The 144,179-nt window shown below is 47.3% G+C and overlaps 1 protein-coding gene across 3 annotated transcripts; it reads right to left on the bottom strand.

The window, feature by feature from the left end:
- Nucleotides 1-22,689: 22,689 nt before the first annotated feature.
- On the bottom strand, nucleotides 22,690-137,047 carry LOC138491270 (tumor necrosis factor receptor superfamily member 10B-like). 3 transcript variants are annotated; one of them, XM_069617689.1, is made up of 10 exons: nucleotides 136,604-137,047; nucleotides 108,226-108,358; nucleotides 77,778-77,909; nucleotides 72,171-72,285; nucleotides 44,200-44,297; nucleotides 42,604-42,696; nucleotides 41,571-41,611; nucleotides 40,303-40,410; nucleotides 27,779-27,815; nucleotides 22,690-27,343 (listed from the first exon to the last, which is right to left on the bottom strand). In XM_069617689.1, the coding sequence occupies exons 1-10, from the start codon at nucleotides 136,679-136,681 to the stop codon at nucleotides 27,048-27,050; spliced, it is 1,131 nt and encodes a 376-aa protein (XP_069473790.1). In that variant the 5' UTR covers nucleotides 136,682-137,047; the 3' UTR covers nucleotides 22,690-27,047. The 3 variants fall into 3 exon arrangements, with proteins under 3 accessions (XP_069473790.1, XP_069473788.1, XP_069473789.1); XM_069617687.1 differs by lacking the exon at nucleotides 136,604-137,047 and adding an exon at nucleotides 114,966-115,055; XM_069617688.1 differs by lacking the exon at nucleotides 136,604-137,047 and adding an exon at nucleotides 114,966-115,055 and having other exon boundaries at nucleotides 42,604-42,693.
- Between the last annotated feature and the right edge of the window lie 7,132 nt (nucleotides 137,048-144,179).

The following is a 144,179-nucleotide window of genomic DNA, read 5'->3' as shown; positions in this document are numbered from 1 at the left end:
GAATTGTGTTTCAAAGCACAAGGCTAAAGGGCAAGGGCACAGGGGAAATAATAACAATAGCAAAAACTGGGATATACAGTTGTGGTCCTACTAAGCCTTGTGGCATTCAGACGTGCAAGTGCATTGAGGAGAAGTGCAGGGGATGGGAGGGGGACCAGAGGAGTGGACAAGTGCTGGAGGAGAGCCCAGGAGGGAAGTGGTAAGGGAAGCCAAGGAGGAGAACCTCAGGGTAAGTGCTAGTGCAGGCGGCTCTCAAGGGTGATATGTGGAGCCACCAAGCAGGGGGCCGCAGTGGGGGTGTGGGGGTGCTGGTATTGACTGCGAGGAAGGACCTGGGATCCTGAGAGATTCATGAAGATCAGGCCACCGGTCACAGCGGCAGTGGGGTGATTAGCAGGGAAAGAAAGAGGTAGAGAAGAGCAGAGTTTGGAGCAGTTTCCAGAACTTAAAGAGGTCCGGCTCAAGTCTGAGTGGGGCAGGGAGGTTGTTCCAAAGGGAGACGCCAGCCGAGGAGAGAGACCTCACTCCCACTTCTTGCATGGAAAAGCATTTGACAGTCAGAGTTGGAATTAGAGGAGCCTGGGGCTCTAGCAGGGCAGGATTTAGGGAGGGGGAAAGTTGGAGATAGCGTAGTTTCAGGCCCCAGAAGGCCTTGTTGATGGTGCAGAGGGTCTTGAATTGGATTCTTTCAGTCACCGGGAGCCAGTGGAGAGATTTTAGGGCTGGAGTGATACAGTCCTTGGGCTTGAGGCCAAGGATAAGTCTTGCAGCCCTATTCTGGATAAGCTGGAGGGGGCATAGGGAGGAAAGAGGAAGAATGAGAAAGAGGCGGTTGCAGTAGACCAGCCTGGAGAGGACCAGAGCTCTGAAGACATTGAGCTTCTGGGGGAAGGTGAGGAAAGGGAGAAGGCCTCTAAGGAGGTGAAGCTGGAAGTGGGCCTTCTTGGCAAGGTACAAGATATGAGGGGTGAAGGAGAGAGAGGAGTCAAAGATGACCCCAAGGTGTTTGGACTCACAGGATGTCGAGAGCCCAAGGAGGGCGGCCAGAGGGCAGAAGGGAAAGAGGGTATAGGTGTTTCAATGAGAAGGATCTCCATTTTACTGCAGTTAAGAAAGATCGTTAGCTGCACACCATGCCTGGATGGCGGTCAGACAATCGGGGATGAGAGAGGAGGAAGAGGAAGTCGTAGAGGGAAGTTTGAAGGAGAGCTGTGGGTCATCAGCATAACATTAGAAATGAGGAGAGGAGGAGGAGCTCCAGAGAGCAAGACGGGCAAGATAGATATTGAAGAGCTACGGCGATAGGATAGAGCCCTGGGGCACACCACAGGTAGAGAGTGACGTGGTGGAGGAGAAGGGGCCGAGTTCCAGCTGGGATGGGCGGTTAGTGAGGAAAGAGGTCAGCCAATCCAGTCACATTTGGAAAGGAGAATGAAAGGCGAAACATTGCATGTTTGAATTACAAATACATTTTATACAAATTCTGACAGGAAAAGGAATGCCTTTTGGGAACTGCTGTCCGAATACCCAGATACATTTCAGAATGAGATTGAATGGGAAAACGTTGCATTCTGGGAATTAAACTCTAATTTCACATGCACGTTTAAAAAAAGACTGAAATTAGTCATTATATGCTGGGACTGGAAGCCCAAGTTCCCAGACACATTTGATATGGTGGCTAAAATGAGACTCATCACATGTTGGGAAATACAGACCACGCCCAGTACGCATTTGATAAGGAGACTGAAATGGGAACCATTCTATGCTAGAAATTGAAGTCCCCAGATATAGTTGACAAAAGGACCAACAGGAGAACCATTGCTTTTTGGGAATTGAAATCCAAATATCCATTTACACCTAATAAAAGGAAAGCAACAGGAAGAAAGAATTGTGAAAAAAAAAGTTTAGAGTTCCAGACCAACTGGCAATACTTACATTTAATAAAATGATGACTGTTTAAGTGTACATTATTATTTTCAAGAAATTGCCACACAGTAAATCTTGATGGGTGTTCCTTTACAATATTTAAAGAAAATGGCGAGAACCTAACAGGCATTGGAAGCGTGTGAGATAGGGATTATCCCTCAGTTGGCTACAACATAAGATCGAGAAGCAGCCAATTTGATGCTATGTTATTTTATTTTATTTATATCACGGCAAAGCCCGTGGGCATCCAGGCGCCGAGAGACAGTAACATGTAACTCAAACTGCTGGGAACAGTCAGTCGTACTGATAGAACAGCACAGTTTTTAGTTTTCTGAATTCAAGGTGATTTTTGGTTTTTCGTAAGTGAAGGGGCCAGGTGTTTCAGGCTCTTGCCCCCTGGACGTGAAAGGCCCGACCAAGGCCCCGGACACGTTTAACCTGACGTTGTTCCAGAAGAAAGCTCTCAGCTGATCTCAGATTTCTTTGAGGGTGATAGATGCTTACACAATCTTTAAAATACGCTGGAGCATTCCCAAAAATACATTTGTGGCATATGGATATCAGCTGGAATTGGATACGGGCTGCCACTGGTAACCAGTGTAGTCTTTTCCTTGCTGCAGTGGTTGGTTCAGATCGTTTCATCTGAAAGATGATACGTGTGGCAGTGTTCTGAATCTTTCGAACATCAGACTTGTTTGCAACTCCCAGTAGGGCATTACAGTAACCCACGCATGGGAGGATCATCGCCCTCACTAGTTTGGTTAGATTTTCTATCGAAATCAGAGGCGCTACCTGTCGAAGCACCTTAAGGTGGTAGTTTGTATTTTTTGTAATGGCGTATGTGAGGAGTGTTTTGCCTGGCCCAGCTCCCCCTCTAAAGCACCTATTTGCCCATCCAAAGCAGGCCCTAGGCCCTGCAGCGCCCCTCCAGCCGCCTCTGCCCCTTCCCGCACCGTCCTCCATCCCCGATCCCTCCCGCCTCCCGACCCGCTCTCATTGGTCCACCCACACTTCATCACTAGTCCTCCCAGGGCAGCCCTCTGCCCGTGCAGCCCAGCAGCTAAGGGCCCCAAGGGCGACTCCAACAGAGGTGGCTCCAGGAAGTGTCAGCAGGTGTCCGCAGGGGAAGCCAAGCCAGTGGCCAGCCGTCAACCAGCAACTACAAGGACCAGTAAGGTAGGGTGGCTCGGGTCAGGGAGACGTACAGCTCTACCCTAGATACCTGGCCACTAGGCTAAACCAATGTCTGCCAATATGATCACCCCCCGTCGCCCAAAACGGCATTGATAGGCCTCTCTCCCACTACACAGGTGTCTCAAACTTAGCAGGGCCACTGAGCCCTAATTGCATTGTCTGTTCTCCAATCTGCATTGATAGGCCTCTCTCCCACTATACAGGTGTCTCAAACTTAGCAGGGCCGCTGTGCCCTCATTGCATTGTCTGTTCTCCAAAATGCATTGATAGCAGGGCCGCTGTGCCCAAATTGCATTGTCTGATCTCCAAGACGGAATTGATGGGCCTCTCTCCCACTGTACAGGTGTCTCAAACTTAGCAGGGCCCCTGTGCCCTAGCTGCACTGAGGATCTCCAAACTGCATTGATGGGCCTCTCTCCCACTATACAGGTGTCTCACATCTAGCCTACAAGCAAATTTAACTAGCTCTCAAGTCACCAGTGAATTACGGTCATTGATGGGCCTCTCTCCCACAATACAGGTGTCTCAAATCTAGCCTACAGGCAAATTTGACTAGCTCTCAAGTCAGCAGTGAATTTCGGTGGGGGGGGGTCACTCTGGCTAGGGCCTCTCGCATCACAAGGCGAAAGTCCAAACCACCCACCAACCAACAGATACCCACACAACCTGCTCACCACAATGAACCGCGCTCAGGGAGACAGACAGTAAAGAGAGACACTGATAACACCCAACTTAATAACCCTTAACACCCCCTCTTCCCCTCCTAGGACAGCGACTGAACGAGTCGCCAACTCCAGCCGGAATACCACCTACAGACGGAGCCCAAACTATTGCGGACTCCCCCCTCACCCGCCAATACACCACAAGTCCACAAGACAACCAGACCAAAGCAGAACCAACTAGACGTAACAAAACAAAGACTAAACAACTCTCAATCTGACAATGCCGCACAAATGACCCATTCCATGGAAGAGACGAGGAGATGAAAGAATAAACACTCCAGAACAGCAACTTAGAAGAACAACTGTAGACTGGACCCCCGCAGACAGGAACACAAACCTAAGCAACTCTGAGAGAAGAGAAAAATCCCTCTACCTAACTCCATACCTCGCAGACAACTGGCCACCACAGCAATCCAACCCAACATTAGAAGCAGCAACATCAAACAACATAACACAAGCAAGTAGAAGAAGGATGACCAACACAAACAACAAACAGACGACCGACGCAATAACCCCCTACATCGCCAAAGCAAGAGGAACTTCCCATCAACAACCACAACTCCCGGAAGACGAACGCGATGAAAACACAAAAAACCCAAGACAAAACCTATAAGAACTCTTCGAAGACGCCGACACCCCGAATCCTACAGCCCAACAAGTGACCGACCAGGGAGGAAACATCATCACCGAACAGAAGACGACCTCAACAAAACCCAAACCAAACACCTCCAAACTTCACTGCAAGCTAATAAACGCAAGATCCATGTCAAAACACTCAGAGATCTTCGACCTCTCGACGACAATGGCATAGACATCCTGTTCATCACAGAAACATGGCTGGACGAAAACTACAAAATCACACTCCAAAGCTGCCTTCCGACCGACTTCAAATGCCTACAAATAAACAGGAAAAACAAAAAAGGAGGAGGCATCGCTATAGCATTCAAAGAACACCTGAAAATAAAAACTGACAAACCACTCAACATCCTCAACTGCGAAACCATGGTGATACATCTAACAGCGAGCCCTAAAACCAACATCACATTCATCCTGGTATACAGACCACCTACATATGATGTAAGTAAGTATATAGGGCTCAGAAGGAGCCCTGCTCCACTTGTAGGTCAAGCGCCACAAAATAAGGAAAATGCAGCAAACTGTTAGATTTTCATAAAAGTATATTTTGCAAACAGTTGCCCTATAGAGACACGTGTTTCGGCGAATCACTCGCCTTTTTCAATCAGGGCTAATTAGTAAGACAGAAATCAAAGGGAGGGGGAGGGGGAAGGATTATTAGGAACAATAGAGAAAACATCACAAAAGGAAAAAACAAGAGAAACAAGTCATTAGATATTTTGTATGTGCAAATTATATGTGTGTTAGTGTTCATAAAGTACAAAGAAATTGCTTACCTAAATAGTGAGAACTATAATTCACTTTTTCAAATATGGTGATAAATTTCATGGGATCAATCCCGCCTGTAAAAAAATGTGTTATGTATTATACCCAATCATGAGTATACTCTTTTTGGATATAAAATGAGCATTTATCTGTTTTTACGAGCACTGTGCCCCAGCGAGTAGTTACAATATAGGTACTTGGTAACTTATGTCAAAAGGGATCATACTTAGCTTATTTCGTGTCATACCGCTACTAGTACCCTATAGTGCCGGCACGAGTGTATTTAAAAAAACAATTTTGTACTAAAGTGAAGTGCTTAGGGCTCACCTCTCAAAAAGATGGTCTCCTTCCTAAGCGTCGGCGTCTGGAAACGAGCACAGACGCCGCGCTTATACATCGGTATTGATAATGCCGTCGCTATGGTGACGGTAGTCCTTCTACCTTTTCAAAATAACGGTCAAAAACCAGGCGCCATTTTTTAAAGGTGTAAACGTTTCAAATTTAAATTGTATGTAAATAAAATTAAAAATTAACATGGACATCCGATCAAGAATAGGACTAATTCATTATGTTTGAGCACAGTTTCCCCATATTAATGGGCGAGTTCTTTATATTAAATGTGATTAGATAGTATTTACATTAGTTTTATACAATATTAAACAAGTTTTGTTCCTTAAATGTGCGTAGTTAGCGCATTTTTCGTAATATACTGCTTATGATGCACTGTAGTGCCGGCTCGAGTACATTCAAGGACAATTTAATACTAGGATGAAGTGCTTGGAACTTACCTCACAAGAGGTGGTCTCCTTCGCAAGCGTCGGCGTCTGGAAGCGAGCATAGACGCCGCGCTATGCATCGGTAATAAAACTGCCGTCGCTACGGTGACGGTAGTCCTTCTACCCTTTCACAATGGCGATCGAAAAGCTGGGCGCCATCTTTTAAAGGTATGAACATTTCAAATTTTAAACTGTTTATGTGAAAATCAGGTCAGGACTTAATATAGACACCTGATCAAAAATACGACTAAGTAGATTATATTTGAAAACAGTTTCCCCATATTAAAGTATAGTACGAACGTGAATTGGAATTCTATCGGTGGAAGCTTGTAACTAATGGGTTGTGAATTATATATGAAGTAACTCATTTACCACTTGCATATTAGTATATATGATAGAAGACCAAATTACCATAAACTATTTCTAATGTTAGTTAGTATCCACAACTCTCAATCCAAAAATATTATTCAGTATTAATATCGTAGAAAATATTACATTGCAAAGAAGCATAAATTTCATTAATTCAGAGGAAAACTCCCATCTCATTGTCCGAGTTAAGGCCCACTCTTGTAGCTCTGAAGTGGCATATGGTACGGGCTTCCTGTTGTCTCAAGGAAAGTTCTCGATTTCCCCCTCTTCTTCCTATGCTGATTTTTTTGAGGCCAATAAATTTAATACCATTTTTGTCATCCATTTGATGGCTCAGTTGCCAATGAACTGCAAGTGGAAGTGAGGAGTCCTGGCTCCTTATTGATGAAAGGTGTTCTCTTATCCGTATCCTTAACTCACGAATAGTGCTGCCCACATATATCTTGTTGCAAATACAGATAATTGCATATATTACAAATTTTGATTTGCAATTAATGTTTTCTTTGATCATGGTGGAGATACCAAAACTGTCTGTAAATTTTATGGTGGGACCATGTGCATGTTTGCACATTGTACAGCACCCACATTTTCTAAACCCCATGTTAGTTGTTTGTAGCCAGGTATATCTTGGATGTTGATCTTCTTCCGGTAGCATGGAGGGACTAATAGTTGATTTGATTGTTTTAGCTCTTCTATAGATCATTGTTGGATGGTCGTCAATGTATTTGCGAATGTGTTCATCTAGTTTCAAGAGATGCCAATTTTTTCGTAGTATTTTTCGTATAATTCTATTGTTTGCACAGAAAGTGGTGATAAATTTTACAATGTCCGATCTTTTTTCTGCTGCTAATCCTGAGTTTGTTCGGTTAAGAGTTTGGTCTCTAGTGATCTTATGGGCTTTGTCCGAGGCAGCTTTTATAAATCTTGTCTTGTATCCTCGTGCTTTAAATCTGTTATGTAGCGTTGTGCATTCATGTTCGAATATTTGTGAGTCGGTACAGTTTCGTCGAGCTCGGATGAACTCGCCTTTAGGGATGTTGTTCTTTACAGGATCAAAATGGCAACTTGTAGCAAAAAGGGTTGAGTTAACTTCTGTCTGTTTGCGATATGTTTTTGTTAGTAACTTATTTTCTTGAACATAAATGGTGAGGTCTAAAAAATTGATTTCTGTTCTACTGGAAAAACCAGTAAAGACTATTCCAAAGGGGTTGCCGTTTGCTCTCTTCATGAATTCATTTAGTTCCTCCGATGTTCCTTTCCATATTAGTAGTACGTCATCTATAAAACGTGACCACATCACCACATTCTCTCTGTACATTGTATCCGTGTAAATATGTATATCTTCAAACATTCCCATGAATAAATTGGCAATGGCTGGGGCAAATTTAACTCCCATTGCTACTCCTCTTTTTTGTCGATAGTACTGGTTATTAAAAAGAAAGATGTTATTGGTTAAGGTTAGAGATAGCATTTCTTTTAACATTTCTACAAAGTGATAATAAGAGGCAGATTCATCTTTGAATGTGTAGTGTAATGTTTTCATTGCTGCCTCATATTCTATCGAGGTGTACAGCGCCTTGACATCCCAGGTTGCTAGTAGGTAATCAGATTTCCATTCAATTTCACTAATTTTCCTAATTGTGTCTGTAGAATCCTTTAGGAAGGCCTGTATTTTTGGTACCCTAGGTCTGAGTACATGGTCTAGATATTCTGCAAATCTTTCGGTGACCCAGCCAATCCCATTGACTATGGGTCTACCTTCAGGTATGGTTTGGTAAGGTTTATGAATCTTGGGTAAGAAATAAATTATAGGTATGATCGGCTGTTTGATCCAAATCCATGTTTTTTCTTGTTCAGTTAATAATCCTTTCCTGTACCACAATTGAATTTGTTCTTCTACTTCCAGTTGTATATTTGGTCGAGGATTGGTTGCTAGTAATTCATAGCAACCCGGTGTACTTAGATGGTTAGTAGCCATCATCAGGTAATCAGATCTGTTCATAATTACAATATTCCCGCCTTTGTCGGCTTCCTTAATTACAATATTTTTGTTGTTTTTGAATTTCTTCAGAGCTTGTTGTTCAAGAGGGCTCAGGTTATTTGTCCAAACTCCCTTCTGGATTGAATTATTTTGTCTCTTTCTATTGGTAAGTTTTACCTTATCTAAATCATCTGTCACAGCTTTGTAGAATGCATCAATCGTGTTTTCAGGGCTCAATTGAGGAGTGAATTTAGAACAAGGTTTCATTTCTTCCTTGATAAGGCTGATAGGCTTAATTTTCAGTTCTTGTAATGTTTGGTGTATTGAATAAGAAGATGGTTCTTGGAAAGACCTGATTGCAAAAGTATTTTCCAAATTTTGAATAGTAATGTCACTCTTAATCGGTAGTGGTTCCTGAGGTCTTTGTTCTGATACTAGGGTTTCAAAATACTTTTTTAATTTTAGTTTCCGTACGAATCGGAAGAGATCTATATGTACTTCCGTAGTATCATAGACATATGTGGGGGCAAAGGACAATCCTTTATTTAAAAGTGAGGTTTCTTCTTCACTCAAATTTAGACTTGAGAGATTAAGTACTAAGTTTGTTATTTGTTGCGGCGCGCTGCTTCTCTGGTATTTGCTCGTGTTTGTCTTCTGTCTTCGTTTATTTCGCTTATGTTGGCTAGGTTTCCCCCGCCTTCCTCTTCGCCTGATATAAATGGTTTTTTGTATGGTTGGGTCAGTAGTTGAAAACGGACTTGTTTGGTGAAATTTGCGTTTCGAGTTCCTTTCCTGTATCTGCGAATCTGATTGAGGAAGCCTTGTTGTTTGTTGGTTACTTGTTCTGAGATATTAACTTCTTGATCTTTTTCAGGATCTGATTCAACATCAGAACTGGCCGACGAGGTATTCGGTGTACTACTTCTTGAAAGTGGTTTATTAAATTGATTATATTTATCTTGAAATGTGTAAACCCGATCGTCGCGATAGTCTCTTTCATCTCGCCAATATTTTCTGAGTTTACGGATTTTAATTTCTTCTTGATAGTCACTGAGTATTTCGTACATTTTTTCAAAATTTCTTTCCTTTGTTGCTTCCAAAGCTTGTGTATTAGCTATCTCTTTTTTCAAATTTTCAATTATTTCAGTGGCTCTCTTATGTTCACGTGTGGCATGTTCCACAAGCAGTTCCATCATAGTTTTTGAGCTATGATTCAAATTTCTTTCCCAAAGGTCAGCTAGGTCTTTGTCGTCGTCTTTGGTGAAATCTGGAAATATCAAAATTCGTAGTCCTCTGGGGATTTGATTATTGGTTAAATAGTTTTGCAGAGACGTCATTTCCCAGTACTTATCAATTTCTTTCCTGGAGGCTCTTTCTAGTTTCACGAATTGGGACCTTAGGTCTTCTTTCTTAGGATTAAGATTCTTAAATGCATGTAAAGTGCTTCCTCTAGGTGCAAATAATTTGTTAGCATCTTCTTCACGGTTTTTTAAGTAATGTGCCATTGTGTACTGGACACACTTTCTGTATCGAATAACAAGCGTATCAGGACTGTTGGTATATATTCAAAATCGTACAGTAGTGGGGGGTATTTTGGAATACCAACCATCAGTGTCCTGCGCTAGATAAATAAAGGTGGCAGCTGAACAGTGGAGTAACGAAGTAAATAAACCCCCTACTCCGGTAAAGTGTAAGTAAGTATATAGGGCTCAGAAGGAGCCCTGCTCCACTTGTAGGTCAAGCGCCACAAAATAAGGAAAATGCAGCAAACTGTTAGATTTTCATAAAAGTATATTTTGCAAACAGTTGCCCTATAGAGACACGTGTTTCGGCGAATCACTCGCCTTTTTCAATCAGGGCTAATTAGTAAGACAGAAATCAAAGGGAGGGGGAGGGGGAAGGATTATTAGGAACAATAGAGAAAACATCACAAAAGGAAAAAACAAGAGAAACAAGTCATTAGATATTTTGTATGTGCAAATTATATGTGTGTTAGTGTTCATAAAGTACAAAGAAATTGCTTACCTAAATAGTGAGAACTATAATTCACTTTTTCAAATATGGTGATAAATTTCATGGGATCAATCCCGCCTGTAAAAAAATGTGTTATGTATTATACCCAATCATGAGTATACTCTTTTTGGATATAAAATGAGCATTTATCTGTTTTTACGAGCACTGTGCCCCAGCGAGTAGTTACAATATAGGTACTTGGTAACTTATGTCAAAAGGGATCATACTTAGCTTATTTCGTGTCATACCGCTACTAGTACCCTATAGTGCCGGCACGAGTGTATTTAAAAAAACAATTTTGTACTAAAGTGAAGTGCTTAGGGCTCACCTCTCAAAAAGATGGTCTCCTTCCTAAGCGTCGGCGTCTGGAAACGAGCACAGACGCCGCGCTTATACATCGGTATTGATAATGCCGTCGCTATGGTGACGGTAGTCCTTCTACCTTTTCAAAATAACGGTCAAAAACCAGGCGCCATTTTTTAAAGGTGTAAACGTTTCAAATTTAAATTGTATGTAAATAAAATTAAAAATTAACATGGACATCCGATCAAGAATAGGACTAATTCATTATGTTTGAGCACAGTTTCCCCATATTAATGGGCGAGTTCTTTATATTAAATGTGATTAGATAGTATTTACATTAGTTTTATACAATATTAAACAAGTTTTGTTCCTTAAATGTGCGTAGTTAGCGCATTTTTCGTAATATACTGCTTATGATGCACTGTAGTGCCGGCTCGAGTACATTCAAGGACAATTTAATACTAGGATGAAGTGCTTGGAACTTACCTCACAAGAGGTGGTCTCCTTCGCAAGCGTCGGCGTCTGGAAGCGAGCATAGACGCCGCGCTATGCATCGGTAATAAAACTGCCGTCGCTACGGTGACGGTAGTCCTTCTACCCTTTCACAATGGCGATCGAAAAGCTGGGCGCCATCTTTTAAAGGTATGAACATTTCAAATTTTAAACTGTTTATGTGAAAATCAGGTCAGGACTTAATATAGACACCTGATCAAAAATACGACTAAGTAGATTATATTTGAAAACAGTTTCCCCATATTAAAGTATAGTACGAACGTGAATTGGAATTCTATCGGTGGAAGCTTGTAACTAATGGGTTGTGAATTATATATGAAGTAACTCATTTACCACTTGCATATTAGTATATATGATAGAAGACCAAATTACCATAAACTATTTCTAATGTTAGTTAGTATCCACAACTCTCAATCCAAAAATATTATTCAGTATTAATATCGTAGAAAATATTACATTGCAAAGAAGCATAAATTTCATTAATTCAGAGGAAAACTCCCATCTCATTGTCCGAGTTAAGGCCCACTCTTGTAGCTCTGAAGTGGCATATGGTACGGGCTTCCTGTTGTCTCAAGGAAAGTTCTCGATTTCCCCCTCTTCTTCCTATGCTGATTTTTTTGAGGCCAATAAATTTAATACCATTTTTGTCATCCATTTGATGGCTCAGTTGCCAATGAACTGCAAGTGGAAGTGAGGAGTCCTGGCTCCTTATTGATGAAAGGTGTTCTCTTATCCGTATCCTTAACTCACGAATAGTGCTGCCCACATATATCTTGTTGCAAATACAGATAATTGCATATATTACAAATTTTGATTTGCAATTAATGTTTTCTTTGATCATGGTGGAGATACCAAAACTGTCTGTAAATTTTATGGTGGGACCATGTGCATGTTTGCACATTGTACAGCACCCACATTTTCTAAACCCCATGTTAGTTGTTTGTAGCCAGGTATATCTTGGATGTTGATCTTCTTCCGGTAGCATGGAGGGACTAATAGTTGATTTGATTGTTTTAGCTCTTCTATAGATCATTGTTGGATGGTCGTCAATGTATTTGCGAATGTGTTCATCTAGTTTCAAGAGATGCCAATTTTTTCGTAGTATTTTTCGTATAATTCTATTGTTTGCACAGAAAGTGGTGATAAATTTTACAATGTCCGATCTTTTTTCTGCTGCTAATCCTGAGTTTGTTCGGTTAAGAGTTTGGTCTCTAGTGATCTTATGGGCTTTGTCCGAGGCAGCTTTTATAAATCTTGTCTTGTATCCTCGTGCTTTAAATCTGTTATGTAGCGTTGTGCATTCATGTTCGAATATTTGTGAGTCGGTACAGTTTCGTCGAGCTCGGATGAACTCGCCTTTAGGGATGTTGTTCTTTACAGGATCAAAATGGCAACTTGTAGCAAAAAGGGTTGAGTTAACTTCTGTCTGTTTGCGATATGTTTTTGTTAGTAACTTATTTTCTTGAACATAAATGGTGAGGTCTAAAAAATTGATTTCTGTTCTACTGGAAAAACCAGTAAAGACTATTCCAAAGGGGTTGCCGTTTGCTCTCTTCATGAATTCATTTAGTTCCTCCGATGTTCCTTTCCATATTAGTAGTACGTCATCTATAAAACGTGACCACATCACCACATTCTCTCTGTACATTGTATCCGTGTAAATATGTATATCTTCAAACATTCCCATGAATAAATTGGCAATGGCTGGGGCAGCACTATTCGTGAGTTAAGGATACGGATAAGAGAACACCTTTCATCAATAAGGAGCCAGGACTCCTCACTTCCACTTGCAGTTCATTGGCAACTGAGCCATCAAATGGATGACAAAAATGGTATTAAATTTATTGGCCTCAAAAAAATCAGCATAGGAAGAAGAGGGGGAAATCGAGAACTTTCCTTGAGACAACAGGAAGCCCGTACCATATGCCACTTCAGAGCTACAAGAGTGGGCCTTAACTCGGACAATGAGATGGGAGTTTTCCTCTGAATTAATGAAATTTATGCTTCTTTGCAATGTAATATTTTCTACGATATTAATACTGAATAATATTTTTGGATTGAGAGTTGTGGATACTAACTAACATTAGAAATAGTTTATGGTAATTTGGTCTTCTATCATATATACTAATATGCAAGTGGTAAATGAGTTACTTCATATATAATACACAACCCATTAGTTACAAGCTTCCACCGATAGAATTCCAATTCACGTTCGTACTATACTTTAATATGGGGAAACTGTTTTCAAATATAATCTACTTAGTCGTATTTTTGATCAGGTGTCTATATTAAGTCCTGACCTGATTTTCACATAAACAGTTTAAAATTTGAAATGTTCATACCTTTAAAAGATGGCGCCCAGCTTTTCGATCGCCATTGTGAAAGGGTAGAAGGACTACCGTCACCGTAGCGACGGCAGTTTTATTACCGATGCATAGCGCGGCGTCTATGCTCGCTTCCAGACGCCGACGCTTGCGAAGGAGACCACCTCTTGTGAGGTAAGTTCCAAGCCCTTCATCCTAGTATTAAATTGTCCTTGAATGTACTCGAGCCGGCACTACAGTGCATCATAAGCAGTATATTACGAAAAATGCGCTAACTACGCACATTTAAGGAACAAAACTTGTTTAATATTGTATAAAACTAATGTAAATACTATCTAATCACATTTAATATAAAGAACTCGCCCATTAATATGGGGAAACTGTGCTCAAACATAATGAATTAGTCCTATTCTTGATCGGATGTCCATGTTAATTTTTAATTTTATTTACATACAATTTAAATTTGAAACGTTTACACCTTTAAAAAATGGCGCCTGGTTTTTGACCGTTATTTTGAAAAGGTAGAAGGACTACCGTCACCATAGCGACGGCATTATCAATACCGATGTATAAGCGCGGCGTCTGTGCTCGTTTCCAGACGCCGACGCTTAGGAAGGAGACCATCTTTTTGAGAGGTGAGCCCTAAGCACTTCACTTTAGTACAAAATTGTTTTTTTAAATACACTCGTGCCGGCACTATAGGGTACTAGTAGCGGTATGACACGAAATAAGCTAAGTATGATCCCTTTTGACATAAGTTACCAAGTACCTATATTGTAACTACTCGCTGGGGCACAGTGCTCGTAAAAACAGATAAATGCTCATTTTATATCCAAAAAGAGTATACTCATGATTGGGTATAATACATAACACATTTTTTTACAGGCGGGATTGATCCCATGAAATTTATCACCATATTTGAAAAAGTGAATTATAGTTCTCACTATTTAGGTAAGCAATTTCTTTGTACTTTATGAACACTAACACACATATAATTTGCACATACAAAATATCTAATGACTTGTTTCTCTTGTTTTTTCCTTTTGTGATGTTTTCTCTATTGTTCCTAATAATCCTTCCCCCTCCCCCTCCCTTTGATTTCTGTCTTACTAATTAGCCCTGATTGAAAAAGGCGAGTGATTCGCCGAAACACGTGTCTCTATAGGGCAACTGTTTGCAAAATATACTTTTATGAAAATCTAACAGTTTGCTGCATTTTCCTTATTTTGTGGCGCTTGACCTACAAGTGGAGCAGGGCTCCTTCTGAGCCCTATATACTTACTTACACTTTACCGGAGTAGGGGGTTTATTTACTTCGTTACTCCACTGTTCAGCTGCCACCTTTATTTATCTAGCGCAGGACACTGATGGTTGGTATTCCAAAATACCCCCCACCTACATATGATGCAACATTCATCGATAACTTCATAGAAGCCTTCACCAACTCAGCCATCAACCACGAACACCTAATCATCCTGGGGGACTTCAACATCTGTTTTCAAGACAGCCACGCCAACTCCCAAAACTAATTGTACAACTCAGCACCATGAAACTGCGACAACTAGTCAAAGGAGCAACGCACTCGGCGGGACACACCCTAGATGCAATTTTTACCAAAGAAGAACTCATCACTGCGGCACCTCCGATACAAATACTGTGGAGCGACCATCTCATCATCCCATTTGTGATCACTGTGCCTAACCAAGCCTACATCCAACATCCAAAACTCACACCCACCACCAAAAGAAACTGGAAACACATCAAAGAAAGCAACCTATTTGAACAGCTAGAATTAACAAGACCCTCAACTACAGAATTGGAGCAAGAGGACCTAGAAAGGAAAGCAGAGATACTGCACAAATGGATCGCGGATACAATAGACAAGATAGCACCAGAAAAACCTTTCACCCCATCAAAAAAAAGAGCAATGGCTAAATGGTTCACCCCACTATTAAACATGAAAAAGAAAAAGAAAAACAAAAAGATGGAATTGGAATGGAGGAAAGAATACAACCCAGAAAAAAAACACTGTACCAGAAGCAAATCCGTGCATACAAGAAAGAAATTCAAAAGGCAAAGAGAAGACATTATGATGACAGAATCAACAATGCCACAAACACACAAAAAGAAATGTTTAGCATCATTAAAGAAATGAGAAACCCACCAGGCTGCGATAACACCCCAACCCCATCAGAAAAACTATGCAACGACCTGGCAAACCACTTAAAAAAAAAAAATCAATGACATCCGACAAACCATTCAAAAGCGACCAACCAACCACAACACACAACTCAACGAACTTAACACAGAACCACAGCACAAACTCCAAAGCTTTCCTGAAATATCAGCAGAGGCATTCGCAATGCTGGTTAAACGAAGCAAGAAAGCGGGATCACCCATGGAACCCTGCACCCCAGACATCTACAAACCAATCCTCGCGCAAGGATCGCCAGCAGAACACTACAGAAACCTTCTAAATCTATCACTATCAACAGGGACTGTACCGAAGATCTTCAAATCAAGCCACTCTTGAAAAACGTGGCGACGTAGATGACCTTTCCAACTACAGGTCGATCTCGAACATCCCCTGCCCAGCAAAACTACTAGAAACCTACGTATATATAAATTAACCCAAGAACAGGTAGAAAAACACCACCTGCTGGACCAAGCTCAAATCGGCTTCAGACCAGCGAGAGGAACGGAAACAGCACTACTATCCATCTGGGACAACCTCAAAACTAACGCAGACTCAAACACTACCTCAGCCCTTATTCTGCTCGACCTCTCCGCAGCCTTTGACACAGTTAGCCACGACACCCTGACCAAAAGACTAGAAGATATAGGCATAACGGACACAGCACTACGCTGGACCAAATCATTTCTAGCAGACAGAACAGAAACCGTATGGATAAAACCTTTCAAATCTACTCCACGAGTTAACGACTGTGAAGTGCCACAAGGATCGTCACTATCTCCACTATATTTCAACATCTATCAGACTCCGGTCATCAGAATCTTCAAAAAATACAACATTACATGTTACAACTACGCAGATGACACTCAGATCATCTACAAAATCAAAGACACTGATGCCGACCACTCAGCCCTAACCGACTGTCTAAAAGAAGTCTTCAACTGGATGGATGCCAACAACCTGATAATCAACCCAGGAAAGACCGAAATCATGATCATATCCAAAGACCAGGAGAACGAAACCACCATCCCATGGCCTACGGAAATGGGAAACGCACTAACACCATCGAAGGTAGTAAAAAATCTGGGAGTCCTAATGGACAACACCCTAACCCTGGAACCACAAATAAATGCAACAGTGAAGAAATGCTTTTTCCTCCTCCACACAGCAAGAAGAATTCTACCTTTCCTCGCCTTCACGCACAAAACACTCACTATCGTCGCCCTAATCATGTCAAAAATCGACTATGCAAACAGCCTCTACCTCGGAATACCAGAATACCTCCTGAAGAAACTACAACGGATCCAAAATGCAGCAGCAAGACTACTCCTCAAACTATCCAGAAGAGACCATATCACTCCAGCCCTAAAAACACTACACTGGCTCCCAGTAAAACAACGCATCACCTTCAAAACAATGTGCATAACACACAGAGCAATCAGCGGACAAGGAGCAGAATTCCTACAAAAGAAAATAACCGTCTACAAACCAACGAGACCCCTCCGATCAAGCAACGAAATCCGCATGGAACTCAAACCATACCTTAAGAAAAAACTTGGAGGCACCTCCTTCTACCACTTAGCCGCAAAAACCTGGAACGCCATCCCAAAAGAAATAAACACTGAAGATCACCTAAAATTAAAAAAAACCTGGCTCTTCAACACCACAGACTAAATCTGGAAACCAAAACCGGAAAAAGGATGACTAAACCGGAAAGGACACGGACATCCCCAACCCGAGAGGGTAACTCCCACGGCACCTAGACGGGTAACACCGGATAGACTGGAACACAGGCGGCACGCACGGAATCTGAGTCAACTACCCCAGACAATCCCACCATCACTTCACCCACCCCTTCGCTATCGCCAGGCACCACAGTGATGTGGAAATGTCGAGATATTGACAATCACCACATGACCTGAGAGGTTGACATTGACAGGTGCACTGACCACAGGAGTATGAAGGGAGGATAAGGGGAGCTATGAGAGAGCATGTTGGCCAGAGAAGTAAGGAACCTTATATGCCAGTCGGACCCAGATCAGGACAGAGCCGCATCAGGGGAGACTACACAAGCCGAGCGCCTCAATTCAGGATAGAGACGCAAACTAACCAACCCTACTAACAATTTCCCTTTTCTGCATACACCTCTCAAACTCCAAACCAAACAACCAAAACCTACAGCACAACAAACCGCACAAACTTCACTACATCGCAACAAACAAAAACACACATAGTATTGCACAACAGTACACGACGACTACTGGCCGCAAATACCCCAGGCCCAGCCAACGGACCCACCGGGCTGAGGCCGCCAACAGCACATCACTGCTCCCTTGCACTTTTCCTGCTTCCTCCCACTAACTCAACCTCCCCTCCTCTTTCAGAGCCACCAGAGTGCCAGTGGATCACTCCGGTGGTGATAGTGCGCTGTACAATTGTCCTTTAACATTAACGTTACAGTGATGAGCTGAAGGCTATTTATCCGGCTTTCCTCACTGATCCGAAACACCAGCTAAAAGATGAAGTTAAAGCCACAGAGCGTATTTATGCAAGGAATCCATTTGTAGAATTTCTACTTACTGTTCTTACGCACAGAAGTGACAAAGCAGATCAGTTAGTATTATTATTATTATGGTATTTATAGAGCGCGGATCTAGCTCCGGTAAGAAAGTGACCACTTTCCAATTCAAAGAGGGACAGATACAGTGAGGGAAGCAGAGATACAAGGCAGCAAGGGGGGAGGGGGGCAATGGGGGCAGGCAATTTGGCAGCAGACGAACAAGCAAACGGGGGAGTGCAGATCTCCCGGTCTCCCGTGGGCAATGGAAGGTGTGTGGATCTAGGAGTTGGAGAGGGGCCATTCCTTGAAGAGGAGGGTTGAGCTCTTCCTGAAATGTCGAAATGAGGGTGCAAGTCTAGTGTTGATGGGGAGGAGGTTTCAGAGTTTGGGGTGTATACAGAGAAGGCCTGTCTTCTGGTTCTTTCCTTTCTGCACCAGCAGAGTTCAAGTCTGCACATTTTCTGGTGGATGGTGGAGTTAGCAAATCAAGGTGCCTTTGATAGAGAATCTATCAATTCATACCATCCCCTTTGGGCTACTAGGCTTTGCCTAGTGTATCCATCTAGAAAGCTGAATAGGTTTCTCCTTGTTTCTCCTAATTCTCCAGGGAAGGAGCGATGGGATCACAGGATACCCTGAAGTCCTAGAACAAAGACTCCAGGAAATCTCCAGTAAGTCTGTAGATGAGCCCCTCAAGTCAGATAGAGCCCTGAAACATTGAGAAAACATAACTAGTGAAATGCCAAGTCAACCAGAGCACCTCCAAGAAATATAAAAGTGTGAGAGCTCCACTACTGAAGGCGAACATGGTTCAAATAACCTGTTCCAAGTCAGTTCTTTCACTAAGGAGGGTCTACAGGCAAGTTTTTGCTAATTGTATCATTCACAGAGGAGAAATATCTATTTGCATATCAGTCTGGTCCCACCCACAAGGGCAGTCCAGCACCAAAATGCTCGGCAATTCTCCTCTGAACAAGAGTTCCATCAGCAACCCCAGACACGTGTTTCGGCCTTGTTGAGCCTCCTCAGCGAGGGAAGGCTGAGCCTCTCTAAAGCACGGTGAGCAAGTTCTGTCATTCAATGAAGGAGTGAATACAGACTGAATACAGACTGGGGAGGAGTGAACTGAAACTCTAGAAAGATGTGTAGATAGACTGGTGAGGAGTGCACTGTCAAACAATGTTATGTTAAATGATATTTATATTGCGCACGGTCACCACCAGAGTGGTCCCCTGGCGGATCTGAAAAGCAAGAGGGTAGGGTAAGTTAGTAGGACTGAGCAGGATGAAAAGAGCAAGAGAGTTGTGATGTGCTGTTGGCAGCTTCAGTTCGGTTTATACCATTCGCTGATCTTGGGTGTGTTTTTAGGTCGGTAGCCTTCATGTGCTGTTGGACGAGGCTGTGTGTGGTTTGTTTTGTTATTGCGGCTTGTTGTGCTTTAGAAGTATGGTTGTGTTTAGTTCAGAGTTTGAGAGGTGTACGCAGAGGGGCGAGTTTTTTTTCTTTATTAGTAGGTTTAGTTAGTGGCATTACTATCTAGATGGTGCACATACTGATATCCACAAATCCATCTAGATGTGATGCATGCTAATCTTCACAATTCTGTTTAGATGTGACTCAAGGGTACTCTAGTTAATATTGACAATTCTTTCTAGATGTGACGCTAGCTAATATTCACGATTCTGTCTAGATGGAACGCTAGCTGATATCCACAAATCCATCTAGATGTGATGCATGCCAATCTTCACAATTTGTGTCTAGATGTGACGCAAGCCAATATTCACAATTCGGTCTAGATGTGACAAAGCCTGATATTCACAAATCTGTCTAGATGTGACAAAGGCTAATATTCACAGTTCTGGCTAGATGGGACGCTGGCTGATATCCACAAATCCATCTAGAAGTGATGCATGCTCATCTTCACAATTCTGTCTAGATGTGACGCAAGCCAATATTCACAATTCTGTCTACATGTCAAAAAGCCTGATATTCACAAATCTGTCTAGATGTGACAAAGGCTAATATTCACAGTTCTGGCTAGATGTGACGCTAGCTAATATTCACAATTCTTTCTGGATGCAACACCGGTTAAGCTTCACAATTCTGTGTCGATGTGATGGAAACTAATATTCACAATTCTGTCTAGATGTGACACAAGCTAATATTCACAATTCTGTCTAGATGTCACGCAAGCTAATATTCACTGTTCTGTCTAGATGTCATGCTAGCTAATATTCACAATTCTGTCTGGATGTGACACCGGTTAATCTTCATGGTTCTGTGTAGATGTGACGCAAGTGAATATTCGCAATTCTGTCTAGACGTGGCACAAGCTAATCTTCTCAATTCTATGTAGATGTGATGCATGCTTATTTTCACAATTCTGTCTAGATGGGATAAAGCCAAGCAAATATTCACAAGTATGTCTAAATGTGACAAAGCCTAATCTCCACAGTTCTGCCTCGATGCAACACTAGCTAATATTCACAAATCTGTCTGGATGTGACACCGGATAATCTTCACAGTTCTGTGTAGATGTGATCAATTTGCAATTCTGTCTAGATGTGGCACAGGCTAATCTTCACAATTCTGTCTAGATGTGATGCCGGCTAATCTTCACAGTTCTGTCTAGATGTCACGCAAGCTAATATTCACTGTTCTGTCTAGATGTCACGCTAGCTAATATTCACAATTCTGTCTGGATGGGACACTGGTTAATCTTCATGGTTCTGTGTAGATGTGACGCAAGCTAATATTTGCAATTCTGTCTAGATGTGGCACAGGCTAATATTCACAATTCTGTCTGGATGGGACACTGGTTAATCTTCATGGTTATGTGTAGATGTGACGCAAGTGAATATTCGCAATTCTGTCTAGACGTGGCACAAGCTAATCTTCACAATTCTATGTAGATGTGATGCATGCTTATCTTCACAATCCTGTCTGGATGTGATGCAAGCCAATATTTACAATTCTGTCTAAATGTGACGCCGGCTAATCTTCACAGTTCTGTCTAGATGCGATGCCAACATATATTCACAATTCTCTCTAGATGTGACACAGGTTCATAGTCACAATTCTGTCTAGATGTGACGCAAGCCAATATTCACAATTCTGTCTAGATGCGACGCCAGCTAATCTTCACAGTTCTGTCTAGATGTCACGCAAGCTAATATTCACAATTCTGTCTAGAAGGAACACAGGCTAATATTCACTATTCTCTCTAGATGTGAGGCAAGCTAATATTCTCAATTCTGTCTAGATGGGACGCTAGCTGATATTCACTGTTCTCTCTAGATGTGATGCAAGCTGATATTCTCAATTCTGTCTAGATGGGACGCTAGCTGATATTCACTATTCTCTCTAGATGTGATGCAAGCTGATATTCTCAATTCTGTCTAGATGGGACGCTAGCTGATATTCACTATTCTCTCTAGATGTGATGCAAGCTGATAGTCACAATTCTTCCCCATCCATAATTGCCCAAAATGTAAACTGTGGCTGACTAACCCAATTGGCCTGATGCAAAGTATGGTAATCTTACACATCGTGACTAGAATCAGAAGGCTACCTTAAATAAGTTGGGTAAAGGCCGACTAAGGCTGATATGCAACAATTAGGCTGAGTAACTGGGGAGTAGCGTATTGGGTAATGAGATGGGTGGGGTAGTTAATGGAGTAGAGTAATGGCTGTATTCCCTACCTACACCTGGAGTAGTAATGCATACATACCAGTGAGGATAATAATGCCAACCAATATAGTGTAGTGTACAGAACAATGAGGAGCACACTGCCAGCCTATAAAGATGCTTGTGTACAGACCAGTGGTGAGCATACTGCCAGTCAATAAAGAAGTGTTGTATACAGACCGGTGATGACCATGCCATCAACAAATGTATAATGTTGTGTACAGGCTGGTGAGGAGGACACTGTCAATCAATGAAGACATTTTGAGGAGCATACTGTCAATCAGTTGTGCACAGACCGGTGATGAGCAAACTGCCAATCAATGAAGAAGTGTGTACAGACCAGTGAGGAGCACATGGCCAATCAATGAGGATTTGTTTTTGTTTTTTTTACTGATGAGGGGCATACTGCCAATCAATTAAGTACTTAAACTGCAATTGAAGGATGAGGGGGGCGCTCACAGTTCATCAAAGTAGTGTGGGCACAATCCAGCGAGGAGCAGAAGGTCAATCTTGGCAGGATTCCGTAATCAGACCAAAAAATATAAAGTTCCCAAAAGGTGAATTCACCAACTAGCTGACAGTCACCTACTGAGCATGACAAATTGGAATTGGAGTACATTTGGTTCAAATGTATTAAAAAAGCATGAACAACTGTCGCAGAAATAAGGCCTGTTGTAGAGAAGACCAGAGAAAGAAAGGGGAGACATTAAAAACGCAACACCTGGTTCAAATTGATGTTTATATTTGTTTAAGACTCTGAAAAGCATTGCCGATCATCATAAATTATTTTTAAAAAACACATTTTCTTGGGATCACATTTAAAAAAAACAATAAATATAAAACAGCACATAGCTTTCTTGGGACTGTGTCCTAAGCATTGGATCTTGGTCCTTCCTCCTAGCCATTTGGAAGATGCTAGTACAGGCCTGGTATTAACTTTGCACTCTAGGACGTGTAGTCCCAGATATCCCCATATGACTACACGTCCCAGAATGCAAACTTATAAACCAGGACTAGACTAGCATCTTCCGATGGAATGGGGCAAGTTGGCATGTACGCACATTGATCTTACAGGCAATTTTTTTAGACAAATCTGTGCGATGAAGAGTCCAGTCGAGCCCCATTTTTGTTCGATTTGGCCAACTGTCGATATGCTTCATAGGATTTGAGGGCATATGATTGAAACATTTGAAATGAGCCAGATAAACGACATACACGTTTGCTAATATACAATTCAGAATACTAGTCAATGTGAGGTCTGTCTTCTGGTTTTATCCATGCACTTAAAGAAAATCCAGCACATTCTGGACATTTGTGTAGGCAGCCTATGGAAAGTTCTGGCAATCAGCTCACACTGCTGTGGTGGGCATCACAGCCCAATGTTTTTAATCAGGCACTCTCCTCAGCAACACATCCCAATAGTGTATTTTTCCCAGTACATAGAAGCAATTCCATTTCAAATGTGTGCTATGCAAGTAAACACAGACTCTGAAATCCTTTTGAAATTTGTGTCATTTCTGACATTGTCTGGATACCAAAACGTAACCAGTAATATCCATATGGAAGCAAAGAGCCCAACCCCAAACCAGTAACAGTCAAGACAAAAGTACATAATGTAGACATTAAATAATAAATAAAAACAAGGGATATTTAAATGAAACCCAAGTGAAAACACAAGAACCCAACGTCACATCATAAGCAGGCAGGTAGGAGGCTGCAGGGCTTGTGTACTTCATTTAAACCAGTGTTTGTCATTAGAGGCCCAGGATGTGACAATGGTGCCAAGAGATGCACATACAACAAATGTGCAATACAAGAATAAATTAAAGTAAACGTGCAATGCCTACACATCTATTGGCACATTAGAAGGCAGTTTTAAGAGAACATATAAAAATAGAGGTGGCCTTGGGAAGAAATGGTGCAATCTAAAGCCAGATAGAATATTCACAGAATATGTCCCCGAGTACCTTTGCAACATGTACCTTGCACACAGCCCCACCCTTTACAATGATCAATAACGGGGAGAGATGAAATGCCAACGGTGAGCGTAAGGTCAACCCTAGACATAGATACAGATTTAGGCAATGTGCATCTGAAGAGTTCAATGGGTCAACTAGTTGTGGCTAGACTGAAACTTTGGCAATGGTACACTTGACGGATCTTTGGTATGTTTCCAGTTTTGGCGCGCACTTGCTTGGTGGGCGTGTTCTCAGGACAGAGGTGGCAGAGGAAATGATAACATACTGTTACCCTTTTACGGCATTTCCTCCCGGTCAGCATGGCAACGGACATAGGGCAGGCGCTGCGTGCAGACAGAGGGTGCGAGGGTGCAACCACTTCCTGCGTGTCCAGCTACGGTTCATTACGCTCAAACGGGACTGCTTCATCACTGGCTGCGAGTCTTGGCATGGATTGTGTACCACAGGGGCTCACCATATGGACAAAAAAAGCTGTCATTTTGAAAAAAGAAATGATTTGTGGCCACCCTGCAACCTCGGGTGGAAATTCAGTCTCTGTCTGCCACATCACATGCTCTTTGCTCGCAGCCTCTGTTCCAGTCTTGTTTTTGCTTTCGGGCAGCATGTCGGGGACTATGGGACAGGAGCTGGTGTGACAGCACAGATGACCAAGGAGAGACCATGACAATGGTCATGTGTGTACAGCGGCAGTCACCTTCTGCACTCTCCCCAGGATTCCCACCGCCAGCGGTGCATGTACCATTGCGTAAGACCATGAGGTGAGGCTGCGGGCAAAATGGAAGAGTGCAAAAGAAGCCTGTGCACCAGGCCAGTATTCACCCCCTGCACAAGTTATCCCTGGGACTTGCCAGAAGGCTCCATATAGCACACAGCCCGTGTCTTGATGGCCTTGAAAAGGTCAGACTCACTGTGGTCTCCAGCTCTACCCCTGGGCGCTCAGTCAGCTTTGTGGGCGTGGGAGATGGGGTGCAGGCAGAATTTTAATTTTCACATTTAGATACAAAAGTGCCCCTTTGCTTGTACGGCAGTGAGGTACAAATGGCAGTAAAGTGGCGGTAATTATGTTATTAGAATTGTGTCCTGATGATCTGGTCAGATATTGGGAAGGACCCCTTTATGAACACATCATATATATGTTCTCAAGCAAGTTCTGAGACAAAATCAGATCAAACCCATTACAATATGCCAAACCATTGTGTATTGGACAGTATTAGAAGTTTTCGCATGAAGGAAAAACAAAACCCAGGCAGAAAACGTTGCGACTGGTCCAATGCATTTCAGACGCTTGTCCGTCGTAAGCGAAGTAGTCTGCCTGCTTCCATTGCATCTGGTTCATTCGAAGAAATAATCTGTGGGTCACTATGATTTATTCCACAAACTTGACAGGATCTCATAGAATAGATGCACGCTGATACAGGATTGAGAGACCTGGTAGTCTCTCCAAGAGGCAGAGGGCACTCCGCCCTCCTCCATCTAGGACTGCTAAATCAGGTATGAGCATCCATCTAGACCAGTGGTCTTCAAACTGGGCGGCTGGCCCCCACTAGCGAGGCACGAAGGATGTCCAGAGGGCACCCAGACTCTTTAAAACAGGGATTAGGGCAACTGTAAGGATTAAGGCGACTGCTTTTAATAGAAAATATAAGCAATAGATAATCTACTTATATTTTAAAGAACCTGGACCCCCTTGGACATCCATTGGGTACCTTAAGGGCACAGCCCGTTAAGTGGGGGTGAGGGACACTAGAAACAATATTGTTAATCAAGGGGCGGGGGGCTTGGTATGAAAAAGTTTGAATACTACTGATCTATACTGTGAGATTTTGTAAAGTTTGTTGACCAGTTGCAACGTTTTCTGTCTGCATTTTGTTTTTCCTTCATGCAAACACTTCCAACACTGTTCAACACATAACATGATTCGACACATTGTCATGGATTTGATCTGGTTTTAGTTTTTCAGATTTCTCTCAGAAGTTTCTTGAGAACATTTATATATCATTTATTCATAAATGGGTCCTTCCAAATTCCTGACGAGACCACCAAGACGTCATCAATTTGCCTCGAGTGCAAGGTGCAAAGGGGGCTTATTTGCTTACAGGACCACGTAACAGAGTGAACCTCCGTGGCAGACAGTGATGCATTGTGGTGCCCACGCCTAGTAATCTAGGTAAATCTGTCACTGGCACTGTACCACCACAGTACCTCCAAAGCATTTTGCTGGAGGTAAATCATTCACTTTAGATCCAAAACTCAGGGGATTTACCATGGAGTAACTCTGCTCACAGTAAACCCCTAAAAATCTCAATGAAGTCCTATGAACACCAAAAATAGGGATTTACACTGCCTTATCACCACTCCTGATCCCGTTGTAATGCCATGGGACGGAGTGGCAGTAACTGAGGTTAATTCCGCAGATATACTACCAGATTACCGCCAGACTCCTGATGAGGACAACAGTTCCTATGAACCGAGTTGTCAAAGGAACAGGAACGGTTTGAAGGAGTGTGCATGATGTGGGGGACTCCAATTCAACCTCCTTCCTGAAAGCACCCCACACCCCTTTCCACTGCCCCCTTCCTTAGATTTTTTTATCTCCAACTCCATTATTCAGTTGCTACATGCCTGCGCCCTCACACATTAAATTACAAATGACCTCCAGCGGCCTTCATGGTACTTGTGTGCCTCTTATTTTAACTCAGAGTGGTCTGTGTGGCTGCACGCAGTCTTCATTATGGCAACATGGTATTGCTCCAGCCACTCCCCCCTTCAGACAGAAGGAGCAGCACTTTGATTGTCTCAACATCCATGCTGACATGATCCCATGAGAGTAAGGGCACACATCAGGATTCAACACATGCAATGTAAATAACATAATCAGGCCATCCCTGAGCAACAATTTAGTTGGTCCATTTCAGAAGCATGCCAAGTAGGTATTCCTGGTGTCAGCTTCAGAGAACGTGGTCTTCACCGTAGAATTGTAAGCACAGTTTTTGTTGTGAGGTGATATTTCACCAGATGTTTGGATGGGCCCTGGCTGAGTTCAGCGTGCCAGGCTATGGCTTGCATTGTTTGTGTACAATCTTCTGTCGGCGCAAGGTGGACCATCAACTCACTGACTCCAGTTTGTACAGTTGGTTCTCCACCAAATGCCACTGGATGCGGTCCGCCTTCGCCTCAAGTTTAATGGCACGCAATGCCTGCAAAACAGTGTTCACAGACACACTGCAACCCATCCGGTCATGCCACTTGCTCAGCATCTGGTAGTTCTGCTCTCGGACGCCGCTGTTATCGGCCCGAGCAACCTGGATGTCATTGTCCTCCAGTCCGAGCCTCCGCATGAACTTAGGCCACTCTTTGACAGTCACAACATCTGCAAAGAACTCAAAGGACCGCTGGAGTGCTGAGGGAGAGAGAAGAGCAGGCATTAGAGGCACCTACAAGCACGTGAGACAGGCACACACCATGAAGCGGACGAGAGGGGAAGTGGGAAGCAGGCTGGAGGGGCATAGAGAAGTTGCCCGGAGGGGCACAGAGAAGCAGCCCGGAGGGGCACAGAGAAGCAGGCCAGAGGATCAGAGCATGTGGTAGACACCCGGTTAAGCATTACACCTTAATACAAAATGTGGTAACATTTATAGAGCAGTCTGCCCCTTCCTTGATGCACTCTACACCGCTCAGCGGAAGTGTTCAGTCAAGGCATTGGCAGCCCATGCAACAAGGATCAGCTATTGTGTTGCCTTATCATAGGACAGGCTTTTACGATACACATTAATGTACAGGACTTTCTAGCTACAAGCGCTCTTCTAGCTTCATGCACACAATATACAGGACTTACTTTTTATTTCGTCTCCATCCACAGGAGTAAGCAACCCCTACAGAAAAAATAAAAAAGATTACTTTTAGACAACCACGAAGCTCTGCAAGAGGCCTACTCAGGCAGCACTGCATGCTCTAGTGTACACGTTCTGCTCTAGAACCCCAAGGCAGGCTCTAGAGGGGTTATGTTGATGTATAACGCTCAACTCTACCTCACAAGGGCACTCTCTCCAGACACTCACGCGGCTCTGCATGAAAGACTGCAGGGTTGGTTAGTGAGGGAAGAGTGATAGGATAGGTCCAGCACCAGGAGAAACTGGCGTCTGTGTGCGTTAGCTTGCGCATGGTTGGTTGTGTGCACTGGTTTATTGTAAACCTACGGGTAAGGTCCAATGCCTGGGTTGTTTCTATGTGACCGTTTCTTATGTATGAGTGTGCCTGTGCATTTTATGTGTAGATTGGATGGCATTTCAAGTTGTGCGGGTGAGGTTCAGCGTCCAAGTTTGTTGTTGTAGGCTTGTGTTACTTGTGTTTGGTGTGCGTTAGTGTACAGGTTGGCTAGATCACAAACCCATGGGAGGGATCATCACTGAAAGGAGGTAGGGAAGCTCCATGTAACCAGGGAACGGGGATCCAGGTGTTCAGTATCCGGTCCAAAGAATGCAGGTGCAGGCGGTGTGGTGGAATTCAAGAAAGGAAGTGTGGAGCTCTGCGGAACCAGGGAATGTGGGTGCAGGAGATTAGCAGAGCCAGTGAATGGAGGTGCAGGAGTTAAGCAGCAGAGCGTAGGAATGGAAGTGTGGGAGTACGGGAAGACCAATGAATGGAGCTTAAGTAGAGCCACAGGATCCAAGAAAGGAGGTGCAGGAGATTAGCAGGGCCAGAGAATAAGCGTAGAATTTCAGAGGGCCAGAAAAGAAGATGCAGGAGACCAACATGACCAGAATGGGAAGTGCAGGAGCTCAAGAGGACCAGGAAAGGAAGAGAATGTGCTCAGGAGGACCAGGAAAGGAAGAGAATGTGCTCAATAGGATTAGCAAAGGGAGAGAATGTGCTCAATAGGACTAGCAAAGGGAGAGAATGTGATCAAAAGGACTAGGGAAGGAAGTGCACCTGCTCCACAGGATCAGGAAAGGAAGTGCTACAGCTTCACAGGATCAGCAAAGGAAGTGCAAGAGCTCAATCGTACCAGGAAAGTAAGGGAATGCGCTCTACAGAACTAGCAAAGGAAGTGCACTTTCTCAACAGGGCCAGGGGAAAAGGGGACGGGAGCTATACAAGAGTGGGCAATAGAGGTGCAGGCGCTCCGCAGGAACAGGGGATGGTGCGTCACTGTTTTGAGAACATTTGCTACAATGGATGTTGTTGGCCAATAATACGCTACCGCACCAATGGCAATGTACCACACACACATCAGACCCACTGCTTGGCATGGAATGTCAACATTTATGAAAACAGGGCTGCACAGGATTTAAAGAAACAAGTCAGCAAGCCTCTCACAGTTCCATTCATACATGAATCATTTTATCATTCTGAAAAGTGCATTCCCAAAAATGAGTTTTCTTTCTGTAAAACGCAATGTGTGATATTAGACCATTTACAACATACATAAGTACATGTTTTCAGATACATCCAATGGAATTAAATCCACTGTTCCAGTCATTATGAAAACGATTGCAGGGTGAAACATCGTTCTTAGGGAGACGATCGCATTTATATTTTCAGTTATGCACAGCAAAGCGACATTATTGCCAATAAACATTAGATAACGCAATGGCGTGCTGCCCAAGGCACTGGCAAGATGGTATTAGGTATTCTGACAGCGTGCATTTGTACGCGTGTCAGAAACACTGAATAGCATACACTGCTACCTCTGAAGCCCACTCCTCACAACGTGCAGCAGCAGGCAGAACCAGGATCTCTCAGGGTGTGGGGGGGGGGCGAAGGGTGTTTGGGAGGTTGAGCAGTGGCGGCTGGTGAATTTTCTAACTGGGAGGGGAGGGGGGTAAATATATGTCCCTAATATGCCACACCACCGAGCCTTTTTTAAAAAAATAAAATTGGGTTAAAATGGGGCATTTTAGAGCACACTTTGGCTTTTTACCCAATTTTTCTAAAAAAAAGACATTAAAAAAAAAAACAGTTTGCAATTGGTTTTGTAGGGTGACTCCTGAAAAAAAAATCCAATAGATGCAAGTCACCAACAGTGCACAGGAGCATTTCTCCAACACATTTTCATAATGCCTTTTTGCAAAATATGTGCCACTATGTTCACAATGGCTGTGCCCATACATTTCCATGCTGACTGCACCATTATACCCTAGTCAGGAGTCAAGTCCTAAAAAGTGGGGGTACTCATCAACAAACGCAATGACATGTGACGTCAACAGAAATTGGCATATCGAGGGGAAATATGCACATTTTATGAAATTGGCTTTGCATAACCACGCAAACTGCACAGGACGAATGGCATTTGCCTTTCCTAAAATCAACACACAAAAAAACCAAGAGAGGATATTTTCTTCTAATAGTGTTTTGAAAACGTTACAAGGTGTGCATGTTTAAAACTCCAAAAACCAATACAAATGTTTACCCTGACACTTACCGAAATGGGACATTTCACCTTTGTTTGTTATTTCACATCAGGTTAAATACCGCAGAGGTGAAGTGTCCAGCCTGCAAACCTGACAAATGGGGTTTGATCCCCGAGGTCGGCTTTAATTTAAAGAGAAAATTCCATTTTTCTCATTTTAGCTTGGAGGCCCGAGTACCACCTCTGAAAAAAGTGGGTGGACTCTGTCAACCCACATGTACCCTCGACTTTAGCCTTGACCCTAGTTTTCCTATATAAGAACATACTCATGTTTGGTTTGTGCATAATGCCAGTAATGACACTAAGAAAACATGTCAATGTTTGTTCTGCCAATATACTGCAGTATCCCCATGTAAAAACAAACTCCAGTTAGCTTTACCATTAAAAAAATGCATGCCGGAGTATGAAATCATGTCCAAAGTGGATGAGGTAAAATGCCAATCAAGCAACATAATAAGACTTAACATGCTTGCTTCATCAAAAGATGCCTGATGCAAAATGTCATACCACAATAAGAAATGACTAGACGGGCTGCATTGAAATGCCAGTCTAGCTACATAATAAGACTTAACATGCTTGCTTCATCAAAAGATGCCGGATGCAAAATGTCATACCACAATAAGAAATGACTAGACGGGCTGCATTGAAATGCCAGTCTAGCTACATAATAACACATATGCTTGTTTTACCAAAGATGCCCAATACAAAAAGGCATGCCACAGTAAGAAATGGCTTGATTGGTTGCATACAAATGTCAGTCGAGCTACATAACACTCATCATACTTGCTTTATCAACCATGCCCAGTAGAAAATGCAATGTCTGCTCCATGGAGCGCCAGTGCCTTACACTCAGACATAATCACGTTAATGATGAATGTGATTATTTGTGATTGCGAGGCACTGGGGGGCACAGGGGACAGATGCACACCAGGAGCTGGGGTCCCAGGGTACAGCCATGGTATTTTTTTATTGGGCATAGATGCCAAGGAAACTGTCCCCAATAAAAAACATTAATAGTGTGCGTGCATACGAGGTGCTGGGGGGCGCAGTCATGGTATTGTTTTTCTGGGCATCTAGCATCTGCCCATAAATAAATGACATTCCTTCCCTCGTTGCCTTCCAGTGCCTCACATGCACAGATAAACTAATTGGGTGTACATGCAAGGTGCTGGGGGGCTTAGGGGTCAGGCATGACATTGCATGTGAGGCGCTAGGAATCCCAGCAGACTGGGCTGGCATTCTTTGGGCATACCCAGTACAAAATGCCATGCTTGCCCCCTGGGCCCCAGTGCCTCCCACGCACATGATGAATGTGTATGTGTATGCGAGGCGCTGGGGGGCACAGGGGTCAGGCATATTTTCTTTACTAGACATCTATCATAGAAGCCCAATAAAATAAATTACACGCCTGTCCCCTGGGTCCTGAGCCCCTCACACATGCACACACTCAATGTGGTTATGTATGTATGCCAGGCACTGGGAGTCCAGTGGGTGGGGATGGTATTTTTTTTCTGGACATCTATCAAAGATGGGCAGTAAACAAATTCCATACCATGCCCCCACAGCACCTCAGACAGTCAGCAGATTTTGTCCGGTGTGGAGGGGGGGGTTGTGCAACACAGCACTTTTTTAAATGGCTTTGTTTTACAAAGCAGGCTATCTTATTACACAGGCTTTGTAATAATGCTACTGCACAAAGATCCCAGTTAGGCAAATGGGAATGGAGGGGAAAGACGACCAGTCCTTATGCCCTAGTTGGGGGAAGAGAAGATTCTGAACACGGCCTGCACCACCTTTGGTCGGGTAAGATAGCTATTGAAAGTTAAGGGTGTTTCGCTCAATGCCAGTCAAAGGGGATATGGGCACATAAAGAGATAAGGTATTTGGCCCCCCCAGACTGACTTAACAACACACCATGGGATAGGAACGCAGTGGATACGAGGCTCACCCTAGGCTTGGCTGTTGGATGTTCACAAACAACGAGCTTAGACATCGACCTTGGAAAAGGCATGGATTTATTTTATTTGTGCAATTATGTAGAACCCAAAACTGAAGGTATCACAGCGCGGTACAGAATAAGTAGGTACTGTGAGAAACCTGAAGGTGTCTCACCCGCTAGTCCCCGGGGATCTGTCATCCAGGTGGCCAGGACACGGCCATCGCTATTGGATCCAGTTCCTGGGGGTGGACCAGCGTGGGAGGATCATCTCGATGGGGGATTTTAGGGGAGTGGAAGTGGGACACTGATGGATGAGACACGGCATCTCCTTCCTTATGACACCTTTTCCCATCCTGCATAGTAGGATACTTAGAAACTCTACCCCCCCCCCACCCGTTTTCCAACACAAACACTTGATCGACAACGGACTAATACCAGAGCCGTTTACCTGACATGTCCCAACACAAGGTCAGGCAGAGTCAGGCAATTGACAACTACACACACCTGACTGCCCTTTCCCTTCCCCAATGGCATAAAAGGCGGAGCACAAGAGCACACTCCGAGCAAGGCGGAACGCACAAGGAAGCAGCTATTCCAGGACGGCAGTTCAAACAGAGGAGAAAGGTGGCGAGAACTGAAAGTACCTCAAGGAGGGAGTTGCCCTTGCCCTTTCCAACCCAGACCTGCGAAGCATCAGACAAAAGAAACATAAGGCCGGGAATCGCAGCTGGCGAATGGTGTAATGGATGTCAGCGGTACATGGAACCCTCCCACATTGGTAGCCAGAGCAGTGAGACGCGGTTGCCATCGTGGTACCGTCCATGACTCCAGCTTCAAAAGAAACGCCAACGAGTTCAGCACAGCTGGTGGATTGGAAGAACCCGATAGTGGGCCGGACTGCGTTAGGCTCAAGGTTGTAGTGGCAACATTAAGAGGATTAAGATACAGAGGTATTTTATGAACGAACTTGGTACCAGAGATAGAGTGGTCTGGCGCCACGTGGGCGCTCATGCAAAGGCCTCTGGCTGGTACCCCTCTCCTGAACAAAGAAAGTATTGAACTAAAAGATAGTGAAATTACAATTACCAAAATGTCATAGAGAAGGCCGGCATGAGGTGTCAAAGGGGTCATACACGGGTCAGGCCAAACACCTTGTTCAATCGAAAGTCCTTGACACGTTGTAGAAATTGTGAACTGTGGGAAGTGTGAACCTGACACAGCGAACTGTGAAACTGGCGTTTGCACCGGGCTGGGGGAACAATGTGCGAACTGTGATATGGTGAAGCATGCACTTGCCATAGAATAACAGAGTGACCCAGCGAGACATTATCGCCCTTCGGAAGCCTCTGTTTAAATTGGAAAGTACTTGGAGAGGCTAATGCTGAAAGAAGGATCAGAGCCCAGCTGAGGGGGAACCTAGGGTGAAATGTAATCACCCGACGTGAAGGTTACCAGAAGGAACTATTTGCTTTGTTGTTTTTGGCATATTAGGACCTCTAAAGCAAGAGACTTTGCATCAAAAGGGTCTTGGGCACAGAAGGCTCCGATATGGAAAAAAGGAACTGTAAGCTTGTGCCAGAGAAGCCCAGGAGTGTGCCTTGTCCCGTTTTAATAATGCGGGGAAGGGAGACCCCAGCACACCCGACTTATTTTGTGAACACTTCTTTCTTTTCTTGTGAACATTATCCTATACTATTTTGTAACACAGCAGAAAGGATTGGCAACAGGTTTATTCGACTAGACACTACTAGGACTGTATTATTTTTATTTGATGGTCATAGTTTGCTCCCATCTTAGCTTTAGATTAGGCCTTTATCTCTGCCATTTTACAGTTTAATAAACACCCTTGAACTGCGATCAGTTGTCTGTCTTGCTTTGATAACAAGCCTTCCTTACAATGGCCATACACTTCTGAATGACACTGTATGTTTGGTTAATCGTTTTGATGTCCTGGTCATAGTTACCTCATATCGGCAGCAATATTTGGGTGTCATCTGCAAAGTTTGTGTAAGGAATGTGCAAAGCTTCAAGGTTATCAAACAGGGGCTTAGTGTGGGTGTTATAGAGGGCAGGGGAGATGGAAGAACCCTGAGGGACCCCACATGGGACGGGGAAGGGGTCGACTGTGGCGGCTCTGATGAAGACCCTAGAAGTGCGCTCACTCAGGAAGGAGTTGATCCAAAGGGCAGCCTCTTGAGTGAAGTGGACATTTGACAGAAGGTGTTGGCAAAGGATGTCATGGTCAAAGAGGTCAAAGGCTGCTGAAAGGTTAAGGAGGAGCAAGATGGCAATGTTGCCAGAGTCCTGCAAGCTGTCGAGTTGGATTATGAGGTCTAAGAGCACAGTTTCTGTACTGTGCTTAGGACGGAAACCAGGTTGTCTGGGCCCAAGAAGCTGGTTCTGTTGTTGGATCTGGGAAGAAGCAATGTGGTCAAGGATTTTCAGGAGGAAGGGTACTGTAGTTATGGGCCGGTCATTCATGGAGAAGGTGGGGTCAAAGGACGGTTTCTTAATGAGCGGGAAGACCCAGACTGTTTTGAGGCAAGTAGGGACATTATTGGAGGCAAAGAGGCGTTAACAGTCAGCTTTAGTAGGTGCTAAGGTGGTAGCGCATAGTTTGAATATGTGGACTGGAGCCTCATCCCTTAAAGGTTTGAGGGGTTGATGTGTTGTATTTTGGGAATTATGTCTTATGTGGTAGGGGAATCATAGGAAGTGTGAAGTACTGAAGTAACTCTGTTACTGTCAATTTACTGCTACAATCCCGCACCACGATTCTACAAGTTCTGGCGGTAAGATGGAATGTTTAGCTGGAGGTAAATCGTCCAACTCAGAGGCAAAACCTGACAGATTTACTGTGCGGTATTACTGTTCATGGTAAAATCGGCCATAAATATCCATGGAGGCCTATGGATTTCATAAATGTGGTCTAACATCACCGAGCTACCACTCAATCCTGTGGTAAGTCCACGGAGCTGAGTGGCAGTAACAGAATAAATTTGGCAGTAAATCGGTGCGTTTTCCACCACACTTGTTATGAGACTCAAAGTGTCCTTGTAGCACTCCACCAAAGGTGGGTTGTACTACACTGTAAAAATACAGGTCACTAATAAATGGAGACAGTTCCTGCATTGCTAGCCATAGGAATTGACCAGTGCACCCAAAGGAAAGGAAAGAAGCAGGTGAGTGAGGCAAAAGGGCCTCACTCACCCCACAAATCAACAAGGACCCACATAGATAGCGCATATGATTGGGGACATATTGCAGTCAATGGGGGAAGTTACAGAAATTGATGTTTTTCCTAACATTGGATGTATACATATTAATTAATATTTATTGTGGCACCTTGGTTAGCAAACTTTTGCCTCGACAGTTTAATGTTCATTGTTAATAATGTGATCTTTTTTTGCTTTACTGTACATAACAGTAGCGGGCGGATGGGGCGGCCTCCCAGTCAATCAAGAGGCTCAAAATGGGGGCTTTATCACATGGTAGAACCCCCGTGCCGAGCCCCTTCAGAAGCGGAGCACGCAATCTTCCCCACCGGGAATTGGGTAAATGCGCCAGCGCTCCCTTACCGCTCCTCCCCCTCCACTCCCCAACTTCAATTTCCGCATTCCCCACCCACCCCCTCTCCACTTACCGGGCGCTCCACTCTCCCTCGCTGGCCCGGGTACACTTGGTGTTCCTGGCCCATCTCCTTTCCGGCAATTGCCGCAGTGGAAAAGGAAAAGGGACTACCTGTAGTTCCCTTCTACCCGATTCATGGCAGCCATCTTGTTTTGTAGTTTTTTTAAGCTGAGAAATGGCAAATACGCTGTTTCTCAACTTAAAATAAAAAACGATTAGTATCACAGTACAACGTGTCGGGATACTAATAGCAATATACCCCTTGCTGGGGGAGGGAAGGGGGCATTACCTCTAAGGTAATGCCCAGGGGCTAACATTAAAACCCTTGCTTCACTCTGCCTTCTAACTTATGCCACAGGGCATTACCCGACTGGTAATGTCCCCCCAGCTCGGGATGTATTGGCAAGTATAAAATTGGTAAAATGCCATTTCGTTTATGAATGAGTTTTCTCCCCAATCAAAACAACAAGAAAGTTATGTTGGCAATTATGTCATATCTATGATTACTTGAACAACGGATTTAGTCATTTAGTTTGTATGTAGTTTAAAAAATGTATTCGTGTATGCTGTTAATGGTTTAAGAAACTATATTGCATTGTTTAGAGAATGAGCAAACATTTTTGGTAATGCACCTTTCAGAAAATCAAAATGCTTAATGTATTTACTGAACTATGGAAAGTGTACGGATTTGTTTCTTGAAACAATGTGGAACCTTTTTGTGATCTCTGTGTATGAGTGAGACTAGTGAGGTGCTGTCTGAAGTTCAACAAAGAGTGAGCGAGACTCCAGTGAAGTGAAAGGCGTGGAGCTCAGCAAAGAGTGAGTGTGACTCCAGAGAGAGAGACTTTAGTGAGGGGCAGTGTGTGTAGTTCAGAAAATAGAGTGAGACTCTTGTGAAGTGCAGTGTGTTGAGTTTAGAAAAGCAAGTGAGGGTGACTCCAGTTAAGTGCAGTGTGTGGAGGTGAGCAGAGAGCGAGTGAGCTCCAGTGAAGTGCAGTTGTGTTCAGCAAAGAGTAAAACTCTTGTGAAGTGTAGTGCGTGGAGTATAGCAAAGAAAGTGAGAGAGACTTTAGTGAGGGGCAGTGTGTGTTCAGAAAAAAGAGTGAGATTCTTGTGGAGTGCAGCGTGTGGAGATCAGCAAAGAGTGTGAGACTCTTGTGAAGTGCATTGTGTGGAGTTTAGCAAAGATATTGAGAGGCTTTAGTGAAGTGCAATGTGTGTAGAGGCTGCACCAAAGCCCAGATCACCAACCAAAGGGCAACAGTGATTTGTTTAAATACAGAATAGGCAGAGCAAAACTGGCCTGGACTGAGAATAATGGAAGGCAAAACGACACAACAAATGGCAGAGAACAAAAACTCGGCTCCAAGCAAGATAATCTTTATTCCATTGCCCTATCTCGGCCAAGACAATGTTTCAATGGGTGAACCAGTCATTTCTAAAAAAAGTCAATGTTTTATCCAAACATCATGTTTGGGGAAGGAATGATGAACTTACACACCTGGGCGGAATCAGTGCTCATAAAATCGAGTGACTGAAGGCAGACCTGGTGAAGACATTTTTATTACAGCAATAGAGTGTTCACAGCTCAAAAATAAGTCATTTATTCCCAAAAGACTGCTTTGAGAAAACACTGACAGGGACTTCGATTGCAAAGTTTGATATTAAAGCTTGATTAAAAATGAATGTCTTGCTTTGTGTAATTCTGCATACATTGCAGGGAGGGAGAGAGGAGGGTGTGGGATTAATGGCCATTTCTGAAACTATTTTTTGTTTTTTAACCCAGTGAACAAAGGGAGCCTGTATCTTCTTCATGCAAAGCTTCTTAGAAATCCTGGACAGGCGCTGCATCTTCTCGTTATAGTAGTACAAGGGAAGAGTAATAGGTATGTCAAATTTGCAATGTTTCCATCATTAATCATACCAGATCCAGATAAAGTAATTTCTTTATGAGAAAGCATTGGTCGTGCTGTCCAATCCGTTGCCTGTGCTCTCAAATCATGTTTCCTAAGTCTACCTGGGCGTGAGATGCTGTGTGGGTGGGTGTAGGTGGGCAGATGTGTTTTATATTTTTCAGCTCTTAAAAAATGTCACTGTTTTCGTCACAAATCAGCCACAGGTGTGTACTGGGTGTCTAGTCCATTAGAAGACACGAAAGGGGAATGGGGCATTGGATGTATGACTCACTACCAATTATGCAATTTATATTCTATAAGAAATGCATGGGGATAGCATAAAGGAGCAGTGCATGGGTAGCATAACCTCTGGTTCACAAATAAAATATAGCAACTTGCATATAAACTATGGTCACTGCAGTAAACCACAATTGTATTTTTTACAGATAGGAAGCCAAGAATCTCCAGCGTGCACGGGCTAGAAACAGATCCCATAGCGATAGATCTCCCCAGGATTTTCAAGATGTCTGCAAAGTGCGAGGTATTCCCAAGCGCAACAGGTGGCTTATCGGTGCACTCCAGTAGTCAAGGTTTGCGCAGAAGCATAAAATGGGCCGATGGAAAGGTGGGTCCTTCAGGTTCTGGTAAACATGCTAGGCAGAAGCGGCTCCGAAAGAAGATTGTGGAGCACAAGTCAAGTGGTGCTCATAAGGCATCGGAACACATTCTTACAGCGTGAAAAAAGAACTACACTGTCGGCAACAAATCAACATTGATTATTTATCTGCAGGTTCCTTCTGGCGCTCATAGTGGCCCAGTCACCATTTTATTTGGTCTAGTTGAGCTGCAAGAGACAAATGCCTGCTGGGATAGTTTTGGAATGTTGGCAGCACAAAGACCCTGTTGCATGAGATCCGGATTGCTATTTGTTCTGATGGTGCAGCTGTAATGCTTGGTAACAAAAAGGTGGGCTGACAACATTATTGTGAGCTGAATTCCCAAATCTTGTTCGATCTTGGTATCGTCTAGCTCACCGTCTTGAACTGGCCGTAGCAGACAATTTATGAAATAGGTGGGGGCCAAACATTTTTAAATGTTCATGGACTCTTTGTACACCTCATACAGCATGTCACCAAAAAACACAAGACAGCTAGATATGGCGGTCGGTGATCTGGGTTTACAGCTGCAGAAGATAGGGAAAATGCTGACCACACAATGGGTTGCATCAGGTTATAGGGCAGTTCAAGCTGTTTGGAACTGCTTTGCGGTCTTGTGTAAGCATGTCGGAGAAGCTTCCAAGGACCCCTCAAGACCCATAAGGGACCAAAGCAAATATGAGGGTCTGCTTAGGAAGCTTACTGCCTATTCTTTCCTGAAAGATTGAGGGCTAATGTGCGATGCACTTCAAGAACTAAAGGACGTGTCTCCGACTCTTCAGAGACCAGCTATCACAATTGTTGATGCACACAGACTTTTGGTAGGGCAAGTCCAGAGATGTTCTGCGATGCAGGATTCTCCTGGGGAGTTTGCTTCTACTGCTCAGAATGCAGTGGATTGTGGACAATTCAAGGATGTTTATATTTCCCAGGGAAGGGCCAACTCTGTGTCACTGAATGAAAGACAATGTTATTAAAGCCTTTCAATTAACCTTGCTAAAAGGTGCGCTCTAGACTTGGATAAAGAACTTATAGCCAGTTTTAGTGCGCCAGCTGCAAAGAATTTACCTAATGATGAAGAAATTGCACTGTATGGTGAAAATGAGATTCAAGGACTGTACCAAATTTCAGACGCCTTCAGGGATTTTAAGGACTTTGGTGGCAAAAGGTGCCCGGAAGCATTTTGTGCTTAAGTTGCTTGCATGGGAACGTTGCAGGCAAGTAATGCAGATTGCGAAAGGGGCTTCAGTGCCATGAATGTAATTGCTTCACGAAGCCAAGCATCCTTCCATGTGCCCACTATGTCTTCGAGTTTATGGCTGGAACGTAATGGCCTTCCAATATAAGCTTTTAAGACATTGTCCTTTGTGAAAAGATGGTTGGCAAAAGGGAGACGAACAGCTGTGGAAAGGCACTGTGAGCAATCTCATTCAAAGAAGGACTTCCTTTAAGATTATGTTGGGTTCTGGGAAATTGTCGATTGTTTACAAAGGTGAATGCACCCACTAACGTACTTCAACACATACCCTTTTGTCAACAGCCCCAGTTAAGGGTCCAATAAATATATAATGACATTGAGCTTGGATTTGTTATACTTCAAGGAATGTAGCAAGCAGACTGTTACTATATGTACTTGGTGATGTAGGTCAGACCATTTTTACATGTTTGTCTTTAGGCCACGTCCATCCTGCAAGCCACGCCCCCAAATGAGCCCCCACCCCTCAATTTCTTACCCCACTTAAAGCACTAGTCATGCAGAATGCCTAGATCCTGGCTTTGCACTCCCTGGGTTCAAAGGCAGGCAAAGTGCAGTCTGAGAGTGTGCAGTACCTGGTTAGGCAGGATGGGCTCCTTTGCAGGGTCCCTCGCATTGTTGAGGTGGTTGTCTCTGGCCTCCTGATCACTTGACTTGCAGCACCGTCTGAAAAACTTCATGGCCTTGGACACAAAGGACACACGTTACACCACAGGACCACCCCCTTCCCAGCATTCCTGTCACAAACAGTCTAAGATCCATGTCTGGGTACACTTTAGCGACTAATGTCAAAAGTTTACATTTCTCCAACTTCCTATAGCCATACTCTTTACCCTGACCCTCTTTAACAAAGTTCTAGGTGTGCAACACCCGCTGATGGGCTCAAGTGTCACTGATCATTCTGGTAAAATGTCTGTCCATGTGACCTTGGACTCGGGGGCTCAGTATGACGATACCAGCTTGTGGTCATGAACTCGCCTACAGCAACCGACCCTTTCTCCCCATACCTTACTCTTACCAGAGCCCTGATACAGGATTCCTTTGTCTTAAGGGTGTAATGCTCTGTATTCCCCAGCCCCTAATGTACTTGTAATGGAGAAGTGTAGGACACCAAGTAGGTGCACCTTGCATATTAAAAGGGGGGGCAAGACACTATGCCAATCACACCACCTGAGCTAGTAGGGGGAGACAGCAAACCTATGTCAACAAAGACAAGCAGAATGCTTGGCACATGGAGTCCAACCCGAAGATCAGGTGAGCGGGTGGGTCGGAGGACTGTATCCTCCATCCGGTGAGTTGATGGCAGGGCCTTCGGTGTAGTGGCCCCTCCCCCCCCCCCCATTCAGGGGGTCCATACCAACCCAAGCAATGTGGATGTATCTGTGTGGCGATATCCGGGCGGCCCCTCTACTTATCAGACCGTCCACTCTCACCACAGGCTGCCATCTGGATTTGAACACTGCCGCCCGAACACGGCTGCGCGCTGATTAGCATAACTTAGAGCGCCGGGTAACTCCTTCACACCTGCTCTGGAAATCCTCACCACAGACTGGATAAGATGTTAACTCTCCAAAGACTGTGTCCTTTGACCTGCACCCCTGAAATAGGAGGCTCTCAATCACGGGAGAACTGAAACTTCCCTTCCTTGCTTCTGCACTAGTCCAATCACGGGTGAAATGAGCAGCTGTGATAAACATCACTCACGGAGTGGGTGTCATGGGAGTGACACACTTGAAATAGGAGCAACCCATGAAAAATGCACTCCTCCAAGTCAATTCATACACACCCAGTCCTCCCAGCAAAATCCCCACACACTCTGCTATGGCGGTGCACGTATCCTTACCAAAGAGCCACCGACTTCACACGCGGAGCCAGGCTGTCCATCTGCAAGAGAAGAGAGAAAAATCACAGGAGGGAATGCGTCAGGAAGGAATGCGCCAAGTACATGCAACAGGAGGAAATGCGCCAAGTACAAGCAACAGGAGGGAATGCGCCAAGTACAAGCAACAGGAGGGAATGCGTCAGGAAGGAATGCGCCAAGTACATGCAACAGGAGGAAATGCGCCAAGTACAAGCAACAGGAGGGAATGCGTCAGGAAGGAATGCGCCAAGTACATGCAACAGGAGGAAATGCGCCAAGTACAAGCAACAGGAGGGAATGCGCCAAGTAAAAGCAACAGGAGGGAATGCGTCAGGAAGGAATGCGCCAAGTACATGCAACAGGAGGAAATGCGCCAAGTACAAGCAACAGGAGGGAATGCGCCAGGAAGGAATGCGCCAAGTACATGCAACAGGAGGAAATGCGCCAAGTACATGCAACAGGAGGAAATGCGCCAAGTACAAGCAACAGGAGGGAATGCGTCAGGAAGGAATGCGCCAAGTACATGCAACAGGAGGAAATGCGCCAAGTACAAGCAACAGGAGGGAATGCGCCAAGTACAAGCAACAGGAGGGAATGCGTCAGGAAGGAATGCGCCAAGTACATGCAACAGGAGGAAATGCGCCAAGTACAAGCAACAGGAGGGAATGCGTCAGTTGCATGCATGCAGGAGGTATGAACGGCACTTGACAAACTATAACAAAAACAAGAGGCTTCCTACGCATCAGAATAAATGTATGCATTATACACTAAATGTGTTACCATTCAGACCGTTTTTTAAAACAAGAACTGCATGCGAGCCAATGGGAAGATTAGATGCGGAAGGGACCAATCAATACAGCATATAAGGGCGGAATCCGGATGCATTTCCTTTACACCATTTTGCACCTCACATATTACAGCCCCGACACTCTCCTCGCCCCCTCCCCGGACCACAGATGGTCTCGTCTCCACTCTTCTAACCCCTAGCGCCCACATTGGGTTTTGAAGATCTCACCGTTAGATTCGCTTCTCATTTTCTTCCATATATAACAAGCAATGCCGATTAATAGGACGAGCACAGCCAGCAGCACCGAGGAAACAATCACTGCTAGAAAGAGAGAGGCGACAGAACGTTACATGGGTTAGTCACAAGTGGCCATAGTCCCCTCACCTCACCCGCAGGTGCTACTTAGGGACCTGCTATGCCACGGCACACCTTGCGTGTACCACCAGGGGGGCGCTCCCCACTTCTGTCTTGCCCTTCTTGTAGCACACAATACTGAAACGTTGCCAGTCAAGGGTGCTCTCAGTTCTGTTACCCTCACATTATACCCCGACCTCGCGCCCTGGGTCTGTTCTCACCTTCCCATACCCACAAAAGGGGATACCCATAATCTGACCCCTGCTGCCACCCCATCCTGTACTCACACAGGATTCCTCGACATCACTGTTATAAAGATACTTCTGGACATCCGGGGTAAGTTACATTACAAGTACCTTTATTGCTGTAGCATCACGTGGCTTAATAGGAAGTCACTGGCTTCTGCCACCTGCGTGCCATCTTCCAACTGCGTGGGCTAGAAGCCCCACACTCATGCATGAACATTCTCCTCTCACAACATTCTCGCTGACCCCACGGCCTGACCTCACGCATCCATCAAAGCACTTCACCACACACCGCCCTTCCTTACACAAACAACGTTCACACTCCCCTGCCCAACTGCAAACGTCACCCGACACACGCCGATTGCTCGCTCACACCACTTTCCTCACACAAAACACCCTTTTAAAGAGCGGTGCAGCTCTGCAAATACAACTGGGCATGCACACATGGCTTGGGACCCACATCTGGGTGAACTCCCCACTTTTACCTCTGACCCACCCGTGTGTGTGGTCCCATGCTTTTACCTTGGACCCACATACCTCTGTGGTCCCATGCTTTTACCTTTGACCAACCTACCTCTTTGGTCCAATGCTTTTACCTTTGACCAACCTACCTCTTTGGTCCAATGCTTTTACCTTTGACCCACCTATGTCTGTGGTCCCATGCTTTTACCTAAGTCCCACCTACAAGTGCAGTCCCATACATTTACCTCGACCCCACCTAAAAGTGCTGTCCCTTGCTTTTACCATTGACCCACCTACCTATGTGTGTGGACATCTCACAGCATGCTCTCGGACCTCACGCACTGACCCTCGTCGCCAGTGTTCTATAAGATACTTCGGGACAGCTCAGGTTAGAGGAACCCACTGGCTCCCGCCACCCAGGCTCCATCTTCACACTGCCTGGACTGGAACCCCCACACACCCACACTCATACAACAGCCTCCTCTTGGACCTCACGCATCCATCAAAGCACTTCACAGCACTCACCTGCAGGACTGATCCCGCCCCCGACCCTAGCTCTTGTGTATTTACTCAGAATACGCTCACCCTCCACACCGCTCCGCACCCACAGGGAGGGGGGGGGCTCCCAACTCCTTATCAAGCCTGTGCTGAACCTGCTGCTGGCCGGAGATGCTGCCAGCTGGGAACATTTGGGTGCAAACACCTAGACGGACAGATGCACGCTTGTCCCGGTAGTGCCCGAAGAACCAGGATGTATTCCTACCTGTAGAATCCTGATTGGGTGGGGGATCCGTGGACTTCACACACTCCGAATCAGATGTGGCATTACAAGAGGCAATAAGCTGTTCTCCTTCTGGGCAGCTGTGGGGCAAGAGGAAAGTAACACAATCAGGAGTCCTCCCTAGCGGACACAGCAGCAAAGCAGAACCAGCCAGAGCACAGGCAAAGCAGACACCAGGGACGTCATGACATGCCAGTGCCTCGGAAAGGCAGGGACTTCATGACATGCCAGTGCCTCGGAAAGGCAGGGACTTCATGACATGCCAGTGCCTCGGAAAGGCAGGGACTTCATGACATGCCAGTGCCTCGGAAAGGCAGGGACTTCATGACATGCCAGTGCCTCGGAAAGGCAAGCAGACACCAGGGACGACATGACATGCCAGTGCCGCTGAAAGGCAAAGCAGACACCAGGGACGTCATGACATGCCAGTGCCTCGGAAAGGCAGGGACGTCATGACATGCCAGTGCCTCGGAAAGGCAGGGACGTCATGACATGCCAGTGCCTCGGAAAGGCAAGCAGACACCAGGGACGACATGACATGCCAGTGCCGCTGAAAGACAAAGCAGACACCAGGGACGTCATGACATGCCAGTGCCTCGGAAAGGCAGGGACTTCATGACATGCCAGTGCCTCGGAAAGGCAGGGACGTCATGACATGCCAGTGCCTCGGAAAGGCAGGGACTTCATGACATGCCAGTGCCTCGGAAAGGCAGGGACTTCATGACATGCCAGTGCCTCGGAAAGGCAAGCAGACACCAGGGACGACATGACATGCCAGTGCCGCTGAAAGGCAAAGCAGACACCAGGGACGTCATGACATGCCAGTGCCTCGGAAAGGCAGGGACGTCATGACATGCCAGTGCCTCGGAAAGGCAGGGACGTCATGACATGCCAGTGCCTCGGAAAGGCAAGCAGACACCAGGGACGACATGACATGCCAGTGCCGCTGAAAGACAAAGCAGACACCAGGGACGTCATGACATGCCAGTGCCTCGGAAAGGCAGGGACGTCATGACATGCCAGTGCCTCGGAAAGGCAGGGACGTCATGACATGCCAGTGCCTCGGAAAGGCAAGCAGACACCAGGGACGTCATGACATGCCAGTGCCTCGGAAAGGCAGGGACGTCCTGACATGCCAGTGCCTCGAAAAGGCAGGGACGTCATGACATGCCAGTGCCTCGGAAAGGCAGGGACGTCATGACATGCCAGTGCCGCTGAAAGGCAAGCAGACACCAGGGACTTCATGACATGCCAGTGCCTCGGAAAGGCGAGCAGACACCAGGGACGTCATGACATGCCAGTGCCTCGGAAAGGCAAGCAGACACCAGGGACGTCATGACATGCCAGTGCCTCTGAAAGGCAAAGCAGACACCAGGGACTTCACGACATGCCAGTGCCTCTGAAAGGCAGGGACGTCATGACATGCCAGTGCCTCGGAAAGGCAGGGACGTCATGACATGCCAATGCCTCGGAAAGGCAGGGACGTCATGACATGCCAGTGCCTCGGAAAGGCAGGGACTTCATGACATGCCAGTGCCTCGGAAAGGCGAGCAGACACCAGGGACTTCATGACATGCCAGTGCCTCGGAAAGGCGAGCAGACACCAGGGACGTCATGACATGCCAGTGCCTCGGAAAGGCAAGCAGACACCAGGGACTTCATGACATGCCAGTGCCTCGGAAAGGCAAGCAGACACCAGGGACGTCATGACATGCCAGTGCCTCGGAAAGGCAAAGCAGACACCAGGGACGTCATGACATGCCAGCGCCTCTGAAAGGCGAGCAGACACCGGGGACGTCATGACATACCAGTGCCTCTGAAAGGCGAGCAGACACCAGGGACGTCATGACATGCCAGTGCCTCTGAAAGGCGAGCAGACACCAGGGACGTCATGACATGCCAGTGCCTCGGAAAGGCAAGCAGACACCACGGACGTCATGACATGCCAGTGCCTCGGAAAGGCAAGCAGACACCAGGGACGTCATGACATGCCAGTGCCTCGGAAAGGCAGGGACGTCATGACATGCCAGTGCCTCGGAAAGGCAGGGACGTCATGACATGCCAGTGCCTCGGAAAGGCAGGGACGTCATGACATGCCAGTGCCGCTGAAAGGCGAGCAGACACCAGGGACGTCATGACATGCCAGTGCCGCTGAAAGGCAAAGCAGACACCAGGGACGTCATGACATGCCAGTGCCGCTGAAAGGTGAGCAGACACCAGGGACGTCATGACATGCCAGTGCCGCTGAAAGGCAAGCAGACACCAGGGACTTCATGACATGCCAGTGCCTCGGAAAGGCAGGGACGTCATGACATGCCAGTGCCTCGGAAAGGCAGGGACGTCATGACATGCCAGTGCCGCTGAAAGGCGAGCAGACACCAGGGACGTCATGACATGCCAGTGCCGCTGAAAGGCAAAGCAGACACCAGGGACGTCATGACATGCCAGTGCCGCTGAAAGGTGAGCAGACACCAGGGACGTCATGACATGCCAGTGCCGCTGAAAGGCAAGCAGACACCAGGGACTTCATGACATGCCAGTGCCTCGGAAAGGCAAGCAGACACCAGGGACTTCATGACATGCCAGTGCCTCGGAAAGGCAAGCAGACACCAGGGACGTCATGAAATGCCAGTGCCTCGGAAAGGCAAACAGACACCAGGGACTTCATGACATGCCAGGGACTTCATGACATGCAGTGCCTCGGAAAGGCAAGCAGACACCAGGGGCGTCATGACATGCCAGTGCCTCTGAAAGGCAAGCAGACACCAGGGACTTCATGACATGCCAGTGCCTCGGAAAGGCGAGCAGACACCAGGGACGTCATGACATGCCAGTGCCTCGGAAAGGCGAGCAGACACCAGGGACGTCATGACATGCCTGTGCCTCGGAAAGGTAGGGACGTCATGACATGCCAGTGCCTCGGAAAGGCAAGCAGACACCAGGGACGTCATGACATGCCAGTGCCTCTGAAAGGCAAGCAGACACCAGGGACTTGACGACATGCCAGTGCCTCTGAAAGGCAGGGACGTCATGACATTCCAGTGCCTCGGAAAGGCAAGCAGACACCAGGGACGTCATGACATGCCAGTGCCTAGGAAAGGCAAAGCAGACACCAGGGAAGTCATGACATGCCAGTGCCTCGGAAAGGCAAAGCAGACACCAGGGACTTCATGCACAGGACGCAGCCATTCTATTCAAGGTCCTCTGCAGGGGACACTGCAAGTAGGGAGAACTGCAGTGTGTCTACGAAGGTCGAACACTCCAAGATCTCACCCAAAGAATCACGAGTATACAGGCTTAGCAAAACGTAAGAGCGCAGAGCCAACTGATCTCATTTTATTTAAGAAAAATGTATATGGTGAACCAGGAAGCATGCGGCATTCAGATATTGTACATTTACAGTTTTTTTTTAATTTAAAACTAGTATAATGAAACCTGGCAATGCCATGACAAAGTATTTTGAAAACATGAATACACACACGAAATGGTTAAAACATACATCATTAAATGATAAGACTACTGAAATCCTAGCTCCTGAAGAAGGCTGGGCTATTAACCATATAGCCAGAACTTAGGTTAGTCTGCATTTAAACAGATTTGTCTACTTAATTCTCCTTTAAGGAATTTAAATTGAATTCAACCTGTGTGGTAATATCAGTTTATGATTGACATGCAACTAATGTGGCAAAATAGAGAGCATCCCTTGTATTAATTCTGGATGGCCTGAAGACCAGCAAATGTGTTTGTAATGCATGTTTTGCACGGTTTTGTTTATGTCCCTTTGTGTTTTTCAGAATATTTCCATTCATTTTATTGTAAGGGCTCATTTGGTCTAATTTTTGAAATATATGTAAACATACATGTTAGTGTTACTGTTCTGGGAAGTGCATAACGTATATTTTCAGGTTTAGTAGGTTATGGTTTTCTTAAAAATTAAATAAAATTATATCAGTTGGATCTGCTCTCTGCACTTATGAGTCATTGCATAACCCCTTTGGAATTTGTGTGCGTGACTTTATATGCGCTCTTTGGAAATACCCTTTGTAATATATATTGAGGAGAAATTAAATGAGGCGGCATCCCACCACCCAAATTAAGAGCCAGAGCACAGCAAGGATTCCTTAAGGCGGGGTGGCAGTGCCGTTACCGGCCCACCGCCGAGTTTAATATCGCCATTAGCATCCGTGTAGTTCTTTGCACGGTTGCTTATGGTGTTTTTACCAAAAAAGAAACGTACCTTTATGGTGCTGCTTGCAACAAAGTCTGTTTTCCATGATGATGATGCCATAGCTCTCAACTCACACGCTTTTGGCGAGTGTCACCCGCCTTGTAAACAGCTGACTCACCCGCCAAGCCTCCTGCACGCCCATTCATTTCAATGGGCCTCTCACCCGCCAAAAATAAAATCGGGTGTTTTCACCCGCCTTCACAACACAAATGGTTGAGAGCTATGGATGATGCTGCACTCAGGCCCTTGACTTGGGCAGCGGGCTGTTACCAACGGGGTCAACCCGCCGCCTCGTTTAATATCGCCTCATTAGCACCCAGCGCCCCCTTCCAATCCCGTGCTCCCCCTTCACTACTTAGCACCCGCATAGTTTCATACACAGGTGCTAATGGTGTCTTTTTGTAAAAGAAAATAAATTAACTTACCTTTGTTATGCGGCTCAGCACCACACAGTGTTGCTGGCAGTGAAGTCCGTTTTCCATGTTTGATGAAGTCACAGTCATCAACATGGAAAATGGACTTCGCTGCAAGCAGCACTGTGCTGTGTCGGGACTTGTCACTGTTCTAGGGAAAGCCCCTGCCTGCATCTTCTGCCATTGCCATTTCTGGCCTCATATCAACCTGGTCTCGAGGGAGATACTGAATAATGGCACTAACAATAAACTAGAGAGGTGCCCCATGAGGAAACAACGGGATGCGAGATTGAAATAGCTTTTTACAGGCATCGCACCACTTGCATCATTCACCACTAAGTGGTCTAACTCCCAAGGGTTTCTTTATTGGCTCTGTATTCTGTATCGAAGCCAAGAATCACTGGTTGGGAATAATTCTTGTTAATTCAAGAATGCGCACACCCAATGAAGCTTTATTTGAATGCAAATCAACCAGGACTGTCCAAGTTCCATGTGTGTGGGGGGTGGGGGTGGGTGCCGAGTCTATAGCGCAGGAATGGGGAAGATTGCTTCATGTCGCTACCGGTGCTGCATATCCGGCTTCTATGTGCTACTGTCCTGCTGGACTTTTTGAGTCACATCAGTGATTTCAGGGTAAGCCATGTTCTTCTGCATGTTACCATGGATGGGATCGAGTCTGCTTTTTCGGTAAGTGATGTGTGCCTCAATTCGATTGAGAGGCTGAAATACATGAAGGGTAAATGCCTGGGTGCTGCTTCGACTGTTACATGGAAATGGAATCGATATATCAAGTCCAAGCAATTTGTCCAACACAAGTAAGATTAAGTGGGGTACTTTCGTAACAATACTGTGTTTTGTTGACTAGAATGTTGTATTCAAAACACACGTTTGCATTTTAAACTATTGAGACCACAACGTATAGTTCATGCTTGAAATGAATTCATGTGCTATTCTAATCAAAGCATTTCGGCACTCATGGAGATACTGTGAAAGTGGATCTTGAATCAAGGTGATGTTAGCTTTAAGCCTCAGCTGGTCAATTGGGGTGTTGATCCAGTGGTGCATTTGATGTATATGTGCTGTATGCTATGCTTTCATGGAGTACATCTCGGAACTAAAGCTAATTTTCAAATTGTGTACACAACCATATTTAGGATTTGTATTTATGTGTGTGCGTCCCATTCCAATACATTCTTCACTGCTCATTATTTTTCTCAGTGCGTCTAAGGCAGTGGTCTGCAACCTTTGGCTCTCAAGATGTTATGGACTACACATCGGCCCAAGCTAGCATATTCAATGGGGAGGGGTCATGGGATTTGTAGTCCAACACATCTGGAGAGTTGAGGTTGCAGGCCCATGGACTGTAAGCATCCACTCCTGGAAGCAAGCAAGCTGAGAGAGGCGTAGCAAGGATGGTCTAGCAAGTGGGGCCTGAAGCTAATGTAGTTGAGCCCACCGCGGCGCATTAACATCTGTAAATGCCCAGCCAGTGCTACTGCTAAGTGGGCACTTACAGATTTCGGGTAGGCCTTCCACGTCTACAGGCCCTACCCTGTCTACACCTCCGAGCTGGATAAAACCCACTGGGGACAAGACAGAAGTACTATAGCAATAACCTCAGTAATTGGGGCAAGGAGGACCAGTAACGGCTCGCTAGCTGAGCTCATGCCTTATGAACGCATTCAGCGGCATTACTGGCCCGGTCCGCCCCTGAACGAGGGAGTTATTGCTCTTAGCACCCGGGACTCCATCCAGATTGCTTATTGTATTCTGCATTTATTTTTACAGGAAAAGGTTCTGCTCGTGTTGCCTGCACCTAATTTCCCTTACAAAAACAGAAACAAAGATGGGTAACAGAGTATCGATAAAGGAATAAGTCCCTTTTCCATTTCCTTGGCAGATAGGGAGCGGCTGCCTGCAGCAGGAAGCAGGAAAGCTAAGTAAGGGGGTGGGGGGAAGCAGGCTGTGGAACTCTCAGGCAGGTTGCATGGGGCTCATGGGAAGCGGGGGGGGTGATAGTGGATTCACGTCTGTGTTCCCGGGCCTCCCGAGTGGTTCTCCCCTGGGTGCTAATGATCAATCACAATCTCTCACTTAAAATCGTTCTCTCCCTCTCTTACCGAGTCTCCCTCTCTTTCTCACTCTCACTTTCTCTCAATCCCCCTTAATCTTCCCATTTCAAAATCTCTCTGCATCTGTCCTTCAAGAGCTCTCTCTCGCAGTGTCTCTCTTTCAGAAGTATAGAAGCCTTTATTTTCGGAGTCACAGTTAATGTTAATTTTAAAGGACATTTGTACCGCGCACTATCACCACCGGAGTGGTCCCCTGGCACTCTGGCGGCTCTGAAAGAGGAAGGGAGGGGGTTAGTGGGAGGAAGCTGGAAAAGTGCAAGAGAGCAGTGATGTGCTGTTGGTGGCCTCAGCCCGGTGGGTCCGTTGGCTGGGCCTGCAGCCGGTAGTCATCGTGTACTGTTGTGCCTGTCTATGTGCGTTTTTGTTTACTTGTTGCAATGTAGTGAAGTTTGTGCGGTTTGTTGTGCTGTAGGTTTGTGGTTGTGTTTGGTTTGGAGTTTGAGAGATGTATGCCGAGAGTTAGTTTGCATCTCTATCCTCACTTGAGGCAGTGGGCTTCGGCTTCTGTAATCTCCCCATATGGGTTTCGGGAGCACCCCTGCACCTCTGTCCTGATCTGGGTCCGTCGGGGCTTCAAGGTCCCTTTCACATCTTGCCCCCTCCTCCCTCGCAGCCCTATCTGTCTTCCCTTCCCACTCATACGGCCAGTGCACCTGCCAATATCCACAGCTCAGTTATTGTGGCGATTGATAATATCCCAACAATTTCATAACACTGTGGTACCTTGTGGGAACTAAGGGGCGAGTGCGGGTGTTGGGTGGGGTTGTTGACTGTCTCCATGGGTGTCACCCGAGTTCCACTCTGTACTCGGCATCACTCGCCCGGGTGCCGTGGGAGCTACCCAGTCGGTTCTGGGAGTTGTCCGTGTCCATCTAGTTTAGTCATCCCTTTTCCTTTGTTTCAGTTTTCAGTTTGAGACTGTGGTGTTGAAGAGCCAGGTTTTTAGTAATTTCCTAAATTTCAGGTGATCTTTGGTGTTCCTTATTTCTTTTGGGATGTTGTTCCAGGTTTTTGCGGCTAATTGGTAGAAGGCGGTGCCTCCAAGTTTTTTCTTGAGGTATTGTTTTGGTTCCAGGCAGATGTCGTTGCTTGACCTGAGGGGTCTTGTTGGCTTGTAGATTATTTTCTTTTGTAGGAATTCTGCTCCTTATCCGCTGATTGCCCTGTGCGTTATGCACATTGTTTTGAAGGTGATGCAATGTTTTACTGGGAGCCAGTGTAGTGTTTTTAGAGCAGGAGTGATGTGTTCTCTTCTTGATAGTTTGAGGAGTAGTCTGGCTGCTGCATTTTGGATCCGTTGTAGTTTCTTCTTGAGGTATTCTGGTATTCCAAGGTAGAGGCTATTTGCACAGTCTTCTTGCCGTGTGGAGGAGGAAAAAGCATTTGACTGTTGCATTTATTTGTGGTTCTAAGGTTAGGTTGTTGTCCATCATGACGCCCAGATTTTTTACTACCTTAGATGGTGATGGTGCGGTTCCCATTTCCGTTGGCCACGGGATGACGGTTTCGTTCTCTTGGTCTTTGGATATGATCATGATTTCTGTCTTTCCTGGGTTGATTTTCAGGTTGTTGACAGTCATCCAGTTGAAGACTTCTTTTAGACACTCGATTAGGGTTGAATGATCGGCTTGGGTGTCTTTGATTTTGAAGATGATTGGAGTATCATCTGCGTAGTTGAAGCATGTAATGTTGTACTTTTTGAAGATTCTGATAACCGGAGTCTGGTAGATGTTGAAGTACAGTGGTGATAGTGAGGATCCTTGTTGCACTCCACAGTCGTTAGCTCTTGGAGTGGATTTGAAGGGTTTAATCATACAGTTTCTGTTCCGTCTGTTAGGAAGGATTTAGTCCAGAGTAGTGCTGTGTCTGTTATGGCTAGGTCTTCTAGTCTTTTGGTTAGGGTGTCATGACTTACTGTGTCAAAGGCTGTGGAGAGGTTGAGTAGGATAAGGGCTGAGGTTGTGTTTGAGTCTGCGTTAGTTTTTAGGTCGTCCCAGATGGATAGTAGTGCTGTTTCCATTCCTCTTGCGGGTCTGAAACTGACTTTAGCTTTGTCTAGCAGGTGGTGTTTTTCTACATGTTCTTGGATTAGCTTGTATACGTAGGTTTCCAGGAGTTTTTCCGGGTAGGGAATGTTTGAAAATCGGCCTGTAGTTGGAGGTCTTCTATGTCACTACTTCTGTTTTTCAGAAGTGGTTTGATATATGCTGTTTTGAAGGTCCTCTGTACAGTTCCTGTTGCTAGTGATAGGTTCAGAAGGTTTCTGTAGTATTCTGCTGGCGTTCCTTGTGTGAGGAGTGATTTGTAGATGTCCGGGGGACAGGGATCTATGGGTGATCCAGCTTTCCTGCTGTGTTTTGCCTGCATTGCAAATGCCTCTGCTGATATTTCAGGAAAGTTTTTGAGTTTGTGCCGAGGTTCTGTGATAGGTTTGCTTGGTAGTATGTTGTGGTCAGTTGGTATGTTTTGTATGGTTTGTCGGATGTCATTGATTTTTTTCCTTGAAGTGGTCTGCCAGGTCGTTGCATAGTTTCTCTGAAGGGGTTGGGGTGTTGTCACAGCCTGGCGGGTTTCTCATCTCTTTAATTATGTTAAACATTTCTTTTTGAGTGTTGGTGGTATTGGTGATTCTGTCATCATAATGCCTTCTTTTCGCCTTTAGAATTTCCTTCTTGTATGCGCAGATTTGTCTCTGGAACAGTTTTTTTTGTCTGGGTTGTAGTCTTTCCTCCATTCCAGTTCCATTTTTTTGTTTTCCTTTTTCATGGTGCTTAATAGTGGGGTGAACCAGTTTGCCGTTGCTCTTTTTTTTTATGGGGTGAATGGTTTATCTGGGGCGATCTTGTCAATTGTGTGTGCAATCCATTTGTGTAGTAGCTCCGCTTTCCTGTCTAGGTCAGCTAACTCTAGTTCTGTAGTTGAGGGTTTGGTTAACTCCAGTTGTTCGAATAGGTTGCTTTCTTTGACATGTTTCCAGTTTCTTTTTGTGGTGGTTGTGAGTTTAGGAGGTTGGATGCAGATTTGAGTAGGCAGAGTGTTCACGAATGGGATGATGAGATGGTCCCTCCACAGTATTTGTATCGGCGGTGCCGTGGTGAGGAGTTCCTCCTTGTCGAAAATTGCATCGAAGGTGTGTCCTGTCGAGTGTGTGGCCCCTTTGACTAGTTGTCGTAGTTTCATGGTAGTGAGTTGTTCAATCAGTGTGTTTTGGGAGCTGGCGTGACTATCTTCAAACCAGATGTTGAAGTCCCCCAGGATCATTAGGTGTTCGTGGTTGATGGCTATGCTGGTGATGGCTTCTATTAAGTTGTCGACAAAGGTTGCATCATATGTCGGTGGTCTGTACACCAGGGTGAATGTGACGTTGGTTTTTGGGCTTGCTGTTAGGTGTATTACCATGGTTTCGCAGTTGAGGATGTTAAGCTGTTCATCTGTTTTTATTTTCAGGGGTCGTTTGAATGCTATTGCGATGCCTCCTCCTTTGTTTTTCCTGTTAATTTGAAGGCATTTGAAGTCCGTTGGAAGGCAGCTTTGGAGTGTGATTTTGTAGTTGTTGTCCAGCCATGTTTCTGTGATGAACAGGATGTCAATGCCGTTGTCATCGAGTAGGTTGAAGATCTCTGTTGAATGTTTTGACATGGATCTTGCGTTTATAAGATTGCAGTAGAGTTTGGAGGTGTTGTTTGGTTTGGACTTTCTAGTTGAGATAGTCTTATGACCGGAGTTGGGGTTTCCTTCCTGGTCAATCTCTTATAGAGGTGTAGGTTTTGGGGTGTCAGCGTCATCGAAGAGTTCTTCTAGGTTCTGTCTTGGGTTTTTGTTTTCATCCGGTTTGTCTTCCACGAGTTGTGGTTGTCGATTGGAAGTTCTTCTTGCTTTGGTGATCTAAGGTGTGATCGCATCGGTCGTGTGTTTTGTTTCTTGTGTTGTTTGTCCTTCTTCTGCGTGTTTATGTTGGGTAGTTTGATGTTGCTGCTTCTAGCGTTGGGTTGGTTTGCTCTGGTGAGCAGTTGTCCACGAGGTAAGGAGTTAAGTAGAGGGATTTGTCCCTTCTCTCTGTGTTGGTTCGACTCTTGCTCCTGACTGTGGGGGTGCGTTCTTTAGTTGTTGTTCTTTGTTGCTGTTCAGGAGCAATTGTTCTTTCTTCTCTTTTTCTTCCCCTCGGAATGGGTAATTTGCGCTGCATTATAAGATATAAGCATCTCCTCCAGACACAATTACAGCAAGTCTTCATGTTGGACTCACCCTGTTGTTCCCTGTCCTCACATCACTTCCTGAAATCATTCGCAACACCAATAATCATCTGACTTTCCTCGTAGCAAGCAAGAGCTGGCTCTTCACACGTGCACCCAACCTTCCCCTCGGCTCCACCTTTCCCTGTCTGATCACGCAGAACAGGATCCCCATGGTGGTGTCCAGTGCCCGCTACATGGTTCTAAAAATAGAAGGGTAGAGGGAGCAAGAAGTAAAGCAGTCTGGCAGTCCCCTACAGTCTGTTTACCGTTTCTATGGTTTGCTGGAGGAGGAGCTGCTGGCCAAAAACCCCTCCGTCTCGAGGTGCGAGTCGCGGGGAGTGACCGTGGAGTGAAGCAGTCTGGCAATCCAGCCAGTCGGACAAGGCTGTAAAGTCGGGGAAGGTGTGTGTTGAATTCCCCGAGACCCCTTTGCTCGAAGATCAGTGTTGTGAAGAGAAGAAGAATCCAACCCGGCTGAATCTCGGGACTCCACAAACTGGGTAAGAGAAACTTGTTATTGGGTTGGAGGAGCAGGTTGAAACTTCGTTCTTTTCGGAGCTGTGACCCAGGCGACTGCCTGGTGGGTTTTCACCCTTTGAGCCCAAAAGTGGGTCCGCTACAAAGAAAGGGCAACAAGTTGTCTGGCTGTGCATGTTTAATCGCACCAAAAACATTGTGAACATCAATCAAAATGTCTAAGCTTTGCAACGACAAGCTGAAAATAACAGCAAAGGGGCGCATTGCTCTACAAGTCCATGAGGAGTTGGAAAGACTGTGCGAAAAGCAGCAACGGCAACCACACTTGGAAATTATCCCTGTAGAACTAAATGCAGAATTAAAAGCTGTTTCTAGTGAAGACGAACTTCGTAAGGGGGAGCAACAAAGCACAGTCAAGTTGCTGTCCACAGAAAACAGGGGTGACAAAGGGGAATTGCTTTGGGTGCCGGCCCCTGAAGTAGACAGCACTCTGAGTCTGACATATTGGGACATGGCTATGACTCCCATGAGGAGGTCCAAGGTCAGAACATGGGGTTAACCAGCAAAGTGCTGTCACCAACGAGTAAAGATCCGTTGCCCAGGGATAAAAGAGTTCCACCTAGGAGTAAAGCTCATGTAACTTTTGTTACCCCAAAATGTTGTCTGCTGAGGATGACGTAAATGCTGAGGCATATAGTAGGCTAACCACACAGAATAGGGAGCCCTGGGGTGACAACATCAATCTGTGACCCTTCACTTCAAGAACATCAGAGGATATTGCGTCAATTCTTCGAAAAACTTTGTAATGACATGGAGGGAATTAGGGAACGTTCCTATCGAACAACTAAAAAAAAAAAAAAAAAAAAGTGGTTTGCACAGAGAAACAGAAAATCAAAGATCTGGAAACATTACATTAAGGAGGGATTCTAACATTATGCCGCAAATGGAAACACTTGGCCCTGCCTCAATCTCAGCACTTCATTTAGTGCTGGAATCTTTGAGGCTGTACGATAATAAGAGCTGGTTCAGGTGAATGCCCTACATTTTTATTCCCTGGATCAAGGGGTGAAGAAACTACTGGCAAATAAGCTGGAAATCCCATGCCAGTGTGAGGCCGTGCATCTGTACCCTGGAACTAGAGAAGGAGTGGTGGAATAAGTACCAAGCACGACTGAGAATCAACCTCTAGAGGAGGTACGGGTGGAAAGGAGGTCTGTCCAGGAGGACTTAGAACAATCGGTGAGAACAAACACAGAATCTCCAGACAGCTCGACTCTGCTTGTTGAATGATGCCTCAGGGAAAGACAAACTGGCCTGGAGGAATCTTGCCCGATGCAGGAAGTACACACAGTGACTCACCGGGAGAGGAGAGCGGCCAAGAAGGTTGGGTAAGTCTAAAAACCGGCTAGCCTTAAATAGTAATAAACGTAATAACTCCAGACAGTTTATTAACGCTCCGTCAGGTGAGGTTTGGGCGCAAAATGAGGCACAACAAAACCAAAGACCAAGCACCGTAGGCAATAAAGGTGTGGCTGTCAAAAATTAAAAAAAAACAACCTAAAATAACTGTATACCTGGTGAATACTGAGACTTCTAAAGCTGGTATGCCCTTTCAAGAAGTTGCCTCTATAAATGCCTTGGCAAAGGTGCAGGCAACTTCAGCTGTTCAGATGAGTACGGTGCTTCTTTCTAGGGCGGACTTCATCACGGGCACAGTTGACACGGTGGCCGCTGCTGTTCTCCCTCAACCGCAGCAGGCGCTTGATCCGATCATGCCGAAACCTGAATTAGAGATCCTCCAGGGTACTAGGATGAGTTGGCAGATGTGGGTCCCTTTATACAAATAGGGGCCAAATGATTAAAAGCTTTCAGGCCATTCCCCAGTGACAGGGCCTGCGATCTGACTACATCCAAAGGGTTGCATTCCACAAAAAGGGTGCAGAGAGGTCAGTCTGTTAGTATGCCTCCAATTTGATAACCGAGAAGCACTCAAGTCTCTTGGCTACCAACGGGGCCAATTAAATACATCAGAGGAGGTTGAGGCTTTCTTAGCCCCTGTACAGTCAATACAGGTTTTTGACAATACAATGTTAAGCAAACCTGAAATTCAAACAGCGACAAGACCGGACCTAGAACAATGGTCCTGGCTGGAATCTGCAATTGAAACGTTGAAGAAGTCCAAAGCTAAGCAGTTGAGCCTTTGAAGGTTTGCCTGAAACTGATGTCGTGGAACATGTGCGGCTACTATAAAACTGGATGGCCATTCTGGACCAGACCTAAAGATGGCAACTGTGTTAATGATCCAAGAAATGATGGCTACAAATATTTTTGACCTAGAAGTGTTCCACACGTATTGTAAGCCAACAGGTCGTCTTGCTATTTCAGTAGATTTAAATTGTGACTGTACACATTTCGAGTTAAAAGTTACGTCGAAAGATCTGATGGCAATCAATCTCCATTTACCCTGTCTAAACGCAAATTTGCTGATAATCGTAAATGTTTATTGGAACCATGCTAACACTAAACTGGCAGATTTGCAGCCGGAATTAGATCTCCTGTTCACGGAGTAGTTGGGCAGGGGTGAAAAAGAGCACTGTGTTGTAGGCGGGGACTTCAATGCTAACCGTGTTCCACCTCAATCTACAGGGGACCCCACGGTGTAAAGAGTCTCTCTACCCAAATGGTGCAGCAGGGGATAGTTTGGTAATCAATAAATTGCAGTGTGGGACCTCCAAGTATGCTTACCAGAGGAACTGGAGTTGAAGGATTTTTTTACATGGAGTAGTGGGGCAAAAAAGTAATGGATTGACTACTTCTATGTGTTGGAGTAATTGGGATGTTTGTGTAGTACAACGTCCTTTCATCGCGGGATGTTTTTTCGCAGGGTTTTTTTACCTTGAATTTTTTAGGGGGGAGGGGTTACAAAAGTATACGTATGGGTTTTTCCTTAAAAAAGAATTTTTAAATTAAAAAAAAAATAAAAAAATGCAGTAAAAAAAAAAAACAGCGAAAAAACATCCTGCAATGAAATGACATGGAACCGTTTGTGTGATCCATTGGTGAGGGGGATGCTTGGGGCAGTGATCATTGCCCTATAATTCTGTCCATGCATCTGCCATACTGCAGATGGCACACTGAGTTTGGTAGAGAGGGAGGGTCGGACCATAAAATGTAACTCCAAAGCGTATAGAATCTTAACCATTATATGGGAAAAAGAATTGCTGAAAACTGAGATGAAGGGAGCCAGGATAACCGCCAATGACTATAATCATAGTCCACTAGAATGTATAAAACTAATTTCCAACAGGGGTCAAATAAGTGGAAGCAAACAATACAACCATCCCTATGACTTAAAGGATAAGGAGGTGAAACAGGCCAAAAGGGCAGCTATCACAATCGCCCTTCAAACTACTACTGACAGAGGTGAATTTTTAGAGGCTAAGAGAAGGATTGTGGGAAAGAATAAACTTTCCCTCAAACGTATTGGTCGGGAAAGACTTCTAGAACAAAATTAAGAGGTTGTCAAGACCCTTACCCAAAAAGATAAGTGACTTTTTGGAGAAAAATTGGGGGCGTCACTAAGGGTGTACAGCTCTGTATTGAATGTAACATCATGGCACAGGAGTGGGTAAGCTACATTTCTAAAAAATTCCCTCTAACCAAGTTGGGGATGAAACAGTGCATTTAAATGGCAGATTGAGGACATACTCTGGGCAATTTGCAATGCAAAACTATCGAAGGCTGCCGGCCATGACAACATACCTACGGCTCGAATGAATAGCAACCCAGAGGTTTGGGCTATCCCCTTGCAGGATTTATTTATGTTAGCTGAACCCTGACAGTTCCCTGTATGTGCAGAGTGTCTTCCATCATTCCGATTTGTAAGCAAGGAGACAGGAGGGATCCAGTAAAGGCACAAATTACCCTATGAGGCCTGTACTCTCGGTATCAAATTGGGGTTCGAGCAGGAATGGGTACCTCTTTGAATGCCCTTACTATGGCACATCTGTTAGCAGTCGTTAAAAATCATTCAGCGGATACAGTCTATATGGCATCAATAGACATGTCTAATGCTTTTGATACGGTAGGCAGAGCGAGGCTCTGGAAGAAACGTCTAGTTATGAATGTGCCATTAAGCTTGGTTCAGCCTAAAGCATTGCTGCACATGGACACAACACTTAGGGTGAGGCCGAGTAGGGAGGGAGCCATGACGGACCCTATTGCTACGTATGTGGGTTTGCGGCAGGGATGCTTTGTGGCTCCTACTCTGTTCAACCTTTACCCGGCAGACCTAAAAAATGGCTGGGTGGGAGGCACTACCAATTCTGTTAAGCTGGGGTCAGTATCCCTAGACTGGATTGCATTTGAGGATGATATTGTTTTGTTTGATTTGACACCGATTGGCTGCAGAGGAAGTGGAATTTTCTTTGATTGCGCGGCAGAAAGCAACCTCAAGGTAAACGGACAAAAGTCTAAGATTATCGTTTTTTCTAATAAAAGACGGCCTAAAACTATGATATGGCAAGTAGGAGGCAATCCCCTAGAAAAGATAGCGTACTTGAGATATGTGGGGTACTACATCACTAACCCAGGTTCCAAGGAAAGCTGGAAACTCTTGATTAAGGGGAAGTGTTTGCCTTTGTTGGCAAAAATGAAGATGGTTTACTCTCAATTGTGTCACTTCTCGCTAAAACCTCTGCTCCAGTACTATCTGTCCAGCGTGGAAGTGGTATTGTTGTATGGTCTGGACCTTTCCTTGAAAGATTTGGGGGAATACCTCAATTTGGTTCAGGGAATGTTCTGGAAGAAAGAAAACACTGGGACTTGCAAATTCAATCACAAACTCAATCATTCGACAGGAGCTGGAAACTAGAGCCAAGTGGAGAAAGATGCTGAGTTTGCTAAACTGTTAGATCTGCCTTTTATGTCCCTTTATCAGAGCTGGGGTGAGGACCAGACTAGGGAGTGACCGAAATACTCTCACTAATTGGCTCATCCAAAGAAGAGCTTGCCTACAATGTGGCCATAGTAAAGAAGAAGCTCTTTAAATATGACTGGTCAATCACCTCTGATCAGCTGGGAATGTATTCCCTCTATGGTGCGTACGCCACATTTCTCACTAAGAGGGAAGAGCTTCCAAATTATATTCACATCTTTCCCTGTCCACCATTAAGGAGAATTTACCTCCGTTTCTGCATAAACCAAATTCCGATGCTAGAAAGGACAAGCAAGTGGAACTAGGGTTCGGGTATCCAGACACTTGTAGGTTTTGTACTAATTCGGTTGCTAAAGTGACTATTCAACATCTAGTAACTAATTGTCCGGCACTGAATGATGAAGGAAACAGACACCTAGGGACTGTAATAGTAAATGATCTGATGTGGTCTGGTTTGATGGGAGGTCAACTGCAGAGTTTGATTCTTGCACTATGTGGGTTTATTGCCCTAATGGCCCTAATAATGAAATACATTGCAGAGTTAGGCAATAATTAACATACATTTTACCCTTGAATGAATTGTTTCATGAATTGTTTGATGTAAACCTAAAATCATTTTTGGGTACTTTTACTTTAAATATGTATGAGGATGTTTCATGTATTCTTTCTTTGTACTGATATTGAAAGGTTTGTACATTTGATGTCTGAACCAAAACACTAATACAAAAAAAAAATAGAAATGTATGTACACGCATGCATTTAGTAAATTCATAACTCTCAATGAGTCTGCAGGCAAAAAGATGGCAGGTGCTTCTTCTGGCAACATGGTGCTTCTTCTCCAGGTTCTTGGTTGCTTATTCAGTTCCCCCTTTGTTCTCTTGATCTTTTACACGCTTACTTTGTTTTGTGCATTTCACTGCATTGTTGTCTTGTCTTCCCTTTTTCACTGCCCTCCCCCCTTCGCTTTGTTCTCATTTCTCTTTTATTATTTCCATTTTCAGACCTCCCTTATGCAATCCCAGGTCCACATAGGTTTTGCTTTTTGATCATTGGGTTGTGCTTCTTCCTTGTGCAGAATTTGGATCGCCTGCCACACTGGTAGTTTCATGTTCAGCCATCTCATGCTTAACTTCGTGTCATTCATTCACGTGCAGCCTTCAGATATCATTGGGCCTCATTACGAGGTTGGAGGTAGCCTTGCCGGTTTTACCAGCAAGGCTACCTCCATACCGGCAAGAAAATCCGGCACCCGCGAATGTGCAATTACCGGGGTAATTTGGCCCTGCGGGACCCGGTAATTGCCCTTTCGCGGGTGCCAGTATATACCCATTCCCATTTGAGCCCCACAGGGCTCAATGGGAATGGGGATGCCTGTAGCACCGGCACCAGTCATAACGGTGCCGGTGCTACAGGCTTGCTTGCTCGCGGGTTCCTTTCATTCCGCCAGGCCAGGCCTGGCGGAATAAGAGGCACCCGCGAGCACAAGGTGGAGTTTACCGGACCGGCAACCTCGTAATGAGGCCCATTGTGTTGTAATTTCACCGTTTCTGCTTTTTCATAATCTACTTCCTCTGGCAATATGTTGATTGTGCAGGAGGGTTCCTGCTGATGAGATTGTCCCTTCAACAGTTGTAATTCTGCCTCTGTCCCTATGATCAGCCAATCCAGTTCCTTCCTCTTCACAACCATTGCATGCGTGCCCTTTTTATCAATTAAGAAAGACTCCCCGTTTTGTCTTCGAGAATCTTCTGCTCTATGGAGCCTGATTCTTCAAAGCCGTCATAAAACTCATCAGGCCATTGTCCAATCCCTGCTTAGTTCCCATCTCTTTTGAAGTGTCTTTGTTGACTCTCAGATGCTTCATCATCACCGTTTACCACATTCTCTTTACTTTTGAAAGTCTCTCCTGAGAGCAATCCCGCCGCCGTAGTCTTAAGAGTCTACATGAGTGACCGGGGTCTTCCTGTTTGCTGGAGTACTGGGTCTAGTAGGCAACACTGCTTTGTAACTGGTTGGTTCTCTATATAACATTGTCTTCAATGTTTTCCTTCACTCTCCATGTCAAGCTCAGATAGTCTATTTGGATGCTGCCGCAGATCGCATTTGACATATTTCACTATCATCTCTAGCCAATGGGTGGCGCAGGTTTTTTCCATTTTCACCCCCATGGTTTAAGCATTTCGAGGTCCAGATACTCATAAAATTGAATTGTGAGGGTCTCAAACCTCTCTGAGCCTGTGCTACCCCGAGATAGTTATGTAGCATTGTGTACTCCTGCCATTATCTCATAATATATGGATTCCATTGAATCTGGGTACGCGCTGCACATCAATCAAAAATCATAGCCCCTTTGTGCGACGTCCCCGCAGAGGATTGGGAGAGTGCTCAATGAGGTGGCACGAGCAGGAAGGCTGGCGCAGCGGTCGATTGTTGCCAGCCGGGGCCTGGGGTAACGCAACATGGAACTCTGAGGGAGAGAAGCTGCAAGACTGGAGGAAGGACCCGTCTTTTGTGGTTGTGTCGAGAAGTGTTTGCATGCTGATCGGATATGGTCGTGTTCACCAAATGGTTGAGGAAGGAGACGCTGCTCATGGCCTCAGAGACTTTGAGCAAAGGCATTCATTTGAGAAGCCCTAGTCTGTTGGTGTTCAGTCTGTGGAGGGTGCTGGCTCAAGCTCGGCTGTCATAGTGAGAGAATTGGGATCAGGAAGCAGACATTGTGGGCAAGGAAGGCAGCTGTGCGTGGGACGGAGGGATGCATGGGTGTCCCGAGTGGGTGGGGTGCATGTGGGTAGACTGAGATGGGCCGCCAGCAGGGCACACTGTCGGTTTTGGGGCAGGAGGGAGAACGTTTTTTCCCCCATGGAGGACACCTTGGGTTCTAATGATTCTGGCTCCGATTGGCAGTCCGTTCCGTTCAGAAAGAAGTCTAGGAGACAGGATGTGACGAGGAGCTGGTCTCCTGTGAATAGGCTGGTTGATGGTGAGGAGGTAGTGCCTCTTTGTCTAGAAGGGGTGCAGGAGGAGCTGTGGATGGGTCTTGTGTGCTGTCTGGGGGTGAAGTTGGATCCCCTAAGGACAGGGATTTGGGGTTTCAGTGGCAAGTGCTGTGGCAGGTAAAGATTTCAGGAAGGTGTGCCCAATTGAGTTTGTGGAATCTGCAGGTGAGGGTTCGCTTGCCTTGGTTTATACGTAAGGTGGGTGGGGGTAAGCTTTTGGTCTGCTGCAAGAATTTTGATCAAAAGGAGAAGGTGCTTGTGTGAAGTGGTGGGGATTCCTATAGTGTGTGCTATGCCCCCTGCATGGGTGGAAAGGGGTAAGAGGGTGATCGATGGACTACCGACCAGTACTCAAGGGTGATCGATGGACTACTGACCAGTATTCATTTGGAGCCGTTAATGTTGGAACTTAAGCATGATAATGTGGCAGGAGTGTTGCAGATGGGTCAAAAGAATGGGGAAAGGGTAGTGCACTCTTACTGTGATGGTGATGTTTCAGTCTATGGAGGTGCCGCAGGTTTACGATTGGTTATGAAAGGTTTCCGGTCCCAAAGTATGTGCCTCCCTTCGCCCCCCCACAACCCCCCGCCCATTGAGGTGTTTTCGGTGTTTGGTCACGAGGCCAATGTCTGCAGTGGTGTGTGAAATATTGAGGTGGCCACGATACCAAGGAGTGTCTAAGTGAGACGCCTCCTGTGTGTAGGAACTATGGTGGGGATCACAGTGTTATGTATAGGAAATGCCCTGTGTATATGCATGAGGGCCAGTGGTCAGTGTTGATCGGGCTCGGCAGGATTGTCCAGCTCAGGGTGGGTTTTTGCCCGTTTCGGATGTTACTAAGGAGTAGGCAGTTCAGACACAGGTGGTGAGGGATGCTTTGGTGCTAACGAAGGAGACGTTTTTGTGGTTTATGATTGAGGTTAACTGTTCCTTTCAAACACAGAGTAAGACTGAAAAAATGTTAATTGTTAAGGCGCTAGAGAGGTTCAGGACATGGTTTCCCAAGGGACTATTTGAATGAGATCTTGAGTAGGGGGACTATGTGAGGTGGTTGCATTGTGGTGGGGGGGTTCAGTAGTAGCAGTGGTGGTTTGGTTTTTCGTTTGGAGGTTTAGTTTGTTCCAGCATTTGTGTGACTTGGACAAACATCTATTCAGATAGAAATTGCCGCTCTGGACCATTAGGAGCCCCTCCCCCCGCCCCTCTCCTTGGAAGAAGGGATAGTGCCATTACTCTGCGGTGAAGCTACATTCCACCAGGCTTTGCGCAGGCGCTGTTCTAGACTCGCACCTTAGCGTTGAATGTGAGCCTGACCTGCTGATGGCCCCTCACTCTCCACACAGAAGCAAAGGAAGAGTTGTGCGCGCGCTGTGTCCACTTGTGTTGAAAGGGAAAAACCGGAGGCTCAGGAACATTTTTAAAAAAACAAGCTCTGAGGCGTGGCCGTGCGCATTGCCCCATTGATTCTCCGGCAGCCGGTGATCAAAGTTCCTCATGTGCGTGTATGGCAACGGGGTGGGGAAGCAGAAATTCATGCTGAGTCATGGCATGCCTGTGTGCACAGATTCCTCGCCGCACCACACAGCCCACTTTCAGGAAAGTGAACAACTGCTCAGCGCCCGCTTTCAGTGCACCTCAACGAAAGTAAACGCAGACAGGCCTGGCTTTCAAAATAAAAATCCAGCTTAAACAACAAAATCACGTCCTTTCTGTGCTTTCACAGCAGCCCGCCTCAGACTCTAGCAAAAGCGCACAATGCCCAAACAGGACCATTTAATAAAAAAATAAAAAAAGACAAAGGTCTGCTCCTGTGTATTTGTTATGTTAGGTGCTATTTGTATAGCGCCTACTGCCATTGGTATTGCCTCGAAGCGCTGTGGTGGATGAACGCCCTTTGGGAGACAGTGGTCTGTGTTGAACTATAATGAAATGCGCGTGTGCATTTATAGCCAAATAGAAGGTGGGAAGAGAGCGATTTATGGGAGTGTATTTAACCCAAAAATAGAGAATGAAATTTCAACGAACCGAAAATACCCAAAAATTCTTTGGGGGGGGGGGGGTTCCCCCAGAACCCCCCGCCCCGTTTTCCCATTATTAATACCACACCCCAACCACCCCCCATCAGATTTAAACCCTTACCCCACCCCCACATGTCTTTAAAAAACATTTTCCCCCCGGTTTTTTATATTCAGTAAAATGTCAGTCTCTATTTTTTATGCGGTATAATCACTGGCTACTGGTAGAGAGTGGGTAGGCCTCTAAAAGCAGCCCAGATTGCATTTACATCAATGCTGTCACTTTCAAAACACAAATACAGAGACTACATTGGATTATATGGACTCCACACGGACAACAGGAAATGAAAGATGGGCAGCTATAAACTACATGGGAGGGGGAGGATATTTCAAGTCCGGGTTCTGAGAAACTTCGTAGGCAAGTGGAGCTTGGCTTTACTCGCCTCTAGTGTCCCAGCTCCACTGCCCCGCTTACGTGTGGCCACCTGCTGACGGTGTCAGATGGCATACTCCGACCTCGCGCGCCTTGTTGTCACATGTCTTCACCTGGCCCACTGGTTAATAAGTAATGACGGGCTGGCACCAGAAGGCCGCCAAGCACCCATGGCTTGGTGGAAGTGATATTTTTTTTTTACTTTTCTGTCTGGTGCCTCACTGAAACGAGGTTCATGGCCTGCGCCCAGTGGCCTGGTCCTAAAAGCTGTATTGCCTCAGAGCTACAGGAAAAGCAGGATATTGTGATCCCCGAGTCCTCCTTATGTGCCCTCGCTGCGTTAAGGCCCATGCATCGGGCTTCCATGCTCATAATACCCTGTATTGCCCACAGCTCTGGCCGATAAAGCCTAACCTCTTGTAAAACTAAATGCACCCAGCGCACAACGGGAGTAACACTATGAATTGGGCGTACGAGTTCAAGTGAGAGATAAAATTGGGCGCAACGGAGCCATTCCACAAGGTACATCGCTGTGAATAATACAAACCCACAACCTCGCTATTCTGTATATTGAGTAGACGGTTACACTCAATACCCTGCACCATGCAGCATGTCACAGCACCAATACAATTTCTTCCATGCCCTGGAAACCCTGCATGTCCCGGGAAGCAATGGATAGATGGCTTTCCGGTGTACTTGAGGGCAGTTGGTGGAAGCCAGTACAATGATGACCAGCATAGGAGCGGAGGCGTTGAGAATCTTCAGATCTCTTCCTGAACTGGATGACACAGAGGGCGGCTCTGGAGACAATAACCGCAAGTTTGAAAGTACATTATGTAAACTAGCAAAACACTTTGGGAATAAGACTAACATTGTGTTGGAGCGATATGCATTTTTCTCCAGAAAGCAACTTAAGGGTGAGTCGATTGATACATATATTGCATCTCTGAGGGGACTCATGGCAACTTTCAGCTTCACCGGAGTGAGTGATGAATATTTGCGGGACCAGCTTGTATTGAACGTAGAGGATTCTCACATTCAACAGAGACTGTGGCAAATGAATAACCCATCTTTAGACCAGGCAATTGAAGTTGCGAGGAGCATGGAACTTGGCGATCGCTGCATGAAGGAGAGACTTGATGGAATTGAAAACAAGGAAGTCAAAATGATCCAAGATAAGCCTATGGAGGAGTTAGAAGAGTCTGTAGTGGCGATGGTGAGGAAAAAGACCACTAGTAACTCAAGAGCCAGTGCAAGGAGAGGTAGGGACACAGGACATATGACTTTATACCAAAACCGTTGTCAAAAGTGTGGCTGGTACAGACACGATGCTGAAAAGGAGTGTCCCGCAGCGGCAGTAGAATGTTACAAGTGTGGTCATTTGGGACATTTCACCAAGGTATGCAGAAACGTCTGTGGCAGAGTAGCAAGGTTCAGCAAATACCAGCCCAGCAGATCTTTGAGAGGCAATATAAGGGTTGTGGAGGAGAGTGAAAGTCATGACATTATGTTAACTGTGGCTCAGAGCAATGCACAGGTGCAAATACTCACTGTTTCTTCAATGCGGAAAGGTAAGGGTCCATGGGTGAATATGGAAATTAATGGCATATCCTTGCCAATTATGGTAGACACCGGATCCCCGTACACCATGGTAGATGTAAGAACTTTTCTTGAAGTTTTGTCTGGCAAAATGCAAGATATTCAGTGCACGGGGGTGAAAGCAACGGGATATGGGAAGACCCCCATAGATATTATCTGATGCACTTGGATAAAATTACGCTTCAAGGACAGAGAAACTTACTGCAAACTCTATATAGCAAAGAACGGATCATCCGTAGTGGGTTGGGAGGAACAGGCTGTGTTGAAGGTCAGAATTCATCCAGGAGAAAAAAAAACAATTCTGAGTGTGTTTAACGATGAGAACGATATAAAGGCTACGTTAACTAAACAATTTTCAAGAGTATTCAGAGAAGAAATTGGGTTGTTGGAGGGATTCCAACACAAGACAGTTCTCAAACATGGGGCGGTGCCCATAGTTCACAAAGTTAGGGGCATTCCGATTGGTGCAAAAGAGGCATTGAAGAATGAACTGTTACGGCTGTGTAAGCAGGACATAATATAGCCCATTGAGAGCTCAGAGTGGCTCGCCCACGATAGTTTTGGTGAAAAAACCTGATGGCTCCTTGAAGATGTGTGTGGACTTGCGAGACCTGAATAAGAATATATGGATAGATAGACATCCTCTCCCTAACATCAGTGAATTGTTGACTACAATGAAGCCGGCCAAGTTCTTTAGTACCCTGGACTTAGACTCAGCTTATCATCAGATTGCTCTAGAAGAAACATCAAGAAGTCTCACTTCATTTGTCACCCCTCTGGGAGCATTTAAGTTCAAAAGGATCCCTTTTGGCTTGGCCTCCGCGGCTGCGGCATTTAAAAGACTAATGTCTCATTTGTTTGGAGGGCTGGAGGGAGTACAATGTTTTAAATATGACATTCTTATAATCTGCAAACACGGAGGAGGAGCACGATGCTAAATTAAGGGGGGTTTTGCAAGTTATTCAGAAAAGTGGCATGACCTTAAAAGCTGGAGAAATGTAAGATTAAATGCGACAGGGTATCATACCTTGGTCATTCCACTGATGCCAAAGGGATTAGCCCTAAAGAGGAATTGATAAATCCCATTTTGAAAATTTCCGAACCAGAAAATAAGGACCAATTGAGGAGCTTTCTAGGGATGACAGAATACTATTCTAAATTTGTGGATGGATATTCTGATAGAACCAGAAACATGAGGCATTTTATGAAGAAGTCAACAAAATTTGTGTGGTCAAAAGAATGCAAAGAAGAGTTTAGTCAAATAAAAATGGCCATCAATAAAGCACCAACTCTTGGAATGTTTGATTGCAAGGCTAAAACCATACATTCAGTGGATGCTAGTAAGGTCAGTTTAGGAGGAGTCTTGGAACAACTACAGGAGAAAGGCAAGGTGACTATTGTCTTCGCATCTAGGGTTTTGAAGGAGCAGAGTTGAATTACTCCACCATAGAAGGATAAGCCCTAGGTGTCAAGTGGATCTTGGAACATTTTAGAAATTTGATTTGGGGTTTACTTATTATTCTCAGAACGGACCACAAGCCACTTGTACATGTTTTACAATCTAAAGCACCTCACTTGATACTCAGAATAAGGAGATGGGTTCTAGACATAATGCAGTATAATGTCCCAGTTGCTTCTGCCATTTCAAGCCCGGTGCACAAAACCAAGTAGATGATTGCTTTTCCAGATTACCGCCTGATCTAGAGATTGGAATGGAATCTGTGGAATCTGTTGAAGAAGCCATCATTGCCGCTGTGAATCCGGGGGTTGACAAGGAGGAATGGAAACATTTGACTGACACCGATTCAGAACAGATACAGATCAGGAAGGCTATAGCCAGTGACTGGGTGGGGTATGAAGAAGATATTGCAGAGTTTGCTCAGATTAAAGAAGGACTATCTATGGACTCTAATCATGTTTACAGCGGTGATCGCATAGTTCCTCCGGTACAAGTGAGGGGTAAACTTCCTGCTTTGGCTCATGAAGGACATCTGGGAAGGAGCCGGATGAAAAGGAGGCTAAGAAGTGGATACTGGTGGCCAAGCATGTGGAGAGCAGCTCAAGAAATGGTCACAAATTGTACGGCATGAGTGACAAATCTAAGGTGATAGGAAAAACTCCACTGCAGCCTGTGGAGGTTCCTAGAAGTGTCCAAGCTAGCTATCGATGTCATGGGTCCATATGAAAATCTTGCCTCTGAAGATTTACATCATCGTGTTGATTGATTATACCTCCAAGTGGGTAGAATGGGGAGTAGCGGAGGGGAGCATAACTACAGAAAAAATTGTGTACTTTTTTAATTGATGTGTTCAACAGGGAAGGTGACCCCAGAGAATTAGTATCAGATAATGGATCACAGTTTACATCATTGGAATTTCAAAACTTTAAGGATAGAGCAATTGATCATATAACAACTTCATTATACCACCCCATCGCCAATGGCCTTGTAGAAAGAATGAACACGTTTGTAAAGAGTGTGATCCAGTTGGCCATTGCAAATTCTCTTCCTTGGAAGGAAGCGCTTATGGAAGCTCTATGTGCATATAGGTCAACCCCTCATTCCACCACTAATCTTGAACCGTTCACCATGAGGAGGGGTAGAGCAGTGTCGAATCGGCTCAGACCCGCTTGGATGTTTATGGACAAAGTTGAGACAAGGGTGGATATGGACTTAATATTGAAAAAGGTGAAGGAGAAACAAGAAAAATACAAAACATATTACGATCATAAGAATAGAGTGAAGGAAAAGTGTATTGAAGAGGGTGAGTGGGTCTGCATCGAAGAACCAAAAAAAATAGTGAAGGTGAATCCAGATTTAGGTCACCACAGAGAGTGAAGAGCAGCCAAGGGAAGTCAGTGGTGATGGAGGACGGCAAAAGATGGTCGTATGATGATGTTGTGAAATTACAGAGTACAAGCGCAGATTTCAGTTCGTTGTCATCAAACCAAGGAAACAAGGACATTTCCATGAAAACCAACTCCATAAGAGATAAAGACTATGCAGTACTTGATGCCGGAAGGAAAGAGTCTTATGACTGTGACTATGATGAGTCATGTGAAAACTTTCAGGGTAGATTATCTAGGAGAAATCGAAGAACCATTCAGAACTTCAACAATGATTATTTTTACTACTAGTTTGGCTGCATTATACAGGCCACGTATTCTTTGCAATATGTTTGTGATTGAATGCAAACCTTTTGTCATGTTCTTTATTTGGTTTCAGTTTCTTTCATTTTCTCTGCCTAGTTTGTTTTTCAGTTATGTTGCAGTTTGTCCGGTTTTCTGTTTTGTATAAAGGAGGGAGATGTTATGGAGTAATATAGTAATGTATGTAGAATGTACGTTGTGGAATCGCCATGCGCATGGAGATGCGTATAGTGATTCCAGAACGAGTTTGCTGAGGGAGTTTGCCGCAGCGTATTCTCCGGGGGCTCCGACTGAATAAAATACTTACACTTTTAAGCGTGTCATGATCACTTTAATACAATGCTCTCTTCTCTTTACACAATAAAACAATGTAAGCACCTGTATCCCATGCTTCTCCTTTCATCTTCTCACCGTTTCCGGCTCCCCAGCCAATAAGCACGCTCGGAATGGAGGCTTTAGGCAACTGTAAAGGCTGCGCTCGATCTTCCCTCTGATGTGCGCATGCTCGGAGACATGGACAAGCGTTTGCGAGGCTCCACCCTCCCTGCAGAAGCTCCAATAATGTGAGAGCCATTGCTGCTGGGCCCTTATCGCGTGCTAGGGGACACTGCCTGCCTCAGGAGCTCTCGCCTTCAGCTCAGGATCACCAACTTGGGCAGAGGTCGCCTACCACACAAGAGTCCTTTGCTGCAGGCTTCAATGCTTCTCTCACAAGCCCCAGAAATACTTCTACTTAAATGCCTGCGCTGCTGTGCATGCACATATAAGGGAAATTAGTGGGTTAATACCCAGTTCATGGGGCCAAGCGGCACGTGTTAAGATGTGTGTCTAACTTGCAGGTCACAGCCTTGAACCCTACAAGGACGGACAAGGTTTCATCCTTCCCTCACGAGTACCAGCTTGGTAAAAAATTCGTTTTGTGATGTGTGCTATATAAATAATTAGCATATAATAATTACCACATTATATAGCTCTGGTGGCGTGTGTGTGATTACATTATTGCTAGATGCTCTGTTGGTTTGCATAGGCGTCTGTTTACGTCCGTTTATTTGGTTCCATGTGTTAATATCCTGCAAAAATATCGCAATATAAAAATATCGCCATATTTTTGCAGCGATATTGACCCATGGACCCTGCGGAGGAAACCACTACATTGTTTTAAAATGCACAGGGGACACCCCCGCTCCCACAAATTATCCCCACAAAAAAAATCACCTATGGCGAGACAAACGACCATATGTACAGCAATATTTTTGGTGGGGAATTTTGTAGGGATACCATTTATTTGTACAACAAGCACATATTGGTCTGTTTAATTCTTAAACACACGCATGCTTACCTGGTCTTGCAGCGAATGCACACCTCACAAGGGTTGTCCGGAAGGCAGAATGTGCCCATCTTACAGCGACATTTGGTGTTGCGGGTGGTGCTGCACCGGCTCTCCTCTTCTTCATCTAGGAGGCAAGGGATGGCTGTTAGTCCAGGCTTGAAATGGCAGAAGCAACTGGGACATTCGGCATAGCATTGGCACTGCAATGGCCTAAGGTGCACCCCTTTGCCCTTGGGGGGTGACTCCTAGCTCCCATTATCTCTTAATGAACCCGCCACCCCTGAGCTCTCCCACCATTTCAGGTCACCAAGGCCTAGCTGCTAAAGCTGCAAATGGCCAGGGGTTTATTCACTAAAAAAAGAACGAAAAGCTACTTCAACAAGCCTTATGCATCTGCTAGCCCTGCAGCGTCAAACTGCCCTCAAAAACACCAGACCAGCTGGCGGTTGGGATTCAAGTGGTGTGCTGAAAAACTACTGTACTTGGGGGTATGGCTTTTGCCTAATGTTGCTGATTTTGTGAGAGAAAATATGATGATGGTGTGTACTAACCTCAAATCAGATTTGAAGAGATGGAATGTGTTGCACCTTTCCCTTTGGGGGGAAGGTGAACGCTTTGAAAATGGTGTCGACTCCTCGCGTGAATTTTGTTCCGAGTATGATCCCTTTAGATATTGAAAAGCATTTTTGGCGTGCGTTAGATAGCCTCATGCAGGAATTTTTGTGGGATAATAAACCTCCTCGCCTGAAGATTAGCAAATTGCAATTGCCTTTGTCTAAGGGTGGTCTGGGGGTCCCTAATTTTAAGGCATACCATCTGGCGTTTATGTCGCGGAATATTTTTGATTTTCTAAAATCGGAACATGAGGACTGGATGTGTGCAGAGTCTAGCCATGTCGGCCCTTTGTCGCCTCGGGCCATTTTGACCAGTAAGCCATCGCGAACAAGCGTGGAAGGCCTGCTAACTAGGAGTTTACGGAACTCTTGGGCAGCCTTGTGTGAGTGTCTGGGTTTCAATGCTTTGAGAGATCCGAGTGCTTCAATTTGGATGAATCCATGTATTACGCTTGAAGGGAAAACTTTGTTCTGGCAGGATTGGTATCTAGCCGGGGTGCATTGGATTAGTGATTTGTTCAATGGTTTACGTTGGATGACGGCTAGGGAATTTCGGTTGAAGTTTGAAATTCCTACTTTTTGTTTGTCGGACTATCGGAAGATCAGGAGGGCGGTGGGGGAGGTGGACTTGGAAAAGAGAATCAACATAGACATGCTTGGATGGATACCTGGAGTGAGTGGATGTGGCCTGGTTAGTTATGTCTATAGACTGGTTGTGTCGAACTATCGGGCTAATGATGCTTTGAGATTGGATTGGAATCGGAGAATTGGTGAGGATATTACTGAGGAGGATTGGACAAGTATTTGTGAGAATGTGAAATTGTGTTCTTTGAATCTTGCTGATAGGTCGCGTCAAATACAGATTTTGAATAGAACATACTGGACACCTGAGAGAATGATGAAAAGAGGGATGAGTGACAGCTCGGAATGTTGGGCGTGTTCACATGAGGAGGGCACCTTGGAGCATATGTTGTGGGGATGTTCGAGGGTGAGAGGTTTGTGGTTCGAGTTTGATCAGATCTGTGAAAAGATTTTGGAGGAGACGGTTCATATGGATTTTAAGACCATTGTACTAGGCTGTGGGGATTTATTGGACGACCTGACTACTTCCCAGAAGAAATGGATCTTTCGTGGGGCAATGGTGGGAAAGAAACTAATTTTGAGACATTGGAAAACGTCTAACCCTATTACTATTGAGGAATGGATTTCAGAAATGCATTCTCTAGCGGATATGGAGAGAGTGTTATATCAGAGAGAGAAGAAAACTACATTATTTAACAAGATTTGGGGTAAATTTCTGCTATTATATTAGACCAGTTCATTGATTGTTTTGTGACTCCTGGGGGGGGAGGGGGTTTTTCAGCGGCATATAGTTTTGTTTGCTTTGTTGTCATTACTTTATGATGTAATTTTGTGTACATATTATTTCTATGTTGTGGTATTCTTGAAAATAAATAATTAAAAAAAAAAATAAAGTCAACTGGCGTTATTATGCTGCCATTTTTATTTCTCTAAACAGGCAGGGAATTCAATTAACCAACCCAAGGAGCTGTTTAAGTGGCGGTGCTCTATCCTCCCCTCCTTCTGAATCTGTTGTGCCCTCTCAATCTTTCTGCTTTTCTCTTTCACTTTACTTTGTGGAGAAGACCCCAAAAATTCGAGAAACCATGGCTCCTCTGGCCAATTCTTCCAGCCCCGGACGTTGCTTGTGGTAACTCTTCTTGCACTTCACTGTGGCCAACGTCTCCTCTTTTTACTACTTGCGATGTTGTGCCGGCGGTCTCAAAGTTCAATTCTGCATCCCCTGTATAGACCCCATCCCTTTATTCATAGTGAAAGACATCCTGCGTGATATCGGTTTTCTGATCACAACTGCTGTTAATACCTCCCTTTCTCCGGGGCAGATCCCGGCCTCTTAAACACTCTCTGGTGGTCCCCCTCAAAAAAAAAAAAAAAACAAACTGTACTTGACCCCGCTATCCCAGCCAACTACTGCCCTATTTCTCTCCTCCCTTTTTTTAATGAAACTTCTTGAAACCGTGGTTGGCCGTTTAAGCCCTTTCTTGAACTCTTTTTCATGCATCCCAATCCAGTTTTCACCCTGTTTGGGCACGGAAAGTGGGTAGGTCTTGGTGGTTGACTTTGCACGATCACGGCAGGGTCGGGTCCTTGTTTATCCTGGACCTTTCCGCCGCATTCGACACCATTGACCACATAGGCTTATTGGATCATCTCGCCAGTGCGGGCCTCTCTGGCATGGTTCTCTTCTTTCAATTCTGATAGGACCCAAGCTCTTTCTCTGCCTCCTTTCCTTTCTCCTCCTACCTCGCTTTCCTGTGCTGTCCCTCAGAGTTCCGCTCGCTCCTGAGTTTTGTTTAATGCCTGCATCCAACCGCTTATTAAGCTCATTCTCCCACGGCTTCAATTTGTACTCATACGCTGACGACACCCAAATCATGGTGCGCCTAGATCTGTCTGCACAGGACACTGCTACCAGATTTCGATGCTGCCTGGAAGCCGTGGGGAAAACGGATGCCTGCCAACTGGCGTAAACTCAATGGGGAGAAAACTGGGGTTCTGGGTCCTCCCTCTGCTGCAGTATTTGGGGTGCCGCAATTCTGGCCTTCCAGCCTTGGTCCCTCGCCTATTCCAGTTCCTTCTGTAAAAGACGCTGCCCTTAAAATATTGTTGTCCTTATCTGCCGACCTCCAGGTCAGTGCCATTTGCCAGAAAGGATACTTTCAGCTAAAGACCCTGCGTAAAATCATACCTTAGCTTCCTTCCCAATTCCGTGCTCCAGTGTTATCCTCCCTTATTCTATCGTGGACAATGGACTACTGTAACGCCATACCATTAGCTCAGCCTGCTTATCTTTTACAGTGCCTGCAGGTGCTGCAGAAGTCAGCATTGCAAGTGGCCACCTCCACACTCAGACGTGCTCATATCTCTCCAGTGCTTCGTCAACTTCACTGGCTCCCAGTGGGGAAACGGGTGCAATTGAAATCACTCTGCCTGGTCCACCGTGCCTTTTATGGGCGATGGGTGGAAAAATGTACAGACAAAATTCCGACCCTATGTTCCTGCCCTGGCACTGAGTTCCTCGGATGGCGGTCGGATCGGTGTACCTCGCTTCAGGGCCGCTCACATTCAGTTGCGGCGGCCTTTGGAACTCCATTCCTTTTTCACTCCGAGCCATCAAGGAACACCTCATGTTCAGCCGATCTCTGAAAACGTACCCCTTTTAGTTAACCTCCCCCTTCTTGCTCTTCGGTGCTGTTCATAGCGCTATGATGCCTTTGTGGTGACCGTTTTAATAAATAAATACTATTTAACAAAACAAAACATTAAAACACACACACACACAAAACGATAGCATTTGAGGTCTCTAGACTATGTACAGTAGTTGCCATTACGTTTCTGGAGTTGCTGCAAAATGTCCAGGTTAGCAGTGGTAGGCGAGAAGTGAAAGAAATTCAGGGATGGTAGCTTTAATATCATACAGTGTCCAATTGGCAACACATTGTCACAGTTTGCTGCTGATGAGCAAGTTGGAAGCCTATTTGGCTAGAGGCAACAGACCCATTGGTACAGAGCTTCCAGGCAACACCCTTGCATATGCGCGGTTTGCAAGTCCAGGTTCTATGGTTTCTGGTTATCTTTCTGCCTTGCCTTTTACTGGTTAGGTACCATGCAAGCAACTCACAGCACGCCACCCCGCCTTTGAAATGATCTGTTACCATCTGTTGCTTCAAGCCACCTCGGCAATCTGGAGAAAGGCCCTCAATAGCTGGACCTGCTCACTTGATTTACATGAGCCAGATTGGCTCACTCAAATGCTATCTAGCCACATCATGAAATGATAGGTTATTTATAACGCGCTTAGTACCCAGAGGTTTCTAAGCGCGGACCCGGGGATCGAATCTGTGTTGCTCTGTGTCTTGCTTCCAAGGCGAGCACGTTGCCCCCGAGCTATCCTCTCGAGACATTGGACTGTACATTTTCAAAATACCACCATGTGTGCTTTCTCCATAAAAACAGAAGATGCCGATCTCTAAAAAGGCTAATTAGACCCAGATATCGGAGAGTCACACTGATGCTGCGAACTGCAATGAGCGGCAGTCAGACAGATGGCCGATCACTGGCTCACCACGGAATCTTGTAGCTCTTGAAATTCAAACCAACACATATTTCTACCCACTAGAGCTAGGAAGATTTGTGGCCAAGTGCCCACATTGCAGACTCGGCTCAAATGTGTGTTTCAACACTTAGCCAAAGCGTGTGATCTTGGGCACATCGTTTAATAGCAAAGCATTGTATCCCACGTTTTAAAGGCAACAAAGCTACCCTATTGGCCTGCTTGTGCACTTGTAGAACCTTTTCATATGTATGTGGGGGTTTTACATCGTGTAATCAGCCCTTTTGCCTGTGTTCTAAATAAACCATTTGTGCTATCCCTCAACCAGACTGCATTTGCTTGCCCACATTTGAGTGTGGGGGGGGGGGGGCAGGAAGTCTATAAAAGCCTGTTCGTTACACACAGTGCTACTGTTCTAAGACAGGTTTTATGGGAGCAGCCTGCTAGCCTTCTACTGCATGGCAGGGGTTGTCAATCTGTCACCCTCCAGAGGTTTTGTGTGCAACTTCCATGATGCCTTTTCATGGACTATGCTGGCTAGGGTTGATGGGAGTTGTAGTGTAAAACGGCTGGCGATTTAGCTACCTCGGGTATATTATGCACTTGAAAAGGCAACCTTGGGCAGGGGCCTGCATCCTTTGGCTCTCTAGATGTTTAAGACTACAACAAAATCTACAGCCCTAACAGACTTTTGAATGGTGAGGGATCATGGAAGTTGTAGTCCAATAGATCTGGAGAACCACAGGTTGCAGATCCCTGCCTTAGTGTGTACGGGTTTGTAAGAATGATCTCACGTCAGTTTAACTCCCCAGGGCTGATCTGCGTGTGGCGGCCACCATGCCCCCGTGTGATGGATGTACAGCGTACCTGCTCTACACCTCCAACAGGGCAGGCAGTAGTTCAGGTCGTTGGGGTATTCAATGTAAGTTCTTCCATCGATGCAAGGTAAACAGGACCTCCTGGAGCCTGCACGTGCACAGTCTTCTGCCTGGTGAGTACCTGTGGTGAACAAGAAAATGAAAGATAAGTGAGATCAAAAGGAGGAAGGAGGATGGGGAAAAGCCCAAGTGTGTCACTTGGAGTACAGTAGAGTACAGCCCCCGGCTCCCTTTACAGATGGGAGGGGTTGAGAAAGCTGGATGCTGCAGGACAGTTGAGCCATGAAGAGTGCAGGGCACTCGAGCCACATTTAGAGACCCGGCACACGGAAGGTACCAGTGGAGCATTGGCGTGACGCCCTCTATGTTCAGAAACGGGGGAGGACCATCATAGCTGTAGACTGAAGAGCAGGTGCATGGCCAATGCGGGAGGGAAAGACGGTGGGTGTTGGAGACTGAAGCACTGGGTATCACTCAGGAGCGAGGGACAGGCCATATAGGTGGACTGCCATGTATATCCATGGGACAGGTGGGGGGCGACAGTTCTGGGGAATGTCGTCCTCGGTTTATCCTGGACAGGGCTGTTTCTTGGCGCTGGTGAACCGGGGCGGCGGGCGGCGCTCTGGTGCTTTGAGGGTGCAGGATCAGCTCAGATTGGTAGAGTCCTGCTCCCGTTTGTCTTAAGCACAAAGAGAAACAAGCATTGTCAATGCCAATAGTTTTGGCGTTTACTGGGGTTTATTTATTTCATTTGTAAAGCGCACACAAACCCTCAGGCATCGGGGCGCTGTGAAACCAGTTACGTGGGGCCCGAAGGCGGGGAAGGCTTAAAACTACAAAGGGCCCTAAATTGAGGCAAACAGCATTCGTGAAATAGCAAACAGATTACAGCCTGGTCGACATAGGCAGATTAATTGACCAGCCAAGTTTTAAGGGGTTTTGCGGAAGGCTGAGAAGCAACCTTCTGCTCCAAGTGCAGGCAGGAGGGAATTCCACTGCTTAGTTGCAGCTAATGGTGCAGCTCCTTCATGGGACGCCCTGTGCCTCAGTGATTACATCTGACCCTTTCCACCTGCACACAGGGACTAGACAGGACTGCCCACTCTCACCACTGTTGTACGCCCTGGCGATTGAACCGCTAGCCGCCAAGCTGAAAAAAAGACGTTGGATGGTCTGGCATAGTTAAGGGGCCCGAGGAGCATATAATATCGATTTATGATACATTGCTATATACTAGTCACTGTACTAGATCCCTTCCACGCAACTCAGATATACTGCGCAAATACAGACTTGTGGCCGGTTACAGCGGCAACTGGGACAAGTCGGAGGTTATGCCTCTACACCTCGACATTCCCTGGGATCCAGGGGCCGGGGGGCTTGACCCCATTTAAACTTCAGCTTTAAACTATGAAATATCTGAGGGGTGGCGGGGAGGGTGGATCACCCGTCTCGTCAAATGCTCGCCGAATGAAATTACACATCGGTACTAGAAAAGATCTGACGTGATATGGCCTCGTGGGACCTACTCCGTGCTCTCCCTCACCGGCAGAATCAAGGCCATTAAAATGAATTTGATGCCCAAATTGTTCTAGCATTCATGCTATTTATGCCCCCCTCCAGAGTGCAGGTTATTTGCATTTTGCATTTATAGGCACCAGGGTGCAAGGAGGATGTGATCAGGGGTGCAGGTGTGAAACAGAATGAGAAGGGGAAATCGAGCAAGGGAGGAAGCCATTGCAATAACAAACACAAAGGTGCACGTACACACAGGCAAAGACATGGGCACAGGTGACATGCGAAGGGAAATCGACAGGTCAGTCTAGAAACACAAGAACTAATCATACCACAATGTTTTTTTATAACGAACAAGCATATGTTTTATATCCATGCAACTCCGTTTCCATTTGTTAACACAGTAAGATCACCACAATAGCAAGGAAAGAGGAACTCACCTCTAACTTGTTCACTGAAAATCCTCAAGTACAACCCGGAGATGCCCAATGAGAAGCCGAACATGGAGCCATTATTAGCACTGCCATCAGCGCCAACCACAGCCAAGTCGGGGCTCACTGGGCCAGAGACATTGGCATGCCCAAGCCGCTCATTCTGTATATACCCGCAGCACATTGGTAACTTTGCAATGATAAGCAGTCTGGGGTGGGTCAGTGTGTTCCTATGAAAACAGCTTGTTAGTGATGCATGCATACTTGCACGCGATATTCGCAAGATGCTCGTGCAAACCAATGACTGCTCTGCTCCAGAGATGCATGGCAGTATACAGGGATGCCTGGCTGTGTCGCGCGAGGCGAGACATCAGCCAGCAGCCAGCTCGGCCTTTCCGGGTCACTCATGTTGCATTAGGGAGCTTGGCTTCCTGCACTTATGTACAATTCAAATTGAGAATGTAAGGAAACCTAGAAGAACTCGGTATGCCTGATCCGAAGATCAAACCTTTATAAGAAGCGAGAAAGACTCTTGGAGACGAGCTCCCTTTTCAAGCATAAGGATGATTTTATGGTGTTACCGGAAAAAAGGGGTGCTTAAAATGATTCTCAGCAACAAGGATAGCGGGTGTTTTTTTTTTTAAAATAAATGCTGCATAAGAGCACGGGTACTTTATTTTATTTAGTCAGTCATTTATAGAGCGCACATAACCCCGAGGCATCTAGGCGCTTTTTCATAAGAATTCGGTTACAGTAGGTGCTTACAACTACACAAGTTACAGTCATTGAAAATGAAGGCAAGATAGGTAGCAGGTTACAGATTGCATCATTAGCTTTCCTCAGTTACAGGTCATGTGACACAGAGGTTTGTTACATTGGTTACAGTCTTTACAAAGGTTACAGGCAGCCAGTGAGTCAAGAGCGTACGAGCTGGGATACAGAGGATACATACAGGATTCCATGACTAACAGCTGCTGGCTACCTGCCAGGAGACCACCTGAGTTAGGGGAGGTCTTGGGTGAACAGCCATGTTTTGAGTCCTTTGCGGAACGCGATACCTCTTTAGACAGAGTGCCACCACCAGACAGCCAGGAGTGAACGCTGGGAGGTGGGGGTGTGCTGCGGCAGGAGCCTCCATGTGCCGCAGGAATAACACATCCAGATTCAGGAAAATAAAGCTTTATTGGGAGAGCAATTGGATTGCTCTTGTCCATTGTGCAGGCGACAACGCCACGGTGGTGGAGTTTTCCAGCATTCGTTGGCACCATTATGCAGCCAGGCGACGGCCGGAAAATCTAAACGCTCTTCTCTTCTGCCTTCAGAAATTGTGCCACGAACCTTCACACAGGATGTCCGCGTTTACTGGGAGTGACATCGTAGCACATCACTATACATGTCGACGTTATACATTCCATTCTGGAGATGCTAGTCTAATACTGGATTGCACTTTGCATGCTGGGCTTGTAGTCTTGGATTTTGCCATTATAAAGTCAGCAATACAAGCAGGGACGTCATTTCACCAAAATGCCAGGGGTAGCGGAAGTGACATCACACAACCCTTGACCCCCTGATGACATCACAGGCAGTGATGTCATTTGACCCCACCCCGAAGTGATATCGTGGGAAGCGATGGAACACGACCTTTCACCCGTTGCCAAAACAGGAAGTGACATCACAGCATTGCACACTACGAAAAATATGGTTACGATATAACTATAATGTGATGTACATTTCATGCAAGAATGGATCGCCATATGTAGCGTTAAGATCAGTGTGTATAGGCCCAGATTACCAAATTGCTGTGAATGCAAGCAGACGTCCATGACCATGATATGTTATTATATAGCACTTACGCGCTTTATATAGAAAATAATATACACCCAATATCACCCGACCTGTCATGGTACTCATTTATCGACCTCAGAAGGAGGAAAGGCTGAGTTGAGGCGTTTAAGAACAGACTAAATCAGTGACTCACCCCCCTGAAGTGTGCCTGAAATAAACCTTTAATGAGTCCAGCAATTATTGTACAGAATTCCAGAAAGACACATTATTTGGTTTCCTATTCTTTCTTATTTCGGGTCAGTGCTGACTTGTGGCACTCCTGTTCTTATTTTTCTTATTTATTTATTTTTTAAAGGGCCTGAACATGAGAGCCAGCCACTCCAGGACCTTGCATTACAAAAAACGGAAGAAGGGATTTTTTTTTTTTTTTTTTTACAGAGGTCGCAAGGGAGACCACAGAGGTCGCAAGGGAGACCTCAGAGGTCGCAGTTGCGACCTCTGGCGACCCCCAAATGACGTCCCTGAATACAAGTCCCAGAATGCAAAGTTAAAACCGGGATTGGACTAGCATCTCCCAAATTGAATGGATAATGTTGACATGTATGCATGATGGTGCACCCTGTGCCCTAGTTTCACACATTACCACGCCCAGGTGAGAGACATATCACCCACAGTTACATATGTTAATACAGTAAGACTAATCATCAAGTAGTATATTGTCCATGTAGCCTATTGTACGGTGCTGTTTGATTGCTGAGTTTACAGTTCCTCATCTCAATTACACTCTCTTTTTAGATACCTCGACAGGTAGATGCCGAGTGTCATCCGCTAAGATCCCAACATGTCAAACAAAGTAAGTCCTTCCGTAGGTCGTTCATAGATCGCCGCAGTGGGCGCATTAACCAGCTCGTCCATCGTTCCATGTATTCTACGGTGCCGTTTCCAACTGCAAACCAATGTGCACCTTCGGTTCCCGGATAACACACCTGGTGTCGGGAGGAGCCCCGGTGTTCTGATAACACACTTTAGCCTGGTGGTCACCTCGGCAGCACCAGACACGCAGTACTCTGATCCTTGCTGCGACTGCTGATCGCCCCATCTCTAGTGCCCGGCAGTGGTGTGCGGAAGCTGCACTGTTGCCTTAAGAAACAGCCGCGCGCAATTACTTACTGGCCGGTAGCTTTATTCCAGTGATGTTCCCGCTCTTAATCCGGGAAAATGGAAGCTGTACGGTGGGGCATACCTGCGCTCGCTGCCGCCAAACCTTTCCCCTCTAGTTCTCCACGAAAGAGGCAGGCAACGAGCAAAGGAGGAGCTGGGGGACTCTGGCTCATCAATCAGAAGGTCCGGCAGGAGGAGGCTCGGTGGGCAGCTGATATGGAGCACATGCCAAAGGACAGCAGCGGGCAGCACCCAAACACACTTTACAGAGGTGTCAGTTACACAGACCCTCGGCAGGCAAGGGCTCTGGGCCCCAATCACCAGAAAACCAACTCTATCATCACATCTCCCTCTCTGGACAGCGTCTGTGTGCCCTCTCGAGTCCATCCACCTCGTTTCCCACCCTGTGTCTCGGATAGGTGCCTCCCGCCCCAAACACATAACGCATCCTTCCTCCCCAACCTTGTATACTGAACAAGCAGGCGGCTCCAGACCACACGCTATTAAAAGCAACCTGTTCTCCTAGCGCTAAAGCACCCACTGTGCACACAGGCATCAGAAGTTGGTGGTCCATACTGGGTGCAGATTGCAGGGCGTGTTGCAGCTCATGGCTCCTTGCCGTGGTGTCGGCTGTCTCAACTCCAGTCAGCCTGCTCCTCTACCATCTGGCCAAAAGCGAGGTCTAGGCAAAGCAGACCAAACAGAGATCACTCTGCACATAGCGGGGCTAACCCCTACTCCTTGGCCCCTTACAACATATTGGTAAAATCATAACATCTCCCGCTTGCCTGCCCCAATGATGGAGTCAGAAACATTCTGAAAGTTGGAAACATATATAACATTTTATTTGGAAAAAACATCTGGTCGCATAATTTGGAGTCATCTTATGAGGGCGGCCCCCCCCATCCCTGCTCAGGTCTTATGACTGCCTGGCACAAACCATGGTCCTTAGCCGGGTGGCTCCACCAATCCCGCCTTACAAAAATCCCTTGTCCAAAAGCCTGTGAGCCATCTCACACCAATCCGTTCTTGCGAGAACGGCCCGCCCTGGATTCCACTGCCAGTTCAGTCATTCCTCCAGAGAGTATGGAGCGAATAAGGCCACTACATCGGTTGTTGAGGAGTCCCAACCGTCCCTGGTGAAATCAGCGCCCGTGTCACCCCATCCTGCCTGAAGCAGCTAGTGGTTGTAGCTCACGGACCAGACCGCAGCGTGCCTCCTTTTCTAGGACCGCCCTCGTAACTGCCACGCTTTGGGGTGGCCCCCCCGCGACCCCAAATGCCCCCACACCAAATTCCTCTTCCTGCTAATCCTCACCAATCCCTATTTACACCCAGTTCTTGCCATCAGTCCCCATAGTCCTAAATTGAAATGGCCCATCCCGTGCTCTGAAAGATGCACTCCATCTGCTGCAAAATCTATTGGTTTCCCTTCACATAATTCCAGGTGTCTGACAAAAACCAGCCCTTCCTGCTTCATGAAGCGCTCCATGTTCTTGTTCACCCTCCTCCTAGACCTTTCCATTGCAGCGTTGGACTCTGCTCCCCGCCATACTTTCCTTGGGATCAGCTCAGACCAAGCTATCTCCGTTGCAGGCAGCATTCTTGCCAAGATCCTAATGCCCTCCTGCATTACTCTCAATAATCTGCCCCTTCCCAAGTCTGCAAGGTCATTCCCCCCAAGGTGCACCACCAACAACCTTGGGGGGGCCCTCTTGGTGATCTGCCTGCGCAGCGCGGGGAGAAGTGCGTGCCAACGCATGCCCGGGGTGCCTAGCCACACCAGCTCGGTGTCCCGAAAACCCAAATTGGCCCCCCGAACCGGCTTCGTGCGGGCGCATTTCTCCGCTCTGCTGATAAACGAGTGGCCAATAATCCAGATGGTACTCCCAGCTGCAATAAATCAAAAATTGCATAGTTGTTACAACCATTTACCCTTCCTACACCCCAGACCCACCCACCCCCCCTTCTGTTGTCCCCTTGGGACCTGACCTATTCCACTGAAGGGGCTGGGTTGTCTTGCCCACCTGGGCGAATGTACAGTTTATACCTGTTGGATTGCCATCTACCCAACCTCTGGATCGCTGCGCCGTGCATCCCAGCTTGAAATGCTGTAGTTGCTGCCCCTATCCGGAAGCCGTGCGTGGACCATCCTTGCCCATGATACCCTGCTTTTTTAAAAGCCATGGCCAGTACCTTCCGGAATTGGAACATCGTCAGTGGAGACCCGTCCCTGTGTATTAAGAGGTACTTCCCACCGGCCGGCCTCATTGTCATGTAGTGGGACAGTAGCCAAGTGGGGCAGCTGGACTGTTCCGCTGCCCTTCGCAATTTGATTGAGGCGCCGTTCCCGGCCTGATCGGTCTTTGATCTCCTGACCTTCAACATGAGGCCATCCTCTGTGAATGTGACATCCCCCGGAGCCAGTGCCCGCCCAGAGTCATTAGCCTTCCCTGTTGCCACCAATTCACTCACCCGGAGGGCCCCAAAAAATGCCAATGCAAATGCCGCCCTGAAGAGCCCGAGCTCAAAACTGTCTATGCATACCCCTTCCAGTTCCCTAAGTAACTTCCCCAGCACTTCAAAGTTAATGGGCTTACGTACATCCTTCCTGCACCCTTCTAGTTTCCCCCAACCTTTGACTGCTGCCCTTATTGAGAATTCCTTAGTTGGGTCGCCTTCTCCTTTCAGTTTGGAATGGAATGCTACAGCGGCTAAATGGCTTGTGACCCAGCTCCTGCTCTGTCCCTGGTTGTGTGCCCACAGCACGAACCGCTCTACCTGTGCTGTAAGACCCAAGTTTGTATGTCCCTCTTCCTGAATCACCCTTACAAACTTACTGTAGCCTTTCTGATACCTGGACCGCACTCCTGGTGAGAGCGACTGCTCCCCAAGTTTCCAGAGCGTCGGGTCCACGACATCAGGTGCCACCACTCCTGCATGAACTCTGTGCCCCTCTGTTGTGCCTCTGGGTGGGCCTTCCGGAATCTCTCCCACTGAAAACGAGAAAGAGCGTCAGCAGCCACATTCACAATTCCTGGTACATGTCTCGCCCTAAATTCAATATTCTGGTACAAGCATACTTCCACAAGTTTCCTTAGCAGCCCCAGAACCACCGGGCATGAAGCGGACTGTAAGTTGATGGCCTGGACCACTGCTTTGTTGTCCGACCAAAAGCGGACCCTCCTGTTGCACAACTCACCTGGCCACAACAGGAGGGCTATCATGATTGGGAACAGCTCTAGCGCCATAATGTTCCCCAACCTCCCTTTCTTTCTCCATTGTGTTGGCCACCTCTGCGCACACCAGTGCGAGCCCAAGATCACACCAAACCCTTCCTTTCCCGAGGTGTCTGAGTACATTTGCAACTCACTGCTGGTAACCCATGCGTCCCGCCAAAGGCTTACCCCGTTGAAGCCCTTCAGAAACCCCCGCCACATGACTAGGTCCTCCTTGAGTGCGGCGCTCAGCCTGATGTGGTGGTGTTTGTTAGTCACCCCCGCTGTGGCTCTTGCTAACCTCCTGGCAAACACCCTTCCCGCTGGAACCACCCTGGCTGCAAAGTTGAGTTTCCCAAGCAGCTGTTGCACTTGACCCAAAGTTGTCTTTTCTTTAGCTAGAATACTGGAAATCAACTCCATTAGCCCTTCCACCTTTTCTGTTGGTAACCTGCATGTGCCTTTGCACGTATCAATTTCTATGCCTAGAAATGTGAGGACATGGACTGGGGTTTGTGTTTTCTCTTTGGCTAGGGGTATCCCCAATTCTTTCATTAGAACCTGAAAGGATGCTAATGCCGAACCGCAGTCCTCAGTACCCTCCCTACCAATAAACAAAAAATCATCCAGGTAATGCATGATTGCCCCCCTTGGTTCCTTTTCTTTTGCTGCCCATTCCAAAAAGGAGCTGAATTGTTCAAAGAAGGCACATGAAACAGCACACCCCATTGGCATGCATCTGTCAAAGAAAAATTGGCCTTCCCATTTGAATCCCAACAAATGAAAGCTATCAGGATGGACTGGTAGGAGCCTGAAAGCAGACTCAATGTCGACCTTTGCCAACCATGCCCTTTTCCCCCATCTGGTCCAGTAGCTCCATTGCTTTGTCAAAGGAAGCATATGTAACGGAGCAATAATCAGGGTCCAGCCAATCATTCACAGAATCCCCATCAGGGTAAGACAGGTGGTGAATTAACCTGTACTTTCCTTCCTCTTTTTTAGGGACAACCCCCAATGGGGACACAATGAAGTTAGGGAGGGGAGCCACCCAAAATGGACCCGCTATTCTCCCCAATGCTCTTTCTTTGGCCAGTTTTTCGCTCACAATCCCTGGTAGCTTGTCTGCTGAAGGTAGGTTCCTAGCCCCTCGTGAAGTTAGGGGTCCTTCGTAAGGGATCCTAAACCCTTCCTTGAAACCCTGTGAGATCAACCTTCCTTCGCCAATTTTGGGGTATTCCGTTAGCCATTGTTGTAATGTTGTCATTTTTATGGGTGAGGGTCCCTTCCCCCAGCTCCCCTCATTGGGTGCTCTTACCTCGGCCCCTGCCCCGTGGTCCCCTGGACCCTTGATAGCATGAAGAGGCGGGGTGGGACCCTTTGCATTTTTCACAGGCATGGGCAAATATACATTCACGGCCGAAGCGGCAGTACCCTGCATTAAAACCCCTGCATGTGCCCTTGGCTGTGTCAGCCCCCGAGGTGCCCCTGCCGCTCCACCGTGCCCTCGGTCTGCTCCCGCCGTCTCTCCCCCTGCCCCTCTGCCTGTTCCGAAAGAGCTGCCAAGCTTCCCTCTTGTCCTCGTTGTACCTACCCGACCCGGACTTGGTAGTATCTCTGATTGGCTCGCTGGACCTCTCCTGGCCACCCATGAATGCGAACCAACCCTCTGTGTCCTTCTGGGCCCAAGACATTGAGGGCAAATCCTCCATCTTATGCCTGAAACCCCTATCATAATCTATCCATCCCGTCGTCCCATATATCTTATGCTCTGCCACTATGGTATCCCTGTAATTCCATAGGTCAGTCCCTTGTTCTGGGAACTTTTCCATCATCACTGTAGCATACAGGGAGAAGGCTTTAGACCAGTTGTCAATGGTCTCCTCCGGCCTGTACCGTTTTTGCCTCTTTCTCCTCCTCTTTTGATACATTAACATCTGGGCCCTCATGTTCAGATGTCAGCATAGAAAATATGTCAAAGTAATCCCTCGCCCATATCCGTTCCTTTACCTGTTTATGAATGTACCAAGACAATGTACTTCTCCCTGTCAGTACTGGGGCTATTGTTACCAATGGCACCCCACCGCTTACAGTGGATGTCCCCGCACCCAAGGAAGTCACTGGTAGTCCCTCTGGTGGTGCCACCCTATTGGACCCCAGGGAACCCGCGGGCAGCCCCTCTGGTGGTATTACCCCTGCTTCTTGGGGTATCCCATTGGCTGGTGCCCCTATCCCGCTGACCTGCCCTGGGAGTCCTACCTGTGCCCCTGCGACTGCAGCCGGCCCTGTTGGTTGCCCCCAGACGGCGAGTGGACCCACCCCGTTCCCCACTTGAGGCGCCACTGGTACCTGTCCTAACCGGAGCATCATCTGGTCCATGAATCTAGTCATTTCCAATTTCGCCCACTCCATGGTCTGCCCGCTTACCTCGGGCTGTGCAACCTTCTGGGGGGTTGTCCCCGTGTTCGCTACCATCCCCACAGGCCCAGTGTTTACCAATGCTGCTGGCTGAATCCCCTGGCCTGCCCCATGTGCCTGGTCAGTACCTGTGCTTGGGGAAATTTCTGTTGTGGGCAGCGGAATAGATACATTTGGAGACGCATTCACTACAGTGTTATGCTCCTTGCCCTTCTGCTTCCTGGGCGCGCGCTTTCTCTTGGTGGGAGTGGGTGTCACTACCTCTGGCCCCGTTGGAGGTACCCCTGTGTCCGGTGATCCCGTTGGTGCCGATCCTTCCAGAGACTGCTCCACCATTCTTTTCGCCCATTCCGCACCTTTATTTCGGACCCTTTCCTGGAACCATGCCACCATCTGAGCCTCCTCCTGGCTCTCATAGGACCTTCCACTGTCGGAAGTGCCCTCCCCACTGTCGAACAAACTTGGTGATCCCTGGCTGGACATGTTGTCTGTTGTCCCTGGGTAAGAAAGCAAATAAAATAGCGCAACCAGATTTTGTCGATTAATATACTGTTGACCAGTTTTGTCTCTTTAAAACCCTTTCCGCTACTCCTTCTGGAGTCCCATGTTATTGCTACCCCTGTTTAATGCCAGTGCCGTGGCCCTTCCCTCATGCCAGTTGTCCCTCCTGCCCTTGTTCACATTACCTGTGGCAGTCCATTGGCTGCCTTGTTCAGTTGCTAGCCACTTCCAGCCCCCAGTAGGCCCCTTTCCTTACCACAGATCGTTTCCTTCTTCGTTCTAACAAACCACCTCTGGTGCCGTACCTGGAAGATATTTGCTGTGATCTGCAAACACAGACATAATTTGTTAATATTGTCCTTTTGACTAAGCCATATGCGTGCCCCCGATACCTTGTACATTGTATGCACCTTGGCACAGTACCCCACGGCCGCCCCAAAGGGGGGGGTGAAAAAGATGTCCTCCTAACATCTCACCGTGCAGGTCTAATATTGTATTGCTGTGTGCATGAATCCCCTCACGTCTGCCATCCCCGAACTATGCTCAAGCCGGTCAACATTTGTGTATATGCGCGTTATAAATTCCTTTCTTGGAATAACACGGAAAACTTCTGACACAAGTTATTAATTTCCTCTTCTTTATCAAGATAATATGAAACAAACAGTTCCTTCCCCATGAACCTTGCATTTTGCCCCCACTCAGTACGCACTCATGTGTAAGTACGTTATACGTTCCGTCTTACATTATCTGAAAAGCCATGGAAAAATACACCGTACCCGTGGTGAAACTAATCATACTTCTTTTACACTGGTGTGCCTGCTGCTTGGTAATAAACCTTGCCCGCGCACCAATCCGCACATACTTGTGCATACGCTCGTTATAAATTCCTTTCATTCCACACGTGTCCCTGCCTGATGATTGATGCGCTGACGGAAGCAGACAGATCGTCGTACTTTAAATTTGCTCTTACTACGGTGAAAAGTTCACTGCCTCGCCCCCGTTGTTTTAAAACTCAGCTTGCCTAATGGAAAAAACGTCCCCGCATCCGCCCCTCCCTACAAAAGGCCCGCACCGGTGCATTGCTCCGATGGACCCTCCTGCTCACAAAACACAAACTCACAACGTGCTGGGAACGTGCGCATCTGCCTTCCTAATTAAGCATTCGCAGCCCAGCGCGCCGTTTCAGCTGGGAACATCCCCTATGGCTCCCGGCCAGTGCCTGCAGCACCATCCCAACTTTCCGGCTACCGCCTGCTTTAATGGCCCACTGCCCTCCTTTATGCGGCGTCCCCACGGCCAGCGTGGCTCTCCACAGCTTACATGGTGCTCTCACTGATTAAACAACTTAACGACAATCTTCCCCCGCACGTCCATGCAAATGTGGAATCAATCGGGAACAAAGACACCCTGTTTTCTGCGAATGCCGCCACCGAAAGCCACAAAAAAAAAAAAAAAAAAAAAAAAAAACAGGGGGGTGGGGGGGGTGGGGTACACTTGTGCAAATAAGATGGCCTCTCGGCGGCCATTCCCCGCGTGCGCCTGGTTGCTGCCAAGCGCCACATCATAGCACTTTTTACATAAAAATTAAAATGACCGCTATGCTAACATCCCCTCCGATCGCTGCATTATAGCAAACTTTTTTTTTTTTTTTTTTTTTTTTTTTTTTTAATACACAAATTACATTGCCACCTTAAATCAAAAATCCCCCGCTCGGAGACAGGCCCATCCGATGCCCCATAAAAACAACCGACAACCATCCGTGCGCCATGCGCGCAGGTAACTACCATCCCTCACCGGCCCCTTTGTGCCCTCTAGGCACCGAGGAGGAAATGCCGTGAGTGGCCTCCACACCCATGGCAAGGACCGGCGCCCCGCGCCGTCCATCAACTCCTTTACTCAGCCTTTGTGCCCCTGAGGCACTGCGGAGGAAATGCCGTGGGCTCCAAGCCATGGGAAAATACACCGAGGCCCACAGCACGGACCAGCGCCCCCGCGCTGTCCCTCTACTCCACACCTTACCTTTCCCAGATAAATCCCCTAGTCCTGCTCGTCTTGTCGTGTCCTCGTCACTTGTGGCTGCTCCGATGTCGCTGCTGCCAGGGCCGGATGAGAGGACTTGCTCTCTCAACCCTGGCTATTTAAACCCCCGGGGGTGCAGGCCATTTCCGGCCGGACCCCCGAGGGCACCCTGACTGCGTCCTCCGTAGAGGAGGCGAGTCCACGCAGGGGGCGGCCAGAGGAGCGGCCCGCTATGTGAGCTGCGCCTCTAACGCCCCCTGCGTGGGCTGGCGCATCTGCTGACTTTAAACATAGTCCGACAGGAGTTAATCTGACAAAATGTATTGGTGCATACAGGGACGTCATTTCACCAAAATGCCAGGGGTAGCGGAAGTGACATCACATGACCCTTGACCTTGGATGACATCACAGGAAGTGATGTCATTTGGCCCCACCCCAGAGTGATATCACGGGACGCGATGGAACACAACCTTTCATCATTGACAAAACAGGAATTGGCATCACATAGCATTGTATACTAGGAAAAATATGGTTAGTATATCACTATAATGAAGATTACCCCTGCTAATTGCACAGGAAGTATTAATTCTATTAAAGATTAGGAGGCGAGTGTTAAGACGGATTTCTGAACTCTGTCCTGGAGGCGCAGAAGTTCAGAAGGCCAACCTAATTACTTGGAACAGGTTAACCTCTGGACGAGCCAGACCAATCAAGGTAGCGATCGCGGCGGTCAAGACTAGGTCTCAAGAGGGGTGAGGGTGACTGAAAGCCCGCAATGAGCACACAAAGCAAGAGCGCTTACAAACTACTCCAAACAGTTGTTATATCAAAAATATATACACATTTATTTTAAGGCCTTTAAAATAATGACCGTAGCGAGAAAATCACAATATCACAATATTAAGCCAACACATACCATATCAACACAATATATATACAAATACGAGTCGCAAGCGTTATATGCACGAAATGTGTAGTCCACCTGAAAGGGAAAGAAAACAGGCAGTGCGATAATGCTTTAGACTCAGTTCGCCTTCAGAGGCACCTAACTAGATGGAAGTCCGAGCCCTGCGAAGAGTGGAGCCTTGTGCTCAAAGTACCTGCACACGCTGGTGCCAACGGGCAAAAGGAGAAGCTCTTCGGAGGAAGTCAGGCAGTTCGGGTTAGTGCACAACAGAAGAAGAACAGGTTCCGCGACTCAAGCGCAGCCTCCACAGTGAGCAGAAGCAGAGCGCGAGTACGGACAAAAGGGTGCTGTTTTTACACAGCGGGGAAAGGCAATGGGCTACTGCAGGAGGGCGACCAGATCCTAGCTATACTACTCACCGGTCCCCGATGCAAGCGGACCCAGGCTTCTCCACGTTAGTTTCAGCAGCTGGCAGGTTCAGAAGAGACGGGAATGCCTCGTCGTCGTGTAGAGAAAAAAGACGTCCCAATCGAAGAAACCTGCACAGTTTTGTCACCACAGCAGGGCAACGGAGCGGCCGTGTGTATCTGAGCCAAATGTACACTACTCACTTCAGACTTGGGAACGCCAAGTGTACGAAGCGTGTGAGAGTGACAAGGACTCGAGATACTACACAACCTGGCGGCGGTTACAGAGCAGGACTCCCGTGTAAGCTGGTCAGTCAACTGGATGGCCCAGAGACGCTTCCGAAGGCTTACTGGCAGGAGATGAAGTCGCCGAGAATAGCTGTTCCTGCTATTCCAAAGGTCGAAGCACCAGTACAGGCCTTCTGGTTCGATCAAAGGAGGAAAGGGTTTCACAGGACGACAGCAGTGCAAAGGAGGAGTCCTTCAGCGGGTCACCAGCGATTCCTCGGTCCAGCCGCTTGGTTGCAGGATACTTGGCTCCTGTATTCCTTCGTTCGTGAGAACGAAGGAGATCAACATGGTAGTGGTGTTTCCAGCCCCCTCTTATCCACGGTTCCCTTCGCGCCAAAACGGAGGGGAGCCAATGGGAGATCCGCTCATCAACACACACACCATTCGTGGACCAATCACGGACCACGGTGGTCCCAGGCATTCACACTACCCTAGACTCTCTGGCACCCAGGATGTGTATTGGGACCAGACATCCCAGCCCACACCCTGGAGGCACACAAAAGACATGTAGAAGCCCGCGAAAGCATCCGTGTTTCGCGGGAAAGTACATGCCCAAATAAGGAAGGCCCCGGGTCGGCTCGACCTGGGGAAGGTGAAGGGAGCAAGACGGTCAGCGGACAGGACAAAGGAGCCTCGTGGTCTGGCCATTTTGGGAGCCAGGCCACCATTTTGGGTTAAGCCCAGAAAACGTGCTTAGAACGCCAAAAGGAGCTCAAAATATGAAGAAACGATCGCTGCCACCATTCCCGTCCCGGAATTACTTGCACCGATCAAATACAATCCTAAACGAGTATCTAGGGCCCGTAGAAGGCTAGAGACCCAAGAGAGCTGTAACTTAGCTTACAGTGCCCTCTTGTGTCATGTTGCACTAAAGCCGCAACATGATAAAAGAAACTACGGGAAACAGCGTTCCCCGGTACTGACTGTCTTAAGGGCATGTCAGTTTCCCCATAAGAAAAGGAGCGAAAGCCCAGAGGAGTGCAGCGCAGCAGAAGGCTGCACTTCACTGGCAAAGTCAAGAACAAGGTGAAAAACAACAGCAAAAAGTTTAGGGGTTGCCACATGGAAGGAAAATTACCTACAATTACGAAATCTTTCCTAACAGCGAGCATTATGCTTCAACTTTTATTACTCCTCGGCAGTTGCAACAAAAACACTGAAAAGGGTCCTCATAACACTTTTCTTATTTTGAAACTACAAGTCCCAATGTCTCTGTAGTTCTATCTTACCCAGTCCAGCCATGACACACTTCCTGTTCCTGGACTCCTCTTCTTTTATGAGCCCTGAACTACAACTTCTTAACTTTTTAACACTGTCCAATAAACAGGGCGAACTTCTTCAATTCGTCGCAGACTCAATGTAGCTGCATCCCACTTAAACTAGTCTGCTTCTCCCAGATCTCGTCTCCAAATGATCCTCAACTCCGTTATTTTTCTGGTCTTCCCCTAAGCATCATACAAATAATATCAGAGTGGAGTCCTTGCACTGTTGCATCCAATAATCATTGCATACAGTTTAGACAGTACATAACAGGGTGGGAATGTAATGCTCACCTCCTAATCTTTAATAGAATCAAGACTCTCTGTGCAATTAGCAGGGGTAATCTTCATTCTATGGTGAGACTGGAGGCGAGCATTATAGCTTGTTCAAAGATTCCCCAATACAGTCGTACCCAAACCTTCAATCGGTTTGAAATAGAACTCTTAAAAGTATTGCTAGCCCAATCAGCTGCCTGCATAATATCCTGCAGAGACACCCCTGCCATGAACGCTCTGGATGCCATTGCCCCTCTCACTGAGTGCGCCCCATACAAATTCAGGTCGATGCCTGCTATCTGTATTACCTCTTACCCACATTGCTATGGTGGCTGACACTCCTGCTTGGAAAGGTTTCCTACGCGCAATTAGTAGCTGCGTAGTGTCGGCTGCTCTGCATTCTGCTGTCCTACTCTCGTACTCTTTAATGCACCTTGCTACACACCATTTGGAGTTAATCAGGAAATATGGATAATGAACTGTAGTAGTTTGTGACTTTGTCCTTACGATTATTGAAAACATCACCCCTTCTGGGCCGAAAGACTTCCCGTTAATCTCCAGGGCCTTGATGTCTGCTGCTTGATTGCAAGATACCAGGCCAAAAAAGCATCGCTAATTTGCCGGACAGTTGCTTTAGTGACAGGAACCTGTCTGCAGGCCAGCTTGCTAGCAACTGCTATTAAAATTAATTCCCTCCGACACTTCGCTAGAAGCCTGCTCAACATCACGAAGGGAGGGAACGCGTAGTGCAGTCTTCCTGTCCACTTTTGGAGAACAGCATCTGTGCCTTGAGCCCTGAAGTAACTGTCTGCGCATTGATGCAAGATGCGAACAGATCCGTGTGAACTGGACTCCATAGCAGATTCAGACACTGAAATACTTCCGTGCTTAGCCTCCAGTCGCTGGAGTCTGTCAAGTATTGCGAGTTTCAGTCGCCCACCATGTTCAGTGCTCCTGGCAGATATTCTGCAGTCACTGAAGTCCATGACTGAATGCCAAAAGTCTTTTGATAGCTCTGCGAATAGACGGGATCTTGTTCCTCCCAGGTGGTGTATGTACCTGACCGCTGTTATATTGTCCATGTTGAGAAGGACACATGAACTCACTCTTCCTTTCGTGAACACTTGGATAGCAAATGAACCCACTAGGAATTCGAAACAGTTCATGTGCAAATTGAGCTCATCCTGACTCCATTTCCCTCCGGTCTCCAGCGACCCGCGTCTTGCTCCCCAGCCCATCACCAGATCTGGTCGATCTCTGAAAATGGCACGACCATTGCAGGCGTCCATATTATTTAACCACCATTCCAGTTCTGTAACGGATTCTCGATCTAATGGCATTTGCTGGTGGTAATTGAGGCCCTGCTGCAAATGCGTGATCTTCAGTATCTGAAGCGTAAGATAGTGCAGTGGACCTGGAAAGATAGCTTGAATCGTCGCTGCATCTAGCATCCCTACTATCCTCGCTAGGACTCCCAGTGATATCGTCCGCTTGGTCAAGCAGTCCCCAATTTCCTTCTCGATATCCCTTATTTTCTGGGCTGGTAAATCTAGCGTTGCATTTCTGGTATCTAGGACGAAACCTAAGAAGTCTAGCCTTTGCGCTGGTGTGGTGTCTGACTTCTCCACATTCACTAAGAATCCCAAGGATGTCATGAGGTTCTGCACCCCTGCAGTCTCGTATAACCGCGTCTCTCATTCCCCTGCAAGGAGCAGCAGGTCGTCCAGGTATATAATCATCCTCATACCCTTCTCTCGGATCGCTGCTGCTACTGGTCTCATCAACTTGGTGAAAGACCAAGGTGCTGAGGCTAGCCTGAAGGCCATTGTCCTGAACTGCCATAGTTGTTTGTTTCAGCGGAAAGCCAGGAAAGTCCTGAATTCCTCTTGCACTGGTACTGTCAAATAAGCGTCCTTAGCCAGTCCCCTTCTCTCAGGGAATCTCTGAGCTGGTGTATCCCTTCCATCTGGAAGTGGCGATACACAATGCAGCCATTCAGCTTTTAGGTTTATGACTGGTCGCACTTTCTCTTTTCTGTGTACCAGGAACATATTGCTTACGAATCTGTGGGTTTCCCAGCACTTCTCTATGGCCTTCTTCCCCTCTAGCTGGAGCGGTTCGCTGTCTAGGCTGTCTTGCTCGGCTTGCGCTAGGTGTGGCTGGTGTGGCCAGTGTGCCTGTACTGGCTGCTGGATAAACTCCAGTTGCAGACCTCCGACGGTATCGCTGGAAAGCATGTGCCAATCGTCCCAGAAAATCACTGTTCTCTTCCCCCTTCTGCCCCCCACTGGCGGGTACAGTGACTCTCACCTGGTGTAAAGCTTTGGCCTCGGCCGGCTCCTCTTCCTCTGCACCCTCTCAGAAATCAACCTCTGGCCGGGAAGAAGGAGTCCTACTGTTTATTCTCCCACTACTGTGCTCTGGGATTCTAGGGTCTTCTTCCTCCTTGAAAGCGACCAGCTGCTCGATGCCGATAGCGGCCGGTCCCGGCAAAAACTCTGACCAGGAAAATCTTTCGTATGTACGCTTGCGACTTCTCCAGTGAAGTATAAGTGCTGACGAACCGGCCCATCGCCTTACCAAAGGTTTCTCCGAAGAGGAGCGCCTGCGCTTTCCCTTCGGCTTTGTAGGAAGCTAGATCGCTTAACTTAAGATCTATCTTAAGTTGCAATCCTCTCCTTTCGAGGAGATGGCGCAGTTCGCGTTAGCTAGTAGGCAGACTGCTCTCTGCGCCCAGCTCGCTAATTCCTCGGGATCTAATTCCTCTTCCCTATCTCTGGCTCTTTCTGATAGATCCATTATTTTAGCAAATGGACCCGACATGTCCAGCACCTTTTCTTGGCTGTTCCTCCAGGACCTGTCTATTCCTTTTCACGGGTCCTTACTGGTCTTCGACACGAAGGTCAGCATCTTCGGGTCCAACTCCGGCACCTCTGCCACTTTACCCGGGAGGTCTGGTTGCGGGCATTCTGCACGCAGTCGTTGTCTAACCTCCTTCTTGTCTAGGGCCTTCTTTAGCCTCAGGGCCATGTACTGTGTCAACCTCAGGGAGGGTTGCCAATCAGAGGACTTGGGGTTCCTGATACTGTCTGGGTCAAACATATCTAGGATCCCTTCTGGCTCTTCGTCCAGATGTTTCTCCTTATGGGCTTTCTTACACCCGCTGGGCTTCACCCACTCTTAATCTGCCCTCTCCTCTTCATCCTGGGAGGATAGGTCTCCTGCTAGCTCTTCTTCCGAGCCTGGGTCTTCTTGCCCTGGGAAGGGGGCCGTGAGGCTTGGCACTGTCTGTCTTTGCATGAATGCCTCTTTGAGCTTAGCAAAGGCATTGACTGTTTCTGGGGTCTTCTCTTTTACCCTGTATGTTCGACCTGGGTGGGGGGGGGATCAAAAGATTTCCTCTTTCGGGTCTGGTTACTCCCCTTTGGCCCTGTTTTTAAGGGTCCTGTGGGCATGCTGTCCTTCTCACTGGTGCTCTCTCAGGGCTGGTTTAGTCTTGTTTGCGCCACGGCATCTATAAATAAGCTCCCCAGCACTTCTTTAAAACTGGCGGCGAGGTCTAGAGGCTGCTCCTCCTCACTCCACTCAAATTCAGACTGTCGTGTGCTGTGTGCCTGGTACCTGGATCAGGTGTCTTTTGGACGCCAACGGCTGCGTGGATTATGATGCTTTCATATATCCATAGCAAAGGATATTAATTCCTTTTAATTATGATTACTTTTTTCGTGGCTTGAACCAGCCTTTAGTCTCTTTACTCTTTGTGGCCTTTTGTCACAAGGCCTGTATCTGCCGCTTATCTGCTCTTCTGAGCAATAAGTACAGCTGTCTCGTGCTGCTCGTCGTGTAGGTTTAACCTTGCCGATGTATCCTGTAGTGCGGGCAACCGCGTTAATATTTAATTAGAAAATCACTGCCAGGCTTCAACTCCTCACACTCACCGTCGCACGGTAATACTGGTGCGATGGGCTCCCGACTCCACCTCCCCAAAGGAGGGGGCCGGATGTCTTAGTGCGCATTTAGCTCCGCCCCCGCAAGGGTGGGGCTGTTACCCGGGGCTGCGAGGCCGGGCGAGCCCCCTATCGTGCCGATAATGTGGCACAGGGATGTCCGCCTCTGTGCTTAATTATAAAAATAGACTAACTCGAACGCAATTGTGATTTGTTCCTATTGCAGTCGCCACTCACAATGCGCTCCCGACCTGCTGGTCGATGACGTATTTGTCTATCGTACGCACCAGTAGCAGGGAGTTTTCTGCTACTGCAAACGCTATAAGCGCACATCCTCATATGTATACAACATAATCATACATCTTAATCACATATTTCTGCATAACTATCCACTACCCATGTACAAAAACACAGGTGTTAAAATTGTACTCATCTGCTGAAGAGCAGTAAAGGGAGAGAAGGAGTCCAGGAACAGGAAGTGTGTCATGGCTGGACTAGGCAAGATAGAACTACAGAGACATTGGGACTTGTAGTTTCAGAAGAAGATAAGTGTCATGAGGACCCTTTTCAGCGTTTGTGTGTTTTTTGTTGAAACGGCTGAGGAGTAATACATTGAAGTTGAAGCATAATGCTCACGTCCAGTCTTGACATAGAATGTGATATACATTTCATACAAGAATGGATCGCCATGTGTCATTAAGATCAGTGTGTATAGGCCCATATTACCAAATTACTGTGAATGCAAGCAGAAGTCCATGGCCAAATGATAATGTGTTATAGTGTAGCACTTGCACTTAAGCGCTTTATATAGAACAAATATACACGCAATATCACCCAAACTGTGTTGGTACTCATTTATTGACCTCAGAAGGATGAAAGGCTGAGAGTAGGTGTTTAACAACAGACTAAACAGTGACTAACCCCTGAAGTGTGCCTGAAATAAACCTTTAATGAGTCTAGCAGATATTGTATAATATTCCAGAAAGACAAATTATTTGGTATTCCAATTCTTTCTTATTTAGGGTCACTGCTGAAAGTGTTAGACTTGTGCAACCCCTTTTAAAAAAATAAATAAATAATAATAAAAAAAAAATGTAAGCGACCTGAACAAGAAAGCCAGCCACTCCAGACGTAAAGAGCCACATGGCACTGACCACAGTCCAGGGGCTTGCATAAAATAAAAAACATTATGCGTCTCTAGCAACCCCTAAATGACGTTCCTGGAATTACTAACTTTGTCAACCTACGAGAAAGCCATTTACAAACTCAAATGTGAAATGGACAAGTTCAATGAGATCTAGGGGCAATTCCTGGATATGTTCGGCTGATGAGCTCATAGGGTGAGGACTCTGCACTGGTTTCCAATGAATGACGCTCTTGCCATCCCGTTCTTGCTGTAGTATCCTGCTGAGAGATCAATTCTCTGCGTGTTTTCATAGTATATGATGTGATTTTTTTTTCCTTTTCTGCACTTATTCTACCTATCGCGAACCTGATGGGGCACGGTTGTTCTACCACTTGACTATACCCAGCCCGACAGATAAGGGGCATATCGTCCACTTTTACTCCCTAAAAATAGGCAAATACTCCCAAAAAATCAAAATAGAGTAAAAATGATGCCAACAAAATATAGGAAACGACACAAATAACCTTGTGCCCCTGATTTCACCCACACAGCTCCATGGATATGTTTGGACCAATAGTGCATGTAGTACCACAAGAAGAAATTATTATTACTGCCTGATCAGAAGAAGTAAACCTGTATCTCTTAATGTGCATGAAGACCCAGGTGCAAAGAAACAATTATCACAAAAACAATTTTCAGTTTTCCAGTTATAACATTTGTACATGCTTAAAAAAAAAAACACCTTAAAAAAATACGAAATAAATTCAATCAAAAAATATTCCCATTGGGAATTGGACTTACATTTTTACTCCCTAAAATACGAATGCTACTCCCAACTTTAAAACAAATCGGCAGTGAAATCCCAACTTCCAAATCTTATCTGGAGCACCGACTATTCCGATTACACTTGTGTTAGGTTTATTGTATTGCTTGTATGCACCATTTTGTCTCCATGTTATTAGTGTGTTAAGAATACAAAAATGTAATGCAAAGTTTAAAAAATGCATTCGAATGGGCGGTGATACAGCCAATGGAGGCCGGGACAACGGAAGTGCCGCTAGAAGCCCCACACGAGTGCCACCTAGAGCAAAACAAGAGGGACAACCTTAAGCAAAGCAGCAGTAAGAATGGGAAAGAGGCACAGCACCACTATGAAAAGAGAGGGTGCTTCAGCAGAAGCAACTAGTCTTTCACGTCTAACAAAGAGCCAGAGGGAGTCCTGGTCCATTGTTTACATCCCTCAGGAGTGAGCTCTAGATTCCTAGCACCCGTCCCTTCCAGATGCTGAGGGTGGGCCGCCTCTTGCAAATACTCGAGGTGGCTAGTAGTAAGCGGACTGCGCTGCACCGTTTCCAGCATGAGGAGCCCAGAGGGGACAGCCACTTCATGGCTCTTGAGTCCAGAACTCTAGGAACCTCTAATCAGTTGCTGCATTCTAATAAGCTTTATAAGCAAGCTTTAATCAAGGGCCCCCGGAGCACAACACCACCGGGAGGAAATGAATCAATATTCAAACTAACACACCATTGGAATCATGCTACACGTATACATTCCACTTGGCAGCGTCCTTGACTTGGATTCCTGTATCCTATTACTCTGCCTCTTCTAAAGCTGGCTCTTGAACTGTTAGTGGACATCCTCCTCACCATCGCCCCCAAAGATTCTTCTGAATCCTCTTTAGGATTGTCTTGAATCATTTTGATCTCTTTATCTTCAATCCGGTCAAACCTTTCTCTCATGCAACGATCACCTAGTTCCATGCTTCTTGCTATCTCCATAGCCTGTTCCAATGATTTTTTTTTTTTTGCCACAGTCTCTGCTGTATGCGCGAGTCAGCTACATTCAACACCAGTTGATCTCTTAAACATTCATCCCCAATGCCGGTAAAATTGCATGTTGACATGAGTCCTCTAAGAAACACCATATAGGTGTCAATTGATTCACCCTTTAGTTGTTTACTAGAGAAAAACTTGTACCTTTCCAGTACAACATTGGTCTTGTTACCAAAAGGTTTTGCAAGTTTCCCCAGTGCACTCTCAAACTTGCGGTTGCCATCACCAGAACAACCTTCTGCTTCCTCCAATTCAGGGAGCGCCCTGAAGATCCTTAGAGCTTCTGCTCCAACACAGTTTAACAGTGGGCCTCTTTAAGCTCATCATTAAATTTGTTCCCACCAATAGCCCTCAAATACACCTGGAAGCCATCAATCCATTGTTCCCAAGGACACGTGGGGTTCCCAGGACATGGAAGGAATTGCATTGGAGGTGTGACATGCTGCAATATAAAAAAAGATTTTTTTTTTTTTTTTTTTAAAGGAAAAGTATTTTTTTTGTTTCTCTTCCCTCAATCTTTGGTGAAGGTGGAATTTTCACTTGCAAACTCGTGATCTGTGATTACATTGTACTCGAGTTGCATTACTTGACTTCCTTGAGTAGTGTTCCAGTATTGTGCTTTACGTGTTGTGCTTTACTGATATGTTCCCCTTTGAAGTTGTTTCTCCCGCTATGCCTTCATCCACTTTGAAACATTTTCATGTGGCATTGACTTATGATTTATATTTGTGATCATGTATTTCACAGTCTTATTTGTAGCTCGTCTTATTTTCTGTAAATTGACACTGTTCACAGCGTCAGAGTTTATACTACACAGCGCGTACGATCTCCGTAGTATGGTTACTATGGCAACGTAGATGCAATATCACAAAATGGCCACACGTATCGTTGCGTCTTAAGGTCCCTTCCATGAACATACAGCAACCGCCGTTGCGGGTGGTTCATAAAATGACTTCACTACAGCAAGCGTATTCGATGAAATTGTTTTGCCCTCCTACCTCGTTATCGGGTTAAAAATGCCCGCAACACAGTCTCTTCTTACGGTGCTGAGCGTAGAAGCACCAGCAGACAGCTCGATTCTTTCCACCCTCACTGGACCGCTATGAGGCTTTTGGGGTATGCCTCCTTCACACTGCAGCTGTCGAGGGAGTCCGAGGGCCTCTGCTAAATATAAATTATCCTCGTCGCTAATTGTAATAAGTTGCTGCACTCTAATAAGCTTTATAAGCAAGCTTTAATCAAGGGCCCCAGGAGCACAACACCACCGGGAGGAACCGAATCAATATTCAAACTAATACACCATTGGAATCACGCTACGCATGTACATTCTATATGTATACATTCCACTGGCAATGATGTCAGTGACTACACAACAACCTCAAAGAGGATTTTATTCAAAGTGGACATAAAAGGATGCTCCCACTAGGCCAATGACAACAACAACTCTTAGCAACCACATCATAACTGATATTGGACAGAGATCTACTTAAGACCACAGACTACCAGGTCCACCTATGTGTCTGCAAACAAGATTCAGAAACAAGCCACTGACACATCTCTTATGATGAAGTTGTCTCCTAACCAAGACAACAGTAGGTGGGCGGCATTAGCAAGGCAAGCGGGCACCGTTATCTCAGCCATGCATGCGCAGCAGACACTTGCTGAGTCACGCCGAGGCATGGGCGCGCCTTCGCCGTGAAGATCGACAATGACCTTGAACATCTGCCAGCTGGCCACAAAACAACCCGCCAAACGGGAGGGCAGAAAGGAACTCGGATATGTATTCAGTGCCTAAAAATATTGCTGGGACCAGAGAGGTGAGGTGAATAGTAATGTACATTGTAACACATGGCAGCCTGCAATATCCGTATAAAAGCCTGGAAATAAAGTCCTTGTGCCAGCACCGAGTACTTGTGATGTTATAAACAGGTGGGTGTGATGTCACAATGCCCTCTGCCTGAGCCAGCACACAGCAACATGCCAGCTGCCACTGGAGCACTTAATTAAAGCCGGGATAAGCTTGTGGCTTCCCATCTTCTGAGATGGCTTCCCTGGCACTTTGCAGCCATTAACTGATAAAGAAGTGTATATGGTATGCTCTGCACGGCGATCAAGAATCTATATGCATGCCATCGGGTACTGGAAATGTAACATATTAAACTACTTAAAAATGGATTTTGCTACACATTAAAAGGCGCATTTTATTGATTTTTTATTTAAACCGATTTTACGTTGATTATATACATCAACAACTGGAGGAGCGCTTGCATCAGAGAACTAAATAAGACTGTATTAAAGTGGAATCTGGCAGGGCTATGTACTATAAGGAATGAAATTCCCCTACTGTGCATAAAAAGGATATTGCAAATCACCTTGGAGTTCAGTGACGTTAAGAAAGGACTCTGCCTTTGGCCTCGTTCCTCGATTTGGGCACAAAACGATTCAGCGACGTGCAATAGCCTTATAACCTACGGTACTGGGCACTTTATAATTCGATCACATATGGAACAGTTTAATAATCGTGGGGCCACGGATGCCCTTTGGGGGGACACCAGGGGTCGCACCTCCTTGCGACCCCTGCGGTCTCCCATGCTAACCCCCCCAAAAAAAAAGAATACTTTATTTTTTTTAAAAAAATGGACCTTGGATGTCTGCTTGCATTCACAGTAATTTGGTAATATGAGCCTATATTTACTGATATTAACGAAACATATGGTGCTCCCTTCTTGTATGAAATGTATATCACATTATAGTGATATTGTAACCATATTTTTCATAGTGTACTTTGGAATAATGCTATATGAAGCCACTTCCCGTTTTGTCAAAGGGTGAAATTTCGTGTTCTATCGCTTCCCCTGATGTCACTTCGTGGTGGGGTCAAATGATATCACTTCCTGTGATGTCACCAGAGGTCAAGGATTGTGTGATGTCATTTCCGCTACCCCTGGAATTTTGGTGAAATGACGCCCTTGCATGGGCCATGTTCTTCTCCAAAGCAGCTGTTGGCACACTTTGGTTATGGATGAGGTCCCAATGCTGTGCAACAAGACCATGGACTACATAAAGTATCCATCTTAAGATGCTCAGGACAAGGAGACATACAGAGGCTGTGATCCTTCTCTGTTCAAAGGGCTGTAGTAAATCTACAATGCTGAAAAGCCAATCTTTTAAACGGGCAAAGGGCCCCAAGGCTTATCGAGTGGCATTTCTGAAGGTGAAAAGGAGAGGGAACTATAAAAAGGAAGTACAACACATGTACAGGGGTATGCTTTTCCAAACATACGAGGAGGCAGGAGCAAGCCATGCGCTGTTAACGGACACCTAACTCCGAGTCTGCCCTAGGGGATTTAGACCCGATTACGAGTTCCTAGACTTTTTAGCAGAAATACCATTGGCGGTAAATTCCACCTGAACCTGTGTTATTTCTGCAAGTCCACCACTGGCGGAAGTGCCTGCAGGGTATTCCAGAAATACCACCTCCTCCAGTGATCATCTTAAAGTGTATTTTTGTGTACCCAAGCCCACCCTCAGCATAAATTTTATGAATGGAGAAAAGGGGCAACACCTAACCTTTTTTTGCATTCCATGGGTAAGGTGGTGGAAGGTGGGCTACCGCGATACCCATTTTTTCACCCCTTTATTATGCTCCCAGAACTTTTTTGCCTGTATTGAAGGGACGGACTTTGCAGAAAACCCACTGGAGGATTGACCACTCCAATGGATTCCCCCCAGAGATAATCCTCCAAACCCTGAATCTGGTGGATGGCAATTCTGGCATATACCACCAGAATTTCTGTTACCGCCAAACATGTAATGACACCCGTACAGCGGTTATCCAGGATCTATGACATTTCCTTGCAGAGGTTTAATCAAATCCCACCTGTGCAAATACCTTTACCAACCCGTCCACTACATACTTGTCATAAAAAGAATGTGGTAAAATCTGTACAGTCAAATGGGATTTTCTGAAAGTGGCCTGCAAAGAAAAGGAGTCCTTCTGGTGTCCGCCAGTGGTGCAGCAGAGATGTTAGGCCCATACAATGGAAGCTGCTTTTCGCAAGTAAACCTTCAGAAAGTGAATCTTGCATCCCTGACAAGTCTAGGAGTGCATGGGGAGGCCACAAACTCTGTCCCAGACCAGCACTTCATAACTGAAAGGCAGAAACCAGAGGGCTCGGCACGTCTACATATAGGACACATTTACCAAGCGGACCATGGGTGTAATTTTAGGGGCGGGGGCAGGGGTGTTTGTCCCGCCCCCCCCCCACTTTCATGGTACATCATCTTGTCCCCATTCATTAGGCTGGGGCACCTTTTCTTCAGATGTCATGTCCCCCCCCAACATTTTCAGCAAAGTTACTCCACTGAAGCTGACCAATGAAAATCCAAAAGGGTCCTGTGGTTTTGTTGGAGTCTTACTTAGGCCGTGATTCAGTGACCAGCGCTAGTAAATGGTCCGGATCTTGCCAGGTCCGAGATCATGCATCAGATGTCGCCCTGGATCTCGGACCCGGCCTGCCTTAGCCCTGACAAGGCTATACCGAGCTGCCAGCTTCACCAAGGGACATGTCCTTCCTCGTTAACACACTGAGCGAGGCAGCTTTGTCCCTCGGTGAAGCTGGGGGCTCAGTGATCTAAACTGCTCTGTGCGCTCTAGCACGCACAGCAGATTACATCCCAGAGCCCCCAGCTTTGCCAAGGGGCAGAGGCTCCCTCATTAACACACTGAGCGAGGCAGCTTTGTCCCTCGGTGAAGCTGGGGGCTCGGTGATCTAAACCGCTCTGTGCGCTCTAGCACGCAGAGCAGATTACATCCCAGAGCCCCCAGCTTTGCCGAGGGGCAGGGCCTCCCTCATTAAAGCACAGCCACACCTGAAAAGGGAAGTCCCTGGCCCGAGGGCGGGCTCTGTGAGTTCCATGTGAGAGGCTTGCTTTTCTTTTTGTCGAGTAAGGCCACACTCTCGCCTCCTGTGGCTCGGTGGCTGTCTAGAGACAAATCCCCCCTCCCCCCTCCCAGCGGCCCATCAGATGGTGCAGGCCCAATAATGACAGCTTATCACTTTATTTCTTCTAGCAGAGCTTTATAACTACGATCGATTCGTAAATCATGACTCATTTAAGGGACTATTGTTTTGGAAAACACGTTCGTAATGGTACCGTGTTAAGAAATACAAATGGACATTTTCATCCCTCAAACACACAGAAAGCACCAGTTAATTGCCTAACTTTTTGCCCTCCTCCGGGCCAAGTCAATTGTATCACACAAAACAGTTGTTTTTAAAGTAACTGCATCAGATGTTCATATTTAACACACCAATAAGTGTTTATTTTTGGTACAATGTAATATTTTAATCATATACGAACCCCGAATTTGTCAAACACTGAAACATAAACAAGAAACCTTTTCACACATTACATGTTATTAGTCTCGGAAGTACATTTTCAAACCCCAAAGGCCATTTTTTTGCCGAATTAGATTATGGTATTTCTAGTCTCCCAGTCAAGATGGGGGGGGGATAATGTTACAATTGTACACTTTTTGCCAAACATATTTCTACAAGGATTTATATATTTGTGTGAGCACCTTACTATGGTTTGTGTACTTTTCAAGCCATCTATATAAAGCATAGTATCGTTGAAAGCCAAAAGAGGGAGGTGAGGAGGGGAGAAGATTAGAGTGCATGCGAGTCGTAAATATTTACCCAGGATATGGCAAAAGAGTTTGTTGTATTATGGTTGGGCATTAGTGATGTGTGCATCTACGCATTCCCATTTCGGATAGCTATGGGTGTGGAATTGATTTCAGCTTGTAGCCCACAGATTTCATTGCTGCGTGGGTGAGGTGTGTTTATTTCATCAGTTATCTCACAGTTTGTTACCACTCTGGTGAGATTATGGTTGGTCCTGTCTCGCTCCATTTCATTTCTTTCCGAGAAGACTTAGTTCTCGTTCTTGGGTGTCTCCTTATTCTGCCCAGTTTGTGTTTTCAGTGTCTGGGTAGATTTTAGGACACTTCATGCTTGGTCCTTATGGACCAGTTGGTGACGAGCCTTTCCCTCAAGATGGTGCCTGCCACGGTAAGTCTCGCCCCACACCAACATGGCCAGCATGATGAGGGTGTCTAATGATGTTGTTCCCAGAAGTACGACGTTCTGATCAGGTCAACCATAAAGAGGCCGCTTGCAAGGTAATCTCTGCGTCGCAACTTCTCACCTGTTGCATGGTGCTTCGTTTCACCCTTATTTACCCTCCTTTGCTCCTCTCCTCCTTTGCCTGCTCCTCGTGCCTTCCAAGCCTCCTTCCAGCTATATTGCTACCTTCCAAATTCATTCCAGTCTGCCTACTTCCTACATTGCCCTGCTGTTGCCTATGAGGCCTGTTTTCTAGAGTCCACTGCTGAGCTTGACAACACAGCTATCCTGGGAGTCTGCATTCTTATTTCCTAACTGCCGTGTAAATCCAGAGGGTTTTTCTCCTTGGAGTTGTTTCACTCTTTGCTGGCTACTCCTCCGGGGTGGCCACAATGCTCTTCCTGTTTTCTCAGGACACATAATGGCTGCTTGGAAGGCCAGACCCCCAGATCAAGGTCAATCCTCATGTGCTGTTGGTGAGGCTTATGTGTTGGTTGTTGTCGCGGTGTGGTGAAGTACATGCGGCTTGCTGTGTGAGAGGTGGTTGATTGAGTTTTATGTGCTGATAATTTGAGGTGTCCTCTTCAGGTTAGCTGCAAGAGTAACAGGGGAGGTGGATACTAACTTGGGTTTGAGAGTACTGGTGCCTGGGTTGCAGTGGCTGGGTCTTACAATATGGACCTGCCTTATAACACACATGAAATGTTGGTGTGGCTGCGCGAAAATTCTGATTCTGTGGGAGACGGTGGGTGCTAGCAGTTGGTTGGAGAGCTGATCAGGATGTGGCATGCCAACCATTTATCTTGCTGTTGTGTGCCATCTATAAACAAGGACCTAGGCAATAAAGCAGCATCACCTTACCACTTGGTGTCTCGGCCATCACTGGACTGGGAGGCACATCACTTCATGTCACTCAAAGATGTGAAATATTCGTCTCCGTGGTGAAGGCAAAGGCGAAGACAGGGTAGGGCTAGACTGGGCAAGGCCCACCCAAATTCTGTAAATGCCCACTCAGCAGCACTGTGTGGGCATGAACAGATGTTAATGTCACTGCGGTGGGCCCAGCTACATTAGCTTCGGGCCCCACTTGCTAGACAATCCTGGCTACGTCTGAGGGTTGGTAAAGAACTACCCTTAAAGCATCCTGTTCAGAAAAGATTTGGTCAAAAGAGCGAGTAGGCTAGCGTGCAGGACTGTACTCCACTTCGCATTACTTTACCTGCTGGGCATTCCAGGCACCGGTCCGTTTGCTCACGGTCATTGAGGTAGTCTTGGTGCACACTGTTGCCTCTTTGCAGGGCCGGGCTCCACGCTTCTTCCCTGGGGATGACGTAGGATCTGCTCGTTGGGGCCTGCACACAAGAAGGGACAGTCATGAGGGGAATGTTCTTCCAGGCATGGACTCATTGACAGGCCAGGCTGCCCGACATGGAGGAGCTTTTCACCCCCCAGCATAAAGCAACCTTTGTACCCCCTGACCAGACCAGACACAGAATGGCACACCCACATCATACAATTAATAATAAGATACCAGTTTCTATCTAGCACGTTATGCAAGGCCCTCCCCTCCCCCCTACTAGGTGCCCTCCTACTTGGTTTTATCATCCAAGTTAATGGTACTCAAAATGATATACCTCAAAAAACAGGGAGCGCCGAGTCAAACTACTGGATTCGAGCTTGCGAACTGTAGGCTGGCCCTACATCCGAGGGGAGTGCTCGACTTCCTGGGCTATCCGGACTTTCCCACAATACTTTTCAAACAGAAAGAAACACTAACACAGAAGAGTGGAGAGCAGGGGACAGTGCAGTGAATGTACAGGAAGCTGCTTGTGCCGGTCAGAGGGCTAGCGATTCAGGCCCGGTGGGGGTGGCTCTTGTTTTGTTTAGGGGGCTGGGCTTGGGGGGCCCATATTGTGTGTGTGGTGGTCCAGAGGGTCTGTGTGGCAGTCTTGGGTTTGAAGAGCAAGCGGGAGCACCGGGTGGTGGGGCAAGATATGGGCAGAGTGCTGTGTAGCATGAGAGCCTGCAGGTGGCAGTGCTGTGCACCGGCCTGGTGGGCGTCAGGCTGCTGTGGCAGGCGTAGCCCGGCTGCGGGACTCCGGAGAAGGGTAGGGCTCGACAGGGAGTGTGTGGGGGTGGGAGAAGGGTGAGCTGGGGGGCCATTTAGAAGGGGAAATATAAATTACAAAGGATTTAAAACTAATAATAAAACTGTGGGAAAGAAGTTAACTGTTATATAAAAGATTAGCAGGGTAATGGAGTTTTGGTATAGAGGGTAGGGGCTAAGAGGTGAGAAACTTTACAAGGGACCACGTTTAATTTCCCCTTGATGCAGGCTCAGTGTGCAGGGTGTGTTAGGTAGCATAAGTGGTGCGAGTGGTGCAATGTCGGGAGCGAGGGTGGACCCACAGGCCTTGCGAGAGGCACTGAGCAAGATCAGCAGAGCCAACAAGACCCAGTTGGAGGAGGCGGTGCGCCACGGTACTGGCAGTGACGGCTGGGGGGGGGGGGAGGGGGGGAGGGGGGGCAGGCAGGGTAGACTTCAACTCAGAGCGGCCTCGGACGGGGCCCTCTCATCAGTGGTGGCCTGTAGTGGACAGAAGAAGCTAGGGGTAAGGAAAAGATGAAAGGGGCCAGGAGAAGTAGATTAGACATGCCACAGAGGGCAGTTAGGGTGGGGAGGACACCCGGAAATAAGGGTAGTGAGGGTCAAGGAGGGACAAAGTGTTGTGGGTAAGAGGGGGGGGGGGTTGCCGGGAGAGCATTGGAAGGGATGGGGTGAGGATCAGGATATTGAAGAGGAGCAGAACTTGGCAGTGGTAAGAAAGGGGTAGGGGAAGTAGTGCCTGCGGAGGGTATAAAATTGCGGCAAAAATGTGGCCCTATAAAAAAAAAAAATGGCGGCCTAAATGGAGTGGTTTGACCCCGGTAAAGGTGTACCCCATTATACCATTTAAGGAGAGCGGGGGTTGCAGGGGTGTCCCCCGCATCCTTTACATGGATTGCGGCGGAAAAACCACTGCCTTTTTGCCACAATATTTTGTAACCACAGCCATTTTTGCCACGATTAACACATGGAGGGGGGTAGGAGGTGGACGTCCTCCCCAGTATGGTGAAGAGGGGGAATCTCCAGGACGGTCTACCCGGCCAGCAGAGCGGAGCATGATAGAGGGGTCAGCATGACCCCCTACTACTACAGCAGCAAAAGATGATAGGGAGGGGTCGGGACGGTCTGTCTGGCCAGTGGTAATGATCAGCTTAGAGGGCACAGCACGGCCCATATCACAGCAGAGGGGAGGGCAGAGGACAGGCCGCCACTGCCAAGAAGAGCAGCGCAGGAGGGGATTGGGCAGCACCTTCATAAAGACATCACAGAAGCGTTGGGTTGACACCCCTTGCTAGCAAGAAGATGATCTTGCAGGTCCTGCAAGAAGATGATCTTGCAGGCGAGTGGATGGCATGACACACTCTAGGAGGTGAGCAGGATCAGGAATTGTAGGCTGCGTGGGTTAGGTTGGAGGAGAGGTGGGAATTGCAAACGAGTGGGGGTGGAGGGTGGTTTTGGGGATGAAAGATGGCTGCAGGGCTACAGCGGCATTGGTGAGGGCAGAGGTGAACAGTTCAAACACAGTAGAGGTATAGACAGGCAAGGTACGAAAGAAAGTACTGGTGGTGGCGGAAGTAAGTGTTGCAGAAGCTATTCAGGTCAAAGAGAAGTTGAAGTTACTTTATATGGGCATCACAAGGCCGCTAGGGGTGCATTTAATGGTGGCAACCAAAGAGGAAAAGTGGGTGTGGGAGTTTGTGGACGTATTTATGCTTCTGCTTAAGGAAGTCAGGGCAAAAGAGGGCTCAAAGGAGGAGGAGAAAGCTGGCATCGAAGCCCAAGGTGCTGGTAATGACTGATAATTGGGCCTCATCCTTTTTGATATCTGCCAGAGGGTTTATAGTGATAGCATCGAATGCAAAAGCATCGAATGTAAAAGCCTCGAAAAAAAATGCATTCCCCCCCCCCCTTTACTTTTTAATGGGGTGGTCCCCCCCAGACCCTTTTTTTTTACCCCTTAAAACCCATTTTAATAGAAAAAAAAACCTTTACCTACAAAAAAATGCATTTTTTCAAGGCTTTTGCATTTGAGGCTTTTGCATTTGATGCACTGTATTCGATCGAATCACTGGATACCCTGCCAAAGTGTACTGTGAGAAATACCTGAAAAGGAGTGTGGCATTGTTCAAACATACGGACGTCAATAGGAAGGCATTTTGTCAGCTTTGGTTTCGCATGGGTGAGGTATGACGAGGAACTTAGGGCAAGGATGGGAGAGGATAAGATGGTGGTGTGTGGTGAGGTCAGCATGGACTTGTGGTTATAGTGGATGGTGCCCACTTTGCACACAAAGTGGTTTGCCAGTGCCTTACTGGCCCTTTCATGGTCGTCCCACCTTGGACAAGACAGAGGTCAGCCATCAGCAGCATGCTGGGCATTCAACAAGGAAGCGCGCTGCAGGGCTGTCTCTAAGTAAGTTTAGGCACCAGTTCCACCAGTACACAGGACGGCCCTCTGTCACGCAATGTTTCACAATGGGAGACACAGGGAAGGGAGAGGGGTTGTGGGGAAAGGCCTATACTCTAGTTAAGTTGGAGTAATGGTTATGCTTTCACCCTGACAGGGAAGCAGCAAAGATTTTGGCGGAGGGGTTTCAAAGGGTTTTAGTTTGGGATATTAGGGTCCCAGGATGCAGAGACGGATGGAACACTTGAAGTCTGCATGGGAGAGACTGAAGCTGGAGAAAGAAGTGCAAGAGGGGAGGGTGGTTGGACCTTTGGTGGACTTGCCAGGAGATTTGGTGGTGTCCCCTTTGGGGGTGATGCTAAGAAGGTTGAACGAGAGTTGGACTGATCCACCGTCCGTCGTGGACAGAGAGCACGTCAGTGAATGATTCATTTATGGCCAAGTGCAACATCAAATCAGCGTGTAGATTGCTGTGGGTGCATCCTAGGGATTTTTAGTTGTAAGGGATGCAGTTTGAGAACCAGATTTATGTGGAAAAATGCACTGCCTAAGGGATGTGCCGTGTCAGGTAGTGGCCCTGGGAGGCACATTTTGCAGAAACATGGCATGGTCTATGTCTGGGGTGAAGCAACCACACCACAGAATAAGGGTGTCAGAGGCATGGGTATGGTTGTGTGGTGTAGTGGCAGGGGAGATGGTGTGCAGAGAGATGGCCACTGCACCGGAGGAAAGGAGGGAGAAGCATTGAGTTCTTGGAGCTCTTTCCGTTGCTGGTGGCTTTGGATTGTGGGGCAAGGAGCTGGAGAACAACAAGGGGACATATGTGGACAATATGCAGTGTTCAATGTGATGAACAGACAGTCTGGCCCAAGGATCAGAGGGTGTCCAGGCTTTTGAGGGAGTTGTTGCTGCGGTGCCAGAGGTGGAATATTGTGTTTCGGGTGATGCACGTGCCTTGAAAGGATAACAGCATCGCTGATGCATCATCTAATTTTCAGTGGCAGAGATTCCATGGGTTGGCACCGGAAGCAGAGCTGGAGGGGCATCAGATCCCACAGGATCTATGGAAGGTAGGAGAGGGAGAGCGTTGCATTTAGTGGAGGGTGAAGTTGCAAAAGGAGATGGTAGTGGGGAGAGGGAGGGCCGTTTACGGATTTGCCGGGTGACTGTCTCCTTTGGGGGTTGGGCCTAAGAAAGCAGCAGGAGAAGTCAGACTGATTCACCATTTATCATGGCCAGAGGGCAGGTCAGTGAAGGACCATGGCCAGAGGGAATATCAGTGAATGACTTCATTACACCGTAGGATTTCAGGGTGTCCTAGGCCAGTGTAGACCAGGCAGTGGGTTGAGTGAGGAAGGGTGTGGTGCGTTCCTGGCCAAGTGCAATATCACAGTGGCCTTTTGTTTGTTACCAGTGCATCCAGAAGATTTTTGGCTGCCGAGGCTGCAGTTTGAGGGCCAGATTTATGTCGACAAAGCGTTACCAATCGGCTGTGCAATTTCATGTGCATTGTTTGAGCATTTTAGCTCTTTTCTGCGGTGGGTGTGTTTTTACTTACAGTTCTGTTGTGAGGGAATTTTGCATTATTTGGACAATTTTCATCAATGGGGCAGGCAAAGAACAAGAATGTCAGCGGATGCTAGAGGTTTTTCAGACATTGATGCAGAAATTGGGAGTGCCATTGACGGAGGATAAAACTGAAGGGCTGACGGTGGTGTTGACCTGCTTAGGGATAGAGCGCGATTCTGTGGCCATGACTTCATGCCTGTTGTACGACAAGGTGAGCAAGCTTGTAGGGTTGCTTGAGAAGGCGATAGCGGCCCAAAAAATGAAACTGGTGGACATGCAGAGGTTAGTGGGGCATCTCAATTTCGCGTGTCGGGTAGTGGCCCCAGGTCGCACTTTTTGTAGTAACATGGCACATTCTATGGCAGGGGCTAAGTATCCACATCACAGGGTGAGGAGTTCAGGAGCAGTCAGGGAGGATTGCAAGATGTGGATAACATTTTTGGAAGAAATCAATGGAGTGTACATGTGGCTGCAGGGGGACCCAGTTGCATGGGAAGTTCAAGTTTTTTCAGATGCCGCAGGTTCAGGAGTTTTTGGGGTGTTCTGGAAGGGTAAATTGGTGTGCCGAAAAGTGGCATGAGCATTGGCAGAGAGGAGGGAGGAGCCTAACCTTTTTGGAGTTTTTTCCTGTTGCTGGTAGCACTGGAGTTTTGGGGCGGGGAGTTGCAGAGTAAGAAAGGGAATTTTCACATAGGCAACAAGGCAGTGGTCAATATTGTGAACAGGCAGTCAGCTAGCGGCCAGAGGGTAGCCAGGCTAATGAGAGAATTTGTTTTGCGATGTATGAATTTGAATGTGGTGTTTAGAGCAACTTGCATGACAGGGAAGGATAATGGCATTGCTGATGCATTCTCATTTTCAGTGGCAGAGATTCTGTGGAATGGCACCAGAAGAGGACGTGGGCGGGCATTGGATCCTGGAGCTGTGGCGGCTAGGAAACAGAGCACTGTGTTTAGTAGAGGGTTCTCTAGCCCCTGCGTCTAGGGCTTCATACAAGAGGGCATTGTTGGACCTTTTAAAAGGGGGGAGCGGGCGCACAGTTGGAAGGGTAGGGAGGATGCGGAGGAGAGAAGAAGGGATGATGTGGTTGATTTTATTTTGGGTTGTATGGACAACGGTTCGTCTAGGGCGACAATAGCAGGGAAATTGGCGAACACTGCTTTTTATGGGAAATGGTTTTGCGGTGTTCAGCCCAGTGGCAGTGAAATGGCACGTAGGAAGCTGGAAGGATGGGCAAGGGGAAACAGGGTAACGATCGCAGAAGACCAGTTTCAGCGGCCCAGTTATTGCGGTTGTCCACGGTTTTGGAGGGGGTGTTCTGGTCATCATGGGAGAGTGACATGTTTGCAACCTGTTTTATTTGTTTGTTTTTGGGTGTTGGAACTGATAACGGGGAGAAGAGGTGAAACGGGGAGAAGAGGTGAAGGTGGTTCTGTGGAAAGATGTACACTTATCCGAAAACAGCGTGTATATATACAGATTTGTAGGGTACGCAAACAAATGTATGCTTACATACATTTGTTTGCGTACCCTACTATGGTTTGTGCACTTTTCAGGCCATGCCCATCATGGAAGCCACGCCCCAAATGAGCCCCCCCCTCAATTTATTACCCCACTTAAAGCACTGTGTACAGCTGTGCAATCCACTAAATAAACACATGTAAAGTGCACACCGCAAAGGTGCACCAAGGAATGTGAAACACAACAGGCAAGCCAGAGCACAAGTAAAGCAAAATGTAAGAAAGGCGGGACACATGAGAGATACCTGAGCCACAACGAGCATTTCAAACACACAACACATGCAAAAGACACTAAGGAAGCTAGAACAGCGCTAACACACTAAAAAGCAACACAACAAACGACACTCGAAAACTCACTGTAGAAAAAACATTTGAGTTGTAGACGCTTGTGAGAAATTCCGGAAGCATGTGACACAAGGAAAAATAGAACATGTTAAGCAATGTAAACCTCATAGAATGCACACACAAAATGCACACTTTTCTGCAACAAAGCCCCAACACAAGCAGTACGATGAGAAGAAGAGACCGGGGGAGTGCAAGTCACAGAAAAGATGCGGCATAGTGTGCTAGTCATGCTATATAACATGACTGCCACATAGAAGTTACAAGCACAGTAGCAAAACCTTGGCTCTCCTTTTAGTAGCTAGGCTGAGCTCAAGACTAACCCTACAAGAGGTGCTAATTTATGCAGCAAAACCAAGTCCCAATCTAAGACAGTTAGGCGATAAAGAGTTAAGGATCGAACCAACACATAATTTATCAAAACAGAACATTCAATGAACCCCTGTAAACAATCGTGGGTGATGGCAAATTATAATAACTGTTGTCTGTGGTTAATCAATGTAGGTTCCAATCAAGCCTTTGGAAGTAAGAAAACCTTGTGTAATTGTTCGGATTGTTTCTATGGCTCAAAGGTTTTCAAGGCTTTAGTCCGCATTCCGCCAACCCGGGCCTTGCCTACAAAAATGTGACATTACTATCATAGTAAAATGAACACAGCCTGCCCGACGCGAAATGCAGAAAAGGGTGAGGAAGGGTGACCCGCCCCACCGGGGCGGGGGATAGGGAATAGAAGGTTACAGCACAGCAGGTTAGTACCACGGTCACCATGAAAGTACTCTGAGAATCTGCTTTTCTTGTTTCATCCTTAGCAGAGATAATACTGGGGGGAACCTTCCCGGGAAGACTTCCTGAAAGGGGGCATGTGGAAGTGTAAGGGACTAGAAACAAAGGAAAAGGATGGGACTTGGTTTGGTCGAAAGCCAAGGTTGCCGGGATATGCCAGGTGCCAGTATTAGCCAATGCTGGTGTGAATGGCGGCCTTCAAAAAGGAAAAAGGAGAATTGTGGACGGGCGAGGGCAGAGGCCGAGAAGTAGGTGGAACCTACACGGGTGGAAGCAATGGGCACTCAGTCCACGTGCCAATACTGGTGAATAAGCCTTACCACGAGAATTCAGGATCATAAAAGGGCCATGTTGAAGGGGGGTATAAGGGAGGAGCAGAAGGGCGCTGCGATCGAAGACTTGTGGGGGAGGAGTAAGACGAACGAAACAGGAGCGAAAATTGACTCCATTGTGGCTGAAGGAAGAGGGTGTACCTCGAAGGCCCAATGCACTAGGAAAGTAATATGGGGAGATCCCCCGGACGACCCCACCCAATCTCTAATAGGGCCCCTCAAGGGCTGCCACATTGCAGAAGGTGCACACTCTTCCCTTGGCCATCCTTCCGGGATGCCTTAACTGCTCCCATGAATGCCTTGCGGCTTTAGGAGAGCCAGTCGCGGAGGAGCCTTCACTCGAAGCAGGCTCTTGTGTGGCGCTTTCAGGAATTTCCGATGAAGCGTTCACGGTCTACTGTCCACGGACACCAGGAGGGCCTATAGGCAAGGACTGGCGGGCAGCTGTAGATGTGGAGTTTCACCCCACCCATGGTCACTTTTACATGCAAAGGTCTGACCGCTTGTGGATTTTAAAGGGTGAGTAGGAAACAGATAAAGAGTGAAGTCTGGCTTGGAATTTAACAGGAGGTCCTACAAACTGTGCTGCAGGGTTTTGGGAGAAGGAAGGAAGTCCCCACAGTCGGCTGACTGGCCCCTGGGAGTCAAAGTATGCACGTGGAGGGCTCTGAATACTGGGTAAAGTGCAAACACCCACCAGCGAGCGGCCCGTCCTCCATCTTAATATCAAGGGAACAGAAATGAAGGCGACAACCCTTTGCTATTACCATACATGTTATAAGCCCATTGGGTACCTTCTCACAACTGAGACAGTAGCCAGGGTGGGAGATTCAAAGAGGCGCTGCAAGGCGTATTGAGTGCATACTCCCGCTCAGGGGTGTTCCTAGGTCTGGAAAAGACCTGGGGCTACGCTGATGTCAGAACTGTCAGGACTGGGGGCTAGCTAGCCTTATGGCTGTAGCTCCTGAGATTCTATCTGGGGCTACAACCAAAAGATCAGGGGCTATAGTCCCCTTAGCCCCTCCTAGCAACACCTCTGCTCCCGCTCGCGGTTGCTGTAATCTGACAAAACTCATTTATTTCTAATAGTCTTTTTTAACCAAACCAGGGTCAAAATCCAGGCAGGGCCACAACTATACTTGGTTGACCTTAAGCAACAGTAGACCCTGCAAAAAAAGGGTTACCTATGGACTTGTGAACCTCACTTCAGTAAAGCAGAGCTGGGCGCAGGGGATGCATAAGCTGGTTGTCCAAGCTTTGGATCAGCTTGTGGGCAGCCATTGGAGAAGCGCTCTTCAGATGATTGGCAGGTGTCCCCCAGTCCGGTGTCGGCAGCAAATCCCTCTCTCTCTCTCTTTCTACTTCAGGGGCCTCGAATCTATGGCTCTGCAAATATTTGAACTACGACTCCCAAGATCTCCCACCATATGTGGGCTGGTTTGTGATGATGGGAGTTGTAGTTCAAAACATCTGAAGAGAAAGATTGTAGACCTCTACTCTACTGGCAGCAGGAAATCTCTAAAGTCAGCCTTCCTTCCAAATGGCGCTAGGGAGCATCTTTGAACGTAGTAAAAATACACTTAGGGGTAAAGTCTCTACCAAAGCTGGGTGCACAACCCGCGCATGAGCACTCGTGTTTTCCACACATGGTTGATGTGCTTCTGCAGCGAGTGTGCAATGAAGGCACGCTGTCAGCAGATGGGCGTGATGAGTTTTTCTCTGTCAAACTCATGGTTGTTTTGAAATTTTTCACTGGGCAAATGCCACCTATGTACATTACTTGCCACAGTGCCAAAATGGCAGGCAGGCATTACAAGATCACTCAGTGCGCTCTGTACAGCTCCATAAAGCAGTGGTGTGGGGTTTCAAGGCGCACTGTAGCTCACTCCCTGTCTGGAGAGTTAACGGTCAGACAGTGCTTCCTTCCCTCATGACCAGCTGCTACCATGCCCAGCTTTTCAAGAATCCAGACGCGCGCGGTCTACAGCAATGTGTCCATGCTACGAACCCAACAAAGGAGAGGGCTCCGCTTGTGGTGGGGGGTAGAGTCGAGGACCGGATTGTCCTCTGATGGAGGAGGCACAGGCTGCGACAAAGAAGCAGCTCTTAGCTTGACAAGGAAATTTGTCCTTAACCTGATCAGTAGGATTTCAAGCCCTGAAGCGGAGCTCCACCCCCAAGTCCACCAGGCTCGTAAAAAACAACATATACCCCCCGGGGTCCTACTCCGTGCTTGGATCTGGTGACGGCTTCATGGCAAAGCTCGGCTCTGACTTATGATGTCAGCACCCAGGGCAAACCCCAAGAAAGAGAAGGCGGAATGCTGATGGACTTGCTCTCTCTAGGCAGCAGCTAAGTATCCAGAGAAAGCAGCAATTAGATGCGGCTGGAAGGCAGCATGCCCGCGCTACAGAACCACAAGCAAGCAATGCTCTTCCATGAAGCCACATTTTTCAAAGGGCCGGGGCTGCACAGCAGGCATTGAGCATCCCCACTGTGAAGAGTGAGTTGGGCTCCCGAACCATTGGGCTGCACAGCAGGCATTGAGCTTCCCCACCATGAAGAGTGAGTTGGGCTCCCGAACCATTGGGCTGCACAGCAGGCATTGAGCTTCCCCACTGTGGGGCTCCCGAACCATTCGAATTCCTGAAAACAGAACCGGATAGTTGAGAGCCTTCAGGTGCAGCAAACTGCAGTTCACAAGCATTGCACAGGACGCAGACATTAATTCGCAACTGGGAAGGGAGGAGAATACGGGCGGTCTTCAGATGAAACAATGGCCTGTTCCGGTACTCTTTTTGGGATGTCCCATGTCATGGTGTGTGTATGGAGTAGGGCCCACCTCACCCCTCCCCTTCGGGCCATCCCTCGACCTAGGCCCACCCTTCTTAGCAAGTCTTGGCTGTTGGATTCAATATGTCCCCTTGTCTGAAGTCCAGAGTGTCAGGTTTTGCGTGGGCCTGAAACCGCCTTCAGAACTTATCACGCGGGAGCCGGGAATCAGTGCAACCTGCTTTATTCTTTACAACGGCATTCTCTGCCGGAAACCCCTCGCCCCCCTCCCTAACCCCAACGTCACTTCCCTCCTGTGGGAGAGGACCACAACCACAACAGCGGTCCGCCCACATAACGATGTGGGCTGGTGATGCCAGTGGGAGAAACGACCTGACATATCTCCCCCCTTTATAAAGTACCAGATCCTCACCTCTTCTCACTCCATCTCTTCGATAAGTCTGTGAGGTTTTATCCGACTCCTCTGCGGTCTCCTTGAGCTGCGAGGAGTCACCCAGGTCGTGGGATAATTCGCCTGACTGTCTTCACCCTCGGAGGCCTCGCTGTCTCCCAGATAGGGTTAGTCTTGTTGTCTTTCCTCGGCGCTGTACGAGTCTGTCTCAGGTGTCTTCGGGGTTGGTCGTCATGCGCTTGAAGTGTGAGATGTTGCGAGTAACCGAGGAGTGATCCTCTCTGGGCCGCGATCATTGTTCCCTTCTTTTGGGTCACCGGCAACGGTTCCTTTGCAAACGTGGCATCTTCTTTTCGTTGTTTCGGTTGACACATCCACACCTTTTCTCCTAGTTCTACGGTCGATTCCTGAACTCGCCTCTTGTGATCTGCAGTGTCCTTCATCTTGGCCTCCGCGGCATCATCTCTTTCTTTGGCCTCCTGTTCTGACGGTGTTGCGGTTACCTGGCTGGGGTCTTCTGGTAGTCGAGTTTTGACTGGTCTTCTGAACATCAGGTCGGCTGGGCATATTCGGGTTGTGCTGTGGAGGTGTGCCTGTAGTCCCTCAGAAATGGGTAGCGAGCTTGTTAGAACGGCTTGGTGAGAATGGTGGCCATTTGTAGTGTTCTTTTGACGTTGGGCATGAATCTCTCAACAATGCCATTTGCCTGTGGCCATCGGGCGTTATTTTTCGGTGTTGAAACCCTTGTATTTGGAGAAGTTATGAATGACAGCCCGTTGTCTGACTTATCAGTCTTGGAATTCCGTACGTGGACAGCATGCGGTCCAGGGCAGGAATGACGCTTGAGGAGGCTGTGCTCTCCACAATTTGCACTTCTGGGAATCGGGAGTGTTCGTCTATTAGTACTAGCATGTAGGTGCCATCTCGCAGCGGTCCGAAGAAGTCTACCGCTAGTTCCTCCCATACTTGTTCTGGTGACATCTGGAGCGAGTTCGGGTGTGGTGGTGGTGCCATTTGTTCACATGTCGGGCATTTTCCCACTATTTCTTCCACCATGGCGTCGAGCCTCGGCAACCACACTTTTTGTCTTAGTATCCGCTTGGCGGCGACCACCCCTCGGTGGCTTTCGTGCGCAATGTGTATTGCTTTTGCTCGCAATGCCTCTGGGATGAGTACCTTGCAACCTTGGAGTACGACGTGTTCATCTACAATGGAGAGTTCATCTCGGACGTGGTCTATCCATTTGATATCCTCTTGAACCACCTCCAATTCCTGTTTGGCCTGTTGTCTCATGTGCGCTCTCCTTTCCGTCTGTAAGCAATGTCAGACAATTCGGAGAGCCGGGTCTTGTTCCGACTGTGTGATGTCTGCCCACCCCACTGGCAGGGGCTGTAGGTGGTGTACTACGTAGTTAATGTACGCATCCGCTGTGGATGGCTGGTGGCTTGCTGGTCCTGTTGGGTGATGGGACAGGTAGTCTGCCGGGTTGTCTTTCCCTGGGCGGTGTCTGATGACAAATTTGTAGTCTTGCAGACGCAAACCCCACCTGGCTATCCACGGGGGCATTCTTGCCTTAGGGTCTGCGTATATTGTAAGCAGGGCTTGATGGTCCGTTGTGATTGTGAACTCCTTCCCGTACAGAAACAAGTGGAAGTACTCACACGCCCATACCACTGCCAAGCTTTCCTTTTCCGCTTGGGAGTAGGCTTGTTCTGTAGGGGTGAGGCTTCTACTGGCGTAAGCCACTATGTAGATATTTGCAGGTGCCTCGGGGTACCTTTGTGTGAGGATGGTTCCTAGCCCGACCGGGCTGGCATCGACTATTACTTCCGTGTCCCTTTTTGCATCAAAGTAGGACATGTCCTCTGCTTTCGCAAAGGCGTTGCGTATTGCTTCAAACGCTTTCTGGCAGTCTTCGGACCAGATGTATAGTTGATCTTTTCGCATTAGCAAGCGCAGTGGGTTGCTGACCGTGGCATAATACTTTAAATATCTCGAGCAGTAGCTGGCTAAGCCGAGAAACAACCGCAGTTCTGTTGCGGTTTTGGTGGGCGAGGCCGAATTGAGGACGGCCACCATGTCTGGGTCCGGCCGCATGCCTTTTGTTGGAAAGGATATGTCCGAAGAAACGTAGGGAGCCTTTGCCGAATTCACATTTGGCTTTGTTGAGTGCAAGCCCTGCTGTTTCTAGGGCTGTGCACACCCTGTGTAGTGCTGTCGTGTTCCTCCTTGGTTTTTCTGAAGACTAGGACGTCATCTGAGTAATTTAAGCAGTTGGGTACGTGCCTGATCTCGATGGATTTCCTCTTGGAAAATCTCAGCGGCGGATGAGATTCCAAAACTGAGCCTCTTATACTGAAACAGCCCCAGATGAGTTACGAAGGTTGTTATGTATCTTGATTCAGGGGCTCTCTCGATTTGATGGTACCCTTTTGTCAAGTCCAGCTTGGAGAAGACTTGTGCTCCGTGGAGAAGGTGGATCATGTCTGTGATCCTGGGTGCTTGATGTCTCTCCCTTTCAATCGCTACGTTTGCCCTTCTCATTTCTACGCACAGGCGTATTGGCCCGTCCGGAGATTTATTGGGGACAGGGACTATGGGAGATACCCAAGGCCTTGGTCCGGAGACGGATTTGATGACATTAAGTTTGATGAGCTTGTCTAATTCTTCCTCTACTTGTTGGTGTATGTTCACTGGCATGCCGCGATAGTGTTGGGCGACCGGCTGGACTTCTGGGTTGATGTGGAGCTGTACCTTCCTGTGTTTCAGCTTCCCTAGGCCTTTCAAGAGATTTGGAAAAGCCTGTTCTCCTCCTCTGTTGGCCGGTGGACTGAGGCGTGAGCTTCTTCGTCTCTCCTGATGTCTGTCTGCTGGGTGCAGGTCCTGGCGCATTCTTGTAGACGGCTCTATAATGGTCATTCCGCCGCATCCGGCGCATTGTTGTCCTACCGCTGGGTACTCGCATCCGCAGCGATAGCATGTGGCGCCCGCGCGTTTTCCACCTTGTGTGGGGGAGCTGTATAGCTTGTTGATCATGTCCATGCTTAATGTTGGCTGTTGTATGACCTTTCCCAGACTGTCTAATTGCGATTCTACTGCTGCCCCCATCCTGGCTAATGCAAGTATTTCCTCCAGCGACCTTTGCTTTTGAAGCGGTTTCCTGAAAGGATGTGATATGCACCCAGCGATTACTTGGGACTTTAATGCCTCTTCATTTGAATATTTGTGGAATTCGCAATATTTTAACTTGATGCAGAGGTGCATCACATTGATTCCCCTTTTTCTTGTCTCGTGGTGTGGAATATGTGACGTTCGTAGTCGATGTTGGTGTGGGGGGCAAAGTATTCCGACAGTTTGCCATGAAGTTCCCCGTGTGTCACCGTGTCCACGTTTAGTAGTTCACCTGCGATGTCTCTGACAGCGAGGCCTACGGCCATGAACAGCATGTTTTTTAGTCTTGCGTCGTCTGTGAGGCCTATTGCTCCTGCGTAAAATTTAAAGTCACATAGCCATATGACCCACCTCGGTCCTAGGTTGGATGTGTCCCTAAGGTCAAAAGGGCCTGGCATGGGCATGTTCTACAATGAGTTTCGTGCCCCTTGTGCCTGTTGTGTGTCACCTGCCGCCGTTCCTGTTCCGCAAGAGGAGGACTCCGCGGGACTTGCCGGATTGGACATGGCGTTATATGTGTCTGAGACTGGCGCCTCTGGTGTCTGTGGTCCAGCGCGCCTCTCGGGGGCGTTGCACTTGGGTCTCGTGCTTCCTCTTCCCTTCCTTATGTCTTGTGTGCCTCTACTGGCTGCAGGGTGTCACCTCTCTGAGTGGCAGCTGCACGTGTCTCCCTGTCTGGGGTCTGCTACATGTGGCCCGCGGGCCCACGTGTGCTGCGCCATGGTACTTCCCCAGCCTTCACTGCACGTGGTGTGGGGGATGATACAGCCTCTGCAGGCCTGCATGGAGCGTGTGCGCGTGTCAGAGCCTCCTTAATGTCGTGAGGAGCCTGTTATCATCTGGGCTGCTGAGGTGGAGGCAGGGCCACTCCCGTGTCACCATGCGTGCCTCAGCACAGGTCCTCCGGGGCCTGGTAGCTGCCATTCGCTGTGTGTTTTGGGGGTCGAGGAGCATCGACACACCAAGCTGCTCGACTGCGGTCTTCGTTGCAGCACGAGTGGGTGTCGGACACCCCTCGTCGCCAAGTGTCAGGTTTTGCGCGGGCCTGAAACCGCCTTCAGAACTTATCATGCGGGAGCCGGGAATCCGTGCAATCTGCTTTATTCTTTACAACGGCATATCCTGCTGGAAACCCCTCGCCCCCCTCCCTAACCCTAACGTCACTTCCCTCCTGCGGGAGAAGACCGCAACGGCAGTCCGCCCACAGAATGATGTGGGTTGGTGATGCCAGTGGGGGGAGACGACCTGACACTGAGACCCTTAAACGTGCAAAGTAAAGTAGACTCGACAATATGTGCAATTCTTTTTTTTTTTAATTCATTATTTTTGCAAAATCATTTAACAGACAACACAGATTATTTCCACCAGAACAAGTTACAGCATCAAATTCCCTGGTTTTCGTTTTTTACCATTCGCTATGATATGATATATTTATAATGTGCCTATACACAAGTGTTTCAAGGCGCAACGAGGCAAGGGAGGGGAAACGGAGTGAGGACAGAGACAGCGATCCTACTACGCCAAGTGACATTGAGATCCTGCAAGTGCAGGGGGGTGTGTATAGATAACCTCCCCAATCATGTTAGTTGCAAATAATCCCCTTGATCAGGCATTTGACGATAATCTCCCCAATCATGCAGGAATCAAAATTAAGAGTGGATAAACAAGAGCTAAAAGCAGCTCTGGGGTATCCAGCAATAATCAGTAACCAGAAGATACCACTGGGGAACGAATAGCCAGTACTGAGTGTTCCGCAAATCTAACTTCTCTCAACCATGGCCCACGGCCAAGGTCACACCCAACCACCACCAACCTCCACACCTCTCACTCAACTCTGGAACAAAGTCGGTATCACCCGGATCTAGCCAACTCCCTCCTCACCTCACTCCCAGCACTCTCCCTCCAGGAAGCCGCCCCCCCCCAATCAAACTCTTGACCTTTGGATCTAGAAAGCCTTTACACCACTCACACCAACAAAACAGCCCTCTCAGAGGTAAGGCCCAACACCCATTTGGTACACTGCCAACCTCAAACCGCTAAAAACCCTCAGGCACCGTCTGGAACAGACCTGGAGAACCAGAACGGCCCAGAACAAAACCGCCCTAGCAAGACTAACAAAGTCATACAGATTGGAAATCATATAAAGCAAGAAAGAATTCCATGGGAACAGAACCTTAAACTCTCGCAAACCTGAGAAAGGAACTGCATAGAATCATCTCTGAAATAAATTCTCTGGGCTGCTCCACCCACCCAACTCCCAATCCCTATGAAATGCCTTAACACAATATCGCCATCGACAGACACTCCGCCATCATCTCTAAATTAGAAATAATGCCCCCACACATTAGCCATCCACAGCCCGCCCTCGTCCAAACACCCTCCCGATACAAACTGTTGCCTCTTTCTCTCCAATCTCACACCGGGGAGTTCCTCCCGCTCCAAGCACAAAGCCACCCATCAGGTTCCCCGGCCCGCCCACCCTCCTCAAAAACATCCTAGCCTCAACCTGTGCAGGCAGTATCGCATGCTCGATCCTCAAACACTCCCCAACTTCAGGAACCTTCCCAGTAGCCTTGAAGACCTCCTACATCAAAGCCCTCCTCAAACATCCTATGCCCCAACCACTCATCTCCCAGAACTACTGGCCCATTTCCAACACCCGCTTGTTTACCAAACTCATGGACAGCACAGCATACAGACAGCTCGGCCATTCCACTGAAGCCAACAACCTCCTGGACCCTGCCCAATCTGGCTTCAGACCGCTCAGAGGAACAGAGTCCTCCTTAGCGTCTGTCTGGGACTACCTAAAAAGAACAATGGACGCAGAAGGTTGTACGGTACTCATTCTCCTTGACCTCTCTGCCACCTTTGATACCAATCACCACACCATTCTCCTAGACAGGCTACACTCTGTAGGAATCAAATACACAGCCCTCACTTGGATCTCCTCTTTCATCTCCAATTGCTCACAAATCATGCTCCTCCACCCTTCCACCTCTACTTCATGACAAGTACCAAAAGGGGTCCCACAAGGAGCGTTCCTATCTCCCCTCCAATATCTGAACCCATTTCCCGCACTAATCCACTCCCACAATCTCACCTGCTACAACTACGCAGAGGACACCCAGATCATCCGTATAATCCTAAAATAACCAGGCCCCAACCGTCCAGATCGGTCATCATGTCTCTCTGATATGGACTACTGGATGATGACCAACCACCTCATCCTCAATCCTGGGAAAACGGAATCAGTCTGCGGGAAAACAGGACTCCTTCCCAAACATACTCCCTGGCCTCAATCCATAGCCCCTCCAACTCCCACGGCAACCTCTACCTCGGTGAAAAACCTTGGATGCACAATGGACACAGATTTATCCCCCTCCCAACACATCAACTCAGTATCCAGAACCTGTTTCTTCCATCTACACATCCTCAGGCTCATCTTCCCTTATCTCACCTATCCTCACCTATCCTCACTGTTTCCCGGACATCATCTCGATCATCCTCTCACACCTAAACTATACAAACTGCCTTTACCTAGGCGCACTGGCGTTTCAGCTAAAGAAACTGTAAGGAATCTAAAATGCTGCAGCCCGCCTGCTCATCAGCCCCCCTCCAGAGAACACATTAGCCCTACACTAATAGTCCTCCATTGGCTCCCTACTGGTCGACGCACTACCTTTAATGCCATGTACATCACTCACTGTGCCATCTGCAACAACGGCCCAGAATTCCTCAGAGACAAAATCACTTGCTACCACCCCTCAAGGGCACTCCTATCTGGCACAGCATCTCACCCAGTTGTCCCACACTGCAACTCCACCAGACTGGACAGATCCTCCTTCTCCGTCCAAGTGCAGATCATCTGGAACTCTCTGCCCCGGCACATCCACAACATTGGCAATCACTTGGCATTCAGAAAGGCCCTCAAAATAAGGCTCTTTCGTTCCTCTTCCGTTACTCCTCTTGCACTCCTCTTGCACTCCTCTTGCACTCCTCTTGCACTCCTCTTGCACTCCTCTTGCACTCCTCTTGCACTCCTCTTGCACTCTAGAACGTCAATAGGCACACAGAAACATTGGCCCAAACCCAACAGCACCCCTATCCACCCAAATCTCCAGGGATGCCGGCATGGTGCGCAGAGGCACACTGATCAATCTCGCCCACTCCCTCACTGACAGATGATCGTACACCACTCCCCCATCACTCCAGGCCCCTCCCCCACTGCTCAGACTTTCAATCTAGGGAGACCACAACTGGCGAGACCAGTCAATCGTGTTGGACCTAGAAAAATGACATTGAAGAGGAACTTTGTCCAAATCTAAGTTATGTATACCTTGAACCACGTCACTGGACACAGGCCACCCATCCATGCACTCTAGATTGCAGCTATGGCTATGCAATTCCGGTCTAGCAATACACATAGCCGTTCACACTGAAACCCGTGATGTACCGCAACACCTCTGCCATTAGTACACAGCGACAACCTACGAAAAATATCAGTCTACCTGGGCACACATCGAATCTCCGGCACAAGCACTGTATCCTAAACCTAACCTGGCAAAATGCACACACGCATCTTTAAATTAACTTTTAGAATCTCCCACACATTGACTACAGTCGCTGAGGGCATTCCAACCACAAAGCGCAAAAGAGCATTGAGGCCATACAAATGGGGAAAGGGCGCTATACAAATGACGAATACAATAAGATGCATACTTAACATTGTGTCCATTCTTTAGGACCCCTATGCTTTATATGTTGTATAAATGTGTCCTAACGCTTATTTATAGTTTATCCCAAAACGCACATGTTAATGCCACACAGGAATGTCTGTTCGGCATCAGTTGGCTTGAGGAGTCAAAAGGAGCTCCTGGTAGCTGTTGGTGTCAATCTTACCAGGCTCTTCTAGGCTACAAGCAGAATCTAAATTGCTCCCAGCTCCACTCAATTTAGAACCTGGCATGTCACTTGCAGATAATCGCCCCGATCCTGTCACTTGCAGATAATCGCCCCGATCCTGTCACTTGCAGATAATCGCCCCGATCCTGTCTCTTGCTGATGTTTCAAGGCATACAGAGTAAAAAGGCATTGTTGGAGGAGGTACTAATATGCACGAGGCAGAGGTTGATTTCGTATTCAACAGCTACTTATTCAGGGGCCAAACCTGGAACCTTCCCCAGGGAGGGTTTAAAGATAACAGGTTTTCAGTAGTCTTTCTGAGATCCTCATGAAGCTCACCTTGCTTCCCTTTCTAACATAAGGGGGAAGTGTGGCTTTGGGCGGGAGGTTGCAAAAGGGCCATTTGTAGGTGGGTCTCAGAGGAGCTAGGCACCAGCCCAATAAGGGGCCCAGTCAGTTCATCCACAGGACCCAGAAGTGACACTTCGAATTCTTGAGGGATCATGGGAGAATGACGTCTGGGATTTAAACTCAGCTGGGAGAGGGCAAACTCATGCAGGTGTAAAACTCAGCGCACTTCCAAGACAGAGGAGGAACGTATAGGGGAGATGCTAATGACACTTCGGGGCCCTTCGCCACCTTGCCAGAGCACAACAATTGGCTGGAGCAGGAAACGGAAGCGTGAAACCATTATGGCTTACTTTTACGTCTCCATTTGCTGTACGCCCATTAGAAAATTACCCGTATAGAGGAGTTCAAGTAATGGCCGACTGGCACCAGAAAAACACAAGGCCCGGCCATGTGCTAGAATTGTGTAGGAATTGGGCTGAATTCTGTGCAGATGGTGTTGCGATGACTGAGAAAAACTATGAAAACGGAAGTGCTTCTAACAAGGAGACACGAAGCAAGGAAAGTGAGTACAACAGGCGCAGCCCTTATTTGGGTGCAAGCTTGTGAAACATGGTATGGCATTTTCAATGACGAGGGGAGACAATCATCTACATAGGTTGTGTATGGTGCAAAGAATACAGGAAGACTCGAGTATATGGCAAGGCTTTTTGACTGAATAAAATGGGGTAGGAATGTAGCTCCCTAATGAAGAAGTGGTGGGACCTTGCCAGGTGTGCTCTGATGAACCTAGGGCCAAAGGTTTTGTATTTGTTTGGAAGGATAGTGGTGTGTGGTACAGGAACAGTGGCCAGAGGATTGGTTGAAGGACCACGGGGGGAGGGGGGTAATACAGTTACAAAAGTGTGACCATTGAGGTGGAAAATGAAAGTGTAGTGGCCATGGATAACAGGAAGCCTGCACACGATGTGTGGGTTTTACGGTTGCGCAACGTGTGTGTCGCTGTGCCAGAGACGGAATGTTCAACTGAAAACATAATCCATGGCCGGAGCTGACAATTCAGTCATTTTTTATGTCTGTATATATGCATTATTGTAACTTTGTACAAATTGCGCCCCGATGCCTCCGGGCCTGATGGTTTGCGCGTTATAAATAAAACAAATACAAATGATGCACTTTCTCAGTAACAGCGGTCGTGACTCCGCGGGTGGTACCAGATGCGCGCGAAGTTACCAGTGAGGGTGCCCGAGCTTGGCATTGGACAGCCCGGCAGCACATATTGTGGTCATTGGCTATAGCACAAAACAGACACGCCAGAGTTCGAAATGTAGAGGAGCAGGGAGCTATTTAACCCCCGCTTGTAGCCTAGTAGAGCCTGGTTAGCTTGGCACCAACAGCTACCAAGAGCTACTTTTGGCTCCTCAGGCCAACTGATGCTGAACAAACACCCCTATGTTTGTCACAATCTATAAATAAATATTAGGACACTTCTATACAACTTATAAAGGTTTACGGGTAACAAATTATGGACAAATTTATATATTTGCATTTTAAGTGGAAGTTAGGATTGGGGATGCTGTGTACTCCTCATCGTTCCCCAGTGGTAGCTCCTGGTCACTGGGGGATACCCAGGAGACCCTTTTAACTGCTGCTTATCCAATCTGAATTTCAAACCGGATAGGCATGGCGGGAATTTTTGGCCAGCGGGGTGTTACGATGGGCGAGTAGGGAGGGTTGAGAAGAAACGGGATAATGTCGCAAGTTGTGTTTGGTGGACAGCAAACGGTCCCCAGAAGTCATCACTGCTAAGAAACCATAACCAGGCCTTTACAGAAAGTGGTACTGGGGTTGTGAGCAGTGGCTGCGTAACGTGGCGCACGATGCTTGAAGTGCAGGCTAGAGTGTGTGGTGAGAAGAGATCGAAGAAAAGGGATATCCATTGGCATATTGAGAAGGCAGTGGGTGGGTGTGGAACGTGGCGCACCATGCTTGAAGTGCGGGCTAGAGTGTGTGTGGTGAGAAGAGAGATAGAAGAAAAGGGATATCCATGGGCATATTGAGAAAGGCAGTGGGTGGGTGTGTGAATGTTGGTGCGGAGATCACAGTTCGAGGTCCTCGCGGTTATTGCAGATTTTACATTGTTTTGGGGAGATTTTTGGGTATCCGAATTGGCAGGAGGAAAACGTGAAGCTCTAGGGAGAAGGGTGAGAGCTGGGGCAAGTGGCCAAGAAACTCATGTGAAAAAAAAGATCCAAAACAGACGGGAAAGAGCGAGTGCCCATCATAATATTGGAGGGGGGACAGTGTTTGACCCCTGTAGGCATAAATATGCTCACGGAAGGAGTGTGGTTAAGGCATGACACTTGGGGATTAAGGAATGGGCTGATTTTGTCAGATCCAAGTAGATCCAGAAGACCTTGGGACTCATTAATTTACGATTTGTGGAGGTCAGGGGGGGGGGCACAGATTGGCCTGACTGGGGCAGAGCGTGAGGCAGGTTAAAGACACTGGGAGGTGGAGATCGGAGCTGCATTGTGGTTGCCTCAGACCACGAGTTGTGGACTTGGTGTATCTGTTCGCAATTGCGCACTCTCAGTCCCAGAACATGAAATGGGGAGACTTGTGGTTTCACAAGGGACACGTGTGCAAGCAGAGGAAAGATCACACGGCAAGCGGCTGGGTCTGAGTTTGGACACAGTAGAGGTGGTGTGGTCTGGGGGTGGGGGTGCGATGGGGACACTTTTTTTTTTTAACTAGAAAAGGCTAAAGAAAGACCCCAACTGCTGTTAATCCATGCGAGGGAGGAAGATTTTTTTTTATTATTCATATATTTACAAGTATATACAGGAATAATATGACCAAATTCAGAAATTACAAAAGGAAAACATATGAAACAAAAACTAAAAAACCTAAAAGAAATCATTAAATACATTCCAGATCTTCTCATACAAAGAAAGCTTACATTTCAATTTGTAAATCAATTTTTCCGTTCTGGACAGGCCATGCATCTCCTGGACCCAGTCCTCGGAGGGACTCTACCTTTCCACCCTCGGAGAATCAACCGCTTGGCCACGATGAAAGCCCTGAAAGACCACTTTAAGTGCCGAATTAACATCAGCCAGCCCAGAATCATCACCAAGAATCACCGTCCGAAAATCCAGGACAGAATCACCACCCAAAATCCTGACACACATCACAGACTTTATTCCACAATTCTTTGACCCACACACAGCTCCATAACATGTGTTCCAGTGACCCAACTTCCTGAATGCAGCCCCAACAATCATCATTATCAATCATGCCTCTTTTATGAAGTGTTTCAGGGCACCAATACACAATCTTAATTTGGCGAGGGAGGAAGATTAAGTATAAGAAATTGGGTTAAGAATAGTTTGGGGGAATTATGGAAGGGACGGCAAGTAGGCACTGCATGGACCCTTTTGTTACCAATGGGAGTTATGTGTGTGTTGGAGGGGGGGTGGGCAATGACAGCAGATGTCCTTAGCAGGGCCCAGCAACAAGTGAATCGAGAAGTTAAAATCTTGTGCTAGAAAGAGGGGCTGTGTTGGATGCACCATAAGGACATGCTGGCTGCTTGGTCTCTGCTGCATACGTAAATAAACACACACCAATTCATGGATTTGTTGAGAATTTAGTTTTAAAGTTTTACTTTGGGATTAGGATGAGCTGGGTTTTTGGGTTGGACTGTCAAGGGTGCTGGACAGTTTTGGTGATGGGGCAGAAATAATAGTACGGAGGATAGTTTTTCTGGGTGCCCAACCATCTCCAGATGGGAGCCTGGGGGGTGGAGGGGGTTCAAAAGTTGAAAGTAAGCTATCAGTTGAAAGGTCCAAATGTGTAAAGTAAGAGCAGGGAAGAGGACAGGCCTGTCCTTTACGCAAGGAGTGGCCTGGGTGACGTGCAAGTCACAACAGAGGTCCTTTCAAGTAGAAAGATGCGGGTGGGCCGGGAGGTTAAAAAGAAACTTGTCCTCCAGGTCAATGGGGGCCAGAGGGCTCAGAGGAACCATCGTTTGTGGGGGGGGGGGGGGGGGGGGGGGGGGGGGGGGGAGTTCCCACGTAACTGAGGATGGGGGGGCATAATGCTCGCCCACCGGCCCCGCTACCTATCCTGGGGCCTGTCGCCTCCGGCTGTCTCCTCCTGTCCCGGTGACTCATCCTCCAAAAAAGGCAATCCTTCAAAAAAAAACATGGCGTGTGACCTGGGCCAGACTTAGGGCAAGGTGTGCCGGCCGCCCAGGGCTCCATGCTCCCCCAAGCGGCGCCATTAGTCTCGCGTCACACCAGCTCCGTAGGGGGAGAAGGCGCGGCAGGCGGCCGTTTGTTATTAAATGCGCCTGTGGCGGCGGGCGCTTTTGATTACAATAGGGTGCTGGTGCACCCTATTCACATGATTACCTCCTCGCTCGGACGCGGGAGCGAGGTGGTTTTCATTGGAATACGGCGCTCACACATTAGCATCCCATTCCAGTGATTAGCTCCAGGCAAGTCGCCGGAGCGAGGAGGTATTAAAAAAAATGTATGACAACATAAGTGCCTCGTACGCGCCCACTGCTCCAGCCTGCCATGAGGGACAAAAGCAGACAAGAGTCAACTCACAATGGAGGCCAAAGGGACTGTAAAGCTGACGTAGTGGCTGCGTTAGAACAGTGGTGACAGAGTGCTGCGAATTTGTATGTATTTTTTTTCGGCGCTAGAACCGATAACCTCCCTTTAAAAGTGCTTTCATTCACTGTCACAGGTCCCCTTAGCAGTGTTTTGAGGACTTATTTTCACAGACACACGAGGGTGCGCGGGGAGGCCCCGGGCACACGAGGGTGTGCGGGGAGGCCCTGGGGGTGGCGCTGTGCCACTCAGGCCGTCCCCTGCGCGTGACTGCCTTCACTGTGTCCCTCATGCCCTGGGATGGGCTTGGCACTGCGGCCTTTCACAGGTAGCTAGTAAATACCTTCGGGAGGATAGCTCAGCGGCAACGTGCGCTTCTTGGAAGCAAGACGACATGGAGCACCACAGGTTCAATCCCCGGGTCCGCGCTTCGAAGCCTCTGGGTGTTTAAGCGAGTTATAAATACGTAACTAAGACAAAAAATACAACAATTACGCAACTAAGAAAACAAATAATTCCTGTAACAGCGCCTCGATGCCCGCGGGCTGTGTGAGCGCTTTGAAAATGTAAAAATAAAAATAAAATGCCTTCCAGCGCCACACCCCAAGGCCGGCACCGATGACGCACACGCGTGTGCTGGGTCTGCAGGTGACAGGAAGTGCGCATACAAGACCTGTGGGTGGTGGGCCGGGCTGAAAATCTGACAAAAGAACCTGTAGCCAATCAGCAGATAAAGAATACACAGCCAGAGCACCTAAACTGTACCAAGTCAGCTGGTAGTAGTGGCTAGTCCTATCCATTTTTTTTTTTGCATTCTGGGACTTTGAGTTTTGCTGTCCACATTTTAAACGACGGCCTAAAATGCAACAAACAAAAAAACAGAAGTGGGTGGGCTGTTCCATGTCTGCCGTGGGGCAACTGGAGACTTCACAAAATGCACCTCCCACGAGCCCTACTCCGCGGGCGAGGTTGAGAGCACGAGGGCGGGGTACAGGAAAACATCGGGAAATGGTGGCGAGCACCTTGTCAATGGTGCAGCTGATAAGCACCTGAGGAAGAGGGCGGCGGGTGTGGCATACTGCCCAATAGCTACCAAGCGTCCTTTGCAGGACGAGCCTCGTGGGTCCGCGTTCACCACAGGAAAAGCAAAAGTGCAGGTGGCAGGATGCCAAGTGCAGGTGGGATGGCTCGCAGCCGATATGGGGCCTCGCGGCTGCCAGACACCTGGAGCAGGCGGGGAGGGGGGGCAACTCCACAGACGTGCTGTGTGACGCTGCGCCCCGGTTCTAGGCGCTCGACCTCCCCGCAGAGCTTAAGAGTTCGCTGGAGTCACCTGTAAGTGGCTGTCACATTGTGGGGAGTTCGTGGGTCCGACACTTCCAGACATGACACAGATTATAAAGCGACAGGTGCCTTCCGATAGAAAGTAGGAAATAGTCGGGGGGGGGGGGGGGGGGGAGTTCAAAACCGTGTGATGGGCGAGCCCGGGCCCCAGACAAGGAGAAATCGCCCCATTGCTGCGGGGCATTGGCAGTGCGTTGCTTCCGCCGCCAGGGCGCGCCATTGGGGCAAAAGGCCGGGCTGCTGCCTGGCACATGCCCGGACATGCCGCCAGGGCCGGCACCTGGCTAAGTGTACGACAGGGATGAGGGATCTGAAGAGGGACAGACATAAAAAGTCACATCATGCCCGCTCAATTCTCCTCATACCCAGAGCACACCATGTCCTGCCAAGAGGCGAATTCACAAGGCAATGGCTAGTGTCACTGTCTAGTGGCACGGGATGAGCCCCCCCCCCCTGTAGCTAAAGGACACTAGCCCTTAAGCGAGGGAGCGGCCGCAGGTAGCAAGGAGTGGGGAAAAGGCCAGAAGGCTTTCCCATCCCCCCCACAGGTGTGAGGGAGGGTCACACAGGCATCCAGAAAGGAAGCCCACCACAGAAGGGAGCCCACACTGTGGGGCACCCAGTGAGCTAAGAAGGGCAACTTCCATTTCCGGGTCCAAGTGCCCGAGAGTACAGAACTATGATAACACTGCACACCTGTTTGTTGGGAAATAAACACAATACTCCTGTGTTGCTTTATTAGTATTATGTTTAATAAAAAGCCACAGCCTTTGTATTGGCAACACACACAAGCCTGCATACTGTTCACTGTATAGAATATATGATGTCCAGTTTTCCTAAGGTTAGCGTTGTCACAGTTTATGACGAGTGCACATCTGGAGGCCTTGTTCGGGTGTAGTGTGATAGCGGGGCCACCCAGCTATATAACACGCGCCAGAATATGGGGCACCATTTGTTATAAAAGTAAAGGAAAGGTGTTGGGGTGGGGGAGAGCTGGGAGATATGGGGAGCCGAGAGTGATGGGGTGGTGGTAAGCCCCACCTCAAAAAAGAAGAGCTTTAAAAGACCTTCCCAATAAAGCGTCAATCTGTGCCAGTCCTATCAAGAATGGCATTTTTACAAATGTGTTTATCGCATGGAACCAGGGCAGGTATGGACTGCCTTAATATAGGGTACACATGCATTCATTCATTCATGTATAAAGCGCACCTAACCCGAGGGAATCTGGACGCATGGAAGAGTGGTCTGTGGCCAGTGCCTAGGCCATGTACTGGCTGCCTCGGTGCTCTCCCACATCACACAACACCAGACCATGCATCCTAGCGCTTTCAGCACACAAGGCTTCCTTTCTGAACAGAAGCGCCTCAATGCCTGGGAGACAGAGCACCCAGAAACTCACTCCCATGCAGGGCTCGGGTACTTCCAGTCTGCACGCATCAACACACAAGCAAAGCCGTCTTGCGTTTTCCCCCTCCCCCACTAAGCAAAACCACCTCCTTCCCTCCAAGAAGGGCCAGAGCGCCTAGAGGCCGTGCAAACGCGGTAGAAGTCACACTCTGCAAAGATAGCCCTAACGCCGCGTGTCTCGGCAGCCCCCTCACCGTTCCTAACTGTGCAGGTGCGGGGGGAGGGGGGTGAGCGGTCCAGTCCAGTTTCACCCTTGCCGCAAGTCTCGACCTCCTCTGCTTTCTCTCGAACGTTCTGGAAATCTCCCGCGCTCATTCGTGGGCTCTGCTCTCAACCTCCAGCCACGGAGCAGGATAATGACCGGAAGCCTGTCATGTTTGCCCATTTCCTTAAAGAACGAATACTCGAAGGAATGTTTAATCATAGCGCTTCATATCGCCGTGTGGCCACTTCAAAGCGCCTATACGCCTTGCGGGTGGTGTCAGTGTAAAGTCTAGCCTCGCACTTTCATTGGCAGGTCGGTTACTTGCTCTTGAGTTGGAAGTGGCATTTGATATTCATTATTCATTCTATTTAACTGTGAATGTTTAACATCACACGTGGAGATGCGACGCTGGGGTGGGGAGGGGGGGCGCAATGTGATTTTGACTTTGTTCTTGCAAATTAGCAATTATTTGTTTTACTGTGATAATGTTTTACATGAAAGACAACCCTTTCAGATATATACAACCACACATTATACATTTATAAGTAAACATTTACCATAATTGGTGCAAGGCACGGGGGCTACAGCTAGCCAATCATACAGCAGTAAAATGTTTTTTCTAAACGAGTAACTGCAGCAACTATTAAGGACATTTGATTTCCCGCAAGAATTCTTTACCGGAAAGGAAAAATTGGGTCACAAAGTGACGCAATCAGTGACGTCACCTCTACCACCCAGGGGCGCTCTGATCAGGTCTGCTAAAGTTTCCATCTGTGTGCGATCCAGACACAATCTACAAGAACCATTTTTTACTTTGGAAATTGAAACTTTTCTGAACTATTTAGCGAATATTTCAGCAGATGAATACTGTTCCCTTCTCACTTTTGAATGGATACACTAGTGGGCTGCGCAGACCAAGCGCCTCGTAATGACAGGTGTAGCCGCTTTCTCCCGTGGCCGGCTTCTGGGAGCTATGTGCGCAGGAAAGCGGCCCGGGACGTCCGGAAAGTCTTGGACTGCGCCCGACCTTCCTTCGGCCCTCTACCGCGAGTCTCCCGTGCACCTGCCCAAGCCCCTACACAGTGGGTGGGGGGCTGCCGGGACAGGCCACAGGCCACACCGCGTCCCAGCATCCCCGGGAATGGGAGAGGCAGTTCTGCGAACTGGAGGGTAAAGCCGGAGACCCGGCAGAGCCATAGAGCGAACACCAGCCGTCGCGCAAGTGTCACTGCCCCGTGCCCTGCTGCATTCTCCTCCAAACGCCGCCACCCTGCTCCACGAGCCCCTGTGATGACCCCGGATGCACACACACGGGAAGGTGGTCTCGGCCGCAGCAAAGTAAATGCACTCACCGCGAGCAGCAGCAGGAGGGCGTAGAGCCAGGCCACAGCGGCCGGGCCGGTGGTGTGTTGCGGGGGTGCTCCCACCATGCCCCCGGCCTCTCGATGGACCTCACCGGTGTAAATGGGGGTTCCCCGGCCGTGATATTCCTGCTATGGGATGTTAGGGCGGCAATGCTCCTCCCAGGTGGCACGCCACAGGCCTAGGCGCGTGTGGCTCACCGGGCCGGCCTCCTATTCCAAAGCTACTGCTGTCGCTCGAGCACTTTCCTTTAGCGGTGGAGGCGCTCGTTCACCCTCCAGGGGTGCGCTCCTTGCGGGCAGGGGTCACCGCCGGCTTGGCTTACACTTCCCGTCGGTCGGAGATACTATTAGCGGCCAGATCCAGCTTCTAAACGCTACGGGTCCACCACGGGGCACAGGTAGTGCCCGCACGGCTCTTCTGCACTGTCAGACTGAGCCGCTCAGCCGCGGCGACTGGACCTCCCCCACCTATTGCCCGCCCCTCTGGCCCCTCCCTGATTCCTGTCCTCCGACTGCAAAGTGCGGCTGGACATCCCCCACCCATTGCCCGCCCCTCTGGCTCCTCCCTGATTTATGTCCTCCAACTGCGTGATGCAACGGGAATGCCCCTGGGCGGCTGGACCGCTTGCAACCTAGGCTAGGGGAGTGCGCTGCAGCCCACCAGGAGACGGGAATGATCCGTTGTCGCAACTAACCTTCTGTATTTCTTTTATTTTCATTTTTTCTTAGTGTTTTCTAATTTATATATGATCATGTTGCTCAATACTGCAATAAACACAATCATTTACTTTGCATTACTTCTAGGGACCAACCATAGTAAAATATCATCTTCCACAGTCATAAAGGTCACACACTAATAAAAGTCCGCGTTGAGGGAAAAAAGTGAACTTAATTTTTGGCGGTGTCCGGACTCTGCCGTCCGTGAGCCCCCCACCCCCCGTGACACAGAGACACGGAGACAGAGATGTTTCTCGTGTGGGCTCCCCGGTGGTTGTGTCGCCACCGGACACGCCCCGTTTATTTAACTGCGCACGCGATGGAGTGAACGTCACCCCGTCGCGTGCGCGCCCTTAAAGGGCCAACGCCACACTCCTCCTTTTCCATAACAACAAATTGGAAACAGGAGGGACTAACTATCACACATTTGTAAAGCACGCAACTACGCACACAACAAAACCCCCATTTATTAACAGCCACCCTGGATCCCCCGAGGGTGCCTGTCACGGCCTGACCATGTCCCCAGGTCAGCCTCCCCAGCTCAGTCTGTTACATAGTCTGTGAGATGGGCAGGTTTCCCACGCCCTGTTCTCAGGGGGTACCTCCTGCCAACGTCCCTGGCCGGTGTCTCTTGACCTGGTCTGCCCCGAGCAGGAGAGTCCACAGCGTACTCTGCCTTTCCTCTCCTTCTCCCAGAAGCTCATGGTATCTCAAGCTCTTGTTCTCTCTAGCTTGGACTATTGTAACAGCCTCTTTCTAAATCTACCTGCCTCTACTCTCTGCCCTCTGCAACTAATCCAGCACAGAACTGCGAGACTTGTCCTTGGCCTCAAGCCCTGCGATCTTATCTCTCCAGCTCTGAAATCTCTTCATTGACTCCCAGTGGATGCAAGGATTAAATTCAAAACCCTCTGCATTGTCCACAAGGCTTTCTGGGGACTGGGTCCAAAATACCTTCAGCTATCCCTCCGCAAATACCTCCCCTCTCGAGCTCTTCGCTCCTCTACCTCCAACTCACTCAGGGTCAGTCGTTTTTCTAAGAAACAAGCTGCGGGTAGATCTCTGTCTTCGGCTGGGGCCTCCCTCTGGAACAGCCTCCCTGCCACTCTAAAAATTGAGGAGAACCATCTCCGGTTCCGGAAGCACCTCAAGACCTTCCTCTTTTCTTTTGCCTTCGCTCCCCTCTCCTGGTCTGTTCTCTCTTGGCACCGTGCACCTGGCCACCCTCTGTCTTTTGGGCCCAGGTACCTGCACATCCTGTCACTCCCGCACTGCCTTTGGGCCACCCCTTGCACTGGGGTCTGTATCTGCACCCATACAGCCCCCCCCTTTTTCTTCCTGCACTTATCGGACCTACCCTGTCTGCTGCCTTAAACCTAGCACTTGCAAATTGTTGGCTGCATTACGACTGTTTGTTGCCTTTATTAATTATTTATTGTTATTTATCTGTTTCTCCTCTGCTTCGCACTTTCCACCTCTCCCCCCCTTCCATGCACTTTTCCCCTCCCCCCTCTCCCATGCACTTGCCCGTTCTCAATGTCACTGGGCCTAGTAAGATCGCTGTTTTGTTCTCCCCTGTTCCCCTCCCTTGCTTTGTCCCGCTCTGAAACACTTGTGTACGAGCACGATAGAAATAAAATATCAATCAATCAATCATTCTCTGTGAATTCTCTTGTGGCCACTTTTGAGGGATTTTGCAATTCCCTCCTTCTTTGGTGTTTCCCTTGGCTTTTCTTGGTCGCTTTCACTAGTCTCTAGAATTGAATGTTCGGCAGGCAGTCTCTCCTTCTCTGCTGCCTTCGTTGGAGGCCTTGTAGCCATTGACACTTGCCCTTGTTTGTGTGCATTCTGTGTGTGGGTGCGTGCTGTGGTCAGTGCTACATTATCATTCCGTGCTGACCCTGTCTCCAGCTTTTTTCCCCATTCATTACCTCATGTGTATACGTGTCACTGCTAATTACATTTAATTTTAAATCATTTGCTTCATCATTAGCTTTTCTTGGAACTGGAATCACTATATAGGGCCTGGATGCTTTCGTAGGCCCCAACGTTCGTTATCCAGTGGGTGTACTGATAGGGGGACACTTCATGCACCAATAAAGAAAGCAGTTCTGATTGTTAATAATAGAAAGACAATAACGATCATTGTACACATGCACATAATAGTTTGGAACGATAATTTGCATCATTTTCTTCCAGGGGTTTGCTGGGGGTAAAACTATGTTACTGTTCTGGGCCCCCATTTCCATCAAGTCCATAGTCAATTATTTATTCTTTGCTTGCTCTGATCTCATAGTTCAAAGTCTATCATTACTAAAGTGTCGAGTGCTTTTCAAGTGTTCCCCCTCTTGCGGGTGATGACGATAGTCTCTGGGTATGCAGCACGGTTTCGTTCTGGGTATGCAGCACGGTTTCGTTTGCTAGGCTATGGGAAAAAGGTTAGGCTAGCAGCTTTGGTACATCACATTAATCATGCGCATCTATAGTAGGTGAGGTCCCATTGAACCCCTCGAATTTGTTTTGGTCCAGAGGACATGTTGGAACTTGTTCACTGTGAAGGAATAATTGGATGACACTGCAAAAAAATCACACACAAATAAAACACTGTAAAAATAGAACAAAAAATAAAAATAAAAGTGAACACATGAAAAAATAGGAAAAAATGGGAAAAATGAAGAGAAAAGAATATAGGTGGTGAAGTTCTTGTGTCTGCTCATTTCGCTCGGACTCTCGGCGATAAGTTGAAGAACAGTGTCTTTCTCCTTGACCTGCTCCAGAGTGTAAGGGTGATGAAAAGAAAAATAAGAAAAATAGAAGAAAAATAAAAAATGAACTAGGAACAAGATGTTGTAATCCTCGTTTCTGCTCTTCTCGATCTGTCCTCGGCAGAAAGTCTTATTGTGGATCTCCTCCTTCTAAGGCTCTTCTCAGCAGTGGATGACCATAATTACTTTTGAAATCGATCACCGTGAAATATTTTGCCTCAGTGGGTAAATTGCATATGATTGTAGAGGGGTTCGGGACAAGAGGGAACTCGGCTTCAGCAATATCATTTAATGCTCTAAAATCTTGGATTAAACGCCAAGACCCACCCTTCGATTTCTTGACAGGGGAAATCACCGTGTTGCAAGGTGATTCTGACGTCACTAGGATGCCCTGTTCCATCATGGTGGAAATTGTCTTCGCGATCCCTTCATCAGCCTCTCTGGACATGGGATATTGTCCAGCACACGGTAAAATTGCTCCCGGTTTTAGCTTGATTTTCACTTCACCGGCCCCCTTCAGGAGGCCTACGTCATAGGGCCCTGTAGTCCATACCGCGACAGGCACTTGGGCTGTGTCGTCATCAAAGTATTCTGGACGTATCAGTGCCAACATCATTCTCTGTGGCACCTCTCGTTTGATCATTTTGACCCAAAATATGAGACTCACTTCCACCCTTGTCTCTTCTAGGTCAGGGTGTTCTTCAAACAGATCATTATCGGTGACATCAGTCACTCGATACCCTTCTTCGATGGCGATAATCGCACACCATTGTCTGCCTTCATCGTCATATCCTTCAACCAATACCACTTTCCCTCGCACTGTGGCAGATTGTATCATTAAGGGGAATACTTGTCCCACCTCTTCGTGCATGGGTATTCTTGGTCTGAATAGAAACTCATCAGGGGTTCTCATATGTTTGTCTGCGAGGCCTGGCAACCCCACCATAAGCACCCGCATGCCATCAGTGAAAACCTCTGGTTCTAATGGAGTAGACCTCATTGCTACACGTCCTGAGTATGCTCTGATCATTTCGCACACGTTTGAATAATGCATTCCTGGGGTGGAGCACACTATACCGGTAAACAAGATGGTCATGTTTAATTTAGTCATCAGGTCCCGACCCAGAATGTTTACTGGGGTCTGATGTGAATATAATAGGGGTACATTCATTTTGCGCTCTCCCACTGAGACTGGGAGTGCATCTGTAAAGGGAACTCTACTATGAGCTCCAGTGAAACTCTGGTTGTCTATAGCCTCGCCGGACAAGGAAAATTTGCCCTCTCTTATGCACAAGCGCGTTGCACCGGTGTCAACTAAGAAGGAATATTATTTTCCCCTATGGTGACATTCACCCTATGTTCCCTATTAGGGTCTAGTGTCACCGATAGGATAGAGCACATCAGAGTTCCCCGTGAGCTGTCCTATTTCATATACAGGTTCGGTCCACTGTACACTTGTGGGTTTCCCCCATTTCCATTTCCAGGGTTAATTCCCCCTCCGGAATTATTACCCTGTACCGCCTGTGGCGGTGCCTGCTGAGGTTGTCCCTGTGACGAAATTCCCATGTTCAGTGGTTGGACCGTTTGCTGTGCACCTTGCTGCACGCCTAACGCCTGTGGTTGCACTGTGTAGTTTTGCGCACCGCCTTGCTGCAGGGTGGCGGTTTGATTCACCATGCCTGTCCCCATCCCTTGGCTGTTTTGCCACATGCTTTGGCTTCTCCACATGCGCACCACATGTCCTGTCATTCCACACAACCAACACACCTGCGGTGGTTGGGCCACTTGTCCATCTGGCATAGCTGGACTGCCCATCTGTGCATTCTGAAAGCCACCTTGAACATTCTGTAAGCTTCCTTGGTTACCTCGAAACCCTCCCTGATTACTCTGCCATCCTCTACTTCCAAAACCCCTTCCCCTCGGGTAAAATCCCGTGTTACCCTGATTATTCTGGGATGGGTTAGTCGTTTGCTGTGTGCTTTGTTCGGCTGGGCTGGTGAGCATGACTCCCTCGAGAGCATACTTCAAGAGCTTCTTTTGTACCAGCTTTGCCTCCTCTCCCTTACGAGTTACCTCCTTTTTTCCGATTCTTTTCTTGCAACAATCTACAATAGTGTGCAATTGTCAACTGTATTTCGGCCCATGGTTTAGCTTCTATTCCTACCAATTTCTTAAACTGTTTTTGCACCGGCTCTGGTAACCCTTGGCACAATATATGGTAGAATACAGGGATAGATTTCGTCCAAGACTCGTGCGTTTCGAGCACCCACGCATCTTGAAAATTCTGGATATAAATCAACGGATCCTCTGACTCTTTCATTTTTTGAGTCATTATAGCTCCCATATCAGACGTGTCTGGAGATAGCATACGCAGCGCTTTCCACACTACTGCTCTACAGTTATTAAATGGCGCCCCGTCATGGGAGGTGTTAGTTATGATTACCCTAGGGTAGCTCGCCCTTTTCCACACATCGTCTGCCCTTTCGCCAAGTATAGCAATTAGGAGGCCCTTAATGTCCCACATGGCTAGGGTGACACCCCCTGTCATTTTCTCTAACTCATGTATCCACTTCCCAGCCCCCGACGTCAGCATTGGGAGTTTATTTTTTAGATTTTCCCAGTCCATGTGTGGCCATGGAATATATTGTGGTCTAACTCCCCCTTTTTCTAGTAACAGGAATTGGACTGCACAGTCCTCCTTCTCTTTCCCCGTAGCTCTCCGGTCTATCGCCGGGGTGGCATTCCCGCCTTGCCGCCTTCCTGGCAATGCCCTTAATCTGTCTGCATAGGCAGATGCTGACGCCCCCCTCTGACCGTGGGGTGTTTCTTTATGTCGCCTGGACTGTCCAGCGGACTTCGGTGCCCTACTTGTAGACCCACTAGCATCTGAGCATCGTACCTCTCGGCCCCCTGGGAGCCGTTTTTCGCACCGTCTCCCTTCCTCATGTGCTACTTCCTCCGTTTCCCCACCGGAGTCAGATCCTGAGTACTCCCAGTCTACACAACTTCTTACATCATCTTCGTTCTGCCCAATCTCCAGCCTGTCTAGGGACAGTCCCCTGCTCCCACTACTTCGGGTGACATCCTCTGTGTCGTATAGCTGAGTGCTTTCTAAGCGCTCATCTTCCCTTCTCCCTTGGTAAATTAGTTCCAACCCCATCTCATCAAAGATTTTATCAATTGGTTCCCCGATGCTTCTGGTGGTCAAAGTCATCCTCAATATTTGTCCCGCTTGTACCTGGTACTGCATCGCTTGCAGGAAAGAATTCTTCTATGTCTTCCCATTCTACAACAGGATCGGGTTTTTTAACTTCCCGTTGCAAATATTCTAGATCTCGTGCCCTCTGTCTGCACTTACGTTCTGCTTCCTCATCTATTTCTTTTCTTCTTCTCTAGCCTTATCTACTTCCCTCATCCGTTCATTTCTACGTTCCTTTGCCCTTCTACTTTCCTCGTCTTCTCGCTTCTTTACTTTCCTTTCGTGCACTCTCCTTTCTTCCTCTAAGTTTCTTCCTCTAACTTTAGCATGTTCTGCCTGTACTTTTCATAGGCTGCGCACTGTATGCGACTGAGTGGTATTCCTTGCTCTTCGCAATATAGTTGTTCTCTCCTTAACCTATCCTTTCTTACCCTCTTGTTTCTCATTTCCTTTTCTTTCTCTTTTTCCTTTCTCGGCACCTCGTCAGCCCGTTCCCTCGGCCTCACATCATCACTCCCTTTTACATCTAATTTCAACAGTATCTGTCCTCCCATCCATTCGTCTTTTGCAAATGTTGTCTCATCACTTCCTTTCCGCTTCTTTCCCTCTCTCTCTTTCTCGAGAGATGCACTACTCTGTGCTCAATCCTTTCCTTCATCACTGCGTCTCTCCTTGTCCCTTGGGACTTCGGAGGCAAGATTACTTTCCTGCTCTTTTTCTTTGATGTCGTCACTACTATACGTAGGCGACTCATATGCCGGGTTGCTGTACCCCGTGCCTGCCTTAAATTCTCTTCGCGGGTAAATACCCTCTGACTTACTTCCTTCGATCACTGGCTCAGGCGGGGCAGGTGGCGCGGTAGGCATCTCACCCCCCTCTGTAC

Source organism: Ambystoma mexicanum, chromosome 10, assembly GCF_040938575.1.
Source record: "Ambystoma mexicanum isolate Mex_15411 chromosome 10, UKY_AmexF1_1, whole genome shotgun sequence".
NCBI classification, from domain to species: Eukaryota; Metazoa; Chordata; class Amphibia; order Caudata; family Ambystomatidae; genus Ambystoma; species Ambystoma mexicanum.
This window is presented reverse-complemented; position numbering and strand designations above follow the sequence as displayed.

What these genes read in the sequence shown, in the direction of transcription:
- LOC138491270 (XM_069617689.1), bottom strand. Translation starts at nt 136,681, where the DNA reads ATGGTGGGAGCACCCCCGCAACACACCACCGGCCCGGCCGCTGTGGCC. An exon ending in CTGTTGGAGGTGTAGAGCAG is followed by an intron (nt 72,286 to 77,777) that starts GTACGCTGTACA and finishes CTTGCCTCCTAG; the next exon opens with ATGAAGAAGAGGAGAGCCGG. An exon ending in ACCCAATCAGGATTCTACAG is followed by an intron (nt 42,697 to 44,199) that starts GTAGGAATACAT and finishes CTCTCTTTCTAG; the next exon opens with CAGTGATTGTTTCCTCGGTG.